Source organism: Pimephales promelas, chromosome 24 (genome assembly GCF_988280905.1).
Source record: "Pimephales promelas chromosome 24, fPimPro1.hap1.1, whole genome shotgun sequence".
NCBI lineage: Eukaryota > Metazoa > Chordata > Actinopteri > Cypriniformes > Leuciscidae > Pimephales > Pimephales promelas.
Genome location: NC_142792.1, coordinates 7,623,821 through 7,766,807, shown reverse-complemented (window position 1 = coordinate 7,766,807; position 142,987 = coordinate 7,623,821). Strand labels below are relative to the sequence as shown.

The 142,987-nt window shown below is 39.3% G+C and overlaps 4 protein-coding genes and 4 long non-coding RNA genes across 13 annotated transcripts in view; 6 read left to right on the top strand and 2 right to left on the bottom strand.

Moving 5' to 3' along the window:
* abtb3a (ankyrin repeat and BTB domain containing 3a) overlaps positions 1-14,760 on the top strand; it is a 112,326-nt gene extending 97,566 nt beyond the window's left edge. Inside the window, exons 7-17 of one of the 2 annotated variants that reach the window (XM_089126732.1) lie at positions 319-420; positions 1,361-1,454; positions 3,743-3,878; positions 5,393-5,616; positions 6,586-6,764; positions 7,779-7,884; positions 9,059-9,161; positions 9,839-9,920; positions 10,113-10,181; positions 10,566-10,679; positions 12,042-14,760. In XM_089126732.1, the coding sequence (XP_088982858.1) occupies positions 319-420; positions 1,361-1,454; positions 3,743-3,878; positions 5,393-5,616; positions 6,586-6,764; positions 7,779-7,884; positions 9,059-9,161; positions 9,839-9,920; positions 10,113-10,181; positions 10,566-10,679; positions 12,042-12,263 (1,431 nt within the window). In that variant the 3' untranslated portion in view covers positions 12,264-14,760. The remainder of the gene's footprint in view (positions 1-318; positions 421-1,360; positions 1,455-3,742; positions 3,879-5,392; positions 5,617-6,585; positions 6,765-7,778; positions 7,885-9,058; positions 9,162-9,838; positions 9,921-10,112; positions 10,182-10,565; positions 10,680-12,041) is intronic. The other variant, XM_089126733.1, reaches the window with a different exon arrangement.
* Positions 14,761-16,505: 1,745 nt separating this feature from the next.
* On the top strand, positions 16,506-19,093 carry cyb5r3 (cytochrome b5 reductase 3). Its single transcript, XM_039694284.2, has 9 exons — positions 16,506-16,922; positions 17,201-17,323; positions 17,401-17,473; positions 17,560-17,666; positions 17,758-17,887; positions 17,986-18,069; positions 18,154-18,239; positions 18,493-18,592; positions 18,698-19,093. Exons 1-9 carry the CDS (start codon positions 16,905-16,907, stop codon positions 18,868-18,870), a joined length of 894 nt encoding a protein of 297 aa, XP_039550218.2. The 5' UTR covers positions 16,506-16,904; the 3' UTR covers positions 18,871-19,093.
* A 72,773-nt stretch (positions 19,094-91,866) lies between these two features.
* Positions 91,867-95,540, top strand: LOC120476831 (uncharacterized). 2 transcript variants are annotated; one of them, XR_016149772.1, is made up of 6 exons: positions 91,867-92,438; positions 92,737-92,892; positions 92,986-93,091; positions 94,115-94,169; positions 94,611-94,737; positions 94,843-95,540. It is a non-coding gene; the product is annotated as an uncharacterized LOC120476831 (long non-coding RNA). The 2 variants fall into 2 exon arrangements; XR_016149771.1 differs by lacking the exon at positions 94,115-94,169 and having other exon boundaries at positions 91,885-92,438.
* Positions 95,541-96,155: 615 nt separating this feature from the next.
* Positions 96,156-113,353, bottom strand: LOC148965168 (uncharacterized). The gene is made up of 4 exons (XR_016149773.1): positions 113,256-113,353; positions 99,090-99,227; positions 98,032-98,109; positions 96,156-97,924 (listed from the first exon to the last, which is right to left on the bottom strand). It is a non-coding gene; the product is annotated as an uncharacterized LOC148965168 (long non-coding RNA).
* On the top strand, positions 105,498-118,378 carry podxl (podocalyxin-like). Of its 2 annotated transcripts, none has more exons than XM_039668035.2 (8): positions 105,498-105,870; positions 112,549-113,160; positions 113,793-113,917; positions 114,012-114,050; positions 114,302-114,413; positions 114,564-114,604; positions 114,683-114,817; positions 115,626-118,378. In XM_039668035.2, exons 1-8 carry the CDS (start codon positions 105,840-105,842, stop codon positions 115,818-115,820), a joined length of 1,290 nt encoding a protein of 429 aa, XP_039523969.2. In that variant the 5' UTR covers positions 105,498-105,839; the 3' UTR covers positions 115,821-118,378. The 2 variants fall into 2 exon arrangements, with proteins under 2 accessions (XP_039523969.2, XP_039523968.2); XM_039668034.2 differs by having other exon boundaries at positions 114,009-114,050.
* A 625-nt stretch (positions 118,379-119,003) lies between these two features.
* Positions 119,004-138,276, bottom strand: mkln1 (muskelin 1, intracellular mediator containing kelch motifs). 2 transcript variants are annotated; one of them, XM_039668032.2, is made up of 19 exons: positions 138,147-138,276; positions 136,331-136,400; positions 133,679-133,821; positions 133,342-133,430; positions 132,936-133,045; positions 132,429-132,621; positions 130,412-130,489; positions 130,140-130,205; positions 129,561-129,673; positions 127,954-128,166; positions 127,605-127,826; positions 127,286-127,415; positions 124,269-124,416; positions 123,467-123,581; positions 122,652-122,791; positions 121,943-122,045; positions 121,309-121,363; positions 121,096-121,188; positions 119,004-120,754 (listed from the first exon to the last, which is right to left on the bottom strand). In XM_039668032.2, exons 1-19 carry the CDS (start codon positions 138,224-138,226, stop codon positions 120,714-120,716), a joined length of 2,202 nt encoding a protein of 733 aa, XP_039523966.1. In that variant the 5' UTR covers positions 138,227-138,276; the 3' UTR covers positions 119,004-120,713. The 2 variants fall into 2 exon arrangements, with proteins under 2 accessions (XP_039523966.1, XP_039523967.1); XM_039668033.2 differs by having other exon boundaries at positions 119,004-121,188.
* Positions 125,343-127,777, top strand: LOC120476829 (uncharacterized). Its single transcript, XR_005622272.2, has 3 exons — positions 125,343-125,914; positions 126,041-126,070; positions 126,596-127,777. It is a non-coding gene; the product is annotated as an uncharacterized LOC120476829 (long non-coding RNA).
* Positions 138,277-138,279: 3 nt separating the features above from the next.
* Positions 138,280-141,985, top strand: LOC148965167 (uncharacterized). 2 transcript variants are annotated; one of them, XR_016149700.1, is made up of 7 exons: positions 138,280-138,924; positions 139,420-139,468; positions 139,653-139,722; positions 139,850-139,912; positions 140,283-140,377; positions 140,492-140,601; positions 141,481-141,985. It is a non-coding gene; the product is annotated as an uncharacterized LOC148965167 (long non-coding RNA). The 2 variants fall into 2 exon arrangements; XR_016149699.1 differs by having other exon boundaries at positions 139,617-139,722.
* Positions 141,986-142,987: the final 1,002 nt, after the last annotated feature.

Here is a 142,987-nt window from a genome sequence, read left to right as displayed (position 1 = left end):
CTTCAAACCGTGGTCAGGATTTCGAGTAAATCGATGATGGCGTATAGGGAGCAAACGCAAGTAAACCCTAGATTGTGGGATGGATGGAAGAAGGGGTTTGGAGAACAAAACAAGCACTTGCTCTTTCTTTCTCTGTTCGCTTGAATTAAAAAAAACAACCAGACGGCGGAAGAACTTTCCAACTTTCCGCTTACTCATTCACTCTTTCCTTGCCCTTTTTTCTTTCTCGTACTCCTGCGATTCCGCAATTGGAGCTCAGTGTTCTGGTATATAATGGCTAATTTTTCTCTCCCTGAACTTCACCTATATGATTCCCAGGTGCCCAGCTCACTACACAAGCACCCCTCAGTTTATCCTGACACCAGGCAGGGGACTCCACTCACTTTCGCCGTGTTACACGGACACGTCCCTGTCGTGCAGGTAGTGGCGCTGTGAATGATTTGATGCCTTCCACCTTTGTACTTTCCTTGATTATTATTATGATGCCGCCATCATAATAATAATGGCACAAAGAAAACTGAGCTCAAACTTTTCATGCAGTTCAGCATCAGTTTCTTTGTTTCTGTGGGTGGTGATGGCGCAGTGGATAAGACGCATGCCTTTGGTGTGAGAGACCCGGGTTCCAATCCACTGTGAGACACCAATGTGTCCCTGAGCAAGACACTTAACCCCTAGTTGCTCCAGAGGCGTGCGACCTCTGACATATACAGCAATTGTAAGTCACTTTGGATAAAAACGTCAGATAAATGTAAATGAAAATGATTGATGTTGCTGCTGGATGTTGCTGGGCTGGATGGTGCTGCCCCAGTTCTAAGGAACTTGGGTGAGGATGTAGACTTGTATCAGGAATAGGCTATACGTGCCAAAAAAGAAAATGGAGGCCAGTTTATTGACTGTGCACGCTACTTTTCCCCCCAAAAGTGTAAAAAAGTCTTAGTTTCACTGTAAATACTCTATAAGTATTGAATCCAATGTCAGAAGGCCCACTTATTTAGCTCTTCCAGGAAAATGGAAAGGCAAGGTGATATTTCCTGGGATATTTATCAGTTTCCCAGAAGCACACATCCACAGTAGGAGATCTTATCAGTAAAATCCTTTTTATTTCATTCAGTATAAATTATTTCCCATTTTCTTTGACAAACAGACCAAAAATCGTCTACCTAAAGCATCAAGAGGGAATGAAATTATGACCAGATTACCATTAAAGATGTTTACTAATTACAGATGGCCTATGTGATGAAAAGAGCAGGCTAATTTAATGCAATTACAGGTCTTTTATTTACCGGTATCTTGGTGAAATTAAAGTTAAATCCTCTCAAATCTGTTTTATAATGACGGTTCTTCTCACCTTATTGAGCAGCTTCTACTGGATGCCAGAGCTAACGCGGAGGGAGCGGTTCAAGAAGCCACAGAGAATTACACTGAGACGCCACTTCAACTTGCATCTGCAGCAGGTACATACAGAAGCCATACAGAAACTTTCACAGTATGAATTTATGTATTATTAAATTGCAAAATATAAAACCAAGTTGCATCTGCAAACATGAAGCAATTACTGGCCAAAGACAATTACTGATGTCAAGGTTATATTTATTGCATGTATGAAATAGTCTCCCTCAAGTTCACACAGTCCAACAATATATCTGCATTTTATTCTTTTACATTTTTTTTTTATTTTGCTAAATTTTAGTTTATTATTTTTCTATCTCTAAAATAAATGCCACCTGGTTTGATATTTATGGTTTGACATTTATCTACCTCTAAAGGAAGAATATTAGTACCTTAAGAGATAATTTACTCTCATTTTGTCATCATTTACTTACTCTTATGTCATTCCAAAGCTGTATGACTGACTTTCTTCTGTGGCACAGGTAGATATTTTAAAGAATGTTTCAACTTTGTCCAAACAATGAAAGTCAATGGGGTCCAAAACAACATTGGATTTAGCTGATCCATTGACTTTTTGACGGAGTATTATAAGTTATTTAAGTTATTATAAGTATTTATGGTAGTAATGTGCACCATTTAGGGGTAGATGAGGTATTTTTGAGAGTACTGATTAGTGGCATTTACATTATGGACCCTCCATGTGAGTGAAATCTTTGACGGCATAAATACATTTTTTGCTCTACATCCAGAACCCATTTTTAAATGGTTACATTTTGTTCCTTTTTGTGCCTCTAATTTCAACCAAATGGTCTCTGCTGACTGTTAACTGACAAACTGAAGACATTATACTTTTGTGGCCCAGACCGGTTCCAGAACCATAACAGTATTATTCAGAGACTGATGGGGCTGTGTCGCTCTCAGGAGCTCTTTGCAAACTTGCTAATGAGCCTTAGGAACAGCAGCTTTTTTTTTTCTTAACATCCACAGTGTGAATGTGACAAGTCCACACGGTGGAATGATGCATGGAAACCAGTGCCAAATGAGATTTCATAATCCCGGCTGTGGCAGTCCTATGAATATGAATTGACCTGAGTGATATTCATTTACATTAGCCAAGTGTTTTCCAGCATAATGCTGAAAATTACCTGTCTGCCCCACTTAGCGAACACACTCTTGAAGACTTGGGTAATTCAGGTCTGAGTCAGCTGGTAATGGGCACCTTCTCTGTGGGATAAAAAAGGATGGGGGTGCACAAAAATTGTATCATCTCATGCAGAAGAGGGGAATGAAGGAACACAAGCCAAACCGATTGTCTAGAAACAGGTTTAACCGTATGCCTGTGTTCCCTTGTGACGCCTCAGAAATGGCTGCGGATGGGATTGTTTGAGCCTCATCGGATCCTTATCAGGCCTCACTGATTACGGCCCATTTGCTGTATGCTGGGTCAATTACCCCCAGTGTTAGTGTTCAGGGTTTCCTTCTAATTTAGAAAAGCTTCCTCCTCATTAGTCCATGTGGATGTGAACAGGACAGTCTGCTAATTTACATTAGTAAATCAATCTGGGGCTGGGGACGACCTGCCAGACAATCTGATTCATAAATACTTTTGCTTTAGCTCAACTGGTAAAGCAAGTCCTCGCAATTCTGGTAAAATGTGTACCGTTTTTATGACCTGTTCAAGGTCAAACCATGCCAGATAAGAGACAAAGGACTTTCTATTTTAAATTTATGCTGTCGCTTAATATGAATAAGGGAAATTGTAGATGGAGGAGCCAATCAGGATAAATAAACAAAATCCGCAACTTAACCTATCCCCTTATTAAACTAAACAAAGAAAATAAGTAACGCAAAACTGGTCTAACTCAATGTTGTATGATAAAAAGAGGGGACTAAAATACAGTAATTGATTTTTTTTCACACTCTCACAATTTATTTAATTAATGAATTATTGAATTCATTATTAATGAGATTTTTTCACACTTTTTTTTTACTTTATCAACATATGATTGACCAAAATAACAGAATTCTTTTTACTTTTATTTTTTAACACATTTTTTACTCTATCAATATATGATTAACTAAAATAACTGAGATTTTTTCACTCTTTATTTATTTATTTCATATTTTTGCACTTAATCAACAAGTAGCATATTTGCATAGTGTTTAATGAATGTTTTCATAAGAGACCGTCCACCTTGTAATACGGCCACAAGAAACACATTTGAGAGATATGCCACTAGTTGTAAACAGCAATGTGTCTCTGCTGACCTTAATAGTAGGTAAACTCTAAATGTGTTGCTTTGGATAAAAGCATCAGCCAAATTAATGTAATAAAATGGTCTTCTTTTAACAGGCAACTTTGAGCTGGTCAGTCTGCTTTTGGAAAGGGGAGCAGACCCTTTGATTGGCACCACTTACCGTAATGGCATTTCCTCTGGTCCGCTGGGTGAAATGAACTCATACAGCCTGGCAGCAGCACATGGACACAGGTAATTCACTATGACTCAACGGAATGTGAAGTGTGTAAAGTGACAGCACATTCACCACCAGCACAACGGGGAATTGAGCTTTCATTATGGTTCATTGACACATCTGTTACACATATCATTATTTCTGTGTCCTTATACATCATTCGGACTGCAGAAACTTAATCTATCAGAACTGAACCCCTGATGCGTTATTATTGGCACTTATAAAAGCTGAGCTGGTGTATTTGACTGCAAAATTGTGTGTAATTTACTACCATAACTCCAACCCCATCATTCACACAGTGAACGGTATGGATGACTGCATGCTCATTCATTCATTCAGTCTCACCTATGGCCAGCGCTGCATAATAGAAGCTTATTGAAATTCATATAGCATACGTCTGAATGAGAATCCAGCATGTTCAACAGCCAACTCACCCACCTCTGCGGTATTTAGGCAATCCGTTATAAAGTCCTTCAAACGGGACACATCTGTATCTGAGCCAGAACTGGATGTCTTTGGCTTCAAGTCCTAGGGATGTTTGCAGTTGTGCATGTCGCAGTGATTGGTTGTTTATGCATATTAGATCAGTTGTAGAGCGCTGGTACTTTCATGAAAGTAAATGAGTTTACAAAGACAAGAAAATGCGGCAAAGCAGAGAAGAAAAACACATTGGAGTGCATTGATAAATGGAAGTCATAAAGAAGCACTCACAGTATTTCATAGATGGTTTTTTTTTTATTCAAACACTTTGTACTCATCAATCCACTGATTGCACGCAAGTAATCCTCAATGGCTAATGGCTTTGTATACAACAGTCAATTGTGACAGTGTTTTTGTTTTTGAAAAAAGTCAATCTTTACTTTACACAAAAAGTATACTGTTATTATTTAAGTCATGATGTTCCAAACTTGTGCTAATGAGTCAGTAAGACGTTTAATTGATTTTGAAAATAATATTATTGTATTCATAACTGTTTTCTATTGTAATTAATATCTTTTAAAATATAAGTTATTCGTGTGATGGCAAAGCTGAATTTTCAGAATCCATTACTCAACTCTTTTGAAATCATTGATTTAATCAATGATTTGGTGCTGAACATTCTTATTATCAATGTTGAAAACACTCACTTTCAGGATTATTTGATGAATAGAAATTCAAAATAACTGAATAAAAGTAAAACTTTTAAAGGTTAGTGTATAAGTTGTGTGTGTGACACAAAAGAGCATTTTAAGGATTCTTCATGGTGCTCTTTTTATGTATTACAATATTTTTTGAGTTCATACAATATACATAAAGTTCATAATCACTGTCAAGCTCCAAAAAGACAAAGTAAAAAAATATTATAGGCTAAAAGTAGTCCAATTATCATAGTCTAAGAGTAGTCCACAGTCTTCTGAAGTCATACAATAGCCTTTGTAAAAAAAAAAAAAAAAAAATTGAAAACATGAGGGTGAGTAATTGTTTTGTGAGTGAGCTATTCCTTTGAGTACACATACCTGAGCGTGTTTGTTACATGCACTTGCTCCTGCAGGAACGTGTTCCGGAAGCTTCTGTCCCAGGTGGAAAAGGACAAGGGGGACGTGCTGTCTCTGGAGGAGATCCTAGCTGAGGGTTCAGAGGTCGTAGAGAGGAGAGCACCACAGAACGAAGGCACCCTCCGGACAGGCAAGGCCAAACTAAGAGCCCTCCGCGAGGCCATGTACCACAGTGCCGAGCACGGCCACGTGGACATTACCATAGACATCCGCAGCCTGGGTTAGTAAAAACACTGCACGATTACCACAGACATCTGCCGCCTGGCTCACTTCTGTCACGCAGCGATAAGTCTCAGCCTCAGATGGCATCTGGTGCGCATTGCACACAAAAACAGCCATTTCCAATCTTACTTGTGAAGGTAAAAAGTCAATTTACTTTTTATCAATCCAGCTACTATAATGCTAATTTTGAGGCTGAACTAATCGCTTCCCAAAGTTTACCAGGTTAGTGGCATCAAATCTTTGAAAGACACTCTTTGAAAGATGTTTGAGGCCCTTTAGTTGCTAGTTAACTAGATATGCATGAATATCTTTTGTGTGTATTGTCATTATCACTATGCACCATATTTATCTACTAAAAGATGCTATTTACACTATCGTTCAAAAGTTTGGGGTCAGTAAGGTTTTTGTTATGAAATAGTTGTATACTTTTATTCAAGAAGGATGCATTAAAGTGACAGTAAAGACATTTATAATGTTACAACAGATTTGTATTTCAAATAAATGCTGATCTTTTGAACTTTCTATTCATCGAAGAGCCTATAAAACATGTATGACAGTTCCCACAAAAATATTAGGCAGCACAGCTGTTTTCAACATTTATAATAATAATAATAATAAGAAATATGTCTTGAGCACCAAATCAGCATATTGGATTGATTTCTGAAGGATTATAAGACACTGAATACTGCAGTACTGATGCTGAACATTCAGCCTTGCCACCACATGAATAAATTACATTTTATAATAGAATTAAAAAACTGATATTTGAAATTGCTAAATTTTACTGTTTATCCATTCCTTATACTGTGTTCTTTCAAAAACATGAAAAAGTCTTACCTTCCCCCAATTTTTATAATATGCATTGCATTAGTTCTCCTTACTGAGGATTGACAGATCGATGGACGCGACAGATCCATTCTGAAGGGAATATTATTCTGAATATAATTGATATGGATTCCATATGCAGGCGTGCCATGGACCCTGCACACGTGGCTGGAGTCCCTGCGGACGTGCTTTGTGCAGCAGCGGCGACCGCTGATCCAAGGCCTGCTGAAGGACTTCAGCTGCATTAAAGAAGACGAGTACACAGAGGAACTTATCACGCACGGACTGCCACTCATGTTCCAGATCCTTCGAGCCAGCAAGGTCTCAATGCTTTATTACAGCCTGAGCCAGTATCAGCCCTTTATTTACAGATACTTCCTGATCATAACAGGAGACATTAGTGTAGAGTTGTGAAGTGCATTAATTCAGAGCTACTACACTCCTCCTGTTGTAATTAGTGTTATTTTAAAATTATTTATATAGTATTGTAGTATTTATTGATAGCTTTTATTTTATTTTTTTTCATTTTTAGGCATTTTGTATGTGCTTTTGAAATTGTATTAGTTTTTCTTTGAGTATATTTTATTGGGCTTTTTCTGTTAATTCTGAAGGCAACATTTCTATATTTTGTTCAGGTTTTTCCATCTAATTGAATTTTATTTTATTTCGATTAAAGGAATAGTACACCCCAAAAAAGAAAATTCTGTCATCATTTACTCACCCTCAAGTTTTTATAAGTTTTCTTTGTTCTGTTGAACACAAAATAAGATATTTTGAAGAATGTTGGTAACCGAACTGTTTTTGGTCCCCATTGACTTCCATAGTAATTTCTTTTTCATATTATGAAAGTCAGTGGGGACCAGTTTGGTTACTCACATTTTTCAAAATGTGTTCAACAGAACAAAGAAACTTAATGTTTAGAACAACTTAAGGGTGAGTAAACTATAACAGAATTTTCTTTTTTTGGGCAAACTATCCCTTTAATAAAAACTGTTTTAATAGTTTAGCTGCTTGTTTTAGACTCTATAATATTACAGCGCAGTTTTGTTGTCATTTAACACTTTAAATTATTTGCAACACTATTTAGAATTTAATGTCCCTCGTAAGTCTCTGCATTATTCTTATCACTGCGTGTCAGTCCCTGTCTCTTAGCAAACAGGCAATCAATGTCAGCCACGCCAGTTCAGCTTTCTCTGTAATTAACAAGATAAATCCTCTCATTACAGAGCTCATCACAAGTGCCGTGTTGCTGTTACCGTAGGCTTGGATGTGTTTTACTTTTAGAAAACAGAATTTAGGGTCGAACTACAACATGTGTGTTTGTGTGATCTACAGAATGAGGTAATCAGCCAGCAGCTGTCAGTAATCTTTACCCAATGCTACGGGCCTTTCCCAATCCCCAAACTCACAGAGATCAAAAAGAAGCAAACGTCACGTTTGGGTGAGTATGTCAGTGGCACCATCTTGTTAAAGGGATAGATCACTTTGAAATTAATTTTTGGTGTGTTTTAGCTTACTTCAAGGGCATCCAAGATGTAGGTGTCTTTGTTTCCACAGTAGTTTCAATTTTGATATTTTTAGGTCAAACCGTTCGTGTCCATCAGTCATATAAAGCAGGTCTATGGTCACCACCTCAAAGAGCATGCACAGAGAAGTCCAAATTAAACATGATTTATATAAACAGTATTTATATCGTTTTTACCTCTTGTAACCACAGCAACATCCAATTGATCTGAGGGCGCGGGTGCTTTGTGGCTGTGGTAACAAGAGGTAAAAACGATATAAATACTGTTCGTTTTATCACACAAACCGCTCGTTTCGTGTCTTAGGCCATCAATGTGTACTTACATTTACGAGTCATTAAATCATGTTTAATTTGGACTTCTCTGTGCATGCTCTTTGAGGTGGTGACCATAGACCTGCTTTATATGACTGACAAACAAGAACGGTTTGCATGGTTTGTGTCTTTCAAAGGGACTTCATTTCTGTTCTGCCTCTACATTACCAACAATATCAATAATTTCACTGAATCAAACAAGCTAGAGTGTTTGGCCTGTGCTGCTTTTCAGCACATCAGCAAAATTGCTGAGAAACAACAGTTCTATAAACAGGAATTTGAAGTAGAGGCACAATAATTTTGTCTGTTTTTGCTCCGCTAATAAAAAAAATATTAGACAACCAAAACTAACTGTTGTATTATGCACATTATGTGTCAATTCAGATCATTAGAAAAGGCCAAATCAACATGTGCTGCACAAGGATTCAAGTTAATTGGTGAAGCTTGTTAAATCCATGTGTTAAGCTGCATTAGTCAAACATCAGTTTCAGTCAGGAGACAAAAAAGTAGCCTATGTACACTTTTAGTTCAATTTCATTTGACTCTCAAAGTTTTAGAGGAACACTAGTGCCATCTAGGCTTTGGTTAAGCTATTGCCAGGTATATAATTATAAAACTGACATCTGTCATGCTCTTTCATTTAATGTGTTGATGACAGCCTGTCAAACTCAAGACAAGCCACTACTTCTAAATAATGAAAACGCTTGTGTAAACAGTGTTGTGTAATATTGCGTCTCCAACTTAGGGACTTCATCATTTGATTTGTTGCATCCCACAGATCCACACTTTCTCAACAATAAAGAGATGTCTGACGTGACATTTCTGGTGGAAGGAAAGCCATTTTATGCCCATAAAGTGCTGCTTTTTACTGCCTCAGCAAGGTATGTCTTGATGTTGTAGAATTTATTATACAGCAACAGGAGCGGCAGAACTTTTTTACCTTTAGCAAACGTGCTTAAAAGCGCTTTCCTAATATGGTCTATAATTCACTGTAGTTTTAGCACCGGATGTTATTTCAAACGGTCATTTGTGCTCATGATAAGAATAAAAATGTCAGAAGAGTAAACTTAAACACATTTTGTCTATGCATGTTTATACTGTATAAACTCCAAATAACTTTTGTTCAGCTTCGAAACACAAAAAGATATTTTAAATGAAGTCTAAGAGATCTCTGTCCCTCCTATAACATCCATGAATTAAAAAAACTAAAAATTAAATGTACAAAATGCGCATGTGAATTTTAATTCAAAAACGGTATGGTTTCTAATTGTTGACATTTCAATTTCATCTCAAGATAACATTTTAATAATAAAACCTTTCCAAATCTGTGAGGTTTGCAAGAATATTAATTCATGCAAAGTGACTGGATTTTCTAGGATTCATGAACCAATTCATATTCATGACATTACATCATATCCTGCTTTGCAATTCCGAATATCTTACAGCCACACAATATAAAATGTAAATGTTTTTACTGAGCTTTATAAAAAAATGATTTTGTAATAATACAGCACTTAAAGGACGTTAATGTTTCTCTTTACCTCTTTCTGACTTGCAGGTTTAAGTCTCTGCTCTCTAACAGACCAGCAGCTGAGAACACGTGCATCGAGATCAGTCATGTCAAGTACAACATTTTTCAGGTTGGAATCTTCTGGTTCATAAATCCCACTCAAACTCATGTGGTATTACAGTCAAACTGCGCTACCCTAATTCCCTTCTCTGTCAACACAGTTCGGCTTAGTGACAAAATACGTCTGTACATTTGTGACTAGTGCTAAGCGTCTGTCTTAAAATGTTTCTTAGAAGTTTGAGAACTTTTTCGTGTGTTTCAGCTGGTAATGCAGTACCTCTACTGTGGCGGTACTGAGTCACTGCACATCAGGAACACTGAAATTATGGAGGTATTAAATATTCTCTTCCCTTTCCTCCTTTATGCTCCTAATTCGTGCTAACCCGTAACCCTTTTTTCATCACCATGGCGCCCACACACTAATGATGACTTAATGATTAATGACTTGAGATGATGTTGAATGTGATGAATGAGTGAATTGCGGTCTGATGGCGTATGGGAGATTTCTTATCGGAAAACACTTTGAGAAAAAAAAAAATCTATATGTAATCTCTCATTTATCTTTACCAGATGGAGGCTCTCTTGCACGTAGAACTGCAGCAGAAATTTTGATGAATGTTTATGTATTTTAAACTTAATTAAGCGATTGCTCTTGATCGTTATAAACCTGAAAGCTTGATGAGTTTGGCTCATTAACAATCCCTCTGCTTCAAAGCTCCTGTCTTCAGCCAAATTCTTCCAACTTGAGGCTCTCCAAAGACACTGTGAAATCATCTGCTCCAAGAACATCACGACCGACACCTGCGTGGACATATACAAACATGCTAAGGTGCTCTGAAACATTCATTTAGATGTCAATCTAATGCACTTTTATTCATACATTGATTAGGTATTTAATGTGTTGTTAGGATCGGAGATTGTACATTGTATGTTTGTAAAACCTTGGATTAACATTTCATTTGCATATTTATGAGGTTAATAACATTGATTAGACAAATGCAGCATGCCAACGAGAATGCGACCTGTTTTAGTAATTGCTTGTCTGTCTGTATAAATGTCAGCAGCTTAATTTGCTCTGCTTGTTTTGAGTCTTTAGAAATATACAGATCAGGGGCGTAGCCAGAATTTTATTTTTGGGGGGTCCTGTCTTTAAATGAGGGGGCAACATTATTTATATACACTGTATATCAAGTTGATCTTTCCGTGCTTTTTTAAAAAAGTGTAATATTGTACTTTGAGTTTGAGTGCCTGCCATTGTCACGGCATATTAACTCTCACGCAAAGATGAAGATGACAGCGTACGTTACGCGCAACACGTTATATAAACAAATCAAGTTTGAAAATAAGCTGCATTTTCCCGTGCAGCATTTTGATTGGTCAATCTATCAATCCTAATAAAACAACTTTTTTTTTTTTTTTAAGCAATCAGAAAATCTGAGGGGACCGGACATGTAAATGAGGGGGCCTAGGCCCACCCAGGCCCCCTCGTGGCTACGCCACTGATACAGATTAAGTATCTGTGTGAATATTTAGACAAGAATTGGTGTACATTATGTTACGCTTGACCACTTTGTGTTAATTCGTGCGTCAAGAGCGAAACTGATGCGCGTAAAAAAAGAAAGTTTATAAAGTAAAAAAAAAGTTTGAAGCGAAATTTACGCGCGTCAGAATCGAAATCCGTTGGCGGCCATTTTTTGTGTCGACCCAGCATTCATCGAGAGAGTCATCTGTATGCTCTGTATTTGCTCTAGAGAGCAGAACAGTAACGTGTTAGTCATATTACAAAATAATTTATTGAAGCATTCACCACGTGAGCAAGCAGCAGGCTCCTGATTGGTTAACACGACGCGAACTTGACGCCAAAGTTCCGATTTTTCTCGGGCGGCAGGCGCGAATTCGCGATTTCTCGTCAAACGTGTGAATGCACAAATAGCACTAACTAAATCATTCGGGCTTAACGCGGCAGACGCTCAATTCGCGCCATTTGCGAATGAGGCGAATTTGCGTCTACCAGCCACAGGAATTTTTTATGCGCGTAACGTGTCTTTGAATTGACTTAACATTGAAATCATCCGTGCCTGACGTGCTATTCACGTACGGTGTGAACGCAGCATTAGGGAAAAATTACTAAACATTAACTCCGAATTATGAATAGTGTCTCACAATGTCATTACGTCCCACTCATCCTCAGTTCCTGGGGGCCTCGGAGCTGGCAGCCTTCATCGAGGGCTACTTCCTGAAGAACATGGTGCTCCTGATCGAGCTGGAGAACTTTAAGCAGCTACTGTATGAGGTTCCTGCCGAGAGCCCCGGTCCAGGCCCGTCCTACGACGTCCTCCATGACCTCGAGAGAACCCTGGCCCTGCGCATCCGCTCCATCCATCTCTCAACCTCCAAGGGCTCCATCGTGTGACACGTTCTCCATGCTCATGCCAACTGTTCCTTACAGCGGTTTCATCAAGAGCTCCATTATTGTGTGCCAACCACTTGGAGACATTTCAAACATCACCGCCGACATGACAAGCACCTGCCCGACGGGATGAGCTGTAGGGAAGGCCAAGAGATGGGTTTTAGTCCACAGGCTAACATCTCCACAACGTTGCAGAAACGTCAGCCTGCGGAGCTCATACCATTCCAAGGGCTACGTTACGTCGTGGAAACATTCTAGCAACGTTGTGACAAGCTAATCACGCCCCAACCAATGTTAGTGCCCAGGGAAACCATGGCTTCTGATGTCATCACTGCCTCGGCGATGCATGTGGATTGGGCCAGTTTCATTTTTAGGTGGAACTGTCACCAGGCTACCCGCTGTGGACAGTTTTAGTAACACACACAGTTATATTACTGTACTCTCCGATTGATGTAATAGTGTTAGCCTGCCCTCTGAACCCTGAATTTGTGTAACATTCTCTCCAAGTGTCACTAAACGCTAAGCCAACAATGCATGTTAGGTTCGGTAGGTGATATCGCCATCAAGTTCCTAAGCATTTGTTTTCAAGTTAGGACAAAAACATCTGCTAGGTGTAGAGTTTGTAAAACGGAGGTGTTTTATATACTTACTAATACTCACATCCAACTACAACTTTTGGTATTTGTGACACAGAACAATATGCCGGCTGTTTAAATCCTAGCACTTGTGTTTAAAGCTTCGCGGTTTTAAGGAATAGGGATTTGCTACCTTCAGTCTTTTGATCCAACATAAATTATCCAAGTAGACTAAACTTATTTGAGTTGTTTCTTTTAGTTTATCCTTCTCACCATCGTGTCCAGATCTGAGCTTTTCATTTCAGCCCACACGTTTTAATGACCCTCCAATCTACCACTGTGCTTGGCACACTTAAAACTGAGCAGTTCATCTTTGCCTTGAGGTCGTGTAACCAACGATCTGTGTTGAATAATCTGCATGGGTCTGGAACTTTTGTAAAAATACACACACATGGAGCTCATTTTCCTTTAGTGGATGCAGAATTCTTTACTAAATTACGGAATTATTTACTATGGTCCTTTGAGGTCTTCGTTGCTTGCGAGTCTGTCTAAATCGTGTTATGAAAGATGCCATTGCACTGGTCGCTAACTTCGTGGCCCAATGTACAAATCCCCAGTCCTCACCTGCTGCACTGCTTTTGTTCAATGTGAAAAATGTGAAGCCAGCTCAAAACAAGCTGTTTTTAGTGTGCATGTTCTGGTTTTACCCGTGTTAGTCTGTAACCCTTCAGGATGTTGGTAAGTTAGGAACTGTACCTGATGTATAGTGTTACCAGCAGAAGATTTTTTTGACCTGGCTGAACCCAAAGTAACAGATTTCTATTTACGACATTTCATCCAAAGACTATCTAGAAGTTACATCAAAATTTCACCATTTATCAGCACACATGAGAAGTGACTATATGAATAAGTACGCATGACGTGCTGGTAGTGCTGTCAAAGAGTCCTGTTTCGTTGTATGATTTATATTTCGTGTTTGTAATTGAATAACTTGGTTATGAACATCCTCATGTAAAATGAAAGGTTGGATTATGACTAAATTTAAAATGAACAATTGAAATACATACTGATATGTAGCGGACAATATCACGATGCAAATAATTTAAAACTGTGAAGATTTTATTTTAAAGAAACTTAGTATAGTTACTTTATTTTCTTACAAAGTACATTTATAATTGTGCAATCCCTGTCTGCTATTTTGTGATAATAAGTCATAATGTAACTGTATCTTTGCAAAACGTCAATGCTTTGACAAAAGCTAACACAAAAACAGACAAGGATAAATCATGTTCATGTCATTTTGATGATCGGACCTGCTTAATTGCAATGTCCTCGGCAAACCCCACCATTTGTGTTCACGGTTTAAAGAAAAATGATTTGTAAAAGCAATACTTGACACAAATATGTCCATGCAAGGTCAGTGCTCTCCTACTACTTGTGCTTAGCATGGATGCTTCTCCATGTAGCCAAATGTAAAGCAGAGGCCAATGTCATGAAGTGTTCGTAAAAGCTGTAAACCTCCCCACATAAAAAGATACTTGCTCTGTGCTTCTTGGCTTCAGCTTTTTTTTTTTTTTTTTTCCTGCTTCAAGGCTGTTAAACATGCTTTAACTCTTCGGTCTCCACTAAGGCACACTTTAGACAAAAACCTGCATGCTTTGGCTGGATCAGAGTCTAACAGAATTTGTTTGCTCTTATTATTTCACCTGATTGAAACATTGTACATTGTACAAAAGATATATAGAGAAATATCTATAGAACTTGGTGTAAATATAAGGGACGTGGTTGAGTTTAACAATCGAAAAAACAAGAATGTTACACTTGTGCTACAGTACAGTTGTTCAATGACATGCATTTGTGTACAGTCAATAGAAATTACCACGATTGACCACTGTGTTGGGTCATCAATAAATTTCTGTGATAAACTGTCGAGTCTTGATTGATTGCCACCTTACATGAGTTCAACAGAGCTTGTTTGTCACTTCATTGAGAGTGTGGATGCAATTTTGCCACATGTAAAGAGGTTTGGTCAAGTTGCAAATCCTTTTTGGAAGACTAAAATGGTGATCTTGCCTGTTAAATGCCCAAATTGAAACTTTTTTTTCAATTTTCTGAACCTTGATGTCATTTTTCACAACTCTAGACACAAAACTCACAACCAATGATGCAAATGCACATTTTTCAAAACTTTAACCATTTATTAATTTAGATCATTTGTTCATTTAACATACAGTAAATGACCTGCTCAATATGACACAACTTAACATCACAGTACTACTATTTCAAAAGGCAATTCACACATTACATTTCAAATGAGTGTCTATTCATTTCCTTTCAATGATAGAACTATCAATTGATACAACTGCTCAAAATGATAAGTTACTGTTGCAGTATAGACACACAATCATCCATATTTACGGGAAATCATGAAAGTTTCAAGATAACGAGATTCAATGTCACCAATTAGCGTGGAGCATGAACCAATTTGACTATTATATCAATGGATTTAGCATAATATTAAACTGTTAAATTAATTTATTACACTGTTACTATTAAATTATTACTGTGATAATATAAACTGTTGTGATTGTACTAGTGTTTTGCATCAAGATCACACACTTTGTTCAATATGTGTGCATTCTCTCCACTACTGCAGTACTTTTACGGAGATATTTACTGTACCATAATGAAACCTGTATCACCTATTTTGTCCTACAATAGAATGATTGTATGAACAGTGACATTGAAACTACCGATTGCTTGTGTGTGGTTGATCTATAGTTATGTTTCAATGGTATTTCACAGTAAATTTGTTTTTTGAACCAATGATTGTGCAAGTGCAAGATTTCATTAAAGATGTGAAAGCAGTGCACAACGAAATGTTTTGAACATTAGACAGCCTGTGTTACAAGTAATAACCGTTTTGAGTTTTGTGTCTAGAGTTTTGAAAAATTACATCAAGGTTCTGAAAATAGTAGCAACGTGATTGTAAAAAAAAAAACTGTATTTGTACTGTAACAGTAAACCCATTCCCACACCTAAAAATACATATTTTAATCACTGTTAAAACCTCTATATCACAAAACTTAACATCTAGCATAGTTGTATCATTGGTAGAATATAAAATATTTCAATACCAACAAGTAAAATATAATGCAGGCTAATGAAAATATGGGGGCAATGTGCAATAACTTAAACTTTCTAAATTAGCCTACACGCCACCACCTACTTAAGAATTTGATACAAGTGCTAACAATAATAGCCTAACATTTCCGTGTTTCTTTGGGTTAAATTACTCATTTTATTAAACAAATGCTGTATTCTAATTTACGTTCTATATTACACAGTGTATATTTTACATTAAATTTATTTTTGCACTAAAATTACTTGTGAGCAAATGGCGGAATTAGTAACAATTTGGATTTTAACAGCAGAATCCAACCTCAAAATTAAGCAACTTTAAGCAAACATCTGATTGCACTATTCAATACTATTCATCTGATATATATTTAACTGATCGAAAATTTTATTTTACCTGTAGCATAAATTTTATCGGGAACAATTTAGCCATTGCATTTATCACTAGACAAATGGCCTAAATTTTTCTGCATTATAATAATTTCTTTATTCGGTTTAAGATCAAAGATTATTTGGACATTTTCGCCGCCTGGTGGTCAAAGGATGCATAGCATATACGCGTAAACTGCGTTGACACCATAGTCGTATATTCTATATCTACTATCGTTATTTTTTTGCAGTCTATGGGTTAGACACGGGTTCATGTGTGAGCTGAACCATTGATATGTAAAAAAAAAAAAAAAAACCCATTTCGAGTCAGTTATGGCGTAACAGTAAACAAACGAAACAAACGATTCGCAAAGGTTTCGAAGCTTACGTAACGACGTCACTAGCAGTTATCTCCTCCCATTCCAGGAAGAGATTGTCGTTTTTGACAGAAGCAGCAGCAAGCAGCTAACTAACTTTCTAGTAAAGTTATTCTTTCCCTGTTAGTGTTATAATTATCCGTCGTCGTTACTTGATAGAATCTCTGTAAACACTGCAGGAGAAAATGTCCTTCATCATCAACGTGAGTAACAGTTATCTATATTTTAAATAAATGCGTATTTATTCCATCGCCTACGGGTTTTTTTTATTGCACCACGCATACTCTCATACTCTCAATGTTACCGATGTTTCAAGAATTTAAATAATGCTAACGTTAATTGTATCCAGTTTGTTGGCATTCTCTGTGCATCACACACCCAGTTTGTTTTTAGCCTTTGTGCAGGACACGCACACATTGTAATTTTGTAAATGAACCTATTTGGTATGTTAAAAATTGCCGTTTTATTTTCCTTTCTCTAGCTGATCTCTGGCAGCCTTCGGTTCGTGTTTGATTTGCTCCGGAGACTCTTTGGCAAGAGCAGACCTGCCATTACCCTTGAAGACCCCAATTTGAAGTATCCATTGCGCCTTGTGGACAAAGAAGTGAGGATATTTTAAAATGTGATGGTTTAACTTGTGCATAACTCTTCTTTAACTCTTTCTTTCTGCCTTGTATTAAGATTGTTAGCCATGACACAAGAAAATTTCGCTTTGCTTTAAAATCACCAGATCATATTCTTGGACTTCCTATTGGTGAGTGCAGTAGATTGCTGTCTTTTTGCATTTGACCATTGTTCATTCATTGGCTAACTTGAATATGTTGAATCATTGTATTTTAGGGCAACACATCTACCTGTCTGCCAGGATTGATGGCAACATTACGGTGAGGCCTTACACCCCGGTGTCTAGTGATGATGACAAGGGCTTTGTGGATCTGGTGGTGAAGGTATGCGTATAACAATAACACAAATGTAGATTGTTAAACTGGTTACAAATGCTAAAATAGTTTTTTTTTCTCAATTTATTCTTTATTTTAGATATACTTCAAAAATGTCCATCCAAAATTTCCAGAGGGTGGGAAGATGTCCCAATATTTGGAGAGCCTTCGTATTGGTGACACGATTGATTTCAGAGGACCAAGTGGACTTCTGGTTTACAAGGGCAAAGGTTTGTACTCTTGAAATCCACTGTGAGTCAGAGAAAAGCTATGAAAGCAACTGAAATAAAAATTTTGTAATGAAGTTACACTATCAATATTTTTGCAGGGTCATTTGCAATCAGGCCTGATAAGAAATCCGACCCTGTGGTGAAAACCGCAAAACATGTTGGCATGATCGCTGGTGGTACAGGTAATCACATTATCATCTATTTCATTATTATATCAGTTTTTGGAGCGCAATAAAACTATTACCTCTTTGTTTTATTTTCTTTAGGCATTACACCTATGCTCCAGATAATCCAAGCAATCATGAAAGATCCAAAGGATGAGACTGTGTGCTATTTACTTTTTGCAAACCAGGTGAGCCAAGTTTTTTTTTTTTCATTCTGTCTTGTCTATATATAGTTTTGGTTTATATTACATTTATATATGTTAAAAAGATGTAGTAATTCTAAACCCAAACTATATTCTATTCTAAACCCAAACTATATTCATGTTAAAAGTGAGTGTAATTCCTGTGGACAAAAATACAACTCGGTTCAATTTGTTTGTCATGGAAAGTATTTAAAACTAAGAATTATTCCCACTCACTTCTCTTCATGTCTTCAAACAGACAGAAAAAGACATTCTCCTACGCACTGAGTTAGAAGAGGTCATGGCCAATCACCCGACACGCTTCAAGCTGTGGTACACCGTCGACAGGGCACCAGACGGTAAGAACATCTTGTTTTTACAGATAGAAAGAACAATTTTAGTTTAGGTGACATTAATATTTGACTAGAGGGTGACGCGTTGAAATATTCAATTTCATGTGGTAGGCTGGGAATACAGCCAAGGCTTCATCAGTGAGGATATGGTGAAGAACCACCTTCCTCCACCCGGTGATGACACACTCATCCTCATGTGTGGACCTCCTCCCATGATTCAGTTCGCCTCCAACCCCAGCCTGGAGAAGGTGGGCCATTCCATTGACAGGCGCTTCACCTTCTAGATGGGCCTTCTTCACCTGTGACACTTGAAAGCAAGCGGTTTTGCATTAAGCAAGTGCAGCTTCAGTTAAAATGATAGCCATGGCTTTCACACATTTTACCTGCGTAACTGATCTGTATATGATGCAAAGAAAATGCCTGTACGTTTTCAGTTATATCAAAATGTACTCACTGTTTTGTTTTTTTTTGTGAGAAAATTCTGCATGCATAAATATTTATCTGCCATTAAGTCATGGAGAAGTTGTGTGTGTTTTATGCCTGGATTACAGCAAACTTTTTTTTTACATTTTGCAATATAATCAGATGAAGGATGAGATTGGAATGGAATGCAACGTTACACTTGCATTTTTGCTTAATTATGCACCTTTTAATCAACAAATATTGATGATTTGTAATAGTGTCTGTGTTATACATTTTTACATAAGCAGCAACAACAAGCTGTTCATCAAAGTTCATGCTCAGTCATTAGTTTTACACTAATCTTATTAATGCAATCACTCTAAGATGGATCACTCTGTAGGTGGGACCTGGTGTTGATCAGTGAGTTTACACTGCTCATTTGCCTTGTTATATCAAAACTTGTTTTTTAATTTGTCAAAACAAAAATTTAAGAACAAATCGGGGGTTTGTCCTTTATTAAGTGCCTTTCGGATAACATTATTATATTGCATAAATTAGATTCAGTTCTAAATGCATGATTCCATACAGTACATGCTGAATTCAATGATTAAAAACAAAAGTATATATATTTTTTTGTATTATTTCACCAGTTTTATACCTTTTTGTACAAGACTTGTTTGCTGTTCACCACGCTTGTCTACATGGCCGAAGCATATTCCTCCAATAATTTATCATTGACCAATAAAATTATATTCTTGATTGTTTGTGTAGTTTGTAGTCAATATTTCAAGTTGTTTCATGTGTTAAAATGCTCTCTGTAAGAATCTAATTTCTTTAAAATTGCAAACTATTGGCCTCCAAGCAAAAAACTTGCAATAAAAACAATATGACTGTTACGTACTCGTACGTATTTAAGTGTTGCAATATGGATGTGGGTGTGTTGTTGTTATTGTAGTGTGTGTTTCAGGTGTCCGTTGGATCAATCTGCTGTCAATCTTCATCATTACGGTGACGTTCGCCTCCTCCAATTACATCTCACCACTGCAGTTAAAGACCGGGCTCACCCAAATGTTGAACAGCTGTTTGCTCACTTTTGTTTGTTCCCTTGTTTGATTTGCTTTCAATGAGTTTCTGTGTGTGTCTAACATTTCAGTTGCTGTTTATTGTTGCTTAGTGTTTTGAGATTATAATGTCAACCTGATCATTTTACACGGAGTGTGTAAAGCTGGGAAGAGAGCAGGTTAGTAGGTCGCGCGACATACACTTTGCACTTAGGATATTGTTGATTATGTTATAGACACAATAGTTTAGGACAGTGCCCACTTTGTAAGTTTTTGTTATGTAGTTAGTATAGTTTTAGTTAGAGTGTCTTGACGCCGAAGATTATTATTTTCTACATTTTGTGTTTGGTAGTTATTTTAGTTAAACTTAACCTTTAGATAATTCGTTTTGTTTTATTGATTTCTTTGATTTGGGTATCTCTCGTGCTCATTTTCCCACTTTAAGTATTTGTAATGTCTGTTATTGTTCTTATTTATTGTTTGTACCTGTGGCAAACACATTTTTTCAAACGAAAATGGCAATGAGGATCCTTTTTGAGCTGAGTTCTGATCGAGTACGTTTTTTTTCTTGTTCTGTCCTGCACTTTGAGAGACACACACTGTTTTTATAAATGTTGCTCCCTTAATCCCTAGAAAAATAAAAGAGGGACGTAACAATGACAAAAAATTATAAGCAATAGGTTGCTTGACAACAGCATCCATAATTCTATAGCATACATCCTTAATTCTAAAAGAGGGAGCATTTGGTAATTTGCCTTATACACATTTAACACAATAGATGGAAACTTGCTTGAGTATGAAAATGTTAAAGTACCAGTATATGACTTTTATTTTTAATATAGTCATTGCCAAATTTACCCTGACCCATTGTGAATTTAACTTCCTGTCCAGTGGCCAAGACTGCAAGTGTGGGCAGGCCAATAATCAACTTCATGGGGTAGGGAGTTGTGAGTGCAAGCATTGAGGATTTTTATTTTTATTTTTCTAACTCTCGATTTGCAACGCTAATTCACAAAAATCACCACAGGAGGGCGCACTTTTTATGTTTATTAGACTCGATTTGCAACGGTGTGTAATTCACACAAATCACCACAGGAGGGCGAAACACTTTTATGTTTATTAGACTCGATTTGCAACGGTGTAATTCACACAAATCACCACAGGAGGACCACTTTTATGTTTATTTATTTCTCAGAATGACAGAAACCGAAGCGCAGTTTTCATCCGCTCCACTAGGCGGCGTGAGAGGGCTTCACTGTCAGAGCGACTCCTTTGGTAATTGACGCTTGTTGATTACAGATAGACGCTACATGTGCAGATGACCATAAAAAAAAAAAAAAAAAAAAAAAAAAACGTGCAGATGAAAGGCACACAACTGGACATATTTCAGCAAATAAATCGACATACAGTCCGAAAAAATGCGGGAATTGAGTGTAATTTGACTCCTCGGTAGGTAACTTTTATGGGGTTCCATTTGTGCCAAAAATGAGTCGACTGCTTTGTGCTTTGTACTACACATTTGTCCTTGTCAACAGTCATTGTCTAGTTGATTGTAAAACTGGTATATGTTGATGTGTGTTTTCTCTGTTTAATGTCGATTTGATCTGTCGTTCTTACTGTATTGATCCTCCTTTTTCAGGAAAAATAGTATATGTTGATGTGTTTGTTCTGTATTTCGTACTTGAACTGTAGTCCAATAGCCTACTGTCGTCCCGTTCTGTCATCTGAACTGTCATCCTGTTCAGTATGGGGTTTCCATTTGTGCCGAAATTATGTCGACATGCTGTCTATGCTATGTGTCGTCTTCCTTGTCTATGTGTCTGTTCACTGTCTATGTTCATGTTGTCTGTCTATGCTATGTGTCGTCTTCCATGTCTATGTGTCTGTTCACTGTCTATGTTCATGTTGTCTGTCTATGCTATGTGTTGTCTTCCATGTCTATGTGTCTGTTCACTGTCTATGTTCATGTTGTCTGTCTATGCTATGTGTCGTCTTCCGTGTCTATGTGTCTGTTCACTGTCTATGCTATGTGTTGTCTTCCTTGTCTATGTGTCTGTTCACTGTCTATGTTCATGTTGTCTGTCTATGCTATGTGTTGTCTTCCATGTCTATGTGTCTGTTCACTGTCTATGTTCATGCTGTCTGTCTATGTTATGTGTCGTCTTCCGTGTCTATGTGTCTGTTCACTGTCTATGTTCATGTTGTCTGTCTATGCTATGTGTCGTCTTCCATGTCTATGTGTCTGTTCACTGTCTATGTTCATGTTGTCTGTCTATGCTATGTGTTGTCTTCCATGTCTATGTGTCTAAGATTGGAGAAACTTAATTTTTCGCCTGAAAAAAAAAAACGTAAGGGGTACCACTGTCGTTTTTTTTTTTCAGGTCAAATTTTTGAGTTTCGATATCTCAGCTCTGGAAGGGTCTAGAGCCTCCATTTTTGCACTCAGGTCTAAGTCTCATGGCCCTCTATCAGAATCCAGAGTTTTGGGAAGATTGGAGAAACTTAATTTTTCACCCGAAAAAAAAAAAACGTAAGGGGTACCCAGTGGTGGAATGTAACGAAGTACAAATTAGTGTTGGGCGATATGCTCCATTTTCATATCGTCCTATCGTCAGCCTGTGAGATCGGCGACACACGATATTATCGTGAGGGGGCGGGGCTAACTTATTTGATTATTAACTTGATTAATTCAGCCTACTCATTAATTTGCTTGTTTTATTAGCCTACTTCGTTTTATATACGAGAATCTTTTTCTATTTTGCTAGCAAAGGTGGAGTGTTTATTAATAGGATCAGGTTATTTCCTGGTATAGTGAGGTAAAAAAAGAGATCCTAATCCTTTTGTCAACGGGAAATTTACGGACACATTAGCCTATCCTCATGCCGTTACATGCAGCATTTTGACTAGGGCCTATTTCTGCACGAGATGAAAACACGTTTTAATAATTTCTTGGGTCAGAAAAAGTCGGAGTTTGCGATATGTGTCCCCCTACCAGTGCGCTCTCTGTCTGGATGCACTTCACATGCGCACTTCAGTAAGCACGAAGTACGCGGGTTAATGTGTTTTAAATGAGGAGAAATGAAGAAACAAGAGCAAGGGCCAAACGTCTAGCTGAGTCGATTGGTTTATACTTATACTTATGACTTGACTCTGATAAAGGAAACGTTTACATGACCACATGCATTGTCAAGTTTATTCAACATAATCAGGTTAAGAACGTCGTCGCGGTCGCATGTAAGCGCGCTCAATCTCTGAAAGTGAAAGTAAAAACGGACTGCTTTCGGCATCTGCATTAACGCCGCGTTCCCTCAGAGACGACGATGATAACGGTAACTATAATACTATTTTAGTGATATTATTATTAATACTATTTAGTAATTGTATTGTTTTTAGTGTTAGTGTCATTAAACGTTTTGTTAATGTGTTACGGAAACAAATACTGACGAACAACGATGCCGTTTTCATCTTGGATCTGTAGGAAATTGAATTTTGCGTCTGTTAAAACGAGCACACTTGATAATTTGTGAATGGATCACCTTGCAATTAAATTTTGATGTTTTATGTGAAATTGGGATGTTTTTTAGTCTGTTTTAAAAACATTCTCTTAGAGGAGTCCTCATTAGTGCGTGTGTTGTTGCAATTGTTATGAGGTGATGTCGTTGTAAATTTAGGCAAGGCAAATTAATTGTAGTTCCTAATATTAATTTAATAACAATACTAGCTTTATAATAATAATAATAATAATAATAGGCCTAATAATAATAATTTAATACATTATGGTAAAACGAGACAATTATCGTATTGATATCGTCAAAGGCATCTGCCATCGGCGATATGTCAGACTATCGTCGATACACGATACTATCGTCTATCGGCACAACCCTAGTACAAATACTTCGTTACTTTACTTAAGTACATTTTTCACGTATCTTTACTTTACTTAAGTAGAATAAATAGTGCTTACTTTTTACTTTTACTTCGTTATATTTTGCAGCAATTATTATACTTTCTACTCCACTACATTTCTACAACTTCTGTTACATTTTCGTTACATTTTCTGATCAGTTTTTCCCCTGCCAAAACGTAATCTGACCGTCCGTTCGTTGCACGTTTGTCTCACCGGTGACGTTTGGTTGCCATAGATACAGTATATCAAACCGGTCACACTAAATGCGTCTCACACGCAGTGTGTTTATCATGCAACTCATACGCGAAAATGTGTTTTTACGTGCATAGGAAACACACCGTGTGTAATATATGTTTGGTTTGGTTAGGATTATGGCAAGCCAAGAGGTTCAGAATTACACCATAAATGAATCGCGTTTACTGCCAAACATAGTTATTAACATATAGTACTAAGGATAAGCATGATATTGCCTAATTGCAAGCTTGTTTCAGAAATGGTGACATTTTTTTCCCATCATTATTGAACATCATTATAGGAGTAGGCTATTAGGTTGAATGAGTTAGAATTAAATGTTTTATTAATCATTAGAAAATAGACATTAAGATAATAAATTGTTATGCAAGTACTTTTACTTTTAATACTTAAAGTACATTTAAAATAAAGTACTTTTTACTTTTTACTTAAGTATGGTTGTCATTGTGTTACTTCTACTTTTAGTAAAGTAAATATTTATCTGGGTATTTGTACTTTTACTTAAGTACTGAGATTCAGTACTTCCTCCACCACTGGGGGTACCACTGTCGTTTTTTTTTTTTCGGGTCAAATTTTTGAGTTTCGATATCTCAGCTCTGGAAGGGGCTAGAGCCTCCATTTTTGCACTCAGGTCTAAGTCTCATGGCCCTCTATAAGAATCCAGAGTTTTGGGAAGATTGGAGAAACTAAATTTTTCGCCTGAAAAAAAAAAACGTAAGGGGTACCACTGTCGTTTTTTTTTTTCGGGTCAAATTTTTGAGTTTCGATATCTCAGCTCTGGAAGGGGCTAGAGCCTCCATTTTTGCACTCAGGTCTAAGTCTCATGGCCCTCTATCAGAATCCAGAGTTTTGGGAAGATTGGAGAAACTTAATTTTTCGCCCGAAAAAAAAAAACGTAAGGGGTACCACTGTCTTTTTTTTTTTCGGGCCGAAATTTTGAGTTTTGATATCTCAGCTCTGGAAGGGGCTAGAGCCTCCATTTTTGCACTCAGGTCTAAGTCTCATGGCCCTCTATCGGAATCCAAAGTTTTGGGAAGATTGGAGAAACTTAATTTTTCACCCAAAAAAAAAAAAACGTAAGGGGTACCACTTTCGTTTTGTTTTTTTTGGGCCGAATTTTTGATTTTCAATATCTCAGCTCTGGAAGGGGCTAGAGCCTCCATTTTTACACTCAGGTCTAAATCTCGTGGTCCTCTATCAGAATCCAGAGTTTTGGGAAGATTGGAGAAACGTAATTTTTCGCCCGAAAAAAAAACCTGTAAGGGGTACCACTGTCGTTTTTTTTTTTTCGGGCCAAATTTTTGAGTTTCGATATCTCAGCTCTGGAAGGGGCTAGAGCCTCCATTTTTGCACTCAGGTCTCTATCAGAATCCAGAGTTTTGGGAAGATTGGAGAAACTTAATTTTTCGCCTGAAAAAAAAAACGTAAGGGGTACCACTGTCGTTTTTTTTTTTTCGGGCCGAATTTTTGAGTTTCGATATCTCAGCTCGGGAAGGGGCTAGAGCCTCCATTTTTGCACCCAGGTCTAAGTCTCGTGGTCCTCTATCAGAATCCAGAGTTTTGGGAAGATTGGAGAAACTTAATTTTTTGCCCGAAAAAAAAAACGTAAGGGGTACCACTGTCGTTTTTTTTTTCGGGCCGAATTTTTGAGTTTCGATATCTCAGCTCTGGAAGGGGCTAGAGCCTCCATTTTTGCACTCAGGTCTAAGTCTCATTGCCCTCTATCAGAGTCCAGAGTTTTGGGAAGATTGGAGAAACTTAATTTTTCGCCCGAAAAAAAAAAACGTAAGGGGTACCACTGTCGTGTTTTTTTTCAGGCCGAATTTTTGAGTTTCGAGATCTCAGCTCTGGAAGGGGCTAGAGCCTCCATTTTTGCACTCAGGTCTAAGTCTCATGACCCTCTATCAGAATTTAGGAAGATTGGAGGAACTTAATTTTTCGCCCAAAAAAAAAACGTAAGGGCTACCACTGTCGTTTTTTTTCGGGCCGAATTTTTGAGTTTCGATATCTCAGCTCTGGAAGGGGCTAGAGCCTCCATTTTTACACTCAGGTCTAAGTCTCATTGCCCTCTATCAGACTTTGGGAAGATTGGAGAAACTTAATTTTTCGCCCCAAAAAAAAAAAACGTAAGGGGTACCACTGTCGTTTTTTTTTCGGGCCGAATTTTTGAGTTTCGATATCTCAGCTCTGGAAGGGGCTAGAGCCTCCATTTTTGCACTCAGGTCTAAGTCTCATGGCCCTCTATCAGAATTTGGGAAGATTGGAGAAACTTAATTTTTCGCCCAAAAAAAAAACGTAAGGGGTACCACTGTCGTTTTTTTTTCGGGCCGAATTTTTGAGTTTCGATATCTCAGCTCTGGAAGGGGCTAGAGCCTCCATTTTTGCACTCAGGTCTAAGTCTCATGGCCCTCTATCAGAATTTGGGAAGATTGGAGAAACTTAATTTTTCGCCCAAAAAAAAAAAAAACGTAAGGGGTACCACTGTCGTTTTTTTTTCGGGCCGAATTTTTGAGTTTCGATATCTCAGCTCTGGAAGGGGCTAGAGCCTCCATTTTTGCACTCAGGTCTAAGTCTCATGGCCCTCTATCAGAATTTGGGAAGATTGGAGAAACTTAATTTTTCGCCCAAAAAAAAAAAAACGTAAGGGGTACCACTGTCGTTTTTTTTTCGGGCCGAATTTTTGAGTTTCGATATCTCAGCTCCTGAAGGGGCTAGAGCCTCCATTTTTGCACTCAGGTCTAAGTCTCATGGCCCTCTATCAGAATTTGGGAAGATTGGAGAAACTTAATTTTTCGCCCAAAAAAAAAAAAACGTAAGGGGTACCACTGTCGTTTTTTTTTTCGGGCCGAATTTTTGAGTTTCGATATCTCAGCTCTGGAAGGGGCTAGAGCCTCCATTTTTGCACTCAGGTCTAAGTCTCATGGCCCTCTATCAGAATTTGGGAAGATTGGAGAAACTTAATTTTTCGCCCAAAAAAAAAACGTAAGGGGTACCACTGTCGTTTTTTTTTCGGGCCGAATTTTTGCGTTTCGATATCTCAGCTCTGGAAAGGACTAGAGCCTCCATTTTTGCACTCAGGTCTAAGTCTCATGGCCCTCTATCAGAATTTGGGAAGATTGGAGAAACTTAATTTTTCGCCCAAAAAAAAAACGTAAGGGGTACCACTGTCGTTTTTTTTTCGGGCCGAATTTTTGAGTTTCGATATCTCAGCTCTGGAAGGGGCTAGAGCCTCCATTTTTGCACTCAGGTCTAAGTCTCATGGCCCTCTATCAGAATTTGGGAAGATTGGAGAAACTTAATTTTTCGCCCAAAAAAAAAAAACGTAAGGGGTACCACTGTCGTTTTTTTTTCGGGCCGAATTTTTGAGTTTCGATATCTCAGCTCTGGAAGGGGCTAGATCCTCCATTTTTGCACTCAGATCCAAGTCTCATGGCCCTCTATCAGAATTTGGGAAGATTGGAGAAACTTAATTTTTCGCCCAAAAAAAAAAAACGTAAGGGGTACCACTGTCGTTTTTTTTTCGGGCCGAATTTTTGAGTTTCGATATCTCAGCTCTGGAAGGGGCTAGAGCCTCCATTTTTGCACTCAGGTCTAAGTCTCATGGCCCTCTATTAGAATTTGGGAAGATTGGAGAAACTTAATTTTTCGCCCCAAAAAAAAACGTAAGGGGTACCACTGTCGTTTTTTTTTCGGGCCGAATTTTTGAGTTTCGATATCTCAGCTCCTGAAGGGGCTAGAGCCTCCATTTTTGCACTCAGGTCTAAGTCTCATGGCCCTCTATCAGAATTTGGGAAGATTGGAGAAACTTAATTTTTCGCCCAAAAAAAAAACACGTAAGGGGTACCACTGTCGTTTTTTTTTTTCGGGCCGAATTTTTGAGTTTTGATATCTCAGCTCTGGAAGGGGCTAGAACCTCCATTTTTGCACTCAGGTCTAAGTCTCATGGCCCTCTATCAGAATTTGGGAAGATTGGAGAAACTTAATTTTTCGCCCAAAAAAAAAACGTAAGGGGTACCACTGTCGTTTTTTTTTCGGGCCGAATTTTTGAGTTTCGATTTCTCAGCTCTGGAAGGGGCTAGAGCCTCCATTTTTGCACTCAGGTCTAAGTCTCATGGCCCTCTATCAGAATTTGGGAAGATTGGAGAAACTTAATTTTTCGCCCAAAAAAAAAAAAACCGTAAGGGGTACCACTGTCGTTTTTTTTTCGGGCCGAATTTTTGAGTTTCGATATCTCAGCTCTGGAAGGGGCTAGAGCCTCCATTTTTGCACTCAGGTCTAAGTCTCATGGCCCTCTATCAGAATTTGGGAAGATTGGAGAAACTTAATTTTTCGCCCAAAAAAAAAACGTAAGGGGTACCACTGTCGTTTTTTTTTCGGGCCGAATTTTTGAGTTTCCATATCTCAGCTCTGGAAGGGGCTAGAGCCTCCATTTTTGCACTCAGGTCTAAGTCTCATGGCCCTCTATCAGAATTTGGGAAGATTGGAGAAACTTAATTTTTCGCCCAAAAAAAAAACCGTAAGGGGTACCACTGTCGTTTTTTTTTTTCGGGCCGAATTTTTGAGTTTCGATATCTCAGCTCTGGAAGGGGCTAGAGCCTCCATTTTTGCACTCAGATCTAAGTCTCATGGCCCTCTATCAGAATTTGGGAAGATTGGAGAAACTTAATTTTTCGCCCAAAAAAAAAACCGTAAGGGGTACCACTGTCGTTTTTTTTTCGGGCCGAATTTTTGAGTTTCGATATCTCAGCTCTGGAAGGGGCTAGAGCCTCCATTTTTGCACTCAAGTCTAAGTCTCATGGCCCTCTATCAGAATTTGGGAAGATTGGAGAAACTTAATTTTTCGCCCAAAAAAAAAAACGTAAGGGGTACCACTGTCGTTTTTTTTTCGGGCCGAATTTTTGAGTTTCGATATCTCAGCTCTAGAAGGGGCTAGAGCCTCCATTTTTGCACTCAGGTCTAAGTCTCATGGCCCTCTATCAGAATTTGGGAAGATTGGAGAAACTTAATTTTTCGCCCAAAAAAAAAAACGTAAGGGGTACCACTGTCGTTTTTTTTCGGGCCGAATTTTTGAGTTTCGATATCTCAGCTCTGGAAGGGGCTAGAGCCTCCATTTTTGCAACCAGGTCTAAGTCTCATGGCCCTCTATCAGAATCCAGAGTTTTGGGAAGATTGAAGAAACTAAATTTTTCGCCCAAAAAAAAAAACGTAAGGGGTACCACTGTCGTTTTTTTTTTCGGGCCGAATTTTTGAGTTTCGATATCTCAGCTCTGGAAGGGGCTAGAGCCTCCATTTTTGCACTCAGGTCTAAGTCTCATGACCCTCTATCAGAATTTGGGAAGATTGGAGAAACTTAATTTTTCGCCCAAAAAAAAACGTAAGGGGTACCACTGTCGTTTTTTTTTCGGGCCGAATTTTTGAGTTTCGATATCTCAGCTCTGGAAGGGGCTAGAGCCTCCATTTTTGCACTCAGGTCTAAGTCTCATGGCCCTCTATCAGAATTTGGGAAGATTGGAGAAACTTAATTTTTCGCCCAAAAAAAAAACGTAAGGGGTACCACTGTCGTTTTTTTTTCGGGCCGAATTTTTGAGTTTCGATTTCTCAGCTCTGGAAGGGGCTAGAGCCTCCATTTTTGCACTCAGGTCTAAGTCTCATGGCCCTCTATCAGAATTTGGGAAGATTGGAGAAACTTAATTTTTCGCCCAAAAAAAAAACGTAAGGGGTACCACTGTCGTTTTTTTTTCAGGCCGAATTTTTGAGTTTCCATATCTCAGCTCTGGAAGGGGCTAGAGCCTCCATTTTTGCACTCAGGTCTAAGTCTCATGGCCCTCTATCAGAATTTGGGAAGATTGGAGAAACTTAATTTTTCGCCCAAAAAAAAAACCGTAAGGGGTACCACTGTCGTTTTTTTTTTTCGGGCCGAATTTTTGAGTTTCGATATCTCAGCTCTGGAAGGGGCTAGAGCCTCCATTTTTGCACTCAGATCTAAGTCTCATGGCCCTCTATCAGAATTTGGGAAGATTGGAGAAACTTAATTTTTTGCCCAAAAAAAAAAACGTAAGGGGTACCACTGTCGTTTTTTTTTCGGGCCGAATTTTTGAGTTTCGATATCTCAGCTCTGGAAGGGGCTAGAGCCTCCATTTTTGCACTCAAGTCTAAGTCTCATGGCCCTCTATCAGAATTTGGGAAGATTGGAGAAACTTAATTTTTCGCCCAAAAAAAAAAACGTAAGGGGTACCACTGTCGTTTTTTTTTTCGGGCCGAATTTTTGAGTTTCGATATCTCAGCTCTGGAAGGGGCTAGAACCTCCATTTTTGCACTCAGGTCTAAGTCTCATGGCCCTCTATCAGAATTTGGGAAGATTGGAGAAACTTAATTTTTCGCCCAAAAAAAAAAACGTAAGGGGTACCACTGTCGTTTTTTTTCGGGCCGAATTTTTGAGTTTCGATATCTCAGCTCTGGAAGGGGCTAGAGCCTCCATTTTTGCACTCAGGTCTAAGTCTCATGGCCCTCTATCAGACTTTGGGAAGATTGGAGAAACTTAATTTTTCGCCCCAAAAAAAAAAACGTAAGGGGTACCACTGTCGTTTTTTTTTCGGGCCGAATTTTTGAGTTTCGATATCTCAGCTCTGGAAGGGGCTAGAGCCTCCATTTTTGCACTCAGGTCTAAGTCTCATGGCCCTCTATCAGAATTTGGGAAGATTGGAGAAACTTAATTTTTCGCCCAAAAAAAAACGTAAGGGGTACCACTGTCGTTTTTTTTTCGGGCCGAATTTTTGAGTTTCGATATCTCAGCTCTGGAAGGGGCTAGAGCCTCCATTTTTGCACTCAAGTCTAAGTCTCATGGCCCTCTATCAGAATTTGGGAAGATTGGAGAAACTTAATTTTTCGCCCAAAAAAAAAAACGTAAGGGGTACCACTGTCGTTTTTTTTTTCGGGCCGAATTTTTGAGTTTCGATATCTCAGCTCTGGAAGGGGCTAGAACCTCCATTTTTGCACTCAGGTCTAAGTCTCATGGCCCTCTATCAGAATTTGGGAAGATTGGAGAAACTTAATTTTTCGCCCAAAAAAAAAAACGTAAGGGGTACCACTGTCGTTTTTTTTCGGGCCGAATTTTTGAGTTTCGATATCTCAGCTCTGGAAGGGGCTAGAGCCTCCATTTTTGCACTCAGGTCTAAGTCTCATGGCCCTCTATCAGAATTTGGGAAGATTGGAGAAACTTAATTTTTCGCCCAAAAAAAAAACGTAAGGGGTACCACTGTCGTTTTTTTTTCGGGCCGAATTTTTGAGTTTCGATATCTCAGCTCCTGAAGGGGCTAGAGCCTCCATTTTTGCACTCAGGTCTAAGTCTCATGGCCCTCTATCAGAATTTGGGAAGATTGGAGAAACTTAATTTTACGCCCAAAAAAAAAAACGTAAGGGGTACCACTGTCGTTTTTTTTTCGGGCTGAATTTTTGAGTTTCGATAACTCAGCTCTGGAAGGGGCTAGAGCCTCCATTTTTGCACTCAGGTCTAAGTCTCATGGCCCTCTATCAGAATTTGGGAAGATTGGAGAAACTTAATTTTTCGCCAAAAAAAAAAAAACGTAAGGGGTACCACTGTCGTTTTTTTTCGGGCCGAATTTTTGAGTTTCGATATCTCAGCTCTGGAAGGGGCTAGAGCCTCCATTTTTGCACTCAGGTCTAAGTCTCATGGCCCTCTATCAGAATTTGGGAAGATTGGAGAAACTTAATTTTTCGCCCAAAAAAAAAAAAACGTAAGGGGTACCACTGTCGTTTTTTTTTCGGGCCGAATTTTTGAGTTTCGATATCTCAGCTCTGGAAGGGGCTAGAGCCTCCATTTTTGCACTCAGGTCTAAGTCTCATGGCCCTCTATCAGAATTTGGGAAGATTGGAGAAACTTAATTTTTCGCCCAAAAAAAAAAAACGTAAGGGGTACCACTGTCGTTTTTTTTTCGGGCCGAATTTTTGAGTTTCGATATCTCAGCTCCTGAAGGGGCTAGAGCCTCCATTTTTGCACTCAGGTCTAAGTCTCATGGCCCTCTATCAGAATTTGGGAAGATTGGAGAAACTTAATTTTTCGCCCAAAAAAAAAAAACGTAAGGGGTACCACTGTCGTTTTTTTTTTCGGGCCGAATTTTTGAGTTTCGATATCTCAGCTCTGGAAGGGGCTAGAGCCTCCATTTTTGCACTCAGGTCTAAGTCTCATGGCCCTCTATCAGAATTTGGGAAGATTGGAGAAACTTAATTTTTCGCCCAAAAAAAAAACGTAAGGGGTACCACTGTCGTTTTTTTTTCGGGCCGAATTTTTGCGTTTCGATATCTCAGCTCTGGAAAGGACTAGAGCCTCCATTTTTGCACTCAGGTCTAAGTCTCATGGCCCTCTATCAGAATTTGGGAAGATTGGAGAAACTTAATTTTTCGCCCAAAAAAAAAACGTAAGGGGTACCACTGTCGTTTTTTTTTCGGGCCGAATTTTTGAGTTTCGATATCTCAGCTCTGGAAGGGGCTAGAGCCTCCATTTTTGCACTCAGGTCTAAGTCTCATGGCCCTCTATCAGAATTTGGGAAGATTGGAGAAACTTAATTTTTCGCCCAAAAAAAAAAAACGTAAGGGGTACCACTGTCGTTTTTTTTTCGGGCCGAATTTTTGAGTTTCGATATCTCAGCTCTGGAAGGGGCTAGATCCTCCATTTTTGCACTCAGATCCAAGTCTCATGGCCCTCTATCAGAATTTGGGAAGATTGGAGAAACTTAATTTTTCGCCCAAAAAAAAAAAACGTAAGGGGTACCACTGTCGTTTTTTTTTCGGGCCGAATTTTTGAGTTTCGATATCTCAGCTCTGGAAGGGGCTAGAGCCTCCATTTTTGCACTCAGGTCTAAGTCTCATGGCCCTCTATTAGAATTTGGGAAGATTGGAGAAACTTAATTTTTCGCCCCAAAAAAAAACGTAAGGGGTACCACTGTCGTTTTTTTTTCGGGCCGAATTTTTGAGTTTCGATATCTCAGCTCCTGAAGGGGCTAGAGCCTCCATTTTTGCACTCAGGTCTAAGTCTCATGGCCCTCTATCAGAATTTGGGAAGATTGGAGAAACTTAATTTTTCGCCCAAAAAAAAAACACGTAAGGGGTACCACTGTCGTTTTTTTTTTTCGGGCCGAATTTTTGAGTTTTGATATCTCAGCTCTGGAAGGGGCTAGAACCTCCATTTTTGCACTCAGGTCTAAGTCTCATGGCCCTCTATCAGAATTTGGGAAGATTGGAGAAACTTAATTTTTCGCCCAAAAAAAAAACGTAAGGGGTACCACTGTCGTTTTTTTTTCGGGCCGAATTTTTGAGTTTCGATTTCTCAGCTCTGGAAGGGGCTAGAGCCTCCATTTTTGCACTCAGGTCTAAGTCTCATGGCCCTCTATCAGAATTTGGGAAGATTGGAGAAACTTAATTTTTCGCCCAAAAAAAAAAAAACCGTAAGGGGTACCACTGTCGTTTTTTTTTCGGGCCGAATTTTTGAGTTTCGATATCTCAGCTCTGGAAGGGGCTAGAGCCTCCATTTTTGCACTCAGGTCTAAGTCTCATGGCCCTCTATCAGAATTTGGGAAGATTGGAGAAACTTAATTTTTCGCCCAAAAAAAAAACGTAAGGGGTACCACTGTCGTTTTTTTTTCGGGCCGAATTTTTGAGTTTCCATATCTCAGCTCTGGAAGGGGCTAGAGCCTCCATTTTTGCACTCAGGTCTAAGTCTCATGGCCCTCTATCAGAATTTGGGAAGATTGGAGAAACTTAATTTTTCGCCCAAAAAAAAAACCGTAAGGGGTACCACTGTCGTTTTTTTTTTTCGGGCCGAATTTTTGAGTTTCGATATCTCAGCTCTGGAAGGGGCTAGAGCCTCCATTTTTGCACTCAGATCTAAGTCTCATGGCCCTCTATCAGAATTTGGGAAGATTGGAGAAACTTAATTTTTCGCCCAAAAAAAAAACCGTAAGGGGTACCACTGTCGTTTTTTTTTCGGGCCGAATTTTTGAGTTTCGATATCTCAGCTCTGGAAGGGGCTAGAGCCTCCATTTTTGCACTCAAGTCTAAGTCTCATGGCCCTCTATCAGAATTTGGGAAGATTGGAGAAACTTAATTTTTCGCCCAAAAAAAAAAACGTAAGGGGTACCACTGTCGTTTTTTTTTCGGGCCGAATTTTTGAGTTTCGATATCTCAGCTCTAGAAGGGGCTAGAGCCTCCATTTTTGCACTCAGGTCTAAGTCTCATGGCCCTCTATCAGAATTTGGGAAGATTGGAGAAACTTAATTTTTCGCCCAAAAAAAAAAACGTAAGGGGTACCACTGTCGTTTTTTTTCGGGCCGAATTTTTGAGTTTCGATATCTCAGCTCTGGAAGGGGCTAGAGCCTCCATTTTTGCAACCAGGTCTAAGTCTCATGGCCCTCTATCAGAATCCAGAGTTTTGGGAAGATTGAAGAAACTAAATTTTTCGCCCAAAAAAAAAAACGTAAGGGGTACCACTGTCGTTTTTTTTTTCGGGCCGAATTTTTGAGTTTCGATATCTCAGCTCTGGAAGGGGCTAGAGCCTCCATTTTTGCACTCAGGTCTAAGTCTCATGACCCTCTATCAGAATTTGGGAAGATTGGAGAAACTTAATTTTTCGCCCAAAAAAAAACGTAAGGGGTACCACTGTCGTTTTTTTTTCGGGCCGAATTTTTGAGTTTCGATATCTCAGCTCTGGAAGGGGCTAGAGCCTCCATTTTTGCACTCAGGTCTAAGTCTCATGGCCCTCTATCAGAATTTGGGAAGATTGGAGAAACTTAATTTTTCGCCCAAAAAAAAAACGTAAGGGGTACCACTGTCGTTTTTTTTTCGGGCCGAATTTTTGAGTTTCGATTTCTCAGCTCTGGAAGGGGCTAGAGCCTCCATTTTTGCACTCAGGTCTAAGTCTCATGGCCCTCTATCAGAATTTGGGAAGATTGGAGAAACTTAATTTTTCGCCCAAAAAAAAAACGTAAGGGGTACCACTGTCGTTTTTTTTTCAGGCCGAATTTTTGAGTTTCCATATCTCAGCTCTGGAAGGGGCTAGAGCCTCCATTTTTGCACTCAGGTCTAAGTCTCATGGCCCTCTATCAGAATTTGGGAAGATTGGAGAAACTTAATTTTTCGCCCAAAAAAAAAACCGTAAGGGGTACCACTGTCGTTTTTTTTTTTCGGGCCGAATTTTTGAGTTTCGATATCTCAGCTCTGGAAGGGGCTAGAGCCTCCATTTTTGCACTCAGATCTAAGTCTCATGGCCCTCTATCAGAATTTGGGAAGATTGGAGAAACTTAATTTTTTGCCCAAAAAAAAAAACGTAAGGGGTACCACTGTCGTTTTTTTTTCGGGCCGAATTTTTGAGTTTCGATATCTCAGCTCTGGAAGGGGCTAGAGCCTCCATTTTTGCACTCAAGTCTAAGTCTCATGGCCCTCTATCAGAATTTGGGAAGATTGGAGAAACTTAATTTTTCGCCCAAAAAAAAAAACGTAAGGGGTACCACTGTCGTTTTTTTTTTCGGGCCGAATTTTTGAGTTTCGATATCTCAGCTCTGGAAGGGGCTAGAACCTCCATTTTTGCACTCAGGTCTAAGTCTCATGGCCCTCTATCAGAATTTGGGAAGATTGGAGAAACTTAATTTTTCGCCCAAAAAAAAAAACGTAAGGGGTACCACTGTCGTTTTTTTTCGGGCCGAATTTTTGAGTTTCGATATCTCAGCTCTGGAAGGGGCTAGAGCCTCCATTTTTGCACTCAGGTCTAAGTCTCATGGCCCTCTATCAGACTTTGGGAAGATTGGAGAAACTTAATTTTTCGCCCCAAAAAAAAAAACGTAAGGGGTACCACTGTCGTTTTTTTTTCGGGCCGAATTTTTGAGTTTCGATATCTCAGCTCTGGAAGGGGCTAGAGCCTCCATTTTTGCACTCAGGTCTAAGTCTCATGGCCCTCTATCAGAATTTGGGAAGATTGGAGAAACTTAATTTTTCGCCCAAAAAAAAACGTAAGGGGTACCACTGTCGTTTTTTTTTCGGGCCGAATTTTTGAGTTTCGATATCTCAGCTCTGGAAGGGGCTAGAGCCTCCATTTTTGCACTCAAGTCTAAGTCTCATGGCCCTCTATCAGAATTTGGGAAGATTGGAGAAACTTAATTTTTCGCCCAAAAAAAAAAACGTAAGGGGTACCACTGTCGTTTTTTTTTTCGGGCCGAATTTTTGAGTTTCGATATCTCAGCTCTGGAAGGGGCTAGAACCTCCATTTTTGCACTCAGGTCTAAGTCTCATGGCCCTCTATCAGAATTTGGGAAGATTGGAGAAACTTAATTTTTCGCCCAAAAAAAAAAACGTAAGGGGTACCACTGTCGTTTTTTTTCGGGCCGAATTTTTGAGTTTCGATATCTCAGCTCTGGAAGGGGCTAGAGCCTCCATTTTTGCACTCAGGTCTAAGTCTCATGGCCCTCTATCAGAATTTGGGAAGATTGGAGAAACTTAATTTTTCGCCCAAAAAAAAAACGTAAGGGGTACCACTGTCGTTTTTTTTTCGGGCCGAATTTTTGAGTTTCGATATCTCAGCTCCTGAAGGGGCTAGAGCCTCCATTTTTGCACTCAGGTCTAAGTCTCATGGCCCTCTATCAGAATTTGGGAAGATTGGAGAAACTTAATTTTACGCCCAAAAAAAAAAACGTAAGGGGTACCACTGTCGTTTTTTTTTCGGGCTGAATTTTTGAGTTTCGATAACTCAGCTCTGGAAGGGGCTAGAGCCTCCATTTTTGCACTCAGGTCTAAGTCTCATGGCCCTCTATCAGAATTTGGGAAGATTGGAGAAACTTAATTTTTCGCCAAAAAAAAAAAAACGTAAGGGGTACCACTGTCGTTTTTTTTCGGGCCGAATTTTTGAGTTTCGATATCTCAGCTCTGGAAGGGGCTAGAACCTCCATTTTTGCACTCAGGTCTAAGTCTCATGGCCCTCTATCAGAATTTGGAAAGATTGGAGAAACTTAATTTTTCGCCCCCAAAAAAAAACGTAAGGCGTACCACTGTCGTTTTTTTTTCGGGCCGAATTTTTGAGTTTCGATATCTCAGCTCTGGAAGGGGCTAGAGCCTCCATTTTTGCACTCAGGTCTAAGTCTCATGGCCCTCTATCAGAATTTGGGAAGATTGGAGAAACTTAATTTTTCGCCCAAAAAAAAAAAAACGTAAGGGGTACCACTGTCGTTTTTTTTTCGGGCCGAATTTTTGAGTTTCGATATCTCAGCTCTGGAAGGGGCTAGAGCCTCCATTTTTGCACTCAGGTCTAAGTCTCATGGCCCTCTATCAGAATTTGGGAAGATTGGAGAAACTTAATTTTTCGCCCAAAAAAAAAAAAACGTAAGGGGTACCACTGTCGTTTTTTTTTCGGGCCGAATTTTTGAGTTTCGATATCTCAGCTCCTGAAGGGGCTAGAGCCTCCATTTTTGCACTCAGGTCTAAGTCTCATGGCCCTCTATCAGAATTTGGGAAGATTGGAGAAACTTAATTTTTCGCCCAAAAAAAAAAAACGTAAGGGGTACCACTGTCGTTTTTTTTTTCGGGCCGAATTTTTGAGTTTCGATATCTCAGCTCTGGAAGGGGCTAGAGCCTCCATTTTTGCACTCAGGTCTAAGTCTCATGGCCCTCTATCAGAATTTGGGAAGATTGGAGAAACTTAATTTTTCGCCCAAAAAAAAAACGTAAGGGGTACCACTGTCGTTTTTTTTTTCGGGCCGAATTTTTGAGTTTCGATATCTCAGCTCTGGAAAGGACTAGAGCCTCCATTTTTGCACTCAGGTCTAAGTCTCATGGCCCTCTATCAGAATTTGGGAAGATTGGAGAAACTTAATTTTTCGCCCAAAAAAAAAACGTAAGGGGTACCACTGTCGTTTTTTTTTCGGGCCGAATTTTTGAGTTTCGATATCTCAGCTCTGGAAGGGGCTAGAGCCTCCATTTTTGCACTCAGGTCTAAGTCTCATGGCCCTCTATCAGAATTTGGGAAGATTGGAGAAACTTAATTTTTCGCCCAAAAAAAAAAAACGTAAGGGGTACCACTGTCGTTTTTTTTTCGGGCCGAATTTTTGAGTTTCGATATCTCAGCTCTGGAAGGGGCTAGATCCTCCATTTTTGCACTCAGATCCAAGTCTCATGGCCCTCTATCAGAATTTGGGAAGATTGGAGAAACTTAATTTTTCGCCCAAAAAAAAAAAACGTAAGGGGTACCACTGTCGTTTTTTTTTCGGGCCGAATTTTTGAGTTTCGATATCTCAGCTCTGGAAGGGGCTAGAGCCTCCATTTTTGCACTCAGGTCTAAGTCTCATGGCCCTCTATCAGAATTTGGGAAGATTGGAGAAACTTAATTTTTCGCCCCAAAAAAAAACGTAAGGGGTACCACTGTCGTTTTTTTTTCGGGCCGAATTTTTGAGTTTCGATATCTCAGCTCCTGAAGGGGCTAGAGCCTCCATTTTTGCACTCAGGTCTAAGTCTCATGGCCCTCTATCAGAATTTGGGAAGATTGGAGAAACTTAATTTTTCGCCCAAAAAAAAAACACGTAAGGGGTACCACTGTCGTTTTTTTTTTTCGGGCCGAATTTTTGAGTTTTGATATCTCAGCTCTGGAAGGGGCTAGAACCTCCATTTTTGCACTCAGGTCTAAGTCTCATGGCCCTCTATCAGAATTTGGGAAGATTGGAGAAACTTAATTTTTCGCCCAAAAAAAAAACGTAAGGGGTACCACTGTCGTTTTTTTTTCGGGCCGAATTTTTGAGTTTCGATTTCTCAGCTCTGGAAGGGGCTAGAGCCTCCATTTTTGCACTCAGGTCTAAGTCTCATGGCCCTCTATCAGAATTTGGGAAGATTGGAGAAACTTAATTTTTCGCCCAAAAAAAAAAAAACCGTAAGGGGTACCACTGTCGTTTTTTTTTCGGGCCGAATTTTTGAGTTTCGATATCTCAGCTCTGGAAGGGGCTAGAGCCTCCATTTTTGCACTCAGGTCTAAGTCTCATGGCCCTCTATCAGAATTTGGGAAGATTGGAGAAACTTAATTTTTCGCCCAAAAAAAAAACGTAAGGGGTACCACTGTCGTTTTTTTTTCGGGCGGAATTTTTGAGTTTCCATATCTCAGCTCTGGAAGGGGCTAGAGCCTCCATTTTTGCACTCAGGTCTAAGTCTCATGGCCCTCTATCAGAATTTGGGAAGATTGGAGAAACTTAATTTTTCGCCCAAAAAAAAAACCGTAAGGGGTACCACTGTCGTTTTTTTTTTCGGGCCGAATTTTTGAGTTTCGACATCTCAGCTCTGGAAGGGGCTAGAGCCTCCATTTTTGCACTCAGATCTAAGTCTCATGGCCCTCTATCAGAATTTGGGAAGATTGGAGAAACTTAATTTTTCGCCCAAAAAAAAACCCGTAAGGGGTACCACTGTCGTTTTTTTTTCGGGCCGAATTTTTGAGTTTCGATATCTCAGCTCTGGAAGGGGCTAGAGCCTCCATTTTTGCACTCAAGTCTAAGTCTCATGGCCCTCTATCAGAATTTGGGAAGATTGGAGAAACTTAATTTTTCGCCCAAAAAAAAAAACGTAAGGGGTACCACTGTCGTTTTTTTTTCGGGCCGAATTTTTGAGTTTCGATATCTCAGCTCTAGAAGGGGCTAGAGCCTCCATTTTTGCACTCAGGTCTAAGTCTCATGGCCCTCTATCAGAATTTGGGAAGATTGGAGAAACTTAATTTTTCGCCCAAAAAAAAAAACGTAAGGGGTACCACTGTCGTTTTTTTTCGGGCCGAATTTTTGAGTTTCGATATCTCAGCTCTGGAAGGGGCTAGAGCCTCCATTTTTGCACTCAGGTCTAAGTCTCATGGCCCTCTATCAGAATCCAGAGTTTTGGGAAGATTGAAGAAACTAAATTTTTCGCCCAAAAAAAAAAAACGTAAGGGGTACCACTGTCGTTTTTTTTTTCGGGCCGAATTTTTGAGTTTCGATATCTCAGCTCTGGAAGGGGCTAGAGCCTCCATTTTTGCACTCAGGTCTAAGTCTCATGACCCTCTATCAGAATTTGGGAAGATTGGAGAAACTTAATTTTTCGCCCAAAAAAAAACGTAAGGGGTACCACTGTCGTTTTTTTTTCGGGCCGAATTTTTGAGTTTCGATATCTCAGCTCTGGAAGGGGCTAGAGCCTCCATTTTTGCACTCAGGTCTAAGTCTCATGGCCCTCTATCAGAATTTGGGAAGATTGGAGAAACTTAATTTTTCGCCCAAAAAAAAAACGTAAGGGGTACCACTGTCGTTTTTTTTTCGGGCCGAATTTTTGAGTTTCGATTTCTCAGCTCTGGAAGGGGCTAGAGCCTCCATTTTTGCACTCAGGTCTAAGTCTCATGGCCCTCTATCAGAATTTGGGAAGATTGGAGAAACTTAATTTTTCGCCCAAAAAAAAACGTAAGGGGTACCACTGTCGTTTTTTTTTCAGGCCGAATTTTTGAGTTTCCATATCTCAGCTCTGGAAGGGGCTAGAGCCTCCATTTTTGCACTCAGGTCTAAGTCTCATGGCCCTCTATCAGAATTTGGGAAGATTGGAGAAACTTAATTTTTCGCCCAAAAAAAAACCCGTAAGGGGTACCACTGTCGGTTTTTTTTTTCGGGCCGAATTTTTGAGTTTCGATATCTCAGCTCTGGAAGGGGCTAGAGCCTCCATTTTTGCACTCAGATCTAAGTCTCATGGCCCTCTATCAGAATTTGGGAAGATTGGAGAAACTTAATTTTTTGCCCAAAAAAAAAAACGTAAGGGGTACCACTGTCGTTTTTTTTTCGGGCCGAATTTTTGAGTTTCGATATCTCAGCTCTGGAAGGGGCTAGAGCCTCCATTTTTGCACTCAAGTCTAAGTCTCATGGCCCTCTATCAGAATTTGGGAAGATTGGAGAAACTTAATTTTTCGCCCAAAAAAAAAAACGTAAGGGGTACCACTGTCGTTTTTTTTTTCGGGCCGAATTTTTGAGTTTCGATATCTCAGCTCTGGAAGGGGCTAGAACCTCCATTTTTGCACTCAGGTCTAAGTCTCATGGCCCTCTATCAGAATTTGGGAAGATTGGAGAAACTTAATTTTTCGCCCAAAAAAAAAAACGTAAGGGGTACCACTGTCGTTTTTTTTCGGGCCGAATTTTTGAGTTTCGATATCTCAGCTCTGGAAGGGGCTAGAGCCTCCATTTTTGCACTCAGGTCTAAGTCTCATGGCCCTCTATCAGACTTTGGGAAGATTGGAGAAACTTAATTTTTCGCCCCAAAAAAAAAAACGTAAGGGGTACCACTGTCGTTTTTTTTTCGGGCCGAATTTTTGAGTTTCGATATCTCAGCTCTGGAAGGGGCTAGAGCCTCCATTTTTGCACTCAGGTCTAAGTCTCATGGCCCTCTATCAGAATTTGGGAAGATTGGAGAAACTTAATTTTTCGCCCAAAAAAAAACGTAAGGGGTACCACTGTCGTTTTTTTTTCGGGCCGAATTTTTGAGTTTCGATATCTCAGCTCTGGAAGGGGCTAGAGCCTCCATTTTTGCACTCAGGTCTAAGTCTCATGGCCCTCTATCAGAATTTGGGAAGATTGGAGAAACTTAATTTTTCGCCCAAAAAAAAAACGTAAGGGGTACCACTGTCGTTTTTTTTTCGGGCCGAATTTTTGAGTTTCGATATCTCAGCTCCTGAAGGGGCTAGAGCCTCCATTTTTGCACTCAGGTCTAAGTCTCATGGCCCTCTATCAGAATTTGGGAAGATTGGAGAAACTTAATTTTACGCCCCAAAAAAAAAAACGTAAGGGGTACCACTGTCGTTTTTTTTTCGGGCTGAATTTTTGAGTTTCGATAACTCAGCTCTGGAAGGGGCTAGAGCCTCCATTTTTGCACTCAGGTCTAAGTCTCATGGCCCTCTATCAGAATTTGGGAAGATTGGAGAAACTTAATTTTTCGCCAAAAAAAAAAAAAACGTAAGGGGTACCACTGTCGTTTTTTTTCGGGCCGAATTTTTGAGTTTCGATATCTCAGCTCTGGAAGGGGCTAGAACCTCCATTTTTGCACTCAGGTCTAAGTCTCATGGCCCTCTATCAGAATTTGGAAAGATTGGAGAAACTTAATTTTTCGCCCCCAAAAAAAAACGTAAGGCGTACCACTGTCGTTTTTTTTTCGGGCCGAATTTTTGAGTTTCGATTTCTCAGCTCTGGAAGGGGCTAGAGCCTCCATTTTTGCACTCAGGTCTAAGTCTCATGGCCCTCTATCAGAATTTGGGAAGATTGGAGAAACTTAATTTTTCGCCCAAAAAAAAAACGTAAGGGGTACCACTGTCGTTTTTTTTTCGGGCCGAATTTTTGAGTTTCGATATCTCAGCTCTGGAAGGGGCTAGAGCCTCCATTTTTGCACTCAGGTCTAAGTCTCATGGCCCTCTATCAGAATTTGGGAAGATTGGAGAAACTTAATTTTTCGCCCAAAAAAAAAACCGTAAGGGGTACCACTGTCGTTTTTTTTTTGGGCCGAATTTTTGAGTTTCGATATCTCAGCTCTGGAAGGGGCTAGAGCCTCCATTTTTGCACTCAGATCTAAGTCTCATGGCCCTCTATCAGAATTTGGGAAGATTGGAGAAACTTAATTTTTCGCCCAAAAAAAAAAACGTAAGGGGTACCACTGTCGGTTTTTTTTTTCGGGCCGAATTTTTGAGTTTCGATATCTCAGCTCTGGAAGGGGCTAGAGCCTCCATTTTTGCACTCAGGTCTAAGTCTCATGGCCCTCTATCAGAATTTGGGAAGATTGGAGAAACTTAATTTTTCGCCAAAAAAAAAAACGTAAGGGGTACCACTGTCGTTTTTTTTTCGGGCCGAATTTTTGAGTTTCGATATCTCAGCTCTGGAAGGGGCTAGAACCTCCATTTTTGCACTCAGGTCTAAGTCTCATGGCCCTCTATCAGAATTTGGGAAGATTGGAGAAACTTAATTTTTCGCCCAAAAAAAAAAACGTAAGGGGTACCACTGTCGTTTTTTTTTCGGGCCGAATTTTTGAGTTTCGATATCTCAGCTCTGGAAGGGGCTAGAGCCTCCATTTTTGCACTCAGGTCTAAGTCTCATGGCCCTCTATCAGAATTTGGGAAGATTGGAGAAACTTAATTTTTCGCCCAAAAAAAAAACCGTAAGGGGTACCACTGTCGTTTTTTTTTTCGGGCCGAATTTTTGAGTTTCGATATCTCAGCTCTGGAAGGGGCTAGAGCCTCCATTTTTGCACTCAGGTCTAAGTCTCATTGCCCTCTATCAGAATTTGGGAAGATTGGAGAAACTTAATTTTTCGCCCAAAAAAAAAACCGTAATGGGTACCACTGTCGTTTTTTTTTTCGGGCCGAATTTTTGAGTTTCGATATCTCAGCTCTGGAAGGGGCTAGAGCCTCCATTTTTGCACTCAGGTCTAAGTCTCATGGCCGTCTATCAGAATTTGGGAAGATTGGAGAAACTTAATTTTTCGCCCAAAAAAAAAACGTAAGGGGTACCACTGTCGTTTTTTTTTCGGGCCGAATTTTTGAGTTTCGATATCTCAGCTCTGGAAGGGGCTAGAACCTCCATTTTTGCACTCAGGTCTAAGTCTCATGGCCCTCTATCAGAATTTGGGAAGATTGGAGAAACTTAATTTTTCGCCCAAAAAAAAAACGTAAGGGGTACCACTGTCGTTTTTTTTTTCGGGCCAAATTTTTGAGTTTCGATATCTCAGCTCTGGAAGGGGCTAGAGCCTCCATTTTTGCACTCAGGTCTAAGTCTTATGGTCCTCTATCAGAATTTGGGAAGATTGGAGAAACTTAATTTTTCGCCCAAAAAAAAAAACGTAAGGGGTACCACTGTCGTTTTTTTTTCGGGCCGAATTTTTTAGTTTCGATATCTCAGCTCTGGAAGGGGCTAGAGCCTCCATTTTTGCACTCAGGTCTAAGTCTCATGGCCCTCTATCAGAATTTGGGAAGATTGGAGAAACTTAATTTTTCGCCCAAAAAAAAACGTAAGGGGTACCACTGTCGTTTTTTTTTTCGGGCCGAATTTTTGAGTTTCGATATCTCAGCTCTGGAAGGGGCTAGAGCCTCCATTTTTGCACTCAGGTCTAAGTCTCATGGCCCTCTATCAGAATTTGGGAAGATTGGAGAAACTTAATTTTTCGCCCAAAAAAAAAAACGTAAGGGGTACCACTGTCGTTTTTTTTTTCGGGCCGAATTTTTGAGTTTCGATATCTCAGCTCTGGAAGGGGCTAGAGCCTCCATTTTTGCACTCAGGTCTAAGTCTCATGGCCCTCTATCAGAATTTGGGAAGATTGGAGAAACTTAATTTTTCGCCCAAAAAAAAAAAACGTAAGGGGTACCACTGTCGTTTTTTTTTTCGGGCCGAATTTTTGAGTTTCGATATCTCAGCTCTGGAAGGGGCTAGAGCCTCCATTTTTGCACTCAGGTCTAAGTCTCATGGCCCTCTATCAGAATTCGGGAAGATTGGAGAAACTTAATTTTTCGCCAAAAAAAAAAACGTAAGGGGTACCACTGTCGTTTTTTTTTCGGGCCGAATTTTTGAGTTTCGATATCTCAGCTCTGGAAGGGGCTAGAGCCTCCATTTTTGCACTCAGGTCTAAATCTCATGGCCCTCTATCAGAATTTGGGAAGATTGGAGAAACTTAACTTTTCGTCCAAAAAAAAAAACGTAAGGGGTACCACTGTCGTTTTTTTTTTTCGGGGCGAATTTTTGAGTTTCGATATCTCAGCTCTGGAAGGGGCTAGAGCCTCCATTTTTACACTCAGGTCTAAGTCTCATGACCCTCTATCAGAATTTGGGAAGATTGGAGAAACTTAATTTTTCGCCCAAAAAAAAAAACGTAAGGGGTACCACTGTCGTTTTTTTTTTTCGGGCCGAATTTTTGAGTTTCGATATCTCAGCTCTGGAAGGGGCTAGAGCCTCAATTTTTGCACTCAGGTCTAAGTCTCATGGCCCTCTATCAGAATTTGGGAAGATTGGAGAAACTTAATTTTTCGCCCCAAAAAAAAAACGTAAGGGGTACCACTGTCGTTTTTTTTTCGGGCCGAATTTTTGAGTTTCGATATCTCAGCTCTGGAAGGGGCTAGAGCCTCCATTTTTGCACTCAGGTCTAAGTCTCATGGCCCTCTATCAGAATTTGGGAAGATTGGAGAAACTTAATTTTTCGCCCAAAAAAAAAACGTAAGGTGTACCACTGTCGTTTTTTTTTTCGGGGCGAATTTTTGAGTTTCGATATCTCAGCTCTGGAAGGGGCTAGAGCCTCCATTTTTGCACTCAGGTCTAAGTCTCATGACCCTCTATCAGAATTTGGGAAGATTGGAGAAACTTAATTTTTCGCCCAAAAAAAAAAAACGTAAGGGGTACCACTGTCGTTTTTTTTTTTCGGGCCGAATTTTTGAGTTTCGATATCTCAGCTCTGGAAGGGGCTAGAGCCTCAATTTTTGCACTCAGGTCTAAGTCTCATGGCCCTCTATCAGAATTTGGGAAGATTGGAGAAACTTAATTTTTCGCCCCAAAAAAAAAACGTAAGGGGTACCACTGTCGTTTTTTTTTCGGGCCGAATTTTTGAGTTTCGATATCTCAGCTCTGGAAGGGGCTAGAGCCTCCATTTTTGCACTCAGGTCTAAGTCTCATGGCCCTCTATCAGAATTTGGGAAGATTGGAGAAACTTAATTTTTCGCCCAAAAAAAAAACGTAAGGGGTACCACTGTCGTTTTTTTTTCGGGCCGAATTTTTGAGTTTCGATATCTCAGCTCTGGAAGGGGCTAGAGCCTCCATTTTTGCACTCAGGTCTAAGTCTCATGGCCCTCTATAAGAATTTGGGAAGATTGGAGAAACTTAATTTTTCGCCCAAAAAAAAAACGAAAGGGGTACCACTGTCTTTTTTTTTTCGGGCCGAATTTTTGAGTTTCGATATCTCAGCTCTGGAAGGGGTTAGAGCCTCCATTTTTGCACTCAGGTCTAAGTCTCATGGCCCTCTATCAGAATTTGGGAAGATTGGAGAAACTTAATTTTTCGCCCAAAAAAAAAAACGTAAGGGGTACCACTGTCGTTTTTTTTTTTTCGGGCCGAATTTTTGAGTTTCGATATCTCAGCTCTGGAAGGGGCTAGAACCTCCATTTTTGCACTCAGGTCTAAGTCTCATGGCCCTCTATCAGAATTTGGGAAGATTGGAGAAACTTAATTTTTCGCCCAAAAAAAAAACGTAAGGGGTACCACTGTCGTTTTTTTTTTTCGGGCCGAATTTTTGAGTTTCGATATCTCAGCTCTGGAAGGGGCTAGAACCTCCATTTTTGCACTCAGGTCTAAGTCTCATGGCCCTCTATCAGAATTTGGGAAGATTGGAGAAACTTAATTTTTCGCCCAAAAAAAAAACGTAAGGGGTACCACTGTCGTTTTTTTTTTTCGGGCCGAATTTTTGAGTTTCGATATCTCAGCTCTGGAAGGGGCTAGAGCCTCCATTTTTGCACTCAGGTCTAAGTCTCATGGCCCTCTATAAGAATTTGGGAAGATTGGAGAAACTTAATTTTTCGCCCCAAAAAAAAAAACGTAAGGGGTACCACTGTCGTTTTTTTTTCGGGCCGAATTTTTTAGTTTCGATATCTCAGCTCTGGAAGGGGCTAGAGCCTCCATTTTTGCACTCAGGTCTAAGTCTCATGGCCCTCTATCAGAATTTGGGAAGATTGGAGAAACTTAATTTTTCGCCAAAAAAAAAACGTAAGGGGTACCACTGTCGTTTTTTTTTCGGGCCGAATTTTTGAGTTTCGATATCTCAGCTCTGGAAGGGGCTAGAGCCTCCATTTTTGCACTCAGGTCTAAGTCTCATGGCCCTCTATCAGAATTTGGGAAGATTGGAGAAACTTAATTTTTCGCCCAAAAAAAAAAACGTAAGGGGTACCACTGTCGTTTTTTTTTTTCAGGCCGAATTTTTGAGTTTCGATATCTCAGCTCTGGAAGGGGCTAGAGCCTCCATTTTTTCACTCAGGTCTAAGTCTCATGGCCCTCTATCAGAATTTGGGAAGATTGGAGAAACTTAATTTTTCGCCCAAAAAAAAAAAACGTAAGGGGTACCACTGTCGTTTTTTTTTTCGGGCCGAATTTTTGAGTTTCGATATCTCAGCTCTGGAAGGGGCTAGAGCCTCCATTTTTGCACTCAGGTCTAAGTCTCATGGCCCTCTATCAGAATTCGGGAAGATTGGAGAAACGTAATTTTTCGCCAAAAAAAAAAACGTAAGGGGTACCACTGTCGTTTTTTTTTCGGGCCGAATTTTTGAGTTTCGATATCTCAGCTCTGGAAGGGGCTAGAGCCTCCATTTTTGCACTCAGGTCTAAGTCTCATGGCCCTCTATCAGAATTTGGGAAGATTGGAGAAACTTAACTTTTCGTCCAAAAAAAAAAAACGTAAGGGGTACCACTGTCGTTTTTTTTTTCGGGGCGAATTTTTGAGTTTCGATATCTCAGCTCTGGAAGGGGTTAGAGCCTCCATTTTTGCACTCAGGTCTAAGTCTCATGACCCTCTATCAGAATTTGGGAAGATTGGAGAAACTTAATTTTTCGCCCAAAAAAAAAAAAAACGTAAGGGGTACCACTGTCGTTTTTTTTTTTCGGGCCGAATTTTTGAGTTTCGATATCTCAGCTCTGGAAGGGGCTAGAGCCTCCATTTTTGCACTCAGGTCTAAGTCTCATGGCCCTCTATCAGAATTTGGGAAGATTGGAGAAACTTAATTTTTCGCCCAAAAAAAAAACCGTAAGAGGTACCACTGTCGTTTTTTTTTTTCGGGCCGAATTTTTGAGTTTCGATATCTCAGCTCTGGAAGGGGCTAGAGCCTCCATTTTTGCACTCAGGTCTAAGTCTCATGGCCCTCTATCAGAATTTGGGAAGATTGGAGAAACTTAATTTTTCGCCCAAAAAAAAAAAACGTAAGGGGTACCACTGTCGTTTTTTTTTTTCGGGCCGAATTTTTGCGTTTCGATATCTCAGCTCTGGAAGGGGCTAGAGCCTCAATTTTTGCACTCAGGTCTAAGTCTCATGGCCCTCTATCAGAATTTGGGAAGATTGGAGAAACTTAATTTTTCGCCCCAAAAAAAAAACGTAAGGGGTACCACTGTCGTTTTTTTTTCCGGGCCGAATTTTTGAGTTTCGATATCTCAGCTCTGGAAGGGGCTAGAGCCTCCATTTTTGCACTCAGGTCTAAGTCTCATGGCCCTCTATCAGAATTTGGGAAGATTGGAGAAACTTAATTTTTCGCCCAAAAAAAAAACGTAAGGGGTACCACTGTCGTTTTTTTTTCGGGCCGAATTTTTGAGTTTCGATATCTCAGCTCTGGAAGGGGCTAGAGCCTCCATTTTTGCACTCAGGTCTAAGTCTCATGGCCCTCTATAAGAATTTGGGAAGATTGGAGAAACTTAATTTTTCGCCCAAAAAAAAAACGTAAGGGGTACCACTGTCTTTTTTTTTTCGGGCCGAATTTTTGAGTTTCGATATCTCAGCTCTGGAAGGGGTTAGAGCCTCCATTTTTGCACTCAGGTCTAAGTCTCATGGCCCTCTATCAGAATTTGGGAAGATTGGAGAAACTTAATTTTTCGCCCAAAAAAAAAACCGTAAGGGGTACCACTGTCGTTTTTTTTTTCGGGCCGAATTTTTGAGTTTCGATATCTCAGCTCTGGAAGGGGCTAGAGCCTCCATTTTTGCACTCAGGTCTAAGTCTCATGGCCCTCTATCAGAATTTGGGAAGATTGGAGAAACTTAATTTTTCGCCCAAAAAAAAAACGTAAGGGGTACCACTGTCGTTTTTTTTTTTCGGGCCGAATTTTTGAGTTTCGATATCTCAGCTCTGGAAGGGGCTAGAACCTCCATTTTTGCACTCAGGTCTAAGTCTCATGGCCCTCTATCAGAATTTGGGAAGATTGGAGAAACTTAATTTTTCGCCCAAAAAAAAAACGTAAGGGGTACCACTGTCGTTTTTTTTTTTCGGGCCGAATTTTTGAGTTTCGATATCTCAGCTCTGGAAGGGGCTAGAGCCTCCATTTTTGCACTCAGGTCTAAGTCTCATGGCCCTCTATAAGAATTTGGGAAGATTGGAGAAACTTAATTTTTCGCCCCAAAAAAAAAAACGTAAGGGGTACCACTGTCGTTTTTTTTTTTTCGGGCCGAATTTTTGAGTTTCGATATCTCAGCTCTGGAAGGGGCTAGATCCTCCTTTTTTGCACTCAGGTCTAAGTCTCATGGCCCTCTATCAGAATTTGGGAAGATTGGAGAAACTTAATTTTTCGCCCAAAAAAAAAAGCGTAAGGGGTACCACTGTCGTTTTTTTTTCGGGCCGAATTTTTGAGTTTCGATATCTCAGCTCTGGAAGAGGCTAGAACCTCCATTTTTGCACTCAGGTCTAAGTCTCATGGCCCTCTATCAGAATTTGGGAAGATTGGAGAAACTTAATTTTTCGCCCAAACAAAAAAAAACGTAAGGGGTACCACTGTCGTTTTTTTTTCGGGCCGAATTTTTGAGTTTCGATATCTCAGCTCTGGAAGGGGCTAGAGCCTCCATTTTTGCACTCAGGTCTAAGTCTCATGGCCCTCTATCAGAATTTGGGAAGATTGGAGAAACTTAATTTTTCGCCCAAAAAAAAAACGTAAGGGGTACCACTGTCGTTTTTTTTCGGGCCGAATTTTTGAGTTTCGATATCTCAGCTCTGGAAGGGGCTAGAGCCTCCATTTTTGCACTCAGGTCTAAGTCTCATGGCCCTCTATCAGAATTTGGGAAGATTGGAGAAACTTAATTTTTCGCCCGAAAAAAAAAACGTAAGGGGTACCACTGTCGTTTTTTTTTTCGGGCCGAATGTTTGAGTTTCGATATCTCAGCTCTGGAAGGGGCTAGAGCCTCCATTTTTGCACTCAGGTCTAAGTCTCATGGCCCTCTATCAGAATTTGGGAAGATTGGAGAAACTTAATTTTTCGCCCAAAAAAAAAAACGTAAGGGGTACCACTGTCGTTTTTTTTTTTCGGGCCGAATTTTTGAGTTTCGATATCTCAGCTCTGGAAGGGGCTAGAGCCTCCATTTTTGCACTCAGGTCTAAGTCTCATGGCCCTCTATCAGAATTTGGGAAGATTGGAGAAACTTAATTTTTCGCCCCAAAAAAAAAACGTAAGGGGTACCACTGTCGTTTTTTTTTTTCGGGCCGAATTTTTGAGTTTCGATATCTCAGCTCTGGAAGGGGCTAGAGCCTCCATTTTTGCACTCAGGTCTAAGTCTCATGGCCCTCTATCAGAATTTGGGAAGATTGGAGAAACTTAATTTTTCGCCCAAAAAAAAAACGTAAGGGGTACCACTGTCGTTTTTTTTTTCGGGGCGAATTTTTGAGTTTCGATATCTCAGCTCTGGAAGGGGCTAGAGCCTCCATTTTTGCACTCAGGTCTAAGTCTCATGACCCTCTATCAGAATTTGGGAAGATTGGAGAAACTTAATTTTTCGCCCAAAAAAAAAAAACGTAAGGGGTACCACTGTCGTTTTTTTTTTCGGGCCGAATTTTTGAGTTTCGATATCTCAGCTCTGGAAGGGGCTAGAGCCTCAATTTTTGCACTCAGGTCTAAGTCTCATGGCCCTCTATCAGAATTTGGGAAGATTGGAGAAACTTAATTTTTCGCCCCAAAAAAAAAACGTAAGGGGTACCACTGTCGTTTTTTTTTCGGGCCGAATTTTTGAGTTTCGATATCTCAGCTCTGGAAGGGGCTAGAGCCTCCATTTTTGCACTCAGGTCTAAGTCTCATGGCCCTCTATCAGAATTTGGGAAGATTGGAGAAACTTAATTTTTCGCCCAAAAAAAAAACGTAAGGGGTACCACTGTCTTTTTTTTTTCGGGCCGAATTTTTGAGTTTCGATATCTCAGCTCTGGAAGGGGTTAGAGCCTCCATTTTTGCACTCAGGTCTAAGTCTCATGGCCCTCTATCAGAATTTGGGAAGATTGGAGAAACTTAATTTTTCGTCCAAAAAAAAAACCGTAAGGGGTACCACTGTCGTTTTTTTTTTCGGGCCGAATTTTTGAGTTTCGATATCTCAGCTCTGGAAGGGGCTAGAGCCTCCATTTTTGCACTCAGGTCTAAGTCTCATGGCCCTCTATCAGAATTTGGGAAGATTGGAGAAACTTAATTTTTCGCCCAAAAAAAAAAACGTAAGGGGTACCACTGTCGTTTTTTTTTTTCGGGCCGAATTTTTGAGTTTCGATATCTCAGCTCTGGAAGGGGCTAGAACCTCCATTTTTGCACTCAGGTCTAAGTCTCATGGCCCTCTATCAGAATTTGGGAAGATTTGAGAAACTTAATTTTTCGCCCAAAAAAAAAACGTAAGGGGTACCACTGTCGTTTTTTTTTTTCGGGCCGAATTTTTGAGTTTCGATATCTCAGCTCTGGAAGGGGCTAGAACCTCCATTTTTGCACTCAGGTCTAAGTCTCATGGCCCTCTATCAGAATTTGGGAAGATTGGAGAAACTTAATTTTTCGCCCAAAAAAAAAACGTAAGGGGTACCACTGTCGTTTTTTTTTTCGGGCCGAATTTTTGAGTTTCGATATCTCAGCTCTGGAAGGGGCTAGATCCTCCTTTTTTGCACTCAGGTCTAAGTCTCATGGCCCTCTATCAGAATTTGGGAAGATTGGAGAAACTTAATTTTTCGCCCAAAAAAAAAAGCGTAAGGGGTACCACTGTCGTTTTTTTTTCGGGCCGAATTTTTGAGTTTCGATATCTCAGCTCTGGGAGAGGCTAGAGCCTCCATTTTTGCACTCAGGTCTAAGTCTCATGGCCCTCTATCAGAATTTGGGAAGATTGGAGAAACTTAATTTTTCGCCCAAAAAAAAAAAACGTAAGGGGTACCACTGTCGTTTTTTTTTTCGGGCCGAATTTTTGAGTTTCGATATCTCAGCTCTGGAAGGGGCTAGAGCCTCCATTTTTGCACTCAGGTCTAAGTCTCATGGCCCTCTATCAGAATTTGGGAAGATTGGAGAAACTTAATTTTTCGCCCAAAAAAAAAAACGTAAGGGGTACCACTGTCGTTTTTTTTTCGGGCCGAATTTTTGAGTTTCGATATCTCAGCTCTGGAAGGGGCTAGAACCTCCATTTTTGCACTCAGGTCTAAGTCTCATGGCCCTCTATCAGAATTTGGGAAGATTGGAGAAACTTAATTTTTCGCCCAAAAAAAAAACGTAAGGGGTACCACTGTCGTTTTTTTTTTCGGGCCGAATTTTTGAGTTTCGATATCTCAGCTCTGGAAGGGGCTAGATCCTCCTTTTTTGCACTCAGGTCTAAGTCTCATGGCCCTCTATCAGAATTTGGGAAGATTGGAGAAACTTAATTTTTCGCCCAAAAAAAAAAGCGTAAGGGGTACCACTGTCGTTTTTTTTTCGGGCCGAATTTTTGAGTTTCGATATCTCAGCTCTGGGAGAGGCTAGAGCCTCCATTTTTGCACTCAGGTCTAAGTCTCATGGCCCTCTATCAGAATTTGGGAAGATTGGAGAAACTTAATTTTTCGCCCAAAAAAAAAAAACGTAAGGGGTACCACTGTCGTTTTTTTTTTTCGGGCCGAATTTTTGAGTTTCGATATCTCAGCTCTGGAAGGGGCTAGAGCCTCCATTTTTGCACTCAGGTCTAAGTCTCATGGCCCTCTATCAGAATTTGGGAAGATTGGAGAAACTTAATTTTTCGCCCAAAAAAAAAAACGTAAGGGGTACCACTGTCGTTTTTTTTTCGGGCCGAATTTTTGAGTTTCGATATCTCAGCTCTGGAAGGGGCTAGAACCTCCATTTTTGCACTCAGGTCTAAGTCTCATGGCCCTCTATCAGAATTTGGGAAGATTGGAGAAACTTAATTTTTCGCCCAAAAAAAAAAACGTAAGGGGTACCACTGTCGTTTTTTTTTCGGGCCGAATTTTTGAGTTTCGATATCTCAGCTCTGGAAGGGGCTAGAGCCTCCATTTTTGCACTCAGGTCTAAGTCTCATGGCCATCTATCAGAATTTGGGAAGATTGGAGAAACTTAATTTTTCGCCCAAAAAAAAAACGTAAGGGGTACCACTGTCGTTTTTTTTTTCGGGCCGAATTTTTGAGTTTCGATATCTCAGCTCTGGAAGGGGCTAGAGCCTCCATTTTTGCACTCAGGTCTAAGTCTCATGGCCCTCTATCAGAATTTGGGAAGATTGGAGAAACTTAATTTTTCGCCCAAAAAAAAAACGTAAGGGGTACCACTGTCGTTTTTTTTTCGGGCCGAATTTTTGAGTTTCGATATCTCAGCTCTGGAAGGGGCTAGAGCCTCCATTTTTGCACTCAGGTCTAAGTCTCATGGCCCTCTATCAGAATTTGGGAAGATTGGAGAAACTTAATTTTTCGCCCAAAAAAAAAAACGTAAGGGGTACCACTGTCGTTTTTTTTTCGGGCCGAATTTTTGAGTTTCGATATCTCAGCTCTGGAAGGGGCTACAGCCTCCATTTTTGCACTCAGGTCTAAGTCTCATGGCCCTCTATCAGAATTTGGGAAGATTGGAGAAACTTAATTTTTCGCCCAAAAAAAAAAACGTAAGGGGTACCACTGTCGTTTTTTTTTCGGGCCGAATTTTTGAGTTTCGATATCTCAGCTCTGGAAGGGGCTAGAGCCTCCATTTTTGCACTCAGGTCTAAGTCTCATGGCCCTCTATCAGAATTTGGGAAGATTGGAGAAACTTAATTTTTCGCCCAAAAAAAAAAAACGTAAGGGGTACCACTGTCGTTTTTTTTTTCGGGCCAAATTTTTGAGTTTCCATATCTCAGCTCTGGAAGGGGCTAGAGCCTCCATTTTTGCACTCAGGTCTAAGTCTCATGGCCCTCTATCAGAATTTGGGAAGATTGGAGAAACTTAATTTTTCGCCCAAAAAAAAAACGTAAGGGGTACCACTGTCGTTTTTTTTTCGGGCCGAATTTTTGAGTTTCGATATCTCAGCTCTGGAAGGGGCTAGAGCCTCCATTTTTGCACTCAGGTCTAAGTCTCATGGCCCTCTATCAGAATTTGGGAAGATTGGAGAAACTTAATTTTTCGCCCAAAAAAAAAAACGTAAGGGGTACCACTGTCGTTTTTTTTCGGGCCGAATTTTTGAGTTTCGATATCTCAGCTCTGGAAGGGGCTAGAACCTCCATTTTTGCACTCAGGTCTAAGTCTCATGGCCCTCTATCAGAATTTGGGAAGATTGGAGAAACTTAATTTTTCGCCCAAAAAAAAACGTAAGGGGTACCACTGTCGTTTTTTTTTCGGGCCGAATTTTTGAGTTTCGATATCTCAGCTCTGGAAGGGGCTAGAACCTCCATTTTTGCACTCAGGTCTAAGTCTCATGGCCCTCTATCAGAATTTGGGAAGATTGGAGAAACTTAATTTTTCGCCCAAAAAAAAACGTAAGGGGTACCACTGTCGTTTTTTTTTCGGGCCGAATTTTTGAGTTTCGATATCTCAGCTCTGGAAGGGGCTAGAACCTCCATTTTTGCACTCAGGTCTAAGTCTCATGGCCCTCTATCAGAATTTGGGAAGATTGGAGAAACTTAATTTTTCGCCCAAAAAAAAACGTAAGGGGTACCACTGTCGTTTTTTTTCGGGCCGAATTTTTGAGTTTCGATATCTCAGCTCTGGAAGGGGCTAGAACCTCCATTTTTGCACTCAGGTCTAAGTCTCATGGCCCTCTATAAGAATTTGGGAAGATTGGAGAAACTTAATTTTTCGCCCAAAAAAAAAACGTAAGGGGTACCACTGTCGTTTTTTTTTCGGGCCGAATTTTTGAGTTTCGATATCTCAGCTCTGGAAGGGGCTAGAGCCTCCATTTTTGCACTCAGGTCTAAGTCTCATGGCCCTCTATCAGAATTTGGGAAGATTGGAGAAACTTAATTTTTCGCCCAAAAAAAAACCGTAAGGGGTACCACTGTCGTTTTTTTTTTCGGGCCGAATTTTTGAGTTTCGATATCTCAGCTCTGGAAGGGGCTAGAACCTCCATTTTTGCACTCAGGTCTAAGTCTCATGGCCCTCTATCAGAATTTGGGAAGATTGGAGAAACTTAATTTTTCGCCCAAAAAAAAAAACGTAAGGGGTACCACTGTCGTTTTTTTTTCGGGCCGAATTTTTGAGTTTCGATATCTCAGCTCTGGAAGGGGCTAGAACCTCCATTTTTGCACTCAGGTCTAAGTCTCATGGCCCTCTATCAGAATTTGGGAAGATTGGAGAAACTTAATTTTTCGCCCAAAAAAAAAACGTAAGGGGTACCACTGTCGTTTTTTTTTTCGGGCCGAATTTTTGAGTTTCGATATCTCAGCTCTGGAAGGGGCTAGATCCTCCTTTTTTGCACTCAGGTCTAAGTCTCATGGCCCTCTATCAGAATTTGGGAAGATTGGAGAAACTTAATTTTTCGCCCAAAAAAAAAAGCGTAAGGGGTACCACTGTCGTTTTTTTTTCGGGCCGAATTTTTGAGTTTCGATATCTCAGCTCTGGGAGAGGCTAGAGCCTCCATTTTTGCACTCAGGTCTAAGTCTCATGGCCCTCTATCAGAATTTGGGAAGATTGGAGAAACTTAATTTTTCGCCCAAAAAAAAAAAACGTAAGGGGTACCACTGTCGTTTTTTTTTTCGGGCCGAATTTTTGAGTTTCGATATCTCAGCTCTGGAAGGGGCTAGAGCCTCCATTTTTGCACTCAGGTCTAAGTCTCATGGCCCTCTATCAGAATTTGGGAAGATTGGAGAAACTTAATTTTTCGCCCAAAAAAAAAAACGTAAGGGGTACCACTGTCGTTTTTTTTTCGGGCCGAATTTTTGAGTTTCGATATCTCAGCTCTGGAAGGGGCTAGAACCTCCATTTTTGCACTCAGGTCTAAGTCTCATGGCCCTCTATCAGAATTTGGGAAGATTGGAGAAACTTAATTTTTCGCCCAAAAAAAAAAATGTAAGGGGTACCACTGTCGTTTTTTTTTCGGGCTGAATTTTTGAGTTTCGATATCTCAGCTCTGGAAGGGGCTAGAGCCTCCATTTTTGCACTCAGGTCTAAGTCTCATGGCCCTCTATCAGAATTTGGGAAGATTGGAGAAACTTAATTTTTCGCCCAAAAAAAAAAACGTAAGGGGTACCACTGTCGTTTTTTTTTCGGGCCGAATTTTTGAGTTTCGATATCTCAGCTCTGGAAGGGGCTAGAGCCTCCATTTTTGCACTCAGGTCTAAGTCTCATGGCCCTCTATCAGAATTTGGGAAGATTGGAGAAACTTAATTTTTCGCCCCAAAAAAAAAACGTAAGGGGTACCACTGTCGTTTTTTTTTCGGGCCGAATTTTTGAGTTTCGATATCTCAGCTCTGGAAGGGGCTAGATCCTCCTTTTTTGCACTCAGGTCTAAGTCTCATGGCCCTCTATCAGAATTTGGGAAGATTGGAGAAACTTAATTTTTCGCCCAAAAAAAAAACGTAAGGGGTACCACTGTCGTTTTTTTTTCGGGCCAAATTTTTGAGTTTCCATATCTCAGCTCTGGAAGGGGCTAGAGCCTCCATTTTTGCACTCAGGTCTAAGTCTCATGGCCCTCTATCAGAATTTGGGAAGATTGGAGAAACTTAATTTTTCGCCCAAAAAAAAAACGTAAGGGGTACCACTGTCGTTTTTTTTTCGGGCCGAATTTTTGAGTTTCGATATCTCAGCTCTGGAAGGGGCTAGAGCCTCCATTTTTGCACTCAGGTCTAAGTCTCATGGCCCTCTATCAGAATTTGGGAAGATTGGAGAAACTTAATTTTTCGCCCAAAAAAAAAAACGTAAGGGGTACCACTGTCGTTTTTTTTCGGGCCGAATTTTTGAGTTTCGATATCTCAGCTCTGGAAGGGGCTAGAACCTCCATTTTTGCACTCAGGTCTAAGTCTCATGGCCCTCTATCAGAATTTGGGAAGATTGGAGAAACTTAATTTTTCGCCCAAAAAAAAACGTAAGGGGTACCACTGTCGTTTTTTTTTCGGGCCGAATTTTTGAGTTTCGATATCTCAGCTCTGGAAGGGGCTAGAACCTCCATTTTTGCACTCAGGTCTAAGTCTCATGGCCCTCTATCAGAATTTGGGAAGATTGGAGAAACTTAATTTTTCGCCCAAAAAAAAACGTAAGGGGTACCACTGTCGTTTTTTTTTCGGGCCGAATTTTTGAGTTTCGATATCTCAGCTCTGGAAGGGGCTAGAACCTCCATTTTTGCACTCAGGTCTAAGTCTCATGGCCCTCTATCAGAATTTGGGAAGATTGGAGAAACTTAATTTTTCGCCCAAAAAAAAACGTAAGGGGTACCACTGTCGTTTTTTTTCGGGCCGAATTTTTGAGTTTCGATATCTCAGCTCTGGAAGGGGCTAGAACCTCCATTTTTGCACTCAGGTCTAAGTCTCATGGCCCTCTATAAGAATTTGGGAAGATTGGAGAAACTTAATTTTTCGCCCAAAAAAAAAACGTAAGGGGTACCACTGTCGTTTTTTTTTCGGGCCGAATTTTTGAGTTTCGATATCTCAGCTCTGGAAGGGGCTAGAGCCTCCATTTTTGCACTCAGGTCTAAGTCTCATGGCCCTCTATCAGAATTTGGGAAGATTGGAGAAACTTAATTTTTCGCCCAAAAAAAAACCGTAAGGGGTACCACTGTCGTTTTTTTTTTCGGGCCGAATTTTTGAGTTTCGATATCTCAGCTCTGGAAGGGGCTAGAACCTCCATTTTTGCACTCAGGTCTAAGTCTCATGGCCCTCTATCAGAATTTGGGAAGATTGGAGAAACTTAATTTTTCGCCCAAAAAAAAAAACGTAAGGGGTACCACTGTCGTTTTTTTTTCGGGCCGAATTTTTGAGTTTCGATATCTCAGCTCTGGAAGGGGCTAGAACCTCCATTTTTGCACTCAGGTCTAAGTCTCATGGCCCTCTATCAGAATTTGGGAAGATTGGAGAAACTTAATTTTTCGCCCAAAAAAAAAACGTAAGGGGTACCACTGTCGTTTTTTTTTTCGGGCCGAATTTTTGAGTTTCGATATCTCAGCTCTGGAAGGGGCTAGATCCTCCTTTTTTGCACTCAGGTCTAAGTCTCATGGCCCTCTATCAGAATTTGGGAAGATTGGAGAAACTTAATTTTTCGCCCAAAAAAAAAAGCGTAAGGGGTACCACTGTCGTTTTTTTTTCGGGCCGAATTTTTGAGTTTCGATATCTCAGCTCTGGGAGAGGCTAGAGCCTCCATTTTTGCACTCAGGTCTAAGTCTCATGGCCCTCTATCAGAATTTGGGAAGATTGGAGAAACTTAATTTTTCGCCCAAAAAAAAAAAACGTAAGGGGTACCACTGTCGTTTTTTTTTTCGGGCCGAATTTTTGAGTTTCGATATCTCAGCTCTGGAAGGGGCTAGAGCCTCCATTTTTGCACTCAGGTCTAAGTCTCATGGCCCTCTATCAGAATTTGGGAAGATTGGAGAAACTTAATTTTTCGCCCAAAAAAAAAAACGTAAGGGGTACCACTGTCGTTTTTTTTTCGGGCCGAATTTTTGAGTTTCGATATCTCAGCTCTGGAAGGGGCTAGAACCTCCATTTTTGCACTCAGGTCTAAGTCTCATGGCCCTCTATCAGAATTTGGGAAGATTGGAGAAACTTAATTTTTCGCCCAAAAAAAAAAATGTAAGGGGTACCACTGTCGTTTTTTTTTCGGGCTGAATTTTTGAGTTTCGATATCTCAGCTCTGGAAGGGGCTAGAGCCTCCATTTTTGCACTCAGGTCTAAGTCTCATGGCCCTCTATCAGAATTTGGGAAGATTGGAGAAACTTAATTTTTCGCCCAAAAAAAAAAACGTAAGGGGTACCACTGTCGTTTTTTTCGGGCCGAATTTTTGAGTTTCGATATCTCAGCTCTGGAAGGGGCTAGAGCCTCCATTTTTGCACTCAGGTCTAAGTCTCATGGCCCTCTATCAGAATTTGGGAAGATTGGAGAAACTTAATTTTTCGCCCCAAAAAAAAAACGTAAGGGGTACCACTGTCGTTTTTTTTTCGGGCCGAATTTTTGAGTTTCGATATCTCAGCTCTGGAAGGGGCTAGATCCTCCTTTTTTGCACTCAGGTCTAAGTCTCATGGCCCTCTATCAGAATTTGGGAAGATTGGAGAAACTTAATTTTTCGCCCAAAAAAAAAACGTAAGGGGTACCACTGTCGTTTTTTTTTTCGGGCCGAATTTTTGAGTTTCGATATCTCAGCTCTGGAAGGGGCTAGAGCCTCCATTTTTGCACTCAGGTCTAAGTCTCATGGCCCTCTATCAGAATTTGGGAAGATTGGAGAAACTTAATTTTTCGCCCAAAAAAAAAACGTAAGGGGTACCACTGTCGTTTTTTTTTTCGGGCCGAATTTTTGAGTTTCGATATCTCAGCTCTGGAAGGGGCTAGAGCCTCCATTTTTGCACTCAGGTCTAAGTCTCATGGCCCTCTATCAGAATTTGGGAAGATTGGAGAAACTTAATTTTTCGCCCAAAAAAAAAACGTAAGGGGTATCACTGTCGTTTTTTTTTTCGGGCCGAATTTTTGAGTTTCGATATCTCAGCTCTGGAAGGGGCTAGAGCCTCCATTTTTGCACTCAGGTCTAAGTCTCATGGCCCTCTATCAGAATTTGGGAAGATTGGAGAAACTTAATTTTTCGCCCAAAAAAAAACCGTAAGGGGTACCACTGTCGTTTTTTTTTCGGGCCGAATTTTTGAGTTTCGATATCTCAGCTCTGGAAGGGGCTAGAACCTCCATTTTTGCACTCAGGTCTAAGTCTCATGGCCCTCTATCAGAATTTGGGAAGATTGGAGAAACTTAATTTTTCGCCCAAAAAAAAAAACGTAAGGGGTACCACTGTCGTTTTTTTTTCGGGCCGAATTTTTGAGTTTCGATATCTCAGCTCTGGAAGGGGCTACAGCCTCCATTTTTGCACTCAGGTCTAAGTCTCATGGCCCTCTATCAGAATTTGGGAAGATTGGAGAAACTTAATTTTTCGCCCAAAAAAAAAAAACGTAAGGGGTACCACTGTCGTTTTTTTTTCGGGCCAAATTTTTGAGTTTCGATATCTCAGCTCTGGAAGGGGCTAGAGCCTCCATTTTTGCACTCAGGTCTAAGTCTCATGGCCCTCTATCAGAATTTGGGAAGATTGGAGAAACTTAATTTTTCACCCAAAAAAAAAAAACGTAAGGGGTACCACTGTCGTTTTTTTTTCGGGCCAAATTTTTGAGTTTCCATATCTCAGCTCTGGAAGGGGCTAGAGCCTCCATTTTTGCACTCAGGTCTAAGTCTCATGGCCCTCTATCAGAATTTGGGAAGATTGGAGAAACTTAATTTTTCGCCCAAAAAAAAAACGTAAGGGGTACCACTGTCGTTTTTTTTTCGGGCCGAATTTTTGAGTTTCGATATCTCAGCTCTGGAAGGGGCTAGAGCCTCCATTTTTGCACTCAGGTCTAAGTCTCATGGCCCTCTATCAGAATTTGGGAAGATTGGAGAAACTTAATTTTTCGCCCAAAAAAAAAAACGTAAGGGGTACCACTGTCGTTTTTTTTCGGGCCGAATTTTTGAGTTTCGATATCTCAGCTCTGGAAGGGGCTAGAACCTCCATTTTTGCACTCAGGTCTAAGTCTCATGGCCCTCTATCAGAATTTGGGAAGATTGGAGAAACTTAATTTTTCGCCCAAAAAAAAACGTAAGGGGTACCACTGTCGTTTTTTTTTCGGGCCGAATTTTTGAGTTTCGATATCTCAGCTCTGGAAGGGGCTAGAACCTCCATTTTTGCACTCAGGTCTAAGTCTCATGGCCCTCTATCAGAATTTGGGAAGATTGGAGAAACTTAATTTTTCGCCCAAAAAAAAACGTAAGGGGTACCACTGTCGTTTTTTTTCGGGCCGAATTTTTGAGTTTCGATATCTCAGCTCTGGAAGGGGCTAGAACCTCCATTTTTGCACTCAGGTCTAAGTCTCATGGCCCTCTATAAGAATTTGGGAAGATTGGAGAAACTTAATTTTTCGCCCAAAAAAAAAACGTAAGGGGTACCACTGTCGTTTTTTTTTCGGGCCGAATTTTTGAGTTTCGATATCTCAGCTCTGGAAGGGGCTAGAGCCTCCATTTTTGCACTCAGGTCTAAGTCTCATGGCCCTCTATCAGAATTTGGGAAGATTGGAGAAACTTAATTTTTCGCCCAAAAAAAAACCGTAAGGGGTACCACTGTCGTTTTTTTTTTCGGGCCGAATTTTTGAGTTTCGATATCTCAGCTCTGGAAGGGGCTAGAACCTCCATTTTTGCACTCAGGTCTAAGTCTCATGGCCCTCTATCAGAATTTGGGAAGATTGGAGAAACTTAATTTTTCGCCCAAAAAAAAAACGTAAGGGGTACCACTGTCGTTTTTTTTTCGGGCCGAATTTTTGAGTTTCGATATCTCAGCTCTGGAAGGGGCTAGAGCCTCCATTTTTGCACTCAGGTCTAAGTCTCATGGCCCTCTATCAGAATTTGGGAAGATTGGAGAAACTTAATTTTTCGCCCAAAAAAAAAAACGTAAGGGGTACCACTGTCGTTTTTTTTTCGGGCCGAATTTTTGAGTTTCGATATCTCAGCTCTGGAAGGGGCTAGAGCCTCCATTTTTGCACTCAGGTCTAAGTCTCATGGCCCTCTATCAGAATTTGGGAAGATTGGAGAAACTTAATTTTTCGCCCAAAAAAAAAAACGTAAGGGGTACCACTGTCGTTTTTCTTTCGGGCCGAATTTTTGAGTTTCGATATCTCAGCTCTGGAAGGGGCTAGAGCCTCCATTTTTGCACTCAGGTCTAAGTCTCATGGCCCTCTATCAGAATTTGGGAAGATTGGAGAAACTTAATTTTTCGCCAAAAAAAAAAAACGTAAGGGGTACCACTGTCGTTTTTTTTTCGGGCCAAATTTTTGAGTTTCGATATCTCAGCTCTGGAAGGGGCTAGAGCCTCCATTTTTGCACTCAGGTCTAAGTCTCATGGCCCTCTATCAGAATTTGGGAAGATTGGAGAAACTTAATTTTTCGCCCAAAAAAAAAAACGTAAGGGGTACCACTGTCGTTTTTTTTTCGGGCCAAATTTTTGAGTTTCGATATCTCAGCTCTGGAAGGGGCTAGAGCCTCCATTTTTGCACTCAGGTCTAAGTCTCATGGCCCTCTATCAGAATTTGGGAAGATTGGAGAAACTTAATTTTTCGCCCAAAAAAAAAACGTAAGGGGTACCACTGTCGTTTTTTTTTCGGGCCGAATTTTTGAGTTTCGATATCTCAGCTCTGGAAGGGGCTAGAGCCTCCATTTTTGCACTCAGGTCTAAGTCTCATGGCCCTCTATCAGAATTTGGGAAGATTGGAGAAACTTAATTTTTCGCCCAAAAAAAAAAAACGTAAGGGGTACCACTGTCGTTTTTTTTTCGGGCCGAATTTTTGAGTTGCGATATCTCAGCTCTGGAAGGGGCTAGAGCCTCCATTTTTGCACTCAGGTCTAAGTCTCATGGCCCTCTATCAGAATTTGGGAAGATTGGAGAAACTTAATTTTTCGCCCAAAAAAAAAAACGTAAGGGGTACCACTGTCGTTTTTTTTTCGGGCCGAATTTTTGAGTTTCGATATCTCAGCTCTGGAAGGGGCTAGAGCCTCCATTTTTGCACTCAGGTCTAAGTCTCATGGCCCTCTATCAGAATTTGGGAAGATTGGAGAAACTTAATTTTTCGCCCAAAAAAAAAAACGTAAGGGGTACCACTGTCGTTTTTTTTTCGGGCCAAATTTTTGAGTTTCGATATCTCAGCTCTGGAAGGGGCTAGAGCCTCCATTTTTGCACTCAGGTCTAAGTCTCATGGCCCTCTATCAGAATTTGGGAAGATTGGAGAAACTTAATTTTTCGCCCAAAAAAAAAAACGTAAGGGGTACCACTGTCGTTTTTTTTTCGGGCCGAATTTTTGAGTTTCGATATCTCAGCTCTGGAAGGGGCTAGAGCCTCCATTTTTGCACTCAGGTCTAAGTCTCATGGCCCTCAATCAGAATTTGGGAAGATTGGAGAAACTTAATTTTTCGCCCAAAAAAAAAACGTAAGGGGTACCACTGTCGTTTTTTTTTCGGGCCGAATTTTTGAGTTTCGATATCTCAGCTCTGGAAGGGGCTAGAACCTCCATTTTTGCACTCAGGTCTAAGTCTCATGGCCCTCTATCAGAATTTGGGAAGATTGGAGAAACTTAATTTTTCGCCCAAAAAAAAAACGTAAGGGGTACCACTGTCGTTTTTTTTTCGGGCCGAATTTTTGAGTTTCGATATCTCAGCTCTGGAAGGGGCTAGAGCCTCCATTTTTGCACTCAGGTCTAAGTCTCATGGCCCTCTATCAGAATTTGGGAAGATTGGAGAAACTTAATTTTTCGCCCAAAAAAAAAAACGTAAGGGGTACCACTGTCGTTTTTTTTTTCGGGCCGAATTTTTGAGTTTCGATATCTCAGCTCTGGAAGGGGCTAGAGCCTCCATTTTTGCACTCAGGTCTAAGTCTCATGGCCCTCTATCAGAATTTGGGAAGATTGGAGAAACTTAATTTTTCGCCCAAAAAAAAAAAACGTAAGGGGTACCACTGTCGTTTTTTTTTCGGGCCGAATTTTTGAGTTTCGATATCTCAGCTCTGGAAGGGGCTAGAGCCTCCATTTTTGCACTCAGGTCTAAGTCTCATGGCCCTCTATCAGAATTTCGGAAGATTGGAGAAACTTAATTTTTCGCCCAAAAAAAAAAACGTAAGGGGTACCACTGTCGTTTTTTTTTTCGGGCAGAATTTTTGAGTTTCGATATCTCAGCTCTGGAAGGGGCTAGAACCTCCATTTTTGCACTCAGGTCTAAGTCTCATGGCCCTCTATCAGAATTTGGGAAGATTGGAGAAACTTAATTTTTCGCCCAAAAAAAAAAACGTAAGGGGTACCACTGTCGTTTTTTTTCGGGCCGAATTTTTGAGTTTCGATATCTCAGCTCTGGAAGGGGCTAGAGCCTCCATTTTTGCACTCAGGTCTAAGTCTCATGGCCCTCTATCAGAATTTGGGAAGATTGGAGAAACTTAATTTTTCGCCCAAAAAAAAAAACGTAAGGGGTACCACTGTCGTTTTTTTTTTCGGGCCGAATTTTTGAGTTTCGATATCTCAGTTCTGGAAGGGGCTAGAGCCTCCATTTTTGCACTCAGGTCTAAGTCTCATGGCCCTCTATCAGAATTTGGGAAGATTGGAGAAACTTAATTTTTCGCCCAAAAAAAAAAAACGTAAGGGGTACCACTGTCGTTTTTTTTTCGGGCCGAATTTTTGAGTTTCGATATCTCAGCTCTGGAAGGGGCTAGAGTCTCCATTTTTGCACTCAGGTCCAAGTCTCATGGCCCTCTATCAGAATTTGGGAAGATTGGAGAAACTTAATTTTTCGCCCAAAAAAAAAAACGTAAGGGGTACCACTGTCGTTTTTTTTTCGGGCCGAATTTTTGAGTTTCGATATCTCAGCTCTGGAAGGGGCTAGAGCCTCCATTTTTGCACTCAGGTCCAAGTCTCATGGCCCTCTATCAGAATTTGGGAAGATTGGAGAAACTTAATTTTTCGCCCAAAAAAAAAAACGTAAGGGGTACCACTGTCGTTTTTTTTTCGGGCCGAATTTTTGAGTTTCGATATCTCAGCTCTGGAAGGGGCTAGAGCCTCCATTTTTGCACTCAGGTCTAAGTCTCATGGCCCTCTATCAGAATTTGGGAAGATTGGAGAAACTTAATTTTTCGCCCAAAAAAAAAAACGTAAGGGGTACCACTGTCGTTTTTTTTTCGGGCCGAATTTTTGAGTTTCGATATCTCAGCTCTGGAAGGGGCTAGAGCCTCCATTTTTGCACTCAGGTCTAAGTCTCATGGCCCTCTATCAGAATTTGGGAAGATTGGAGAAACTTAATTTTTCGCCCAAAAAAAAAAAACGTAAGGGGTACCCCTTACCAAATTAAAAATTTGGCCCGAAAAAAAAACGACAGTGGTACCCCTTACGTTTTTTTTTTTGGGCGAAAAATTAAGTTTCTCCAATCTTCCCAAATTCTGATAGAGGGCCATGAGACTTAGACCTGACTGCAAAAATGGAGGCTCTAGCCCCTTCCAGAGCTGAGATATCGAAACTCAAAAATTCGGCCCGAAAAAAAAACGACAGTGGTACCCCTTACGTTTTTTTTTTTTGGGCGAAAAATTAAGTTTCTCCAATCTTCCCAAATTCTGATAGAGGGCCATGAGACTTAGACCTGAGTGCAAAAATGGAGGCTCTAGCCCCTTCCAGAGCTGAGATATCGAAACTCAAAAATTCGGCCCGAAAAAAAAACGACAGTGGTACCCCTTACGGTTTTTTTTTTGGGCGAAAAATTAAGTTTCTCCAATCTTCCCAAATTCTTATAGAGGGCCATGAGACTTAGACCTGAGTGCAAAAATGGAGGCTCTAGCCCCTTCCAGAGCTGAGATATCGAAACTCAAAAATTCGGCCCGAAAAAAAAACGACAGTGGTACCCCTTACGTTTTTTTTTTGGGCGAAAAATTAAGTTTCTCCAATCTTCCCAAATTCTGATAGAGGGCCATGAGACTTAGACCTGAGTGCAAAAATGGAGGTTCTAGCCCCTTCCAGAGCTGAGATATCGAAACTCAAAAATTCGGCCCGAAAAAAAAAAACGACAGTGGTACCCCTTACGTTTTTTTTTTTGGGCGAAAAATTAAGTTTCTCCAATCTTCCCAAATTCTGATAGAGGGCCATGAGACTTAGACCTGAGTGCAAAAATGGAGGCTCTAGCCCCTTCCAGAGCTGAGATATCGAAACTCAAAAATTCGGCCCGAAAAAAAAACGACAGTGGTACCCCTTACGTTTTTTTTTTTGGGCGAAAAATTAAGTTTCTCCAATCTTCCCAAATTCTGATAGAGGGCCATGAGACTTAGACCTGAGTGCAAAAATGGAGGCTCTAGCCCCTTCCAGAGCTGAGATATCGAAACTCAAAAATTCGGCCCGAAAAAAAAACGACAGTGGTACCCCTTACGTTTTTTTTTTTTGGGCGAAAAATTAAGTTTCTCCAATCTTCCCAAATTCTGATAGAGGGCCATGAGACTTAGACCTGAGTGCAAAAATGGAGGCTCTAGCCCCTTCCAGAGCTGAGATATCGAAACTCAAAAATTCGGCCCGAAAAAAAAACGACAGTGGTACCCCTTACGTTTTTTTTTTGGGCGAAAAATTAAGTTTCTCCAATCTTCCCAAATTCTGATAGAGGGCCATGAGACTTAGACCTGAGTGCAAAAATGGAGGCTCTAGCCCCTTCCAGAGCTGAGATATCGAAACTCAAAAATTCGGCCCGAAAAAAAAACGACAGTGGTACCCCTTACGTTTTTTTTTTTGGGCGAAAAATTAAGTTTCTCCAATCTTCCCAAATTCTGATAGAGGGCCATGAGACTTAGACCTGAGTGCAAAAATGGAGGCTCTAGCCCCTTCCAGAGCTGAGATATCGAAACTCAAAAATTTGGCCCGAAAAAAAAACGACAGTGGTACCCCTTACGTTTTTTTTTTTGGGCGAAAAATTAAGTTTCTCCAATCTTCCCAAATTCTGATAGAGGGCCATGAGACTTAGACCTGAGTGCAAAAATGGAGGCTCTAGCCCCTTCCAGAGCTGAGATATCGAAACTCAAAAATTCGGCCCGAAAAAAAAACGACAGTGGTACCCCTTACGTTTTTTTTTTTGGGCGAAAAATTAAGTTTCTCCAATCTTCCCAAATTCTGATAGAGGGCCATGAGACTTAGATCTGAGTGCAAAAATGGAGGTTCTAGCCCCTTCCAGAGCTGAGATATCGAAACTCAAAAATTCGGCCCAAAAAAAAAAAAACGACAGTGGTACCCCTTACGTTTTTTTTTTTGGGCGAAAAATTAAGTTTCTCCAATCTTCCCAAATTCTGATAGAGGGCCATGAGACTTAGACCTGAGTGCAAAAATGGAGGCTCTAGCCCCTTCCAGAGCTGAGATATCGAAACTCAAAAATTCGGCCCGAAAAAAAAACGACAGTGGTACCCCTTACGTTTTTTTTTTTGGGCGAAAAATTAAGTTTCTCCAATCTTCCCAAATTCTGATAGAGGGCCATGAGACTTAGACCTGAGTGCAAAAATGGAGGCTCTAGCCCCTTCCAGAGCTGAGATATCGAAACTCAAAAATTCGGCCCGAAAAAAAAACGACAGTGGTACCCCTTACGTTTTTTTTTTTGGGCGAAAAATTAAGTTTCTCCAATCTTCCCAAATTCTGATAGAGGGCCATGAGACTTAGACCTGAGTGCAAAAATGGAGGTTCTAGCCCCTTCCAGAGCTGAGATATCGAAACTCAAAAATTCGGCCCGAAAAAAAAACGACAGTGGTACCCCTTACGTTTTTTTTTTTGGGCGAAAAATTAAGTTTCTCCAATCTTCCCAAATTCTGATAGAGGGCCATGAGACTTAGACCTGAGTGCAAAAATGGAGGCTCTAGCCCCTTCCAGAGCTGAGATATCGAAACTCAAAAATTCGGCCCGAAAAAAAAACGACAGTGGTACCCCTTACGTTTTTTTTTTTTGGGCGAAAAATTAAGTTTCTCCAATCTTCCCAAATTCTGATAGAGGGCCATGAGACTTAGACCTGAGTGCAAAAATGGAGGCTCTAGCCCCTTCCAGAGCTGAGATATCGAAACTCAAAAATTCGGCCCGAAAAAAAAACGACAGTGGTACCCCTTACGTTTTTTTTTTGGGCGAAAAATTAAGTTTCTCCAATCTTCCCAAATTCTGATAGAGGGCCATGAGACTTAGACCTGAGTGCAAAAATGGAGGCTCTAGCCCCTTCCAGAGCTGAGATATCGAAACTCAAAAATTCGGCCCGAAAAAAAAACGACAGTGGTACCCCTTACGTTTTTTTTTTTTGGGCGAAAAATTAAGTTTCTCCAATCTTCCCAAATTCTGATAGAGGGCCATGAGACTTAGACCTGAGTGCAAAAATGGAGGCTCTAGCCCCTTCCAGAGCTGAGATATCGAAACTCAAAAATTCGGCCCGAAAAAAAAACGACAGTGGTACCCCTTACGTTTTTTTTTTTTGGGCGAAAAATTAAGTTTCTCCAATCTTCCCAAATTCTGATAGAGGGCCATGAGACTTAGACCTGAGTGCAAAAATGGAGGCTCTAGCCCCTTCCAGAGCTGAGATATCGAAACTCAAAAATTCGGCCCGAAAAAAAAACGACAGTGGTACCCCTTACGTTTTTTTTTTGGGCGAAAAATTAAGTTTCTCCAATCTTCCCAAATTCTGATAGAGGGCCATGAGACTTAGACCTGAGTGCAAAAATGGAGGCTCTAGCCCCTTCCAGAGCTGAGATATCGAAACTCAAAAATTCGGCCCGAAAAAAAAACGACAGTGGTACCCCTTACGTTTTTTTTTTTGGGCGAAAAATTAAGTTTCTCCAATCTTCCCAAATTCTGATAGAGGGCCATGAGACTTAGACCTGAGTGCAAAAATGGAGGCTCTAGCCCCTTCCAGAGCTGAGATATCGAAACTCAAAAATTTGGCCCGAAAAAAAAACGACAGTGGTACCCCTTACGTTTTTTTTTTTGGGCGAAAAATTAAGTTTCTCCAATCTTCCCAAATTCTGATAGAGGGCCATGAGACTTAGACCTGAGTGCAAAAATGGAGGCTCTAGCCCCTTCCAGAGCTGAGATATCGAAACTCAAAAATTCGGCCCGAAAAAAAAACGACAGTGGTACCCCTTACGTTTTTTTTTTTGGGCGAAAAATTAAGTTTCTCCAATCTTCCCAAATTCTGATAGAGGGCCATGAGACTTAGACCTGAGTGCAAAAATGGAGGTTCTAGCCCCTTCCAGAGCTGAGATATCGAAACTCAAAAATTCGGCCCGAAAAAAAAACGACAGTGGTACCCCTTACGTTTTTTTTTTTGGGCGAAAAATTAAGTTTCTCCAATCTTCCCAAATTCTGATAGAGGGCCATGAGACTTAGACCTGAGTGCAAAAATGGAGGCTCTAGCCCCTTCCAGAGCTGAGATATCGAAACTCAAAAATTCGGCCCGAAAAAAAAAACGACAGTGGTACCCCTTACGTTTTTTTTTTGGGCGAAAAATTAAGTTTCTCCAATCTTCCCAAATTCTGATAGAGGGCCATGAGACTTAGACCTGAGTGCAAAAATGGAGGCTCTAGCCCCTTCCAGAGCTGAGATATCGAAACTCAAAAATTTGGCCCGAAAAAAAAACGACAGTGGTACCCCTTATGTTTTTTTTTTGGGCGAAAAATTAAGTTTCTCCAATCTTCCCAAATTCTGATAGAGGGCCATGAGACTTAGACCTGAGTGCAAAAATGGAGGCTCTAGCCCCTTCCAGAGCTGAGATATCGAAACTCAAAAATTCGGCCTGAAAAAAAAAACGACAGTGGTACCCCTTACGTTTTTTTTTTGGGCGAAAAATTAAGTTTCTCCAATCTTCCCAAATTCTGATAGAGGGCCATGAGACTTAGACCTGAGTGCAAAAATGGAGGTTCTAGCCCCTTCCAGAGCTGAGATATCGAAACTCAAAAATTCGGCCCGAAAAAAAAACGACAGTGGTACCCCTTACGTTTTTTTTTTTTTGGGCGAAAAATTAAGTTTCTCCAATCTTCCCAAATTCTGATAGAGGGCCATGAGACTTAGACCTGAGTGCAAAAATGGAGGCTCTAGCCCCTTCCAGAGCTGAGATATCGAAACTCAAAAATTCGGCCCGAAAAAAAAACGACAGTGGTACCCCTTACGTTTTTTTTTTTGGGCGAAAAATTAAGTTTCTCCAATCTTCCCAAATTCTGATAGAGGGCCATGAGACTTAGACCTGAGTGCAAAAATGGAGGCTCTAGCCCCTTCCAGAGCTGAGATATCGAAACTCAAAAATTCGGCCCGAAAAAAAAACGACAGTGGTACCCCTTACGTTTTTTTTTTGGGGCGAAAAATTAAGTTTCTCCAATCTTCCCAAATTCTGATAGAGGGCCATGAGACTTAGACCTGAGTGCAAAAATGGAGGTTCTAGCCCCTTCCAGAGCTGAGATATCGAAACTCAAAAATTCGGCCCGAAAAAAAAACGACAGTGGTACCCCTTACGTTTTTTTTTTTGGGCGAAAAATTAAGTTTCTCCAATCTTCCCAAATTCTGATAGAGGGCCATGAGACTTAGACCTGAGTGCAAAAATGGAGGCTCTAGCCCCTTCCAGAGCTGAGATATCGAAACTCAAAAATTCGGCCCGAAAAAAAAACGACAGTGGTACCCCTTACGTTTTTTTTTTGGGCGAAAAATTAAGTTTCTCCAATCTTCCCAAATTCTGATAGAGGGCCATGAGACTTAGACCTGAGTGCAAAAATGGAGGCTCTAGCCCCTTCCAGAGCTGAGATATCGAAACTCAAAAATTTGGCCCGAAAAAAAAAACGACAGTGGTACCCCTTACGTTTTTTTTTTGGGCGAAAAATTAAGTTTCTCCAATCTTCCCAAATTCTGATAGAGGGCCATGAGACTTAGACCTGAGTGCAAAAATGGAGGCTCTAGCCCCTTCCAGAGCTGAGATATCGAAACTCAAAAATTCGGCCCGAAAAAAAAAACGACAGTGGTACCCCTTACGTTTTTTTTTTGGGCGAAAAATTAAGTTTCTCCAATCTTCCCAAATTCTGATAGAGGGCCATGAGACTTAGACCTGAGTGCAAAAATGGAGGTTCTAGCCCCTTCCAGAGCTGAGATATCGAAACTCAAAAATTCGGCCCGAAAAAAAAACGACAGTGGTACCCCTTACGTTTTTTTTTTTGGGCGAAAAATTAAGTTTCTCCAATCTTCCCAAATTCTGATAGAGGGCCATGAGACTTAGACCTGAGTGCAAAAATGGAGGCTCTAGCCCCTTCCAGAGCTGAGATATCGAAACTCAAAAATTCGGCCCGAAAAAAAAACGACAGTGGTACCCCTTACGTTTTTTTTTTTGGGCGAAAAATTAAGTTTCTCCAATCTTCCCAAATTCTGATAGAGGGCCATGAGACTTAGACCTGAGTGCAAAAATGGAGGCTCTAGCCCCTTCCAGAGCTGAGATATCGAAACTCAAAAATTCGGCCCGAAAAAAAAATGACAGTGGTACCCCTTACGTTTTTTTTTGGGGCGAAAAATTAAGTTTCTCCAATCTTCCCAAATTCTGATAGAGGGCCATGAGACTTAGACCTGAGTGCAAAAATGGAGGCTCTAGCCCCTTCCAGAGCTGAGATATCGAAACTCAAAAATTCGGCCCGAAAAAAAAACGACAGTGGTACCCCTTACGTTTTTTTTTTTGGGCGAAAAATTAAGTTTCTCCAATCTTCCCAAATTCTGATAGAGGGCCATGAGACTTAGACCTGAGTGCAAAAATGGAGGCTCTAGCCCCTTCCAGAGCTGAGATATCGAAACTCAAAAATTCGGCCCGAAAAAAAAACGACAGTGGTACCCCTTACGTTTTTTTTTTTTGGGCGAAAAATTAAGTTTCTCCAATCTTCCCAAATTCTGATAGAGGGCCATGAGACTTAGACCTGAGTGCAAAAATGGAGGCTCTAGCCCCTTCCAGAGCTGAGATATCGAAACTCAAAAATTCGGCCCGAAAAAAAAACGACAGTGGTACCCCTTACGTTTTTTTTTTTGGGCGAAAAATTAAGTTTCTCCAATCTTCCCAAATTCTGATAGAGGGCCATGAGACTTAGACCTGAGTGCAAAAATGGAGGCTCTAGCCCCTTCCAGAGCTGAGATATCGAAACTCAAAAATTCGGCCCGAAAAAAAAATGACAGTGGTACCCCTTACGTTTTTTTTTGGGGCGAAAAATTAAGTTTCTCCAATCTTCCCAAATTCTGATAGAGGGCCATGAGACTTAGACCTGAGTGCAAAAATGGAGGCTCTAGCCCCTTCCAGAGCTGAGATATCGAAACTCAAAAATTCGGCCCGAAAAAAAAACGACAGTGGTACCCCTTACGTTTTTTTTTTTGGGCGAAAAATTAAGTTTCTCCAATCTTCCCAAATTCTGATAGAGGGCCATGAGACTTAGACCTGAGTGCAAAAATGGAGGCTCTAGCCCCTTCCAGAGCTGAGATATCGAAACTCAAAAATTCGGCCCGAAAAAAAAAACGACAGTGGTACCCCTTACGTTTTTTTTTTTGGGCGAAAAATTAAGTTTCTCCAATCTTCCCAAATTCTGATAGAGGGCCATGAGACTTAGACCTGAGTGCAAAAATGGAGGCTCTAGCCCCTTCCAGAGCTGAGATATCGAAACTCAAAAATTCGGCCCGAAAAAAAAACGACAGTGGTACCCCTTACGTTTTTTTTTTTGGGCGAAAAATTAAGTTTCTCCAATCTTCCCAAATTCTGATAGAGGGCCATGAGACTTAGACCTGAGTGCAAAAATGGAGGTTCTAGCCCCTTCCAGAGCTGAGATATCGAAACTCAAAAATTCGGCCCGAAAAAAAAACGACAGTGGTACCCCTTACGTTTTTTTTTTGGGCGAAAAATTAAGTTTCTCCAATCTTCCCAAATTCTGATAGAGGGCCATGAGACTTAGACCTGAGTGCAAAAATGGAGGCTCTAGCCCCTTCCAGAGCTGAGATATCGAAACTCAAAAATTCGGCCCGAAAAAAAAACGACAGTGGTACCCCTTACGTTTTTTTTTTTGGGCGAAAAATTAAGTTTCTCCAATCTTCCCAAATTCTGATAGAGGGCCATGAGACTTAGACCTGAGTGCAAAAATGGAGGCTCTAGCCCCTTCCAGAGCTGAGATATCGAAACTCAAAAATTCGGCCCGAAAAAAAAACGACAGTGGTACCCCTTACGTTTTTTTTTTTGGGCGAAAAATTAAGTTTCTCCAATCTTCCCAAATTCTGATAGAGGGCCATGAGACTTAGACCTGAGTGCAAAAATGGAGGCTCTAGCCCCTTCCAGAGCTGAGATATCGAAACTCAAAAATTTGGCCCGAAAAAAAAACGACAGTGGTACCCCTTACGTTTTTTTTTTTGGGCGAAAAATTAAGTTTCTCCAATCTTCCCAAATTCTGATAGAGGGCCATGAGACTTAGACCTGAGTGCAAAAATGGAGGCTCTAGCCCCTTCCAGAGCTGAGATATCGAAACTCAAAAATTCGGCCCGAAAAAAAAACGACAGTGGTACCCCTTACGTTTTTTTTTTTGGGCGAAAAATTAAGTTTCTCCAATCTTCCCAAATTCTGATAGAGGGCCATGAGACTTAGATCTGAGTGCAAAAATGGAGGTTCTAGCCCCTTCCAGAGCTGAGATATCGAAACTCAAAAATTCGGCCCAAAAAAAAAAAACGACAGTGGTACCCCTTACGTTTTTTTTTTTGGGCGAAAAATTAAGTTTCTCCAATCTTCCCAAATTCTGATAGAGGGCCATGAGACTTAGACCTGAGTGCAAAAATGGAGGCTCTAGCCCCTTCCAGAGCTGAGATATCGAAACTCAAAAATTCGGCCCGAAAAAAAAACGACAGTGGTACCCCTTACGTTTTTTTTTTTGGGCGAAAAATTAAGTTTCTCCAATCTTCCCAAATTCTGATAGAGGGCCATGAGACTTAGACCTGAGTGCAAAAATGGAGGCTCTAGCCCCTTCCAGAGCTGAGATATCGAAACTCAAAAATTCGGCCCGAAAAAAAAACGACAGTGGTACCCCTTACGTTTTTTTTTTTGGGCGAAAAATTAAGTTTCTCCAATCTTCCCAAATTCTGATAGAGGGCCATGAGACTTAGACCTGAGTGCAAAAATGGAGGTTCTAGCCCCTTCCAGAGCTGAGATATCGAAACTCAAAAATTCGGCCCGAAAAAAAAACGACAGTGGTACCCCTTACGTTTTTTTTTTTGGGCGAAAAATTAAGTTTCTCCAATCTTCCCAAATTCTGATAGAGGGCCATGAGACTTAGACCTGAGTGCAAAAATGGAGGCTCTAGCCCCTTCCAGAGCTGAGATATCGAAACTCAAAAATTCGGCCCGAAAAAAAAACGACAGTGGTACCCCTTACGTTTTTTTTTTTTGGGCGAAAAATTAAGTTTCTCCAATCTTCCCAAATTCTGATAGAGGGCCATGAGACTTAGACCTGAGTGCAAAAATGGAGGCTCTAGCCCCTTCCAGAGCTGAGATATCGAAACTCAAAAATTCGGCCCGAAAAAAAAAACGACAGTGGTACCCCTTACGTTTTTTTTTTGGGCGAAAAATTAAGTTTCTCCAATCTTCCCAAATTCTGATAGAGGGCCATGAGACTTAGACCTGAGTGCAAAAATGGAGGCTCTAGCCCCTTCCAGAGCTGAGATATCGAAACTCAAAAATTCGGCCCGAAAAAAAAACGACAGTGGTACCCCTTACGTTTTTTTTGGGGGGCGAAAAATTAAGTTTCTCCAATCTTCCCAAATTCTGATAGAGGGCCATGAGACTTAGACCTGAGTGCAAAAATGGAGGCTCTAGCCCCTTCCAGAGCTGAGATATCGAAACTCAAAAATTTGGCCCGAAAAAAAAACGACAGTGGTACCCCTTACGTTTTTTTTTTTGGGCGAAAAATTAAGTTTCTCCAATCTTCCCAAATTCTGATAGAGGGCCATGAGACTTAGACCTGAGTGCAAAAATGGAGGCTCTAGCCCCTTCCAGAGCTGAGATATCGAAACTCAAAAATTCGGCCCGAAAAAAAAACGACAGTGGTACCCCTTACGTTTTTTTTTTTGGGCGAAAAATTAAGTTTCTCCAATCTTCCCAAATTCTGATAGAGGGCCATGAGACTTAGATCTGAGTGCAAAAATGGAGGTTCTAGCCCCTTCCAGAGCTGAGATATCGAAACTCAAAAATTCGGCCCAAAAAAAAAAAAACGACAGTGGTACCCCTTACGTTTTTTTTTTTGGGCGAAAAATTAAGTTTCTCCAATCTTCCCAAATTCTGATAGAGGGCCATGAGACTTAGACCTGAGTGCAAAAATGGAGGCTCTAGCCCCTTCCAGAGCTGAGATATCGAAACTCAAAAATTCGGCCCGAAAAAAAAACGACAGTGGTACCCCTTACGTTTTTTTTTTTGGGCGAAAAATTAAGTTTCTCCAATCTTCCCAAATTCTGATAGAGGGCCATGAGACTTAGACCTGAGTGCAAAAATGGAGGCTCTAGCCCCTTCCAGAGCTGAGATATCGAAACTCAAAAATTCGGCCCGAAAAAAAAACGACAGTGGTACCCCTTACGTTTTTTTTTTTGGGCGAAAAATTAAGTTTCTCCAATCTTCCCAAATTCTGATAGAGGGCCATGAGACTTAGACCTGAGTGCAAAAATGGAGGTTCTAGCCCCTTCCAGAGCTGAGATATCGAAACTCAAAAATTCGGCCCGAAAAAAAAACGACAGTGGTACCCCTTACGTTTTTTTTTTTGGGCGAAAAATTAAGTTTCTCCAATCTTCCCAAATTCTGATAGAGGGCCATGAGACTTAGACCTGAGTGCAAAAATGGAGGCTCTAGCCCCTTCCAGAGCTGAGATATCGAAACTCAAAAATTCGGCCCGAAAAAAAAACGACAGTGGTACCCCTTACGTTTTTTTTTTTTGGGCGAAAAATTAAGTTTCTCCAATCTTCCCAAATTCTGATAGAGGGCCATGAGACTTAGACCTGAGTGCAAAAATGGAGGCTCTAGCCCCTTCCAGAGCTGAGATATCGAAACTCAAAAATTCGGCCCGAAAAAAAAACGACAGTGGTACCCCTTACGTTTTTTTTTTGGGCGAAAAATTAAGTTTCTCCAATCTTCCCAAATTCTGATAGAGGGCCATGAGACTTAGACCTGAGTGCAAAAATGGAGGCTCTAGCCCCTTCCAGAGCTGAGATATCGAAACTCAAAAATTCGGCCCGAAAAAAAAACGACAGTGGTACCCCTTACGTTTTTTTTTTTTGGGCGAAAAATTAAGTTTCTCCAATCTTCCCAAATTCTGATAGAGGGCCATGAGACTTAGACCTGAGTGCAAAAATGGAGGCTCTAGCCCCTTCCAGAGCTGAGATATCGAAACTCAAAAATTCGGCCCGAAAAAAAAACGACAGTGGTACCCCTTACGTTTTTTTTTTTTGGGCGAAAAATTAAGTTTCTCCAATCTTCCCAAATTCTGATAGAGGGCCATGAGACTTAGACCTGAGTGCAAAAATGGAGGCTCTAGCCCCTTCCAGAGCTGAGATATCGAAACTCAAAAATTCGGCCCGAAAAAAAAACGACAGTGGTACCCCTTACGTTTTTTTTTTGGGCGAAAAATTAAGTTTCTCCAATCTTCCCAAATTCTGATAGAGGGCCATGAGACTTAGACCTGAGTGCAAAAATGGAGGCTCTAGCCCCTTCCAGAGCTGAGATATCGAAACTCAAAAATTCGGCCCGAAAAAAAAACGACAGTGGTACCCCTTACGTTTTTTTTTTTGGGCGAAAAATTAAGTTTCTCCAATCTTCCCAAATTCTGATAGAGGGCCATGAGACTTAGACCTGAGTGCAAAAATGGAGGCTCTAGCCCCTTCCAGAGCTGAGATATCGAAACTCAAAAATTTGGCCCGAAAAAAAAACGACAGTGGTACCCCTTACGTTTTTTTTTTTGGGCGAAAAATTAAGTTTCTCCAATCTTCCCAAATTCTGATAGAGGGCCATGAGACTTAGACCTGAGTGCAAAAATGGAGGCTCTAGCCCCTTCCAGAGCTGAGATATCGAAACTCAAAAATTCGGCCCGAAAAAAAAACGACAGTGGTACCCCTTACGTTTTTTTTTTTGGGCGAAAAATTAAGTTTCTCCAATCTTCCCAAATTCTGATAGAGGGCCATGAGACTTAGACCTGAGTGCAAAAATGGAGGTTCTAGCCCCTTCCAGAGCTGAGATATCGAAACTCAAAAATTCGGCCCGAAAAAAAAACGACAGTGGTACCCCTTACGTTTTTTTTTTGGGCGAAAAATTAAGTTTCTCCAATCTTCCCAAATTCTGATAGAGGGCCATGAGACTTAGACCTGAGTGCAAAAATGGAGGCTCTAGCCCCTTCCAGAGCTGAGATATCGAAACTCAAAAATTCGGCCCGAAAAAAAAAACGACAGTGGTACCCCTTACGTTTTTTTTTTGGGCGAAAAATTAAGTTTCTCCAATCTTCCCAAATTCTGATAGAGGGCCATGAGACTTAGACCTGAGTGCAAAAATGGAGGCTCTAGCCCCTTCCAGAGCTGAGATATCGAAACTCAAAAATTTGGCCCGAAAAAAAAACGACAGTGGTACCCCTTACGTTTTTTTTTTTGGGCGAAAAATTAAGTTTCTCCAATCTTCCCAAATTCTGATAGAGGGCCATGAGACTTAGACCTGAGTGCAAAAATGGAGGCTCTAGCCCCTTCCAGAGCTGAGATATCGAAACTCAAAAATTCGGCCTGAAAAAAAAAACGACAGTGGTACCCCTTACGTTTTTTTTTTGGGCGAAAAATTAAGTTTCTCCAATCTTCCCAAATTCTGATAGAGGGCCATGAGACTTAGACCTGAGTGCAAAAATGGAGGTTCTAGCCCCTTCCAGAGCTGAGATATCGAAACTCAAAAATTCGGCCCGAAAAAAAAACGACAGTGGTACCCCTTACGTTTTTTTTTTTTGGGCGAAAAATTAAGTTTCTCCAATCTTCCCAAATTCTGATAGAGGGCCATGAGACTTAGACCTGAGTGCAAAAATGGAGGCTCTAGCCCCTTCCAGAGCTGAGATATCGAAACTCAAAAATTCGGCCCGAAAAAAAAACGACAGTGGTACCCCTTACGTTTTTTTTTTTGGGCGAAAAATTAAGTTTCTCCAATCTTCCCAAATTCTGATAGAGGGCCATGAGACTTAGACCTGAGTGCAAAAATGGAGGCTCTAGCCCCTTCCAGAGCTGAGATATCGAAACTCAAAAATTCGGCCCGAAAAAAAAACGACAGTGGTACCCCTTACGTTTTTTTTTTTGGGCGAAAAATTAAGTTTCTCCAATCTTCCCAAATTCTGATAGAGGGCCATGAGACTTAGACCTGAGTGCAAAAATGGAGGTTCTAGCCCCTTCCAGAGCTGAGATATCGAAACTCAAAAATTCGGCCCGAAAAAAAAACGACAGTGGTACCCCTTACGTTTTTTTTTTTGGGCGAAAAATTAAGTTTCTCCAATCTTCCCAAATTCTGATAGAGGGCCATGAGACTTAGACCTGAGTGCAAAAATGGAGGCTCTAGCCCCTTCCAGAGCTGAGATATCGAAACTCAAAAATTCGGCCCGAAAAAAAAACGACAGTGGTACCCCTTACGTTTTTTTTTTTGGGCGAAAAATTAAGTTTCTCCAATCTTCCCAAATTCTGATAGAGGGCCATGAGACTTAGACCTGAGTGCAAAAATGGAGGCTCTAGCCCCTTCCAGAGCTGAGATATCGAAACTCAAAAATTTGGCCCGAAAAAAAAACGACAGTGGTACCCCTTACGTTTTTTTTTTGGGCGAAAAATTAAGTTTCTCCAATCTTCCCAAATTCTGATAGAGGGCCATGAGACTTAGACCTGAGTGCAAAAATGGAGGCTCTAGCCCCTTCCAGAGCTGAGATATCGAAACTCAAAAATTCGGCCCGAAAAAAAAAACGACAGTGGTACCCCTTACGTTTTTTTTTTGGGCGAAAAATTAAGTTTCTCCAATCTTCCCAAATTCTGATAGAGGGCCATGAGACTTAGACCTGAGTGCAAAAATGGAGGTTCTAGCCCCTTCCAGAGCTGAGATATCGAAACTCAAAAATTCGGCCCGAAAAAAAAAACGACAGTGGTACCCCTTACGTTTTTTTTTTTTGGGCGAAAAATTAAGTTTCTCCAATCTTCCCAAATTCTGATAGAGGGCCATGAGACTTAGACCTGAGTGCAAAAATGGAGGCTCTAGCCCCTTCCAGAGCTGAGATATCGAAACTCAAAAATTCGGCCCGAAAAAAAAACGACAGTGGTACCCCTTACGTTTTTTTTTTTTGGGCGAAAAATTAAGTTTCTCCAATCTTCCCAAATTCTGATAGAGGGCCATGAGACTTAGACCTGAGTGCAAAAATGGAGGCTCTAGCCCCTTCCAGAGCTGAGATATCGAAACTCAAAAATTCGGCCCGAAAAAAAAATGACAGTGGTACCCCTTACGTTTTTTTTTGGGGCGAAAAATTAAGTTTCTCCAATCTTCCCAAATTCTGATAGAGGGCCATGAGACTTAGACCTGAGTGCAAAAATGGAGGCTCTAGCCCCTTCCAGAGCTGAGATATCGAAACTCAAAAATTCGGCCCGAAAAAAAAACGACAGTGGTACCCCTTACGTTTTTTTTTTGGGCGAAAAATTAAGTTTCTCCAATCTTCCCAAATTCTGATAGAGGGCCATGAGACTTAGACCTGAGTGCAAAAATGGAGGCTCTAGCCCCTTCCAGAGCTGAGATATCGAAACTCAAAAATTCGGCCCGAAAAAAAAATGACAGTGGTACCCCTTACGTTTTTTTTTGGGGCGAAAAATTAAGTTTCTCCAATCTTCCCAAATTCTGATAGAGGGCCATGAGACTTAGACCTGAGTGCAAAAATGGAGGCTCTAGCCCCTTCCAGAGCTGAGATATCGAAACTCAAAAATTCGGCCGAAAAAAAAACGACAGTGGTACCCCTTACGTTTTTTTTTTTGGGCGAAAAATTAAGTTTCTCCAATCTTCCCAAATTCTGATAGAGGGCCATGAGACTTAGACCTGAGTGCAAAAATGGAGGCTCTAGCCCCTTCCAGAGCTGAGATATCGAAACTCAAAAATTCGGCCCGAAAAAAAAACGACAGTGGTACCCCTTACGTTTTTTTTTTTTGGGCGAAAAATTAAGTTTCTCCAATCTTCCCAAATTCTGATAGAGGGCCATGAGACTTAGACCTGAGTGCAAAAATGGAGGCTCTAGCCCCTTCCAGAGCTGAGATATCGAAACTCAAAAATTCGGCCCGAAAAAAAAACGACAGTGGTACCCCTTACGTTTTTTTTTTTTGGGCGAAAAATTAAGTTTCTCCAATCTTCCCAAATTCTGATAGAGGGCCATGAGACTTAGACCTGAGTGCAAAAATGGAGGCTCTAGCCCCTTCCAGAGCTGAGATATCGAAACTCAAAAATTCGGCCCGAAAAAAAAATGACAGTGGTACCCCTTACGTTTTTTTTTGGGGCGAAAAATTAAGTTTCTCCAATCTTCCCAAATTCTGATAGAGGGCCATGAGACTTAGACCTGAGTGCAAAAATGGAGGCTCTAGCCCCTTCCAGAGCTGAGATATCGAAACTCAAAAATTCGGCCCGAAAAAAAAACGACAGTGGTACCCCTTACGTTTTTTTTTTTGGGCGAAAAATTAAGTTTCTCCAATCTTCCCAAATTCTGATAGAGGGCCATGAGACTTAGACCTGAGTGCAAAAATGGAGGCTCTAGCCCCTTCCAGAGCTGAGATATCGAAACTCAAAAATTCGGCCCGAAAAAAAAACGACAGTGGTACCCCTTACGTTTTTTTTTTTTGGGCGAAAAATTAAGTTTCTCCAATCTTCCCAAATTCTGATAGAGGGCCATGAGACTTAGACCTGAGTGCAAAAATGGAGGCTCTAGCCCCTTCCAGAGCTGAGATATCGAAACTCAAAAATTCGGCCCGAAAAAAAAAACGACAGTGGTACCCCTTACGTTTTTTTTTTTGGGCGAAAAATTAAGTTTCTCCAATCTTCCCAAATTCTGATAGAGGGCCATGAGACTTAGACCTGAGTGCAAAAATGGAGGCTCTAGCCCCTTCCAGAGCTGAGATATCGAAACTCAAAAATTCGGCCCGAAAAAAAAACGACAGTGGTACCCCTTACGTTTTTTTTTTTGGGCGAAAAATTAAGTTTCTCCAATCTTCCCAAATTCTGATAGAGGGCCATGAGACTTAGACCTGAGTGCAAAAATGGAGGTTCTAGCCCCTTCCAGAGCTGAGATATCGAAACTCAAAAATTCGGCCCGAAAAAAAAACGACAGTGGTACCCCTTACGTTTTTTTTTTGGGCGAAAAATTAAGTTTCTCCAATCTTCCCAAATTCTGATAGAGGGCCATGAGACTTAGACCTGAGTGCAAAAATGGAGGCTCTAGCCCCTTCCAGAGCTGAGATATCGAAACTCAAAAATTCGGCCCGAAAAAAAACGACAGTGGTACCCCTTACGTTTTTTTTTTTGGGCGAAAAATTAAGTTTCTCCAATCTTCCCAAATTCTGATAGAGGGCCATGAGACTTAGACCTGAGTGCAAAAATGGAGGCTCTAGCCCCTTCCAGAGCTGAGATATCGAAACTCAAAAATTCGGCCCGAAAAAAAAACGACAGTGGTACCCCTTACGTTTTTTTTTTTGGGCGAAAAATTAAGTTTCTCCAATCTTCCCAAATTCTGATAGAGGGCCATGAGACTTAGACCTGAGTGCAAAAATGGAGGCTCTAGCCCCTTCCAGAGCTGAGATATCGAAACTCAAAAATTTGGCCCGAAAAAAAAACGACAGTGGTACCCCTTACGTTTTTTTTTTTGGGCGAAAAATTAAGTTTCTCCAATCTTCCCAAATTCTGATAGAGGGCCATGAGACTTAGACCTGAGTGCAAAAATGGAGGCTCTAGCCCCTTCCAGAGCTGAGATATCGAAACTCAAAAATTCGGCCCGAAAAAAAAACGACAGTGGTACCCCTTACGTTTTTTTTTTGGGCGAAAAATTAAGTTTCTCCAATCTTCCCAAATTCTGATAGAGGGCCATGAGACTTAGACCTGAGTGCAAAAATGGAGGTTCTAGCCCCTTCCAGAGCTGAGATATCGAAACTCAAAAATTTGGCCCGAAAAAAAAAACGACAGTGGTACCCCTTACGTTTTTTTTTTTGGGCGAAAAATTAAGTTTCTCCAATCTTCCCAAATTCTGATAGAGGGCCATGAGACTTAGACCTGAGTGCAAAAATGGAGGCTCTAGCCCCTTCCAGAGCTGAGATATCGAAACTCAAAAATTCGGCCCGAAAAAAAAACGACAGTGGTACCCCTTACGTTTTTTTTTTTGGGCGAAAAATTAAGTTTCTCCAATCTTCCCAAATTCTGATAGAGGGCCATGAGACTTAGACCTGAGTGCAAAAATGGAGGCTCTAGCCCCTTCCAGAGCTGAGATATCGAAACTCAAAAATTTGGCCCGAAAAAAAAACGACAGTGGTACCCCTTACGTTTTTTTTTTTGGGCGAAAAATTAAGTTTCTCCAATCTTCCCAAATTCTGATAGAGGGCCATGAGACTTAGACCTGAGTGCAAAAATGGAGGCTCTAGCCCCTTCCAGAGCTGAGATATCGAAACTCAAAAATTCGGCCCGAAAAAAAAACGACAGTGGTACCCCTTACGTTTTTTTTTTTGGGCGAAAAATTAAGTTTCTCCAATCTTCCCAAATTCTGATAGAGGGCCATGAGACTTAGACCTGAGTGCAAAAATGGAGGTTCTAGCCCCTTCCAGAGCTGAGATATCGAAACTCAAAAATTCGGCCCGAAAAAAAAACGACAGTGGTACCCCTTACGTTTTTTTTTTGGGCGAAAAATTAAGTTTCTCCAATCTTCCCAAATTCTGATAGAGGGCCATGAGACTTAGACCTGAGTGCAAAAATGGAGGCTCTAGCCCCTTCCAGAGCTGAGATATCGAAACTCAAAAATTTGGCCCGAAAAAAAAACGACAGTGGTACCCCTTACGTTTTTTTTTTGGGCGAAAAATTAAGTTTCTCCAATCTTCCCAAATTCTGATAGAGGGCCATGAGACTTAGACCTGAGTGCAAAAATGGAGGCTCTAGCCCCTTCCAGAGCTGAGATATCGAAACTCAAAAATTCGGCCCGAAAAAAAAACGACAGTGGTACCCCTTACGTTTTTTTTTTTGGGCGAAAAATTAAGTTTCTCCAATCTTCCCAAATTCTGATAGAGGGCCATGAGACTTAGACCTGAGTGCAAAAATGGAGGTTCTAGCCCCTTCCAGAGCTGAGATATCGAAACTCAAAAATTCGGCCCGAAAAAAAAACGACAGTGGTACCCCTTACGTTTTTTTTTTTGGGCGAAAAATTAAGTTTCTCCAATCTTCCCAAATTCTGATAGAGGGCCATGAGACTTAGACCTGAGTGCAAAAATGGAGGCTCTAGCCCCTTCCAGAGCTGAGATATCGAAACTCAAAAATTCGGCCCGAAAAAAAAACGACAGTGGTACCCCTTACGTTTTTTTTTTGGGCGAAAAATTAAGTTTCTCCAATCTTCCCAAATTCTGATAGAGGGCCATGAGACTTAGACCTGAGTGCAAAAATGGAGGCTCTAGCCCCTTCCAGAGCTGAGATATCGAAACTAAAAAATTCGGCCCGAAAAAAAAAACGACAGTGGTACCCCTTACGTTTTTTTTTTTGGGCGAAAAATTAAGTTTCTCCAATCTTCTCAAATTCTGATAGAGGGCCATGAGACTTAGACCTGAGTGCAAAAATTGAGGCTCTAGCCCCTTCCAGAGCTGAGATATTGAAACTCAAAAATTCGGCCCGAAAAAAAAACGACGGTGGTACCCCTTACGTTTTTTTTTTGGACGAAAAATTAAGTTTCTCCAATCTTCCCAAATTCTGATAGAGGGCCATGAGACTTAGACCTGAGTGCAAAAATGGAGGCTCTAGCCCCTTCCAGAGCTGAGATGTCGAAACTCAAAAATTCGGCCCGAAAAAAAAACGACAGTGGTACCCCTTACGTTTTTTTTTTTGGCGAAAAATTAAGTTTCTCCAATCTTCCCAAATTCTGATAGAGGGCCATGAGACTTAGACCCGAGTGCAAAAATGGAGGCTCTAGCCCCTTCCAGAGCTGAGATATTGAAACTAAAAAATTCGGCCCGAAAAAAAAACGACAGTGGTACCCCTTACGTTTTTTTTTGGGGGCGAAAAATTAAGTTTCTCCAATCTTCCCAAATTCTGAGAGAGGGCCATGAGACTTAGACCTGAGTGCAAAAATGGAGGCTCTAGCCCCTTCCAGAGCTGAGATATCGAAACTCAAAAATTCGTCCCGAAAAAAAAAACGACAGTGGTACCCCTTACGTTTTTTTTTTGGGGCGAAAAATTAAGTTTCTCCAATCTTCCCAAATTCTGATAGAGGGCCATGAGACTTAGACCTGAGTGCAAAAATGGAGGCTCTAGCCCCTTCCAGAGCTGAGATATCGAAACTCAAAAATTCGGCCCGAAAAAAAAACGACAGTGGTACCCCTTACGGTTTTTTTTTTGGGCGAAAAATTAAGTTTCTCCAATCTTCCCAAATTCTGATAGAGGGCCATGAGACTTAGACCTGAGTGCAAAAATGGAGGCTCTAGCCCCTTCCAGAGCTGAGATATGGAAACTCAAAAATTCGGCCCGAAAAAAAAAAACGACAGTGGTACCCCTTACGTTTTTTTTTTTTTGGGCGAAAAATTAAGTTTCTCCAATCTTCCCAAATTCTGATAGAGGGCCATGAGACTTAGACCTGAGTGCAAAAATGGAGGCTCTAGCCCCTTCCAGAGCTGAGATATCGAAACTCAAAAATTCGGCCCGAAAAAAAAAACGACAGTGGTACCCCTTACGTTTTTTTTTTTTGGGCGAAAAATTAAGTTTCTCCAATCTTCCCAAATTCTGATAGAGGGCCATGAGACTTAGACCTGAGTGCAAAAATGGAGGCTCTAGCCCCTTCCAGAGCTGAGATATCGAAACTCAAAAATTCGGCCCGAAAAAAAAACGACAGTGGTACCCCTTACGTTTTTTTTGGGGGGCGAAAAATTAAGTTTCTCCAATCTTCCCAAATTCTGATAGAGGGCCATGAGACTTAGACCTGAGTGCAAAAATGGAGGCTCTAGCCCCTTCCAGAGCTGAGATATCGAAACTCAAAAATTTGGCCCGAAAAAAAAACGACAGTGGTACCCCTTACGTTTTTTTTTTTGGGCGAAAAATTAAGTTTCTCCAATCTTCCCAAATTCTGATAGAGGGCCATGAGACTTAGACCTGAGTGCAAAAATGGAGGCTCTAGCCCCTTCCAGAGCTGAGATATGGAAACTCAAAAATTCGGCCCGAAAAAAAAACGACAGTGGTACCCCTTACGTTTTTTTTTTGGGGCGAAAAATTAAGTTTCTCCAATCTTCCCAAATTCTGATAGAGGGCCATGAGACTTAGACCTGAGTGCAAAAATGGAGGCTCTAGCCCCTTCCAGAGCTGAGAAATCGAAACTCAAAAATTCGGCCCTAAAAAAAAACGACAGTGGTACCCCTTACGTTTTTTTTTTGGGCGAAAAATTAAGTTTCTCCAATCTTCCCAAATTCTGATAGAGGGTCATGAGACTTAGACCTGAGTGCAAAAATGGAGGCTCTAGCCCCTTCCAGAGCTGAGATATCGAAACTCAAAAATTCGGCCCGAAAAAAAAAACGACAGTGGTACCCCTTACGTTTTTGTTTTTTTTGGGCGAAAAATTAAGTTTCTCCAATCTTCCCAAATTCTGATAGAGGGCCATGAGACTTAGACCTGAGTGCAAAAATGGAGGCTCTAGCCCCTTCCAGAGCTGAGATATCGAAACTCAAAAATTCGGCCCGAAAAAAAAACGACAGTGGTACCCCTTACGTTTTTTTTTTTGGGCGAAAAATTAAGTTTCTCCAATCTTCCCAAATTCTGATAGAGGGCCATGAGACTTAGACCTGAGTGCAAAAATGGAGGCTCTAGCCCCTTCCAGAGCTGAGATATCGAAACTCAAAAATTCGGCCCGAAAAAAAACCGACAGTGGTACCCCTTACGTTTTTTTTTTTTTGGGCGAAAAATTAAGTTTCTCCAATCTTCCCAAATTCTGATAGAGGGCCATGAGACTTAGACCTGAGTGCAAAAATGGAGGCTCTAGCCCCTTCCAGAGCTGAGAAATCGAAACTCAAAAATTCGGCCCGAAAAAAAAACGACAGTGGTACCCCTTACGTTTTTTTTTTTTGGGCGAAAAATTAAGTTTCTCCAATCTTCCCAAATTCTGATAGAGGGCCATGAGACTTAGACCTGAGTGCAAAAATGGAGGCTCTAGCCCCTTCCAGAGCTGAGATATCGAAACTCAAAAATTCGGCCCGAAAAAAAAACGACAGTGGTACCCCTTACGTTTTTTTTTTTGGGCGAAAAATTAAGTTTCTCCAATCTTCCCAAATTCTGATAGAGGGCCATGAGACTTAGACCTGAGTGCAAAAATGGAGGCTCTAGCCCCTTCCAGAGCTGAGATATCGAAACTAAAAAATTCGGCCCGAAAAAAAAAACGACAGTGGTACCCCTTACGTTTTTTTTTTTGGGGCGAAAAATTAAGTTTCTCCAATCTTCCCAAATTCTGAGAGAGGGCCATGAGACTTAGACCTGAGTGCAAAAATGGAGGCTCTAGCCCCTTCCAGAGCTGAGATATCGAAACTCAAAAATTCGGCCCGAAAAAAAAAAACGACAGTGGTACCCCTTACGTTTTTTTTTGGGGGCGAAAAATTAAGTTTCTCCAATCTTCCCAAATTCTGATAGAGGGCCATGAGACTTAGACCTGAGTGCAAAAATGGAGGCTCTAGCCCCTTCCAGAGCTGAGATATCGAAACTCAAAAATTTGGCCCGAAAAAAAAACGACAGTGGTACCCCTTACGTTTTTTTTTTTGGGCGAAAAATTAAGTTTCTCCAATCTTCCCAAATTCTGATAGAGGGCCATGAGACTTAGACCTGAGTGCAAAAATGGAGGCTCTAGCCCCTTCCAGAGCTGAGATATGGAAACTCAAAAATTCGGCCCGAAAAAAAAACGACAGTGGTACCCCTTACGTTTTTTTTTTGGGGCGAAAAATTAAGTTTCTCCAATCTTCCCAAATTCTGATAGAGGGCCATGAGACTTAGACCTGAGTGCAAAAATGGAGGCTCTAGCCCCTTCCAGAGCTGAGAAATCGAAACTCAAAAATTCAGCCCTAAAAAAAAACGACAGTGGTACCCCTTACGTTTTTTTTTTGGGCGAAAAATTAAGTTTCTCCAATCTTCCCAAATTCTGATAGAGGGTCATGAGACTTAGACCTGAGTGCAAAAATGGAGGCTCTAGCCCCTTCCAGAGCTGAGATATCGAAACTCAAAAATTCGGCCCGAAAAAAAAAACGACAGTGGTACCCCTTACGTTTTTGTTTTTTTTGGGCGAAAAATTAAGTTTCTCCAATCTTCCCAAATTCTGATAGAGGGCCATGAGACTTAGACCTGAGTGCAAAAATGGAGGCTCTAGCCCCTTCCAGAGCTGAGATATCGAAACTCAAAAATTCGGCCCGAAAAAAAAACGACAGTGGTACCCCTTACGTTTTTTTTTTTGGGCGAAAAATTAAGTTTCTCCAATCTTCCCAAATTCTGATAGAGGGCCATGAGACTTAGACCTGAGTGCAAAAATGGAGGCTCTAGCCCCTTCCAGAGCTGAGATATCGAAACTCAAAAATTCGGCCCGAAAAAAAAACGACAGTGGTACCCCTTACGTTTTTTTTTTGGGCGAAAAATTAAGTTTCTCCAATCTTCCCAAATTCTGATAGAGGGCTATGAGACTTAGACCTGAGTGCAAAAATGGAGGCTCTAGCCCCTTCCAGAGCTGAGATATCGAAACTCAAAAATTCGGCCCGAAAAAAAAACGACAGTGGTACCCCTTACGTTTTTTTTTTTGGGCGAAAAATTAAGTTTCTCCAATCTTCCCAAATTCTGATAGAGGGCCATGAGACTTAGACCTGAGTGCAAAAATGGAGGCTCTAGCCCCTTCCAGAGCTGAGATATCGAAACTCAAAAATTCGGCCCGAAAAAAAAACGACAGTGGTACCCCTTACGTTTTTTTTTTGGGCGAAAAATTAAGTTTCTCCAATCTTCCCAAATTCTGATAGAGGGCCATGAGACTTAGACCTGAGTGCAAAAATGGAGGATCTAGCCCCTTCCAGAGCTGAGATATCGAAACTCAAAAATTCGGCCCGAAAAAAAAACGACAGTGGTACCCCTTACGTTTTTTTTTTTGGGCGAAAAATTAAGTTTCTCCAATCTTCCCAAATTCTGATAGAGGGCCATGAGACTTAGACCTGAGTGCAAAAATGGAGGCTCTAGCCCCTTCCAGAGCTGAGATATCGAAACTCAAAAATTCGGCCCGAAAAAAAAAACGACAGTGGTACCCCTTACGTTTTTTTTTTTGGGCGAAAAATTAAGTTTCTCCAATCTTCCCAAATTCTGATAGAGGGCCATGAGACTTAGACCTGAGTGCAAAAATGGAGGCTCTAGCCCCTTCCAGAGCTGAGATATCGAAACTCAAAAATTCGGCCCGAAAAAAAAACGACAGTGGTACCCCTTACGTTTTTTTTTTTGGGCGAAAAATTAAGTTTCTCCAATCTTCCCAAATTCTGATAGAGGACCATGAGACTTAGACCTGAGTGCAAAAATGGAGGCTCTAGCCCCTTCCAGAGCTGAGATATCGAAACTCAAAAATTCGGCCCGAAAAAAAACCGACAGTGGTACCCCTTACGTTTTTTTTTTTTGGGCGAAAAATTAAGTTTCTCCAATCTTCCCAAATTCTGATAGAGGGCCATGAGACTTAGACCTGAGTGCAAAAATGGAGGCTCTAGCCCCTTCCAGAGCTGAGATATCGAAACTCAAAAATTCGGCCCGAAAAAAAAACGACAGTGGTACCCCTTACGTTTTTTTTTTTTGGGCGAAAAATTAAGTTTCTCCAATCTTCCCAAATTCTGATAGAGGGCCATGAGACTTAGACCTGAGTGCAAAAATGGAGGCTCTAATCCCTTCCAGAGCTGAGATATCGAAACTCAAAAATTCGGCCCGAAAAAAAAACGACAGTGGTACCCCTTACGTTTTTTTTTTTTGGGGGCGAAAAATTAAGTTTCTCCAATCTTCCCAAAGTCTGATAGAGGGCCATGAGACTTAGACCTGCGTGCAAAAATGGAGGCTCTAGCCCCTTCCAGAGCACAGATATCGAAACTCAAAAATTCGGCCCGAAAAAGAACGACAGTGGTACCCCTTACGTTTTTTTTTTTGGGCGAAAAATTAAGTTTCTCCAATCTTCCCAAATTCTGATAGAGGGCCATGAGACTTAGACCTGAGTGCAAAAATGGAGGCTCTAGCCCCTTCCAGAGCTGAGATATCGAAACTCAAAAATTCGGCCCGAAAAAAAAACGACAGTGGTACCCCTTACGTTTTTTTTGGGGGGGGCGAAAAATTAAGTTTCTCCAATCTTCCCAAAGTCTGATAGAGGGCCATGAGACTTAGACCTGAGTGCAAAAATGGAGGTTCTAGCCCCTTCCAGAGCTGAGATTTCGAAACTCAAAAATTCGGCCCGAAAAAAAAACGACAGTGGTACCCCTTACGTTTTTTTTGGGGGGGGCGAAAAATTAAGTTTCTCCAATCTTCCCAAAGTCTGATAGAGGGCCATGAGACTTAGACCTGAGTGCAAAAATGGAGGCTCTAGCCCCTTCCAGAGCTGAGATATCGAAACTCAAAAATTCGGCCCGAAAAAAAAAACGACAGTGGTACCCCTTACGTTTTTTTTTTTTGGGCGAAAAATTAAGTTTCTCCAATCTTCCCAAAACTCTGGATTCTGATAGAGGGCCATGAGACTTAGACTTGAGTGCAAAAATGGAGGTTCTAGCCCATTCCAGAGCTGAGATATCGAAACTCAAAAATTCGGCCCGAAAAAAAAACGACAGTGGTACCCCTTACGTTTTTTTTTTTTTTCGGGTGAAAAAGTAAGTTTCTCCAATCTTCTCAAAACTCTGGATTCTGATAGAGGGCCATGAGACTTAAACCTGAGTGCAAAAATGGAGGCTCTAGACCCTTCCAGAGCTGAGATATCGAAACTCAAAAATTCGGCCTGAAAAAAAAAAACGACAGTGGTACCCCTTACGTTTTTTTTTTTTGGGCGAAAAATTAAGTTTCTCCAATCTTCCCAAATTCTGATAGAGGGCCATGAGACTTAGACCTGAGTGCAAAAATGGAGGCTCTAGCCCCTTCCAGAGCTGAGATATCGAAACTCAAAAATTCGGCCCGAAAAAAAAACGACAGTGGTACCCCTTACGTTTTTTTTTTTTTGGGCGAAAAATTAAGTTTCTCCAATCTTCCCAAATTCTGATAGAGGGCCATGAGACTTAGACCTGAGTGCAAAAATGGAGGCTCTAGCCCCTTCCAGAGCTGAGATATCGAAACTCAAAAATTCGGCCCGAAAAAAAAACGACAGTGGTACCCCTTACGTTTTTTTTTGGGGGGGCGGAAAATTAAGTTTCTCCAATCTTCCCAAATTCTGATAGAGGGCCATGAGACTTAGACCTGAGTGCAAAAATGGAGGCTCTAATCCCTTCCAGAGCTGAGATATCGAAACTCAAAAATTCGGCCCGAAAAAAAAACGACAGTGGTACCCCTTACGTTTTTTTTTTTTGGGGGCGAAAAATTAAGTTTCTCCAATCTTCCCAAAGTCTGATAGAGGGCCATGAGACTTAGACCTGCGTGCAAAAATGGAGGCTCTAGCCCCTTCCAGAGCACAGATATCGAAACTCAAAAATTCGGCCCGAAAAAGAACGACAGTGGTACCCCTTACGTTTTTTTTTTTGGGCGAAAAATTAAGTTTCTCCAATCTTCCCAAATTCTGATAGAGGGCCATGAGACTTAGACCTGAGTGCAAAAATGGAGGCTCTAGCCCCTTCCAGAGCTGAGATATCGAAACTCAAAAATTCGGCCCGAAAAAAAAACGACAGTGGTACCCCTTACGTTTTTTTTGGGGGGGGGCGAAAAATTAAGTTTCTCCAATCTTCCCAAAGTCTGATAGAGGGCCATGAGACTTAGACCTGAGTGCAAAAATGGAGGCTCTAGCCCCTTCCAGAGCTGAGATATCGAAACTCAAAAATTCGGCCCGAAAAAAAAAACGACAGTGGTACCCCTTACGTTTTTTTTTTTTGGGCGAAAAATTAAGTTTCTCCAATCTTCCCAAAACTCTGGATTCTGATAGAGGGCCATGAGACTTAGACTTGAGTGCAAAAATGGAGGTTCTAGCCCCTTCCAGAGCTGAGATATCGAAACTCAAAAATTCGGCCCGAAAAAAAAACGACAGTGGTACCCCTTACGTTTTTTTTTTTTTCGGGTGAAAAAGTAAGTTTCTCCAATCTTCTCAAAACTCTGGATTCTGATAGAGGGCCATGAGACTTAAACCTGAGTGCAAAAATGGAGGCTCTAGACCCTTCCAGAGCTGAGATATCGAAACTCAAAAATTCGGCCTGAAAAAAAAAAACGACAGTGGTACCCCTTACGTTTTTTTTTTTCGGGTGAAAAATTAAGTTTCTCCAATCTTCTCAAAACTCTGGATTCTGATAGAGGGCCAGGAGACTTAAACCTGAGTGCAAAAATGGAGGCTCTAGACCCTTCCAGAGCTGAGATAATATGAAGAGTTCGGATGCAAAAGCCTCTAAGTGCCATTTGAAATTTTCTCCTAGAATGATCATTTTTATCAAGCTTGTATATTTAAGTTCAGTAATTTCACTTAAATGACAATTAATGGGTAATATTCATTGAAATTTAAGTGAAATTACTGAACTTAAATATACAGGCTTGATAAAAATGATCATTCAAGAAGAAAATTTCAAATGGCACTTAGAGGCTTTTGCATCTGAACTCTTCATGCATCCTAAAAAGGTCCCTTGGCCTTTGGAATTAAAATATCCCCACATCATCACACACCATTCACCATGCCTGGAGATTGGCATGGTTTTGTAAATCCAGGAGACAATCTGTAATTATGACAAGAAATCTGTTCTAGATCTGTTCTATCTTTATATTGGGACACTGTGGACTTGCATGGGATCTAGCGAAGATTGGCAAACATGAAGATGGACTTTGTAGAATCTGCAATCAGCAACAGACTGTTAATCATATGTTTATGGAATGTCAGCAGTATAAAAGGCAAAGAGAACAACTTTATTCTGTGATATCAGGAGATGTATTACAAGCAGTGACACTGAGAGATATTTTGAATCCTCATGAGAACCAATTAAGGATAGTGGAAGCCGTCATGAATTTTATATCGGCAACAGGATTAGCCCTATATATGAGAATGATGGAAATATAAAGCGATACCGAGACTGAACTGTGGGAGGCAGCAATATGCCGTAAGGCATCTAGTCTGCCGGAAAGCCAGAAGAAGAAGAAGAAGAACGAACGACACTCCACGTTGATTGCGATTCCAAATGGTGAGTAAAAATGGTTGTGTAGTTTTATATAAACATATTTAAGAATGTACCATGATGTTCGTGAATCAAATCTGGAAAAGTTTCATTCTGAAAGAATGTCATGAATAAAGACACAGGTAATTGAATCTTGAAGAACTTGCTCTGTTATACAATAACAATATGTTTCGTTTTTTTAAAGCTATGTTTATTTATGTTAATTATGTTTATTTTAGATCGAGAGCAATAAATTACTGAATTGTTAAAGTTTGAATGGATTAATAATTTCTAATTTTTTTATGAATAATTGTTGATTGTGTAGTGGGTCTGAGCGTACAGCACGAGGAAGCACCTGCAGCTCGGTAGCACAGAGGTTTGGAGCTGAATCCTGCATTAGAGAGAGCCCTGCATTGAAAGTGGAGATGTTTTGTGATACAGCAAGATCCCACATCGACAACTTCCGCTTCTTCAAACAGAGGTTAGACTTCTTGACAAAAAGAGTATCACATATTTTTTTGGCATAATCCTTTCCATGTAGAGTAATCGGGTAATATCTTTATTGCTTTATAAGGATCTCTTCCAAACATGGAGACCAAAAACCAAATGGATAATAGGAAACAAGCCAGCAGTTACACCTGAATCTGAACTTAAGTGTGGAAATGTCAAGAGTTCTACAGGTAACCGACTTGTGAACTTGTACTTCTTAGGGTTGCAGTGGTATGAGATTTGCACAGTACAAAAGCAGTTTCAGAAATGATCATGGTTTAATGGTATATGGTCCTGCTCAATCAAATGTGAGAGTCATTTTTAAATATATTATATTTTTAAAAATAGTTTGCCATTGGATCATTTTTTACTCCTACTCCAATAACAATAAATATTATTTCTATAAGTCCTTTTACTTTAGTACAGCTTTTGGATATTCTGCCCACCTCTGCTGTCACACCACATAGCCTTGATTTTCAAAACTACATTTACTGTTTGAATTGTGTGATAAAAGTGACATAATTTGAGACTTTTTGCTTTATTTTTGACTAGATACAAAGCTCATCACAGTTTACATCCGTAAACTGTGGATGGAAGGGATAGTGTTTAGTTGGGCAACTACTGAAAATAGCATAGGCTAAAACATTGATCTCGGGATTTAAGATTTGATATAGGGCAATAGTACATTACAGTACTGTAAATAATCAAATGTGTGAGATATAACTCTTTTAAGCATGAAACTGGCATACTGCTGCAACCCTAATATAATATACTGTATAAAAGTTAGTATGCATAGTGGTCTTAAAACATTAGTCACATTTAAAGTGCTGTAGTAAAGACTGAACTTTAAACATGTTGTTACATACTGATGGTAGGTTAAATTTTAATTGTTATTGTAATTAATACCCTGCTCATTTTCTTGCACTTTGTGAATTGTAACAGTACACTCTATACATGGCTTTGGGGCTCCGATTTGATTTTACATGTCATTACCTCATTACATATTTCACGTTAAACAGACATGCGTAATTGTTTGCTATTATTATTTTAAAAAATTCAGGATGACATGCCCCTGATCAGGAGGTAGTGGTGTGCTCTCATACTGGACAACTTCACTCTGCATGTAGCTGTTTGCATGTTCCTACATTAAACATTAGTTTATGTACTACATCTACCAATGTACTTGCCTACCTCTTGTCATTTGTTTTTCTTAGCACTCAACCTTACAAAAGGCAATGTCTTCGGGGAGATTCAGACAGAGAGATTCAGGTCATTTATTGTGCACATACATTCATTAAGCAATTTCTTTGAATAGTTTTCTGGTAAAACTTCCATTTGTTGGTAAAACAATGGAGTTATTTGTCATTGTTCAAGACAGGCATGTTAAGGGAGGGCTTTAGTGAAGCGCTGCAGAGCTTCTCTCCTAACGGTTTGTGCTTGGTGATACAGGTCCAAGGCTATTAACACCGCCTGACCCTTGAAAGCCCTGGCTCACACTGGCCCAACAGTGGGGAAAGCGGCTAATGTGTGTTGGAGCGATATTTATTTTAATATTATCGTTATAAGAGAATATTTATCTCTTTATTTATTGTTTTATTCAGAGCATGCAGTTATGACAACAATATATCAGGTTTGTCTGAACCAAGGTTTATATTTTTTTCAACAACATTTATATACAAGTATAAATAAAAATGTTTTTTGTTTCAACAGCTTCCCCATGAAATAATAGCAACTGGTGATTCTGCATATTTGACGCTTTCACTGGTATGCAGATGGTTTAGGGATGTGGTCACAAATGAAATTTTCCAGAAAGCAGCACACTTTGCCTGGCTAGACAGTAAGATGTTTTTTTCTGTTCAATGCACATTTCTTGGATTGAAATTTGTGGTATGTGACATTTAAACTTGAATCTCCACACTGTATTTTGTCTTTACATTTTAAGGTGTGGTCAACTGGAAAAAAATTTCTCCGGACTACTGTGATGAGTTTCGCCGGATCTACAGCTTCAGGGAATGCTTGGAGCTTTTCAAGTCCTATCCGCCGGGGTACAGGGGAAGAGGAAGACGAGGGGAACTGCTGGGCTTTTACTCCGAGGATCTTTGTACAGGATTTTGCTCGCAGGACTGTTTTTTTTTTTTTTTTTTTTTTTTGCTGCAGGAAATGAATTTCTGTAAAACTCAAAACTTGTAGATGGGAATTGAGAGATGAACTGGTTTTGATGTAGTAATTGATGCAACTAAAAGTTAAACTTAAAGGTCAAACTTGAAAAATTAGAATATTGTGCAAAAGTTCATGTTCAGTAATTCAAATTAAAAGGTGAAACTAATATATTTAGTATAAATAACTATATATGCATATGGCATAATTATATATACTTTTCAGAGGGCTTACATTTTTGTAATATTCTGATTTTGTGAGATTTTGAATTTGATGTTCATCAAAATTATAACTTTTGCACGATATTACAATTTTTCGAGTTTCACCTGTATAGTGTTCTATTGAAAAGCTATGGCAAAAACATTGGTTTCACTAATTGTGCATATGGTAAAGTACCTTGGTTCTTTAAGGTTTGCATAAATTCCATTCTGCTGATGCATAAGTGCAGTTTGGAGTCTATAATAAAGAAAAAGTGACAAAGTCTTTGTTTTGTTGTGTTCTTAAAGAGCATAGAAACTCCCTAATAAGTTTATTATAGTACAACCATAGTTATTGATTACATTTATGTAAACGCACAAATACTATAATTACCATAGTTAATTTGTGATTACCATGGCTTTTTGGAGCTACTGTATGATCAGTGAAGTTTAACAGCCGTAAATGTAGTTTAAAACAAAAAATGTTCGTAGGATCTTACGGAAACTCGTGGTTACTGGTGTCATGTCCGCTATAGTTTTCTCTCTATCTCTCTATAGAGAGAGAGAGCGAGATGTCATTAACTTACAAAAAAAGCAGTGAGTAATGCAGAGGCAGAGGTAACGGACTATCTAACTTACTACAGCTGTTGAGGGAGTGATTGTGAATTAGACCATTATTTCTATTCTCTTTGTATTTCTACTTCAATGGAATATTGTGGAATCGCATTAATGGCCGCCGGCCCAAAGCGTCACACTTCTCTGCACCAATAATCTGTAATAGCGTCACACTTCTCTGCACCAATAAGATCATCTTTATTATAAACCAATAAACGTTAAGGTGGGCGGGGCGACACGTGTGACATTATCAACGCGTATTTCACGCGTATTTTACGTGTAAAATACGCGTGACGTATTTAGAAATTTATATTCCACGCGTAAAATACGCGTGAAATACGTGTAAAATACGCGTGAAATAATGTATTTAGAAATTCAAAAATCAGTATGAATGGGTCGGTGTCATTGGCTGCTGAAGACTTAGGTCTAACCATTTCTGTGAGCTTAGAGGGGTGTAGCTACCTTTCATAGACTAGGCTACCACCAGTTTACATTCTATAGATCAGCTTATTCCGTTTTGTGTGTGTGTGTGTGTGTGTGTGTGTGTGTGTGTGTGTGTGTGTGTGTGTATAACCTATATGAATAATATATTTAAATAGCGGTTTTATGACAATTTAGATAAAAATAAAATTAACTTGTTTTTCTCCACTCATGCCTTTTTGTACATAAGCAGATTAGTTCATAGAATTTATAATCTGTTACACAGTTATTTTTTGCAATTAATTTAATTTGTACATTTCAATTTAAGTTGTTATAATACTTTGTTTTTATTGATGTCTTCACTATACTATGTGTTACAAGCTTTGGCAATATTGTAATATGTACAGTCATGCCAATAAAGCAATTTGAATTGAATTGAATTAGTGGACATTCTAGCTATAACATCAAAGCATTAACGTGTGTGGGGAAGTCAGTTACAGTGGAGGTAACCAATGCAGGTTTATGATCACAGCAGGTTTAAGATAGCCTACCACTGTAATCAATAACTGTCTTTGGAAAACAACGTGAGCTTTTGTTGTGCTTACATTTACAGCTAAAGCAAGCAGGGGGCGCTTATTCAAACCTTTTTGTTCTGAAACAAGGCACTCAGACAAACTGTAATTAGGTATACACGTGATATTATCAATTTAAAGAAATGTAATGGCTTAACATATTTAAATAGGGTATTTAAGGCTTTCATGATTAGAATGGGAGCTTGTGCTCAGGTGGCTCAACCAGACTTCTCAAATTGAGACGCCTTCTTTCCAAAGCCTGTCAAGAAAGCACAGTAAAATATATCAGTCTATAGCCCTACTAGTTTAACATGGAGGTGGGGTAATGTAATTTTACCCCAGGATGTCTGTAATAATAATAATGGACAATTTGCAAGGGATAAGAAATCTCAGTAAAACTAGCAGAAGTGCAGGAGTAACTCGATTTACACACCACTGTCACTCCCTTTCATCATGTGTGTATTACATTGCTTTCTAAAATCATGTTGTGCGCAAACAAAAATATAACCTATTTGTAGCCTACAAATAAAACAGTTGGGTACAGTCGGATATATTAAGTAAACTCAGATTGTATTATGTTGGTAATAATCTTTTGTTTAACGCTAAAATAAGTTTTGTGCCTCTAAAAAGTGCTTTTGAGCTTCTTTTTGATCTGAATGGTGTGAGTAAAACACTTGAGTTTTGCCATAGACTTGTCCCACCGCCTAGAAGCAACAATGCTTTTTCAAGCACCTCCATACTTGAGAAACCGTGGAAAACTACTTTTAAACAGGAAATAATTAAATATGTACGTACATATTTACAGTTGGTCTATTTGCTCAGGATTAGTATTACCTGAGGTTATTTTTTCTGACAATTTTACTGAAGGTCTGACATCGTCTAATGATTACTGCGATGCGCATTCGAACCTAAAATCATAGAGAGGCTCTGCTAATTATTACTTTACCCCACCTCTCCATTTTAAGTCGAATAGGGCTTATAATTGGTTAAATTAAACAACAAATGAGTCGCATGCCTCTTTGCGTCTGTTCTCCATATCTGCTTCTCTGCATTGTGCCTGGTCCTGTGGGTGAGTTTAAAAAAAATGGCCAAATTCACATGCAATCACATGAATTCATGTATAACAAGTAACATGTATAGAAAAACGTTATAAATACTGTAATTGCTTACTCTTTCTTGGTCAGCTCGCAGACTTGAAAGGTATTCCTCGTCTTGACTTGCATGAAGTGCACGCCACTCAAGCAAATCCTACAAGCAACATTAAGAATATAGGAGCATTCAGTTAACTTGATTTACATTAATCTTCAATATTTTATACATTTTTATAGCATTTTAATTAGCATAGCCCCTAGTATTAAACTAAAGCCCTATTCGCACGGGATTATTATCTGGTTAGAGCATCCTGATACCCTGGGAGAGAGACTGACTGGGAAGAGATAGAGATTTCCCAGAGATGGGATCTGTAAAACTTTCACACAAAGAGATAAAGGGAATGGAAGGGGGAAGTATTTCCATGGCAGGGTCTATGTGGCTTAAATCCAGAGCATAAAATGTGCCAGCTGTGTGTGTGTAAAATGGAAATGAAATGGCTATGGAAAAGCTAATGGTACTATATAAATAGCTGCTTGCCTCAATCACTCCAACAATTCCTCTGTCATCCCTCCATCACCATCCCTTCCTCTCTATAACTTGGTCCCAAGGGGAACCAGGAAGTCACTCCTGTCTACCTTTTCCATATTTCTGGAATACGTTTGACAAATTATTCTAATTATTAATTAATTACCATTTATGGATGCATTTTTTAAAAATCATGGTTATTCTTATTATCAATGATGAAAACAGCTGGGATCATTTTCTTCAGGATTATTTGATGTTCAAATGAGTATCATTAATGTGAAATATAAATCTTTTGCAACATTATACGTGTTTTTACTGTTACTTTTAATCAATGACAATCAAATGACAATTTAGACAACTTTACAGCTCAAAATACTGTAGATATTTTTCAAAATGTAAGGAGTCTAAGGAGGACTTTAAAAATCCTGCTGCCATTGTGTGATGTTCGTTGACTTAAAGTAATTGAAAACAATTTTCTGTGGTGTCATCGATGTTGTGCCACAAATGGTGCTGCTTTGTATCGTTTAAGAACAATCTTTGACGTCTGTGGAATGTGAATGATCGATCGTTCTTCTGTCTTATACGAGTTCCTCTTTGACTGTGTGCATTACCTCAAAGCAGCAGACTGGAAGTGGCCTCGGGCAGGCCGACGCCCACACTTCCCATTTCCTCCTATAGAAACTCAGGGATCACCCAACAACTGTTTCTGGGGAAGCTCCTGTTTGGCAGCTTCCAGTGCCACTCCCAATCTGTGAATAAACAGAACTTTTCTGAGTCTGACTAATGGGCGTCTGAAGACCCCCAACCCTACAACGAATCCTTTTCCGCTTCATCCTGCTCTTTCCTTCCTCCTGCGACCTTCCTTAGACATTATACACTTGAAGTCTTGAATGTATGCTAAACACTCCTTTTAGGTCACAATGATCTCTTAAATTCAGGGACTGGCTAATAATAACACAGACCAACTGCATCCTTCTTTTCAGACATACCCAGACCAGGACAGGGACCCATCAAAAGTGACCCAACCCAACGAGGGAGCCACATTGTCAGGAAGAGGGCTGGTGTAAATCTCCTGTCCTGGCTCCATCACCTCAGCATGAGGCTCTACAGTAGCATTCTGAAATAATCTTTAGGCTTTGGGGTATCAGTCCAGAGGCAGATAGATGATCCTTCTACAGGTCAAAGGTCATATCTAAACACCTACACACTGATTGTTTACTTGGAAAAGTTAAGAGTCTGTTCCACCACTGTTCTTGGTAAATGTCTTGAAATAGTCACCTCATCTCATAATGCATCACAATAATGGCACTTTCTGCCAACACCATTAGTGAAATGGTAAAATCCCTTCAATAATCTTTTGTTAGTCACATAATGCAAGATACATTTACATAAAAATGTACTCAAGGACATTTGTGTTAAATTGTCAGGGTTTTTTAGTGTAGACTCAAAGTTGTGGAGGACTCAGAGTGCTGCTTAAAAAAATGTATTCATGTTAGTCAAATGTACATTTTGCACTCAAACAGATAAAAAGTAATCTGTGAATGCTTTATAAAAATCTGATATAAAAGTTATTGTTTTTTGATAGCACTCCTAGTCATCCATACAAAGGGCCTCATTCAAGGCATGTATCATTAATAATGCTCATATTAAGGATTTCAACTAATCAAATTAGGACTTTTGCTGGGCAGATGATAAAGGTGAAAAACCCTATAGACCTGCATTGAAGGAGGCATATCTATGGACTAGAATATCACAGAGACTTGCAGGTGGTCTCTTTTTAATTGGACCAATTGGAAAACACCCAGCAAAAAAGCCCTAGCAGCGTCTTTTAAAGAGCAAACATCTTTTTTCAGAATATCTAAAAAATATAGTTTCACTAGATAAGCTGTCTAATGCTCCTCTAAACTATGTATAAACAAGATATGTTTCCACAATAATCAAAAGGTTGCATACATGCTGTGCAGGATCTAGTAGACCTGGTGTATAGACTACTGATCTGACTGCCTGTCTGTTTTAAACATGTCGAACAAATGCTTTGGCGTGGAAAAAGAGTTATAAATAAACAAAGGATTTGTGAAGAGTGGTACTGTCAGCGGGAGATGAGAAAAATAAACTAAATCACACCACTAGAGGAGTTACTCGTTCAAAAGCATTCTCACACATACAAGCTGGGTTTTTTTTTTTCTCTCCGGGGGATAGACTCCGGTTGGTACCAGGCTTCTGATGGGGAGGTGCAGAGTGTTCTGTGTCATGTCAACTCCTAAATCACACTCTTTCAAGGATATTCTCTCACACACACACACACACACACACACACACACACACACACACACACACACACACACACACACACACACACACACACACACACACACACACACACACACACACACACACACACACACACATATGCATTTATCTCACAGTAAAAGAGAGTTCAAGCAACAGGCAAGATTATACAAATATCATCCAGAGACACCACGCAGAATGTCAACTCTGTTTTGAATTTGCTGCATTCTTGTGTCATGCTGCCTGTACTCCTCTGGCTTTTTAAACTTTGATTTTTAATGCACACACAGATACACGTTGACCACCTGTGCCTCTGAAAGTGTGTTCAGTCTGTCTATTTATCATTGTACCATACACTGTAAAAATGAATATGCTTTATCTAATAAAAAAAAATTGTGGCAACAGATTGCAAGCAATATTATTAATAAAATGTAACAAATTAGTATTGAGTAATAATTAATCAAATTAATTGCTTAAAAAATGAGTAAAACGTACAACAACCAAAAAAACATAAATTTAAGTGATCAGTGATTCTGCTTGTTAACATCAGGTGTCTTCAATGTCGGCAATATAAAATAAAGAGTTCTTAATTAATCTTTGATGTCTGTCTGTTAGTGAGATTTTTTGTTAAATCCTTTGGTGTAAACTTTACTCATTTTAAATGGTTAACTTTTAAGGAATAATTTAATTATTTATTACTCTATTATAATTTTTTTAATTTAATTAATAATATTTCTTGTAATCTGTTGCCACAAATCTATTGATTAGATAAAGCATATTCATTTTTATAGTGTATCTATACTTATTGACAAACCACAAATCAAAAACTCAATGTGGGAATGAAGTCTTGAAGATAAAAATGTTAAATGTTTGGTGATTTAATTTAGTAAGCAATAAATAATTGAAATACTAATTTCTCCCTGATCTTGGTCCTGGCAGTTTTTATTTTACAAAAGTAAAAACCTGTTAAACTCAAAAACAACTCTTGTTTTTTTCTTCTAATTTGTCTAACATCTACAGTGCACAGTACACACTTTCCACATATCTGAGGAACACGTAACATAAATCTTAAGATAAATTCAATAAAAAAAAAGCTTTAGAAATCGTATTCATCATGGGGGAGGCTTTCCCCTGCCTTGTCAGTGCTTGGCACGCAGTCTCATCGCATCTAAAGAGGGAGAGTGAATGAGCGCCCGCATTCTTGGAATGCTCTTACCATTGTGGCTCTTTAATGAGGCAGGGTGAGCGCGCGCTCTCCCTGTGACAAACCTCTCGCTAACGATGGATGGGAGGCGTGAAGCCAGACGTGAGCGCATCAACCTCCAGCCTTGTGACCCCCGAGCTGTTTAGCATGCGACCAGTGTGTCAGAAGGGCTCCCTCGAAAATCTGGCTCAACAAAATTCTCTAGTTCTACAAAATGCTTTACATTACAAGAAAGAGCTGGATGTGTGTGAGTGGAGTTTTAATATTCTATTGTCCTGTGAGGTTAACTTTTCCAACCAAAATGATCTGAAATTGAACTGATCCATTAAAGGAGATGTTCACTTTTAAAAAAAAACTTTTGCTGAAAATTTACTCATCCCCATGTCATTCAAGATGTCCACGTCTTTCTTTCTTCAGTCGAAAAAAGAAATGAAGATTTTTGATGAAAGCGTTCCAGGATTTTCTCCATTTAATGGACTTTACTGGGAACCAAACGGTTCAAGGTCCAAATGAGAGTTTCAGTGCCGCTTTAAAGGGCTGTAAACGACACCAGACAATGAATAAGGGTCTTATTTAGGACCCTTCGAGTCATGACTCGAAAAAAGATCTGTTCATTTTGATGAACGAGTTTGAACAGGAGAGTCACGAACGCTCATCACAGAACAGAGCAAGGTGAGCATTTGTGCTTATAAAACCTTTAAGACGCTTTTTCATCGTCTGGTGTCGTTTAAAGCCCTTTGAAGCTGCACTGAAACTCTCATTTGGACCTTGAACCGTTTGCTTCCCATTGAAGTGCATTATATGGAGAAAAATCCTGGAATGTTTTCATCAAAAACCTTAATTTCTTTTCGACTGAAGAAAGAAAGACGTGGACATCTAGGATGACAAGGGGGTGAGTAAATTATCAGCAAAAGTTTTTTTTGTTTTTTTTTTAAAGTGAACTACTCCTTTAACATTGAATGGTAAAATCACTGGAAAATTCGGAGCAATTACCCGTCAAATTTTGTTGCAATGCAAAGTCCATGCAAAGATAAAATAAAAAAAACAAAAAACGTCTAGACTTCCAAAGCAATACCAATGTAAACACCTCATTCCTTTGCTCAGCTGCCGGCATTAAGACACGGTTGTGACAATCATGGAGCATTTACACTCGATAACACACCCACGGCTTACATCTCAACTAAACCGTAAGATAAAGAACACAAGTGTCTTATCAATTTAAAACAATTTGCTTCTCCACATAACAATGGATTCAGTCTCTAAAAGTTTTGTGCTAAAAGTGTTAAGAGCAAACAGTCTATCTTGGCATCTATTTCAGGACAGAAAGAGACGCCCAGGAAGTATGACCAACACCCATATGTTTATCTCCCTTTGTACAGCACCCAAAACATTTCCCCTCTACCATTCATAACAATCACATATGGCATGACGGGCGCTTTGTCACCGCTCTGATCTAACGTTTCCTATTGACTGCTTGTAACAGAGGGGCTTCTCTGGGCCCACACTGAGTTAATGCTATATTTAATGGAGCATAAGTAGATGCCCATGAGTGGGGGTCACAAAAGGTCACAGTTCATGAAACTAAAATTGAATGGAGGTATTGTCTTTTATGGCACTTAAAAGTAAACATGAATTTCCCGGACTAAAACAGGCGCTTTTGAAGTCTGGTTGTCATGGTTTTTGGCTTGGTGACTGTGGTGTGTGCTGGCAGTGTCAGATCTGGCCTTCACAGCAAATGCCACAGCAGCTGCGCTTACACATAGCTTTCTCAGACAAATTAACCCATTCGTTGTAACCCATGATTACAATAACCCATGATTCGTTGACGTTGATGAACTTCACCAAATACAAGGCAATTCTTAAATTAATATCCTGGAAAAATATACAAATGTCTTTAAGTGAAAAGCAACACATTTAAATGATGCAAAATGGGACTCCCTGGTTATTGTCTTAAATTATTCAAATAAATTGAATTAAATTTAAATATTACATTAAAAAATATTTAAACAACACAAATTATTTTATATCAAATAGTGTAATAGTAATTATTAGACATATTAATAATAAATTAATTGGTAATATAATATGCAATATACAATTGATTGAAATATATATTATTATATTGTCATTTTATAATCTAATTATAATAATCTATTATTGTTCTTGTGTCTATAGCCCATGCACAAAATATTTTATTAATAAAATAAAAATAGAAAAATATTGTATTTAAAGTACAATTAATATACACTATATAGAGAGAGGATATATTTTACTTCAATGAGCTCACTATTTCTGCCTTAAAGGAGTAGTTCACTTTTTAAAAAAAAACTTTTGCTGATAGTTTCAAAATCTCAAAATTCTGAAAATCTCACCCCCATGTCATCCATGTCTTTCTTTCTTCAGTCGAAACGAAATTAAGGTTTTTGATGAAAACATTCCAGGATTTTTCTCCATATAATGCACTTTACTGGTAACCAAACGGTTCAAGGTCCAAAAGACAGTTTCAGTGTAAACTGTTCAAAGGGCTTTAAACGATTCCAGACGATGAATAAGGGTCTTATCAAGCGAAACGAACGCTCATTAAAAAAAAAAAAAAGTTTAAGTGTTATAAGCTCAAATGGTCACCTTGCTCTGTTCAGTTACAGTATGCGCGTTCTTGACTTTCCTGTTCGAACTCGTTCATCAAAATGAACTAATCTTTTTTCATGTCATTTGGTTCATTCAATTAACGAAATGAACGAACTGACTTGGGAAAAGATTAGTTAATTTTGATGAACGAGTTCAAACAGGAGAGTCACGAACGCGCATCACAGAACAGAGCAAAGGCGACCATTTGAGCTTATAAAACTTAAACTTTGTTATTTATTTATTAAATGAGCCATCGTTTCACTTGATAAGACCCTTATTGATCATCTGGAATCGTTTAAAGCCCTTTGAACAGTTTGCAGTTTGCACTGAAACTGTCTTTTGGACCTTGAACCATTTGGTTACCAGTAAAGTGCATTATATGGAGAAAAATCCTGGAATGTTTTCATCAAAAACCTTCATTTCTTTTCGACTGAAGAAAGAAAGACAAGGACATCTTGGATGACATGGGGGTGAGTAAATTATCAGCAAAAGTTAAAAAAAAAAAGTGAACTAGCCTACTGCTTTAATTTAATACATTGTTTGCTAACTGCGTGATTTGTATGTGTATTTCTGAAAAAACATAACTTGACACAGTCACCTCTGATAAAAGATCACTCAAATTGTAATGTAAGCTAGACATGCATTTTCTGTAAAGCTGCATGCTTTGAACTGCATGCTTTGAAACGATATGAATTGTGAAGAGTTGTACAAATTGTTCCACATCCTTAAATGTTTAAAAATAATATTTTTAAAAACCAAGAAAAGATAAAGCACTTAAAAGAGTGGCATGTCTGATCTCAGACATTACTGTGGAAAGTGTTATTCATGGGCTAGTCTTGTGCCTGAGTCCAACCCAGCCCTCTCTATTGAGTCCCCCCGCATGAGCTGATACATCTCATACAGATCCTCTGTGCACGCGTGACAGCAACCGCAGCAGCAGCGCGAGCACAGCACGTCACTCCAGACGACTTCAATACATCACAATCCGCGCAGCCAAGGAAACCCACCAAAACTTTACCCCCCAAATCCCAGGACCCTCAGGGTGGGGTAGAGCCGCAGAGAAGCAGCAGCGCAAACAAAAGCACTCCTCTTGGCTTTAAGATACCAGCAGCAAAAAAAAAAGTTCAGAAACAAACTCAAGACGACAAGCGGAACCGATCGGGGTCTCCACATTTCCATGCAAAACTTTTTCTGAAATCAGTGAACGCGGAGCGACGAGCATCAGACTGACGGACTGAAAATGGCAATCATTTGGACAATCATTGTATTTGGTGAGTTTACGTTCATTAAAGTTAAGGGTGGTGTATGAGTATTAATAAACTTAAACATATAAATAATAATTAGCCAAATTAATAGAACGCGATATGTAGGCCCATTAACGGTTGATATTCAAACACCTCTTTTGAATATAAACTGTTCGTTCTTTTAGAACGTATTTACAATTGTTTTAAATTCATTCAATGTTCTAATTCCCAATAACGTAATAGTGTCTGAAACGTATCGTCAGTTTCCATTAGCAGCAAGAGAAGACTTCGAGTCCGACTTACAGTTCACACTAACTTTCATTAATAAGCCAAAAAAAAAAAAAAAAAAAAACAACAACAACAGATTACTGTTTTTCAAATCGTAAAAAAACAAAACAAAATCAATTTATTGTACGCTTTCTTACTTAGGCCTATAGGCTACTCATCTAAATTACCATTGGAGAAAATAAATACTGTTATAATGGAATTCTCATAAACATTTATATTTGAATGTGGATCGGCTGCTAATCTGATAAACTGTTTATGACCTAAAGATGATGATGTTGATGATGATGATGATGATCAAAAAACAACATTTTGCTGACAGGATGGCTGCTAATCTAAAAGGACCTGACCACATGTGTAGGGGGAGATTTGTTATAGTGGCAGAAAATTCTGCAAAGAGCTCTGGGAAGTGCAGCATCTGTGCCACTCAACATTTCTGTCAGCTGCTTTGCTGAAACGACTAACAGTGACACAATTACAGATGAACGTGTCTCTGACTCAAGAGGGATGTAAAGGAGGAGACTGTTATTCTTTAATTATCAGTGTGGTGCACCTGCCCGTCCACATCAGGCTGACGGTCTATAAAAGAAGGTCATGTTTTCTTTAGCTGACCTAAAAGCATCATAAGCATTTCTGACAATACTCTGTCAGCCTTTTCTAAGAGGTTTAATTAATTGTTTGAAATTGTATTCTTGCGAGTTGTGCAAGAAGTGAGGATGTTGTAATCTCCGCTATTGTTGTTTTTTTCCCCATGCAGAATATTTATATAAGGTTTCCTATTATTAATCTGAGTTTTGAGGCTTCCTTGTGTTTGCACAAGCTTTCCTCCATCCTCTACTGTAAAAAAAAAAAAAAAAAAAAAAAAAAAACCTTAACATTTAAATCAACCAAACTAAACTGATTGTCCTTTGGCAATGCTTTGGTGTGGATGGGTCCCTGACCGGAAGTCTTACACAAGGCTTGGGAAAGTGCAGAACAATGGGTAGGAAAATGTTCTGTCAACATACCCATTCCCAGGGAAGGTGTGGCATTTATTTCCTCTCTCCTCTGTTCACTTCTTTCATGATCTCTCCCTCTCTCTCACTGCATCTCTAAGCCGAACTTTTTCTGATAAACAACATGTCTGAGAAGATTATTCAAAGACTGATTTCTATAAAGCAAGAATAGATTAGGAGGGTGAAATTTTATTATGCTTTTTAGAGACCCCATGAAAAGCCTTGCATGGTTTTCATGTGTTGATGCCATAGTTGATGCATTTCCTTCTGAAACAGGAAGTTTGGGTGGGGCATAGGGAAGGGTGTGTCCCTTTTTAAATAGCCAATAACCATTCGTTTGCATTACAACCATAAACTAAAAAAAAACACAGTTGAATAAAACTGAAATGTTTTTTTTTATTAATATAATACACTATCGTTCAAAGGTTTGGGGTCAGTAAGGTTTCTTTATGTTTTTGTCTCTTATGCTAACTGTGTAACAAATATTATTATCACAGAAGTGCTGGAATAAAAGTTGATTAGTATTGAGCAAATCACCTTTAGAAAGAAACATGGCGCTTCAAATTACGACTGTATCGATTACATTTATGAAATACATAACTTAGACAGTTACCTTTGATAACAGATCATTGTAATGTGGACTCATGCATTTTCTGTAAAGCTGCTTTGGAACGACGTGTATTGTGAAAAGTGCTGAACAAATGAATAAATGTGAATTGAATTGAAAAGAAATGAGTTAAAAAAAAAAAAAAAAAAAACGTTGATTCAACCAGTAAAGAAACAAGTGAAGTCTGTATGAGCGAGTTATTGAATCATTCGTTCAAACTGATTTAAAAAAAAAATAATAATAATAATTCAGATTATTTAAACATTTTAAATAGACTGCAGCAATTAACATTTTTTCAGAACCTTGAGTAAATTAAATGTTATTTTTAGGGCTGTCAAACGATTAATCGCATCCAAAATAAAAGTTTGTGTTTACATAATATATGTGGGTGCACTATAATTGTTATATATATATAAATACACACGCATGCTTGTATATATTTAAGAAATATTTTCATATATACTGTATATAGATTTATATATAATTTATATTATATATAAATATAAATATTTTATATATAAATAAAACAAATTCCTAAATATATGCATGTGTGTGTATTTATATATATACAAAATAATTATACACAGTGCACCCAAATATATTATGTAAACACAAACTTTTATTTTGGATACGATTAATTGTGATTAATCGTTTGACAGCCTAATTATTTTGTTAAGTTGTCCGTTCAGAATCTTGATCTCTGTTTTAAACAAAACAAATCGGGATTCTACATTTATCAGAATCATGCAGCTCTACCATAAGTGCAAGATGAGTCACAAGTTTACCCAAAATACATAGTATAGTCATAGTGTATATGTATCAGCTAAATCTTTATTTTGACAGACTAGCATTGATGGGCCCGAAGTTCCCCGAACTATTAGCATCTATTCATTGACTAAAAGCCACAAAACTCCAATTTTGATTTCATGGGTTCTTAGTGTGGCACCACCAAGAAGTAGTGTAATTCCCTGCTTAACGTGGGAGTGTCGGAATGCTTAATAAGAGAACTGAGAGAGAGTGAGAGATACGCTTGTGTATCTTGAGATTGCAAAGATGGCCCCCCTCTGTCATTCTCCCCCTCCTTTTCTGATCTCCTTATTATGTATAACGTCTGCAACTGGCACCGCCACGGTCTTCAACTCCCTTCTCTAATCCAACCTCTCACCCGGCCTCCCCTCTCTACCCACAAATCCTTCATTTTATCACACGGATACTTTGCGCCTTATAGCAGCTAGTATTTCTTAGCAACGACAAAAAAGACACTCTCCAACAGATGAGCTCATATTTCACCTCATCATTATTGAGTGTTAGTAATTATTCAAAACCCCTTTATCCTTATATGGGGGGGCACTTCAGCTTTGATACCTCACACTTTGAGTATGCAGTCCTCAAAAACCTTGATACAGTTCTCATCATGACATCTGATAGTGTGCGTCACGAGGAATGCGTTTGAGTCAGGCACACAAATGTCCGCTAAACTTGTTCGGCCTCTGTCCAGCCCTCAGACTTCTTCTCTTTTTCTTCTGTCTGTCTTTCATTCATTGTGCACATTTTTATATTCACAGTCCCTCTCCTCACCTCAATAGAGGGGGTTAGTTGCCCACCAACCCCATCTTACCCCTCCCCCTCCTACTGGGCCTGTTAATTACCCCTGAATAGGACACCATCATTGGGAGAGGGGGCTTGGGGCCCAAGAAGGTCTTGCACAGCTTTTTTTGTCCCGGGGGGCGTAGTATTCAGATCAATTAGTACAATTATACAATATAATACAACTGTATTAATCCCCAAGAGGCAATTTAGGAACAGTTTACAACTTTATTAATCCCAACTTGTTTTCACTAACTATCTAAGAAGCTGACTGTTAAACTAGTTACACAAATGTTATGTTTTTTGAAAGACATGCATGTTGCATTTAATTGATCAAAAATTCAGTCAAAGTAGTTTTATTGTGAAATATTATTACAATTTAACATATCTGTCTATATAATGTTTTTTAATTTTTTTCCTGTAATGGCAAAGTTGAATTTTAAGCAGTGACATGACCCTTCAGAAATCATTCTTAATTTGCTTATCAATGTGGAAACAGTTTATGCTGCTTAATATTTTTGTGGAAAAGTGATGCATTACCATTTAAAAGTTTGGGGTAAGTATTTTTTTTTTTAAAGAAATGTGTACTTTTGTTCAGCAAGGATGCTTTAAAATGCTGTTCTTTTGAGTTTTCTATTAAAAATATTAAAACAAAAATATTAAGTATAAGAAACGGTCATGATAATAATAAGAACTACCATTATAGTAATTGAGCACTAATAACAATTCATAATAGATAAGCACCAAATCAGCATATTAGAATGATTTCAGAAGGATCGTGTGACTTTAAAGACTGTAATATCCTCGCAGGAATAAATTAAAGTATATTAAAAAGAGAAAACAGTTATTTAAAAATATAATAATATTTCACAATATTTTTTGTTTTACTGTATTTTCAATCAATTTGATCAGCCACGATAAGCAAGAGATCCCAGTCTTTAAGATGAGTGTGTGTGCTCCTGTTATCTGCTACCTCCAGAATCCCAGTGAGAGTGTGGGAGTCTGTAGGACTGATATGCCTCAGTTAGGGTTCAGCCATGAAATGTCTGCATCTTCTCTAAACAGTCTCTACATTGATAGTGTTAGGACCAGCAGCCCTGTCAGTGGGTAATATACAGACTGCAACTGACAGCAGGGTCAACGAGGGTCAACCCTAATGATGGAAACCTCGGGGTGATGAAGGATGATAAGAGGAAAAACACCAACCTCAAACTTTCCATTACTCAAATAAAGGCATTCGAGGAGTTTCATGGTAATTAATTGGGTTCTTAAAAACAAGAACCAATGGAATGCAGAGAAAGGGCTTAGTTCAACAGTTAGGTGGATCTGGAGCTGTGTTTAGCAGTGGCCATATTTTTGGATATGCAAGGCTGCATGATAAGATGGTGATTAGACAGAGGGCTAAATGAAAGACAACACTGGTTCACCAACCAAAATAAACAGCCTCTCATCCCTACCCCCATCCTATCAGCAACCGTTTCTAGACTACAACAACCACTACTTATATGTTCCGACATTCCATTAGGTCAAGATGTACAAAATCTTCAACTTTTGTAAAGGGGGGCCACTGAGTTCTGGTAAAAATCATTAGGAACTACACCAACACGGGAAATTAATAGTGTTAAATGTAGGAGTTTAAGTCACTTATTACAATAGTAAATAGCCGCCATGATGTCTGGAATCAGCCAATGATGTTTTGACAGAGATCTCTGCGAGTCATAGCTTTGAGTATGTGCATGAAGGGGACACGTGCGCGAGGGGGACGGGGGAGGTGTATATGGAACGACCTTTTGATTGACGCATTTTCTATCCAATGATTCTAGGTGGTCTTGGAAATGATTGGCTGGAGTTTTTCGAGTCCTGCCCGTTCCACAGATGATTAAATTGCTTAATTGTCATTTCAGTGCTTCTAACTCAGTGGCTGTAAGTGGGTTAGGAATAGGATTGCAAGTGATTTTGAAAAAATAGTCAAAAACAGAAAATCACATACCCCATCTTTAAATAATAAGCTTAATTACTACGTATAATAATGTGTTATGTGTGTGTGGTAATAAACACTGGATCAAGTAAGGTAGAAGTCTGTTGAATAGCAAATATGAACCTGAGAGCTGCAAGTTAAGGAAAAACTATTGTATTAAGTCTCAAGAGACTATGAAACAAATTTGGACACCATTGTTTTGGCATCTGTGGTTCCGCCCATAAGAGTAGGTGTGTTACTTCCTAAGTTATTGTATGGAGTGTCCTGTCAAGCTTGGTACAACAGAGATAAGTCCCATAACAATGTGACATCAAGACGTATTAACAATATGAGGTGCATAGACACTTAAAAAAACCAGAAGTTAAAACCAGAGCTTGACAGATTTCATTCAAACTTAGTAATGAAACATACTGTTTTTCGATGGCTGTCTGATACCCAAGGAAGAAAATTGCACAAATTAAATTATATTCAATGCCATTTTAAGAACACCGGAAAATCACTGCCAATAAAATTTCACTGATGATGATGTGAATTACGAAATTTCTATGGAAGTAAAATAATGTCAAATGTTTTTGAAACAAGCATGTTGAATTGCACCAATTGAAAAAAAAATGCATTGCGTTAATCATGCTTGCATTTTAATCCATTGTATTTTTAAGGCTTGCATTTTTATGGGCTGAAATTCAACATGGTTGAATATTTAAGCTGTGAATATTTCAATTAAAAACATTTCAAACACATTTTCATTATTAAAATTTCAAGAATCCATATGCAATTTAACATGCTTTTTGTTTCAAAAACATTTGACATTATTTTACGTTCATACATTTCACTCTGAAGAACAAAATTTTAAAGGTAAAACTACATCCACAAACAAAAATTATCCAGACTGTTTAAATAACTAATCTCAGCTCTTGATTCCTGGTTTAGAGTGTTTATTTACAAACAGCAAAAATACTTCATAAATAGTAACAAAATTCAGTAGTTACTTTTGAGTCAATTGATAGAACACTAATAGTTTATTTAAATCATAGTTCCAGTGTGCCTTTACTCATCAGTATTGAAGCTAGTTGTTGGCATGCAAAGAAAGCAGCTTTCACTCTGTTCTATTTCAACATCCAAAAACGTTTAGAGTTTAGAGCACTGATGCTGTGTATAATTCCCCATTATAGCAATTGCACAGAACCAATAAGCAATGCTGAGTTTGCAGAGCAGTATATATTCCTACACTTCTAATTTTTTTTTCCTGATAGGTCTCCTCCTGCATGACGTGCAATACGCCTCAACGGATTCCACTCTGACCCCCACTAATTCCATTCCATCCACCACTTCAAACCCCAGTTTAACCAGTTCACAGAATCCTCCTCCAACCTCATCATCAATCTCTACTGAATCCAACTCTACATCTGCCACGTCGAACCTTGCTACATTCAACACATCGATGCACACTCTAAACCCAACAAACCCTACTACACCAGTGTCCAACAGTCAGATCACCTCATCAAACCCTAGTGAAACCCCCTCACTAAGCACCACCTCACCGAACCCTACTATAACCATTTTACAGAATTCCACCTCACCCATTCCAACAAGTCACACTGACACATCTGTAACATCTTTGACTATTACAGACACGACCCAGCAACCAAAAACGCCTGATTCACCCCAACAAGACACAACCCAAATCACAACAATTCAACCCACCACAACACATTTAAAAGTTACTTCTAAAGAATCCAGTACTCAAAACACACCATCACCTAGCAAAGATACCACCAGTTCACACAAACCTGCACCCACCATCCATAAAGAAAGTGGAACTACCCCTGCCAACCAGAGAGACTCATCAGCTGTCGCCACAAACCGTGAGTCACATTAATCACAATAGTACAGCCTTTATGACTGCACAACTTGAACAGCGCTTAAATATTTATAAATATTAATTCTGTCGTTTACTTACCCTCTTGTCCTTTCATAGTCGTTGGCTTTCTTTCTTCCATGGAACACAAAAGCATCACTTTTGAAGAATGTTCTTGCTGTTCTTTGTCTCTTTATGCTCCTGTTGGATTGGAAAGAGCATTAAGTCATCTGTAATTAAGTCATTAAATGTCAAATATGTGCTAGAAATAGCAGAAAAGCATGAAGATTTGTGATTCACAGTCTATGGGAAAGGGAAAAAGCACAAACTGTCAATTTTGCCAATAAAACTGATTTGCAGTGGGGTGAATAATTTCGATTACAACTGTAGTTATTCTGAATCATTTTCAGAAGCAGTGTGTTACAAAGTTACAAAACATACAAGATTTTCAATCATGATGTGGTAATTTATGGCACTTCTTGGTCATCATATGCTTCTGTTGTATGGGAAAAAGCATTGAAACTTCAAAATATATTCTGCTGTGTTCCACACAAGTTGACATGAGGGCGAGTAAATGATGAGAATGTAGTTTTAGTTTGGACTAATAAAACTCATTTACTTTTCATGTCCACACCACAGCAGCACCAAGCTTTACAACGGCTGTTTCTGAAAGTGTTCAGACGACGAAAACACAAGCAACTTCTGCTCCGACCACATCAGTTGCTCCTGCGATAAGCACCTCAACTCCCGAAAATATCTCTCATGTAAAATACTAACATTTATGGTTTTGTTTTCTTTTTGTTTACATTCTTGACCCCTGATTGCTCATGATCGTGTTTCTATTTTTTTCCTCAGCAACGTGCCTTTGATCATAGCAGCATCAGCAGCGAAAGTGTGGTGAGAGCACATTTCCATACTAAAATTCACTAACAATTCAATATTAAGACCCTTTATGAAAAAAATACCACAAGGGAGTTGTTTGACCTGTAAACTCTGAAGACATTGTTAAATTATGGTAAAATGAATTACAGAACAATAAATGAAATGGAGCCAGATAACATTTCTTGGTCAAGAGCAAATTAACTACCCTTCAACTTAGATTCTCCTTAAAAATGATCAAAACATGCATATTTGTTTTGTTTGCACAGGGGGACTTCATTCTTGAAACCTGTAAGATGAAGGGTGAGAAGGTGACAGGAGATTGCTCGGTCACCTTTAAAGTGGAAGGCAATCAATTAATTGCAACAGTAAAAATAAACGGTGAGGGAAATGTTATGGTTTCCAAACATATTAGACCCTCATCTGGAGGAATCACTGGATACAGTGCTTGCCATATTATGATCAGTTATCTTTAATAACATAAGTACAGACAATTTCATTATAGCAATTCCCTTCCTTCTCCATTTACAGCCGACCAAATGATGCCGACAGAAAGCAACAAACCAGAAAAGGTGAGGCGATTAACAGACAACAATACTGTGACTCTCCCAAGATATTTGTTTATTCTCAAACACACCTTTTCTTGGCAGAAAGCAGAGGCTAGCAAGGAGACGGTACCAGACACGTTGATTGCCATCTTGGCTTCGAGTGGTGCTTTGGTGCTCATTTTGTGCTGCTTTGCTGCGTACTGCACTTATCATCGCAGATCCTACAGAAAGAACCAGGTAGTACTCAATTCCAAACACAAAAATGAGTCAGACGTACTTGTATTGTTTGGGTCAGCCTCTAGTTTCAATAAATACAGCTAATGGCCTTTTTGCACTACTTTAGCTCTGAACTCTGAAACAATGTTCTGAATGACTCGAGTCCTTTAAATGTCAAATTTTAAAGGGATAGTTCACTTTGAAATTAATTTTTGGTATGTTTCAGCTTACCTCAAGGGCATCCAAGATGTAGGTGTCTTTGTTTCCGCAGTAGTTTCAATTTTGATATTTTTCATATAATGCAGGTCTATGGTCACCACCTCAAAGAGCATGCACAGAGAAGTCCAAATTAAACATGATTTAATGACTCGAAGACACGAAACGAGCGGTTTGTGTGAGAAAACGAACAGTATTTATATAGTTTTTACCTCTTGTAACCAACGATGTAAAAACTATATTTTTGTAAAACGATATAAATACTGTTTGTTTTCTCACACAAACCGCTCATTTCGCGTCTTAGGCCATCAATGTGTACTTACATTTACGAGTCATTAAATCATGTTTAATTTGGACTTCTCTGTGCATGCTCTTTGAAGTGGTGACCATAGACCTGCATTATATGACTTACAGACAAGAACGGTTTGACCTAAAAATATCAAAATTGAAAATACTGTGGAAACAGACACCTACTATACATCTTGGATGCCTTTAAGGCAAGCTAAAACATACCAAAAATTAATTTCAAAGTGAACTATCCCTTTAAAGTTACGCCCTGAATCCCAAAGTGTAACACTGTTTAACATCCCAACATATAATTTTACCTGGATAGCAACACCTGACGGAAGAGATGCAAACAGTGGAGAATGGTTATCATGACAATCCAACACTGGAGGTGATGGAGGTACAGCCGGAGATGCAAGAGAAGAAACTGGCATTGAACGGGGAGTTCAACGACAGCTGGATCGTCCCCATAGACAACCTGCTGAAAGAGGACATACCTGATGAAGAAGACACACACTTGTAAAGGCACCGGACGAAACCTGCTGCTCTCATAATGGTAGATTGTGAACAGACAGAATGTAGAAAAAGCAGAGATTGATGTAAAGACTTTCAAACAATGGTTTCATTTGGTTCCAGGATGGACATGCTGTAATGAAATAGTTAGATGTCAAGTACATGCTAGAAATAGCAGAAAACCTTTTTTGTGACTGTGTATGGGAAAGGGAAATGTCCTGTCATGTGCCTTAACTTTTCTTTATCACTCTCATTTTAGCATGTTGCTTAGCTAAGTATCCAGTCCGTTTCAAATTTAAAACGGAGTTGGTTCATCTTTTAATTTTTTTCCCACTGCAGTGCATTCTGGGACTGCCTTAGAATTTGTTCAAAATCTGGCAATTTTACTGCCTTCGCATCAGAGGCGTGCCACGTGATGCCTTAAAATGCCACCAAGCACTGTCTAGTTTAATTTTCATGTGCAAATTGCTGTTTTTTTTTTTTTTTTTTTTGTCCAGTGAATTATTCAGGATTCACAGAGTTTCTGATCAGTGGATGTCCATGATTTTTCCATGAATTTTCCAATAATGTGATTTGAAAAAAAATCAGCACTCTTAAATTATCTTTACATTACTTTTACATTAATTCAGTACCGTGGAAACCCTGTATTCATTCTTGAGTGGAATGTAATTGTTACGCTTGTATATAATGCTTATTTTTTTATGCTTCTTCCTTAGTTTTCTGTTTAGGGAAGATGGCACCAAATTACACTGTGACCAATGGATAACTCATCCTGGTAAATTAGACTATGGTTCAAGATAACTTTGGCATTATCTTCCCTCGGTTATTATCTTTCTGTGGTAATTGTGATAGTATGAAGGTTTGTGGTCTTGTTAACCTGAAACATTTGACTCTAAAGGCCCTTTCACACTGAACGCGATTTTGACGCGCGAATAATTCGCGCGATGGTTTTATTTTTTGATCAGCTGTTTGTGTAATGAGTGCTTCCACACCGAACGCGAATCTGCTGCGGCGAAAAAACGACTTTTATTTTTTTCGCTTCGATGTCGATTTTTGAGGCGAAAGAAAAGGCTTCAGCCAATCATATACAGGGAAACAAAGGTGACGTGACCGCAGCAATGACGGACGGACCTTCTGATTGCTTGTGTGTCGAGTCTGTGACTGTGAATGAATATCTGAAACAAGGACTGGTGGGACGTTGTGCTCGTTCGTTCGTATCGAGCCCAACCGGGTGTTTACAAGGCTTTTCAGTCCATTTGAGCCTTCAATACGTTTACTAAAAGTGTTTATTTGATTGCATGTAAACGTAGCCCCTGATGAATGGGACAGCTCACCTTCTGCCATATGTTTCTAGCTCCGGTAATGGGTGCCCCAAACCTTCTTTTCTGCTTTTAAATAAAATAAAAAGCTTGTCTTCACTGGATGATAATGATAGTGATGAAGAAGCTATGTGCCACGTCCCGCAAGTCATAGCACTGTACCGCATTTTTTTGTCTGCATCCTTTTATTTAATCGTCCTTTAAATAACAATTCTACAATTTAAAAAAATGTAATAAGAAAACATAGAAAATGCACAGCACAGACGTTAATGGAGCCATCACAAACAAACAAACTCTTCGTGGAGAGAGTGTTTGCTCTGATGAATGCTGCGTGGGCAAGGAACCAGGCAACTGTGGACCTAAAGTGAACTGGTGAAAGTGAGCTCCACCTGCCAGTAGTTACTGCGAGTTACTGACATGCACATAATTAAAAAGAAGGTCCAATCGAAGCTGCCAGATCATCAGACAAACAATATAAATTCAAAATGCACTGATCGAATCCGGTAAGAACGCATTCATCTTTATCTTTCCTAATGGACTTATGTGCTTATTTGAAAATGTGCTATTTAGAGATTGGGATTTTTTTTTTATTAAGCCTATTAAAGCATCATGTTAACATCACTTCAAAAAGACATCTAATATAAAATCTATATTTATTCACCTATAGGCTATAATAATAAGTATAGAGTAGCCTATGTTTTCTGATGAAAATCAGGTCTGCTTTCATCGGCGCGAATGTTTTGGAATGTTGAAGTTCTGAACGTCGCAAATTCGCGTCGCGGCTGATGTGAATGGTTTTGACGCGAAATATTCTCACGCGAACTATTCGCTTTTTCGTTTCGCTTTTCCGTTACGCATCCGGTGTGAAAGGGCCTTAAATCCAACTCAAATATTAAATATTCATATGCCACTGTCTTTAGTTTGAATTTTCAGTTTAGTACATTGATCACCTTTTTGTTTGGGGATGTTTTATTTAATTGTTTTGATGTTGATTTCACCAAAATATATATATTTTTTTTATTGTATTTGCATGCACAACGCCAATTTTCATTATAAAGGATTCACTGCTTCCTCGGTTTAGCTGATCTACTTCCACCAAAGTATTAAGTTTGAATTTATAGCTGTATTCTTTATTTGAAGTCAGTTTGCTACTATGTACAAACGACAGGGGTCTGATACACTGGAAGCCGCCTCTGTCAGAACGGACAGGGACGGCCATGATTTTTTTTAATAAATTAAAAAAATGTGATTTTGTGTTTTTTGTAAAGTGCAATATGGCAGATGATACACAATGCACAATGTTGATGCACTTCATCTCGAACAATAATAAAATGATATACACTACTGTTCAAAAGTTTGGGGTCAGAAAGATTTTTAAATTTTTGAAAAAGTCTATGTTCACCAAAGGTTCATTTAATTTATTTGAACGAAAATACATCAAAAACATTATTATTGTTATGAAATATTACTTAAAAAAAAACGTATCTACTGTAATTTATTCCTGTGCATCTCCAGTCTTCAGTGTCACATGATCCTTGATGAGAAATCATTCAAGTACTTTGATTTGCAGCACAAGAAATATTTCTTACCGTTATAGTCAACGTTTTGAGCCGCTTGGTATTTTTTTTGTTGTTGTTGTTTTTAGATAGAAAATAACAGCATTTATTTGAGGTTTAATTTGATGTTTGTCTAATTTTACTGCTTTTTAATACAACCTTGCTGAATAAAGGTATTACTTTCTTTCTGAAAAAATACTTACTGACCCCACATTTTTGAACAGTATTGTAAATATATATTTAACAATGAAAAACAAATTAAAATTTTGGGGTTAAAAAAAAAAACCTAAACGCTATGTTAAAGGAAGACCAAGATGATTTTTAGGAAAAATTGAACAAAATACAATCTTTATTTTTTATGTACATTACATACAATGCAGTTCTTTAATATGTTCTACACATTCATGAGAGCCACAGTGTAGTGCTGACATCTCAATGCGCCCTAGCTCAAGAGCAGAGTGACGCTCGCCGAGATGACGATTTCCTGGAGAGACGAAAAGAAGAGCCATTTCATCTCTGACACTGCAGAAATGTACACCGAAAGCAAGAAAATGTATTTGGCATCGAGTGCAACAAAAAGGTCTCCGGTTGTAAGTGTCGATCCTCTCGTGTATCTATGATTTCATTTTTTTCCCCCTCTTTAAAAAAAAAATTAAAAAATCATAATTCTTCCCGGCACAAAAACAATACTAGCTACAAATTGCTTTCACACCAGAAAAGAAACCAAAAGTGCTGAAAAACTAATTCACAAACGGGCCAATCACAGAGAAGTCAAACTTCCACACTCTGGTACGCCGTATGTACATCTACACAGACGCCCGCCTCGCTTCACAGGGGTCAAACTACAGCTAATACTGAGTTCAGGGAATTGAGATATCCCACTTGGGAGGACACAATCAGCAGGGTGAAACAATGTGCTGTCCCATGGTTCTTTGAGCCTTTGGTTTCTGCGTGGGTGAAGCCAAAAGTACAGCAAATTTAAGAGCGATCCAATTACAGGATTCTTTTTTTTTGCTGGGCAAACACTTGCTCCTCGTGCACAGGGACACAAACAATTCTAAAACAACTGCTGTTAAACTAACACTGCACAAATGGAGACCAAGTTATCCAGACGCACGGATGGAGACACATGGAACTATATGGAAGACTACTGTCCAACATACTTCAATCGGTCCAAGATTTCAAACAACCCGGAAGCTCATACGGAATGAAGGGCACATACAAAAATCTCTATGACATCATAGAGGAAGACGGAACATAAGACATGACATTCAGGGCTCACGTTCACCAAGAAATTATATTAATAATAAATAGTGAGGGGTCTCTTCTGTCTTCGGTGGTCCCAATAAGGCTCCTTTGTGTTGGTACCAGTCCGCTGAACAGTCTATGTAACACAGCAGTGTGAACTGGACTACATTGAGTTTGGACAAAAGCAGCCACAACCTTAAGTAAACAGCAATCTACACTTCAAAAATTCAATTCATCCATGTCTTCGGTTTGTCTAATTGCAGCAGTGTTTCGCAAATCCATTTGCAAACGGATACGAGTGTATAATAATCTGTAATAAAGTACAAGGTGTTGCCATACATGAATGTGCTACTAATATTTGCGTTCCTACACACATACAGAATGGAAAACACTTCTTGTGTACGTTACATCTCGGACATATCACTATATTCCTTGTATGAATTGTGGATGACAATTAATAGCTATGGAATATATTAAAGAGTCAAAGAAAGCACTAATGTCATGGCAAACTATAGCAGCAGCAGGTTTAGATGGAAGCCGGTATTCATATCCAGTACTGAATGGACAGTTCCTTCAGAATTCATCTGAATGTGTAATCAAATCAGAACTGACTCTAGAGGGCGCTCTGATCTTTGCCTAAGGCCGTCACTGGCTCAGCGCACGTTTGTCCATTAAAATGTGATTTAAAATAACAAGGCAGAAAGGAACCCATGATGATCACACAGTTCATAAATCAAATTCACCTCATTATAATGTAAACTGCTTAGATTTATAACTCACCTATGTTGCAAACTGTTTGAGAGAATATTTAAAAGATAAAACTGAAATAGAGCAAAAAAAAAAAAAATCAAATCAGTTCGCAATTTGGCAGATATGCAAATTTAAACCTAATTCTGACACCTTTAAAAAAAAAAAAAGAAAAAAGAACAACCCTGCCACTCCAGAGTAGAAAATTATATTTCTGTATATTAAATAAGTCTCAGTGACGTTTAGGTGGTATTACATCTGTAAGAGAAAACACAGTAGGTGGGCATGGCACACCTCGGGTGGAAAATGTAGAAAAATAACTTCTGTTTTTGGTGGGAGGAGTCTGAGAGGTCTATTGGGGGTGTGGTCTAATGTATGGGGCGTGGCTACAGGGTGATGAGGTCAACGAGGTTACCCTTGGGTGGGGTCATATTGTCAGGGAAGAAATTGACGAGTGTGTCAAACAACTGAGTGCGCTGGGCGTATGTCTGATCCACATCTGAAAAGCCTGTGATGAAGAAAAGAAAAAAGAAATATTAAGAATCAAAGCACTAATAAATATATTTGAGCAACTTGTAGTACATGACTGGGGGACAATCATGTTCATGAATTGAAACAAAGCGCTCACCTAGAGGAATGAAGTCTGAGCTAGATTTGAACAGAGCAGAGGGCAAGAGCTGGAACTACAGGAAAGAAACACAAAAAGCACATTTATATAGGAAACACTCTCATTATGACAGTACAATTTTACTAAAGACTAAAGCACTTACATGACAGCTTAATTTTAACTAAAAACACCTATTAAAATGCATGCAAGAGCACATACTTAATTAATCAATAGCAGAAGTTTATTGTTTGTTAATAACACGCTAAAGGTCAGTTCACACTAAAGACGATAACTATGAAGATAAAGATTTAGTTCAAAACATTTTCTAAATATAAAACATAGCAGTATTCACACCACAACTATAACGGCACAGAGAAACAACCCCTTTCAGAAAAAAAATAATAATAATTTCCCAGCTGATGAACGATAAAATTCCAGGACACTCCTGTAAAAGAGATTTTAATCTGGTTAAATAAAGGTTATAATAAAAAACATTGTGAGCCAATCAGAATCCATCTTGCGGAGAGGCAAGTCACACCTGCAGAACACGCTTACAATACACAGAAAGATATCTTCCACTTGGACGCCAATATATTTATCGGTGTGAACTGACATTTAAGCATTAAATGTAATCATTTTTTACAGCGGTCCTGACCTCTTTTGTCTCATCGGGGTCAGTGTGGTCCACGGTAAGAGACAAATCATTCTGTAGATATTTAAGTGCATTCAAGGGCTCGGTCTGAGCCTTCTCCTCAAACCTGCAAAAACACAAAAGGCAACAAGCCTATGTAAACATGACAACATGTTTAACAATGCCTTAGGAATTCTGAAACCTCAAACATGAAATAAATGAGAACAAAATTTCCCTAAGTAAGTACATTATTATTCTATTAACTAAGCAAATATGGCCACAAGAGGGCACTAAGAGAGCAGGAATCACATACACCGATGGAAAAATACCACTGTAACTTAATCACTAACTGCAGTGCTGCATGACACTGCAATTACATAACAATACAGCTTGGTCCTGATGGTTTACATTTAGATCACACAGAATAGAGCAGGATCAGAGCAAGTGCATATACTGTCTTAAAACAATTGACACAAACTGTTTAACATGGAACAGTTATCTAAACACTTTACTAGTGCTTATTTGGAGGTTTTCCTATTTGGAAACTTAGCATATCTGACAGTTTTCTTTGGCTTCAAACACAGAGAGAAACTAGAGAACAGACTACCAAAATATTATTCTACAGCACAATTTCTAACCAAGAACTGTGAGTTCGGAATAATGAATATCTCTTCAGAGCCAGGGTGAGGCATTTTGAAACACTCTTGAACTCAGATAAAAAGTATGTTTGTACCTGTATTTGCGGATGAGGTATTTGCAGTGTCGAAGCAGATATTCTTTGGAAGGGCGGCACAGCTTTAAGGACCAGAAATCATCCAATCGCATTTTAGGAGAGCTGGACTTCCCTGGGTTTCCACCGAAAAGATAATGCACCTGTGTACCATATCATCGTATCAAACCACTGCTCACTGCTTTGATTAATTAGCTATTAGTTTTTATCAGCAGTAGTAAATGTATATATTTGGTCTATAGTTTATATTATATAATTCACAACCTAATCATTTGAAAGCTGCTAATAATTTACAATCAGGCAGTGATTCACAATTATTACGAGTCTCTTTTGAAAAGCAAAACAGTTTGTTGTTAACAGTCTAAATTAAAGAGCTCGTAATTAATAAGCTTTCGAAAGCCTACAGAATACTAAATTACTATTGTAATATCCATATCATGTTTTATTTTATGTGTATTTTTAAGATTATATTACAAAAATAATATAATTCATATAATATAATAATAGAGAAAACATTTTTACAGCAGAAACCTTTGAAAGAACATAAAACAGTGTTTGGAAAAACACAAAATTCAACAACAAAAAAAAACAACCTAAAAACGATAGACCAACAGGACAAGGAATATTATTATTATTATTAAGTATTAAGAAAGTTGATAGGGTTATGTTGACTTCCTCCAGGCTAGCTGGGGTTGAAACCTACATTGTGTTATCAGGTCAGATCTTTAACCAGCTAATCCTAAACCACACCACCACAGTAACCATTAATGTAGATCATCTGGCTACCACACCCATGGTAAATATGAAATGAACATTACCTTGTGCAACTCGTCATAGACTAGCTGATGAGCAAAACGAGGACAAGGTTCTTCTTCCTGTAGGGCCTTAGTGGGGTTTTCTTTCACCGCCTGGTCATTCTTATAAACACACGACCTGCACACAAACACACAGATAGTCTTTCATACTAAACTGTGCATACTGTCCTAGCAAAGTGTACACAATTGCACCCACCCAAATCAAGTCAAATAAACAAAATGACATCACCGACAGACACATTTTTCAGATGCCGTAAGCAAACCTTTTTTTTTTCCAATTATTGTACAGAACAAAGGTTTTGTCTCCCCCGTTTAAGTGCAAAGTACATTTAACACACATACACACGCACACGAGTTCAGCCCCACACACAAGCAGAGAACATTCTGTTCCTGTTTGATAGTCACCAACTCCCTTGCTTTAAGGTCAGTCTGGCCTTTGAAATTATATTTTCACTCTGGCTTTATTCAATACATGCGAGTGTGCATACAAGCTGAGAACAATTTTTATAAGCGGTCTTTGTATGATACTTTGACGGGCATTATTTATACGCTCATCATTCAGTGCTGCCTTTTTAATGCACTGCAAAGAGAAAATACAGATCAGGAAAGGAGAGAACATGTTCTCTCATCATTACTGAAGATTTTCTTCCTTTGCAGAAGTGTATGGCATCTGAAGCGCCTGAAGTCACGTTGTGGATTACCAATGCAGGCAGTCCTCAGGGACACAGCGTACAAGCACATGTCTTGTCTACTCATTAGCATGCAATGTTGCGCAGATGAAGAGCGTGTCCGAGAACTCACGCACCAGTTGTTGCGTGCAATGTCGTAGATCCAGAAGGAGTTGCGTACATTCTCCTCGCGTTTGTCTTTGTCTTTGCTGAGTCCTGACAAAACGTGGATCTCATTGAGCTCGGGGTCGATGGTGGCACGCTGAGTGAACCCGGTCATAGGTACTGCAACACAAACACACTTAAACTTAAAACATTAAGAGATGGTATAAAGAGGCTACAGTGTCACGAATCACGATGACATAGCAGCTTGGTGTAATGGTTTGTAGATAACATGTAAATCACTGCTATTTTCTCTATGGTTTCAGCCAAACTCATCAAGTGGTACCATGTTATGCTTGTAAATTTCCACCAATGTTGAGCAAATAAAATATATATATATATATTATTTTATTCTTAAATCAGTGATGAAATTGCATTAATGAAATATTTAATGACAAGTATTAATGTTTAATAACATTTATTATGTCAATATGAAAGTATTAAGGAAAATATAATTTATCATTTTAATAATATAAACTATAAATAATACTGCATTTGTGTTTTGTGAGTGAATGAACCATTTTTTTTAATTTAATATGAATAAATAGAAAATATTTTTAATATATTTAGCATTTTTTCTCCATTAAAGTTAATATTCTATTTATGAAATATTAAGCATTAATAAAATGCAATATTATATTAACAAACAAGGAAATAACACATTTATGTTTACAAATAATATTAAATTGCACAGCTCCCTATAATACTTGATTCGGATTGACTAATACTAATCGTCCCATTTTGTGACAAATATGTGTGTATAATGTTTGCTGAAATGTGTATAACTCACAGATGCCCAACAGATTTTTTTAACAGTTAGTTTCACATCTCTTGTATCCACACAGCCTCTAATCTCAAGTTTCAAACCAAATCGATGTCATGCCCCATTATTTATTCACGAGTAATGATAATGTCACAGACCATTTTAATCTATGAATTGGCCTGTGATTCTAATTTATTCATTCTTTTTTTATATACCCAAAAGAAAACTTCACTCCTGTTTGGAACTACATGACACATTTTTTTTTTGGGGGGGGGGGGGGGTGAACTACTCTTTTAAGCTGTGGTTGTGAGCGTTCTGTTCGGGCTCACTGTTTCCTTCCTGGTAAATTGTATTCTGTTCAGTCTTATTTTGGTCCCTCTCTGCAGCCTTTCTAGCTCGTTCTCTTTCTGTCACCCCCTGTCCTCGTCGCACACACATCTCTCTCTAACGCGATAACAGAGAGAACACAGAGATCTTTTTATACTCTCTCACTGCGTCAAGTTGCCCATTGAGATTTTACACAATCTGTTTATGGGAACAGGAAGTGTGTCACAGGCCTGTGTCTGCACAATCTCTCTCAGGCTTCACAGAGCTCTCACAGTCATCCACCTTCGGAGTCTCTCTTCTCTGTGAACTGGCTGTTCGGTTCGGCATTTCCCTCTGAGCTTGACACAATATCATGCAATAATTACTGATTATAGATAAAGTGAAAACATTTGAGGGACTTTATGTGGGTGTGCAGAATTTACGACCAGTCAACTCATCGAATTCTTCTGTGAAGAGACGTTTTACAATGTCTGCTTTGTTAGAAGAATTGATTGTGTGTGCAAGTGCGTAGCTGACGTCAATGCGTGTTAGGTAAGTTAATCACCGCAAGTGCAGAGGCGCATAAGTATTTTCTAAGAACTTACTCAGTTCTCCAGAAGTCAAAGTTCTTAGAACTTAATCAAATCGGTATTGTTAAATGTTGTTTTGTGCCAACAGAGGGCGGACGCTGAGAAGACATGCTTTCACGTATGTTTCTTATATATGAGCTTTTTTATTATTTATATACAATACAGTGTGTAATATTTTTAAAGAGCTTCAATGTTTATATTTTCGGTTAACATTTATCATTTCCGTTTAAGTTTTTCACGTAATATTTATTTTAATTTGTAATTTTTTTTTCTAGTTTTAGTTTCAACAATAACACTGCTGTGTTTCTGCACAAAAAGCTTCCTCAAATTCACCTTGAAGAGAGGGGTGCTGTTATATTAAGCCATTACTTAACAATACAGAAAAGCCCTTATAATCAAGCAGGGAGCGTTCTGTGACCTTTTGCAGGGACCAGAATATCATAGAGACGTGGTTCAGTAAGCAACCACCTAACAACTATCCAAATTACTTACCACTTAGAAACACACTAGTAACTACCTTGAAAACCCTAGGTTTGTGCCTGCAACCACTGATTTTTTTTTAAGTAACTAGTGTGCATCTAGGGCTGCAAATATCTGGTCTACTACAGAAGGCTTTAAATATTAAAATGTGTATTTTACGCAGACTCTTCAGAGGCGAAAATCTTGATGAGTGGCAGAACGTGTGTTCTTTGTAGAGCAGCATGTTCTCACTGCTCAGGAATTTGCTGCAACATTCACCAATCATCATGACAGTCCTCACAAGAAACGTTCATCACCATCATCCAGACCAGCAGATCTGTGTGTATCAGTATCAGGAAGACAAGATGATGTCAAGTTGATTTAGCTGTTTAACAGTAGGGCTGCAATAGATCACATGTTCGCTACCGATGCGTGTAGCAGGCCGCCGCAGTGACATAATCCCCACCTGATTCAACTCTATTTCTGAAAATGATGTCACCTTCATGCTCAAGATTCCTATACTCTCCTTATAAGGAGTTTCTTTACAGGGCACAGCTTTGTAAGAGTCATTCTTACAGTACGATAAAAAAAAAATCTTAGAAATCCCAGACAGTATTTTTTTTATATATACAAATTTACAGTTTTCTAATGATGGCGCATTAGCTAACTGTATTGAGTGGGGTGGTGATGGCGCAGTGGATAAGACACTAGCCTTTGGTGTGAGAGACCCAGGTTCGAATCCACTGAGAAATACCAATGTGTCCCTGAGCAAGACACTTAACCCATAGTTGCTCCAGCGTGCGACCTCTGATATATACAGCATTTGAAAGTCGCTTTGGATAAATGAACAAATGTAAATGTAATGACATCATACCCATGCCTGAGTCCTTCTTGGTGCCATCTGAGATGATCTCCACATGATCACCGTCAACGTCGTAACTGAAGAAATCATTCAAGTATGTTTTGGACCTCTGACCTCCAAAAACGTACAGGCAGCGATTTCTCTGTGGGAGAGAGAAACGAAACTGTCACATCAAAATTGACAAAAGCACCCATAAATTCTAAACATTTCTTTTAGGGAATTAAACTAATATATATTAAAAATGAAATCAATCCAAAAATTTGAGGTCAACGTGTAAAATATCTGTATTGCAGCTCAGAGCACTTTATGAGTCGTTACTAAGGAGACGAACCGTGTGGAAAAGCATGCAGTGTCCGATGCGGGACTGGATGTCCTCTGGCCCTGCGTTACATGAGTCTTCTCTGAGCAGACTCCAGCTAGCAGCTTGACAGTGAAACGCGTAAAGCCCGCTGAACTGAGGTTCTGACGTCCTGCCATCATCCACGCTCCCGTTACACGTCAGAATCCGACCACCAAAAGTGTAGATCATGTGCTTCTCAGAGTCCATGCACATCTGAGAGAGAGAGAGAGAAAGACAGAAGCTTTGTTCAACTTTCTGAGAGATACTGAACTATTCATCATAGATCTGTAAAAGGGAGACTCCTGGTGGTCTGCGAGCATAAATCATTTAAAATGTGTACCTGGTGGTCAAACACAAGTTTGGGTCCTCCATCAGCGGACGTGTCCTCGCTCAGGAGGGTCCACGTGTTGGCATCAATGTCATAGCAGTAGAAGTCACTTTTCAGGGACTTGCTGTTTCTGACAGAGGAGTCCAAATAACGGCCCAGAGTATAGATCTGCCTCCGCTGAGAGTCGATGCACATCTTGTGGCACGAGCGCGCACTGGGTCCATTCTAAAAGAAATGCATCATAACTTTATAGTTTTCACCCCTTACACCCAAACTCAGACAACCTAGTCTATACCGTGATGCCTATTGCACACAAAAAGGGAGTTCTTTCAAAATCGTACAATTGAATTGAAACCCTATTTCAAGCTTTTTATCTGTCCATAGGGGCTTTTGCACCAGAGGAACCTTTTCCTGGTTCCTAAAAACTATGGTGGAAGAACCTGCTTTTTGTGTACACACTGTATGAACTGAGAAAGATTTTAGTTCTAGGACTGCCTTCTGGACGTAAGTTCCAACTGGTGGTGTGAATGCTACCAGGAAAATGGTTCTAGGGAAACCTTTAGTTCTCAGGGGACTGCCCTGGTGGCTAGTTCCTATAACTACCAGGTGCGAAAGCCGCTCATCAGAGAATGAAGTTTTCACAAGGTACTAGGATACGATTATGGGCATTTCTGAGAAAGAACTAGTCACTGGATTATCCAAAATTAGTAGGGATGCACGATGATATCAGGAAAACATCGGTATCCGCTGATAAAAGCTTAATGATCATCATCGGTAGATATGAAAATTACTGCCGATGAGCCTTGGCGATAGCGTGGCGTGTTTGCTATGTGCACGTGACGACCGTGAATGAACGAAGCATGAGCGACAGCAACTTAAACTTCGACCAGGGATGTGCGATAATCACGGTTTTTGATCGTGGACGATTAAAATGTCTCCACGATCTGCTTTTGAAGAAAAATCATAGTGCTTAAATATAACATGGAAGTCACTGGAGTACAGCAACTGTTTGGTTAACCACATTCTTCCAAATAACATTTATTTTCAAAAGAAGATAGAAATTTATTTGGGTTTAAAACAACATGAGAGAGTAAATTCTGAGAAAAAAAACAGAGGGCATTACTCACTGCTCCTTACTGAGCACTTTAAAAAAAGCTTTAATACAAATTTTCTGCACTTAAAAAATACAAATACATCGGTCTCGGGCCAAATTAGTTTGAAATTATCGCAATCGAAAATTGGCCAAAACCCAATAACATGCAGTCGTGCATCCCCAGAAATAAGTCCATGTTATCAAATCTTTGGGTCCTTGGCGGTTCTTGGTCACATAAGCCTCCATCACCATTGAGGCCATCAATCTACATATTTTTCATTAAATGATGATCCAGTGAAATACAGTCACATCATTCTTTTGCTCATCCACAAGCTATTCCAACTATGAGTCAAAAATACCAATCAAAGTAACCTACCGATGAACAAGCACGCAGCCATCAACACACTTTGCACAGATAACACAGTATGTGAAACTTAAATGACATGAAACGTCAAGGGTATTTCTGTGCCATTCAGCAGCTGAGTCATAATTGAAAAAAAAAATCCTCTTTCACTTTCTCTCTTACCTCTTTCTCTGTATCCCTGGATATGCAGGCCCATTGATTCTCCTTTACACTGTATGCCCAAAAATCAGCCAAGTCCTGCGTTCCATCCCAGCCACCGAACAGATAAACTGTTTCTGTCAGACAAAGAGGCAAAGACAAATTAAAAACAAATACAAAGTGTCGGTGAGTTTCAATATGAAACTAAAGGATTAAAACTATTATGGTATTTTTTTTTAAGCTGCTATAAATCCTAATATTCTTGAGAAGCAGCTGTGAGCTAAGGTTGAAAGGCTGATGTCGCCATGGTGATAAGCAGAGACAGTTGTTTGAGCTATTGAGCATCAGCTCAGCGGTAGAGCGGGTTACTTGAGGTCAGGCTGAACGCACAGGGCCATATGAGGGCTGTGGGATCGATTGTTCCTCTAACAACAAGCTCAAAGACTCACACGCACATTCAAAACAGCTCTTAACTCATTATTATGGGGTGAAATGCAGTCTTACCTGGCATTCCATTACAAGCAAGACAGGACAAGCTAAATAGCACTGCAATAACCAGCCAATCAGAAACTTTGCAAATAAAACACCTGACGTAAGATATACCTGTCTGAACATCAATGACCATCTGATGACCTCCTCTCATGCCTGGCCTGTTATCATCACCATCACCTAATCCGAGAGAACGAGAAAGAATGAAAGTGAAACAAGTGTGTGTCGGGAACAAGACACAGGAAAAAAGCAAGAACATGGAAGATATTGAATATCAATACACCCCTTAAGCCATTTAATACAGCAGACATGGATTCCCTGGAGTCTAGCGTTCAGATTCGGAGCAAGAGGCCGTCACTTGTGTGTTCAGTAGCCTGCTGTCATACCTTTGTTACATTTGGGGATGATCTGACTCCAGCGGGGCTTATAATCCTGCTGGCTGATGTACTGATTAAACAAACCATCTGGAAAAGAACAAATAAAAAGCACTTTAATTTGCTAATGTAAGCTACCTGAAAGAGAAACAAGCGTTCATTAGGTTCTAATTACCGTAATTTAGACTTTGACCACTAAAAGAACGTGTAAAATGAAAAAGGCTACTGTGAATAAAAGATCTAAATTAAAGTGTGTCAAATATTTTCTTCTATCCCATCCTAATATGTTGATTCTTCCCAAAAATCTGTAAACACTTCTTTGTTCATTCTTGACTAGCCTGACAACAGCAACATTGGATCAACCAATGACTTTAGGAGAGACTATTTGTTTTGTCTGTAGAGTGAATTTAATTCAATCATTTTCAGCAAAGCATCTTGAAGTTTACTCAGCGGCTATATTTGCTACTCCACTGGACTGCGATTTCAGACATACAAGACCAACAACTAAACCTAAACTGTATCATGGACATACATAGGCATAAAAGACTGATAATTGGCCTTTTTGGAAGGCAGGACTTCCTTTGCAAGAGACACCATTTGGTGCGTTGCACTTTCTCCCATTCAAAATAAAAACTGTGAACTGTTTCTGTGTAATATAATCTCTGCTTCAAGTCATTTACTGTCAATGAAAGTTGGCGATTTCTATCAAAATGAGTGACAGAGAGAATATAAAAGCAAGGTAACAAAAGACTCACAACCTCCAGTTAATTTAGATCCCTGCCAATGAGTACCAGACTTTCTTATTGGTAGCACAAACCATTTTCAAAGCAAAATACTCAGCATTTATTCAGTTACTTAAAAGGTGCTCTGCGGACACACATTCTTCCGAATCATAGCCAGGTAAACTTTTATGTTGCACATTACTGACATATGACCACCACTGTTATGAGAAGTAAAGATCTAAACTGTGCTTGTGTGACACCACCCACAGGTTTCTGACAAAAAGCAGCAAGTTGGTCATTATGACTCATTGTGTTAATTACACTTGCATGTCATGTACGCATTTGGTAGACTTTATCCAAAGATTTCATACATTTGCTGGAAATCAAAACCCATCGATTGCCACTGCAAATATTAGTTAATAGGGGTGGGGAATTTTCGATCGTTAGATGCAGCATCGTGATGCGGACGTGGACGATTCTGTATCAATTCACAAATGTCAAAAATCGATTTTCGAAAAAATTAAAAAAAAAAATGTTTTTTCTAATAACGTAATATTGACAAAACGTAAAAAAGGCGTAACTTTGAAGTGTAGTGCCCGGCCAGTCTGTGGTGTGTGCAATCTGCGCATAACAGAGATGCATGATGGCTGAGCGCAAAATCCGAACGACACCCTCTTCGTTCAAAGGGAAAATATGGAAAATTTGCATACTTTCATTGTGACCTTTTTTCTATTTTAGTATGAGAGCTCCTTTCAGTATTTTTTTAAATATGCTGTAAACAGATCTGTTACACATAGGTTTTATGTACTGCCCTCCACAATCACAGTGTGTATTATAAAAACTTTGCTTTAAAAGTACAAAGGAGTCACACACAAAAAAAGATGCATCAATAATCGTTTTAGCATTGAATCGTGGGATGCCAAGAGATTCCCATCTCTATTAGTTAAGGTGGGAGTATGTGTAAAACAATACACTACAGTAAATAAATCACTATTCAAATAGTGAGAGTACGAGGAACTAAAGCTTTGGGTTAGCTAAATTGAATTTCTTAAATTGAAAGTCACATTTCTTTGACATCAGAACTTCTGTAACAGTGAAAGTATGGCATATTAGAAATATAACTTAGTTAAAACCCTTATAACAGAACCTTTGAGAGCAGATTTTTTTTTGACTCTTTGATTTGGCTGGCCATATAACACGATCATAATCCAGAACAATTCTGTTCCCCTACAGTGAACCAACATGCCCACATTCCCTATTTAATGAATATGGCACGTATCCATATGATGAAACACTGGGTGGGGTACCTCTCACAGCTTTGTCTATGAGCTCCTCGCAGGCGTCAAAGTCTCCTCTGAGGACCAGCCGCTCGTGAAGGTGCGTGAGCATGGGGTGCTCCAGAGCGATCCGGGTTTTCTTCTGCAGAGACTCGAAGGCTTCTGTGTAATTGTGTTGCCGGAAGTGTTTCAGGCACAGGCGGATGGCCTCCTGTTCACGGTACTGTCCAGAAAAAAAGAAGAAGAAAAAACACTGTAACATGCCTTCAATCCATGTTTAATATTGTGTAAAACTTCCTGTGCAAATGGTGTGTTTTAAAACAAGAATGTTTCCCCTACTGGAACAACGCTGCGGTTTAAAAAATAAACAGCCATAATGAATCAGGGGTAAGACAAAAACACACTTTGGAAGGATTGATGATGCATTGACTATTCAAATTTTGTTCATTTTGATTAAAAAAATGGGGTAAAATATGATCCTAACATTTCTTTGTGAGATTGACCCTGAAAGAGCAGGTGAATATCTCGACACCTCACCTTACTATACCAGTTAAGGCAGGGCTGGACAACGTCTGGTTCTTCAATGCCATGTAACTCAATATACCAGATGCTGAAGTTAAAACTGGGACCCCATGACATCAGAGGCACTGTATCAAGAGAAGACATTCAGGCATGTGATGACAAACTGCAGTTTACAGCAGGTACCTTGCTTCAAAAAAAATTTGATTTCAAATTTCCCACCCTCAATTTCTGTTTCAGACATTGAAATCTTTGTCAAAAGAGTACACACAAACACTTGTTTGTTCCATCTAAGATTTGCAGAGTCATTCAATCACTCATTGCCTTCCTCTAAAATTGTGCAATGACTAATCTTTCCCCTAAATGTGTCATCACAAGACTAGAGGTCACCATACTTAAGCTTGCTTTGGCGGTAAACGCTCACCTATTTTAATGAACCTGCAGGGAAACATCTGCTCATCAATCTTGTGCTTTAGCGTGAATGTCTCCTTGTTGAAGTCATTCTTAAGGCCACTAGGATTAGATGAGAAAGACAGTGAATGATCACATGAGATCACAAGAAGCCATTTCCCCACACGTTACTCACGTCTCAAGAGACACTATAGGCCATTTTATAAAATGTTTGCGATCTGATGCCCCATTATTACTAAATGAACTATATATCTGGTCACCCACTAAAGATGTTCGAAAGGCTACGAGTCTGTAAAGCTTATCTGACATAAAGATTAGCCTGACAATTAACATTTTCCATCCGGACTCACCTAGACAAGAGTTCTGTCATGTTTTCTTCACTCATGCCTCCAAACACCTTGAATTTCTTCAGGTTGCACACATGAGTTTTTTCATATTTGCCATAGGTGATGCTAAGAACGATAGCTGGTCTCTCCAGTTTTAAGATCAAGTACTGAGTAGCAGAAAAATAAATTATTATATCAAAGCAATTCCAAACCAAAATGTTCTAGCTATAACAATCAATACTACCTGTAAACATAATAATTAAAAAATGTTACCTTTAACACAACAGCAAATCTAGACCTATTTCTAGCATCATACACACATCCGTGTGTTTTGAAATGAAAGACAAACTATCATACATAACCGTTTGGGGTCAGTACGATTTTTTTAAAGAAATTAATACGTTTTATTCAACGAAGACACATTAGCGTGAGTATTAAGACATTTCTACTGTTACAAAATATTTCTATTTCAAATAAACACTGTTCTTTTGAACGTTCTATTCACTTAAAATTGTATCACATTTTCCACAATAATTAAGCAGCGCAATTGTTTTTATCATTGACAATAATAATAAGCATTTCTTGAGCAGCAAATCAGCATTTAAGAATGATTTCTGAACGATCATGTGACACTGTAGACTGGAGTAACAAGGCTGATGAAAATTCAGCCTTTTCACCACAGGAATAAATTACAATTAACAATTTGTAATATTACAATATTACAATTACACTTTCCATTTTGGGTGGAAAATTCTAGAAACAAATTGTTACACAGAAGAAATAACTGACTAACTACCAATACATTGCAGATGCTTACCTAATTTTCTTATAAATGTTGACATGACATGTCAAAAATCCTTATTTTTTTTAATGAAATATTACAGTACTTATAAATTATTTATATGTGAACATTACTACATTCATATCATAATCATTAAATCAAAATACCATCCTCTCCCTGTTGCAGTGTCTTATTTCTCAGCCCGAGGGCGGGACAACCTGTCACTCACATGACATCACAGCAATAGTAAACCACTACAATCCAACCATCCAATCAATTCTCAATGGCCAAAATTAGGGATGCATGATATATCGGTCTCAATATCGGTATCGGTACCGATATATGTTCATTTTTAACATTACTGTTATCGGCCCGATAAGAAAATTTGCCTGTTATATTAAAGCTGATAAATAATGAACTATTTTCTTCAGCTTCAGACACGCACTGTTCGCCAAGATAGTTTTGAATTTCTCTAAATATTATTTGGAATCACTTCAAGAAAGGAAAATACAGTTAAGTGAAACAATTTGTCAGAAAAAGTCTGTCATATTGGCTACATAAAATTAATGGTTTTGTAATCAGGCTCTCAAAAATTATATGAAAATTTGGATTTATAAATATCGGCCAACATATTGGTTTTCAGCTAATTATCGGTTATTGATATTGGGCAAAATTTTGATATCAGTGCATCCCTAGACAAAATAAAGTCCAACTCTACATATTTTCTTGTTTGAAAAGCCCTTTGGCTCAGTTTTTGATGAATATGGCTCGCTTCTGTTGAAATTACAGAACAGAAGTTTTGTTCTTGTGTTTTTGTTTCTTGATGGCCAGGGACCACAAGTGCCAACACCCTCTTTAGATGCAGGTGAACAGGAGGGGCTCTATTACTCATGGTGCCCTCATGAAAACAATTCAATCAACTGTAGACAATAGACAAACATGACAAAACACCCCACAATCACAGCTTGCAAAGTATTGCTCAGAACAAACAGACCTTGCATAGACCCTAAAACTGAGTGGGCTACTGTCATTGTAGATGGGAATAATATTTCACACATATTGACGGAGTTATTCTATCCACCAACACTGATGGTCAACTGCACTAAGAGCTCAGTAAAAACATTCAGAACATTTCACAGATCAGATGAAACATTGATTGAACTTTCTGCAGTGATTTACAACATGTAGAGTGGTCAAATGCAGCAGTATTTAAAAAAAAAAGGATAATGACAGGAACTGTAAGTTCTGACAGGGTGACTGTACTTTTTAAGCGAAAGGATGAGAGTGGAAGGACATAAAGAAAACACAAGCCTTTGCGGTTTAAAGTTGAGGGCACGTGCTACTGTACCGCCAACATGCACTTTCGATTTCCTTATTGCTTAACCACAAGTCTGTCTGCGCTGCATGGTCTGAGTAACAAGGCCAGCAAAGAGAGGAGGCCTCCTCTTTCCAAAAAAAAAGATGAAAGCAAGTCACAGTGTCAACGAATGAAAATTTCAACATAACCAGGCATTAAAAAAAATGAACAACTTTGAACACAGTGAGCAACATGTCTCTAAAGCTAAAGCCAATTCTCATTAAGGCAGAGACCTTTTAAAAATATATATTTTTTATTATTACTATTAATATTATTATCATACATTTAATATATTTTTATTATTTGTACTTTTGAATCTTAAAATTACTTTTAACTGTAGCTTTGAGTGTGGGAATGTCACTTTATAAATAAAAAATATTATTATTATTATTAAGAATTTCCATCATGTAATTGTCTCAAAACATCATGTAAATGTCTGCAGACTGCAGAGTATTCTCAAAACCTAAAACTTCGAAGAGAACAACTATTATCTAGCAAAGGTTAACACTGAAAAGGAGAAAGGAGGAGCAGAATTTACCTGTGGAGGGTAGTTGCTCTCAGATGACCACCTGGAAGACTGATCGTTAGGTTTATCCACTAATATATTTCTGCAAGCAAACATTCGAAAGCCGATGAATTAAACACCACATTAATTTTTGGAGTATGAATGCAAAATAATAGACCTGCCACTTTTTCCATGTAATGTGTTACTTTGTTGTTCACACAAGTGGGTCTTAACTGCGTGAATTATTTCAAATTTGTACACACAGGAGAACTTCTCACACACGTTCGAACATGAATTTGTTCTTAAAATCGTTCTGCTAGTGGATTTAGAGTATTATAAATGAGTGGCCGTGTGCACAAGGTTACTCATTTGCATAAAAAGGCCAAACAATCTTCATACAAGGGCTTTCCTTACAGCCTTTATTAAAATTATTAAATTCCTCGTCAAACTTGCAGCTGTTTGCAGGGCACTCTCGCCGATCCTCGAGTAATGCCAAGTGTGCCATTCTCATCGTTTCTCACAATGAATACCTTTATACAGATCCAGATTACAGATAGGCCTATCTCATTGGCCAGCTGTATATGCATATATCTGCATTATTCAGAGAAACCTTGCAGCTGGAGCAATACTTTGTACTGTGTGTGGATGACCGTGTTCGTCCACCACCACTGAAGACCCTTTTTGACCCAGGAAAAACACTGCAAGTCCAACACAGTTCTGCTTGCTGGATAAAGTTCATAAAGCATACAAGCTTGAGATGAACAAAAACAAAATTGGTAAGGGTACACAGGTGTCACAACAAGATGCTCCACCACTGACTAAAGCAATAAACGCATGTTTATGTCAGCCTACAGCACATTTGCCTCCAGCTGTCACATTTAACACATAGATTATATAGAAGTGAGGTAAAACAAATGCTCTATTTCCCAATACAAAAAATTGCATGCATATATTATATGTTAGACCGCAAAAAACAACAAACTCATTGACTGTTTCAAAACCGCTATTCATAGACTGCTCGAAACTCTGCCTCAGCAAGAAATAGCAGCATATTCGGAATCGGTAGCAAAACAGTTTGCCAGAAAAGTTTTTTTTTTTCATAATGTAGATTAACAGTAACAGAAGAAGATTAAAAGAGGGGATAAAAATAGTCTGTGACTATCAGTGTCATATTCCCACAATTTGGCATTAGCCACCAAATAATTTTATGCAGTCTAACGTTAATTAAGATGCATTTCGACCTGATATTTTTAGGTAACATTAAAGAAAAATGAAACAATTAAAACTGCTTCCAGCGATTTGCGGTTTGTTTACTTCTGAAAACAGTTCACTAGTAACATTGAACAAAGTTAGCCATGTAGCTAACCGGCTACTACTGCAGTTCTGATTAATATTTTAAGGATAAATAACAAATAACGTAACTACGCAGAAAGATATCTGCCAGGTTCTTAAAAGAGCATCACAATCGGTATAAAGACATGTATAATAAAACACATTATCTGTCTTGAAGGCGTGTTTTTGCATCATATGAGCTGCTTCACACTAGCCTAGCATGCTAAAATGACTGTCACTTCTGCACATTTACATACATTTAGAGCCCTTTCTGCACTTTTGCGCATCTAAATGCAAATTAATCTTTAAGTTTAGAAAATCCGTTTGTTGTATTGTTTGCAGCTAATACATTTGCGGCTGTTATATTTAACTTATGTAGCACCCGTCTACTGTAGGCCAGCCCGTTTGTTAGATGGATTAAACAATGGATTTGATTACAATTACAGAGTTATGATCTGTGTTTGTATATTTAAGAGCATAATAGTCTTAACGGGAGTATTTAATTTGCGTTACTCACTCGGGTAAATATGTAGAGGAGTATGAGCTCCATTTATAAACACTGTAGGAGAGCACTCTGCTGTCAGGAGCCACCGCCATCTTGATGCACGAACGATACACACACACACAATCACACTCACATACATAGCTACCCAGCGGGCACCTTGACGTCAATTTGACATCAACAAATAGTCAAGATTTTGACCACCATGTATAACATGCATGAATATGAATATTTTCATTATATTTTGTAATTATTACCTTGTGGTTGTAAAGAGGCCAAACAAAGGTATCAATCCGACATGTTTTTTCTTGTCCCTACATCTCAGGTCAATATCATTGACATTAAATCGATGTTGATTTGATGTCAGGAATTAAAACGTCAATTTGATGTGAAATGTATATCAAAACGATGTCTGAAAAAGTATATTTATTACTCACTGTAAATCAATGCGACTAATTTTCAACATCTAAAAGACCGATCTTGAAAGTTGTAGGTCTATGTATTTTGCATTTTTATTTTATTTAAATCCTAGCTAGTTTAATTCAGTTCTTGATTAAAATGACAGCAGACACTATAATTGCATATACTATAAAAGGTCAATTTAATCTGACATTGAAGCTGATTTTTAAAATGATCATCATCGACTACAAATTGACTACAAAAAGACGTCACATCCTGGTCATATCGCGCGGAAAAGTAGAAGATTTGCATAACCGCCCTCACTCACACGTCTGCTCACTGCCAGAGAGATCGTCGATTTCAATTTTAAAAAATACTCCTCTTTCAACTCTTGGTAAGTAACCAGCTAGCATATGCTATTGTTGTTATTATGTTAATACACCATCTTATACATAGGCTACTTAATCTGATTGGGTGTAATTGTCAGAAATATGTCGAATAATTCCACAGCCTTGCCCTTTACCTGAGCGAGTTAGCTTGCTAATTTAACCGGAGATTAGCTTAACTGTAACGTTGACATTCTGGTATGGAAGAAGTGTCTTCCTGTCTGCCATCGTATGATTTTAAAAGTGTGTGTGTGTGTGTGTGTGTGTGTGTGTGTGTGTGTGTGTGTGTGTGTGTGTGTGTGTGTGGAAAAATGTCGATTTTACTGGTTTTCTGGGGCCAAACCGACCGGCGACGATATTTACTGTCGATTCGAATTTGTTGGTTTAAAAGTGGACATTTCAAGCTTTAGCCCGTTACAAGGCTAACGTTAGAGATGACAAATTAACAATGATAGTAAAATGATATCCTAAGCATGTGAAATGTTTTAATTTTTTTTTTCCAGCGTAACTTAACGTTACCAGCCCCAGATCTGTCACTGATTTGAATAAGAGGTAAGTTGCAATGGTAGTATCCATATAACGTTACTGTCCTAAAAATATTCCTTTCCCAATGTAAGAGAAAAGTAAGTGTGTTCTTCTAAACAAAAAATAGCTGCTGCATTGAATTTTTTTTTTTAATGCAAATTTTTTGTTTGTATAGAATATGATGTCTTGCTCTCTTTGGTCTGACATTCAGAGTTCCAAAAACGACTCCGCTTCAACAGCTTAACAGACAGCTAACCAGCGAGGAAAAACGAAAACTCATGGTAGGTTACTATGAAAAAGTAAAACAAACATTTGCTAACAGATGCAATTATTAGACATACAATATCTTATTCACATATTCTTGTTCCTCATATACATTTCTGCATATTTGCTAAATTATTCCTTCAGACAGCTCCGATGTCAAATTGGTGCAGCTACCCTGTGGGAAAATATCAACATTGTGATGAAAAGGTCAGTCTCTGAAGTTGTGCGGTTAATATCTTAAAATGTATTTAATACTCTTAAATGAATACGCCCAGATCTGCGGATTGAAGATGAAGAACACGCTGAATCTGATTATAACAAGACCGAAGCGAACACGAATTTGTGTGGTTTACACTTAATCACATATATTTAGGGGAACGAGGCAGAAGTTTAGGGGAATTTGATCATACTATTTCAGATAGCCTGTTGGGCAGGACAGTTATGTATTTTGGTAGCCCTACTGAAAACACAATATAGCCCGGGACGTCTGGCTAGCGATTTTGTGAGCCCTGACATTATTTCACATTTCTTCCTGTACAGCATGTATAACTTTGTTTATTCACATTTTTATTTACAGAGTGCTCACAAATAGCCTCATGTCTATACTGAACATGGATGGGACTGGTGACAAGCTGCCTTTCAGAAGAATTGAACTTTATAAGGTCGCAATAGGTAATTATATTTTCTATTTGTGCACCTACACCACCTATAGCTCTATTCTCTACATGATTTTTATTTTGATCAGTATGTGCAAGATAAATGGCAATTGCTGTTACATTTTTTCAGGTGCCATCTAGAAGTAACAACCCGGCATCACAGAAGCTTCCATTGGTAGCCTTACGGCCAACCATTTGCTCGCTGCACCGGACAGAAGAGGGGGCACTGGGCGCCGGAAGGTAGGAGCTGCTGCAAACAATGTAGATTAGGCCCAATTCAATTTCTCTTTTTTTACCCTTCCCCTTCATTTTACCCCTACACCTGGTCCTTCGAAACATGTTGGAAAGATATAGGGGGAAAAATATTCTCCATGGAAAAAAAAAGATATCAATCGCATACATAGGGAAGAGCCTGGACGAATGTGATGTTTTGAAATCACTGCTGTCTGGCTTTGAATGAATGTTCACATTCTACAATTCCGCACAAAATGTGAACTGATGACTAGCAGTGAAATGAGATCCTGACATATGACACTGTTAACACAAATTAACCAAAAATTGACTCGATCCATTATCATATATTAGTACTAGGGCTGTCAAATGATTAATCACGATTAATCACATCCAAAATAAAAGTTTGTTTACATAATACATGTGGATGCACTGTGTATAATTATTTTGTGTATATATATATATACACACACATGCATGTATATTTAATAAAAAAATGTTATTTATAAATAATTTAAATTATATATAAATCTATATACAGCATAAACATGAAAATATTTCTTAAATATATACAAGCATGTGTGTGTGTGTGTGTGTGTATATATATATATATATATATATATATATACAGTGCAATCACATATTATGTAAACAAAAAACAAAAGCTTTTATTTTGGATGCGATTGATTAATCATTTGAAAGCCCTAATTAGTAGTGCACATCTGACAACTGCATGTGATTAGGCTATAATGTGGATTATCTTTTAGTTTTCTATATACTGTAGAGTAGCCTACTACTGATGGGTACTAAGCATTTGTTATGTTAATGGACAGGCCCCATTTTAATGTTTGCTTTCTTGTTTTCTTGTTCTCTTGTTCCCTTTTACAGGCATTTGAGAGCCCTTGAGTGACCCACAGCCCCCCCCCCCCCACTGCATTACACTGCTCAAAAAAATAAAATAAACATATCAGATCTCAAAGTATGTGTATGTTGTCAGTCATTGTACATTTAGGTTGGAATTGAGTGATGCTTAGCATTGAAATGATATCAAAATATGTCAATAATTTTATGTAATTTTGACATCAATGTTTGATGTCACATTTATGTTGAATTGATATCAAAGCTTGATATTGTATGATATCAAAATAGCATTAAAATGACGTCAACATGATGACATCTTGACGTCAAATAAATGTTGAATTGGCATCAAATGCATACAAAGCATGATCAAAATAACATCAAAATGACATCGGCAGAGGTCAAAATCTTGACATCAAATTGACGTTGTCACTTTGACGTCAAATTGACTTTCATTTTTGACCTATTTTGTGACGTAATTTTGACATCAATGTTTGATGTCATTTTGATGTTAAATTGACATCAAATGCCCACTGGGTACCCATTCCCACTAACACACAACCAGAGGAGAAACACGGTATCAAGTCTAACAGTAGTAAAACATTGTGTGGTCCTAGGAAAGAGGGTAAAGGAATTTATTCATTTTAATCTGATAACATGGATAGTCTATTATTTATGCAATTTATTTGGTAAAGTTGTGCAATATAAAATAAATTTAATTAATAAAAAAAAGTCTCTTTTATTTGTAAATAAGAATAATGCATATTTTGTAAAACTTCAAAGGAATCCCATTCCCAGTGGGCTTAAAATCTGCATGAAACAGAAGTTGCAACAGTAATTTCTTCCCTATTGTGATGTATGGCTTCTTGACAAGAATAAATTTGTAGGGTAGCCTATATACAGACTTGGGCTGTGTCCGAAATCGCATATTCTCTTGAGTAGTAACTTTTTTAAGGTATAGGCTAGTCCTACTTCACAACCACTTGCCTATGCAGTGTGTAATCAGGACATGCATGTTGTCATTATCATGACCAGTGTCCGTTGCTTTGCGTTGCTTCACTCAGAGCCGTTCACAAATCCTCTCCAGTGGCCTCATGGGATGTTCATCAGATGCAAACTTCAGATTCTCACCAGAAGTATAGGTCATCTGGGTATTTTTTGCCCACTCTTTTATGAGCAGTCTATTGTGAATTCGGACATGATTCTTTTGTCACATATAGGCCTACAGATTTTCACCTAGGCTATAGGAAGTAGGCTATGGGATTTCGGATTCAGCCTTGATTTTATCCAATGGGAATTTATTGGATGGTTGGATCATTGTCATTCGCTACACTGATTGGTTGATTGATCTTTATTATTCCCATGGGAAATTCAAGGCATCCAGTTAGCTTATACACAAGACAACACATCACACACTTAACTATAGCAAATTAAAAACTTAACAATAATAATAACAGTCCTATATAACATTAAGAAATACCAAAAAAATACATAGCCTATACATATACAAGTATGTTACAACTCTCATCGTTATAGA

Coding starts and splice junctions, on each gene's coding strand:
- cyb5r3 (XM_039694284.2), top strand. Junction 17,324..17,400: donor TGCGCCTTGTGGACAAAGAA/GTGAGGATATTT, acceptor CCTTGTATTAAG/ATTGTTAGCCATGACACAAG. Junction 17,474..17,559: donor TATTCTTGGACTTCCTATTG/GTGAGTGCAGTA, acceptor ATTGTATTTTAG/GGCAACACATCTACCTGTCT.
- podxl (XM_039668034.2), top strand. CDS start 105,840: ATGGCAATCATTTGGACAATCATTGTATTTG. Junction 114,414..114,563: donor TGCAACAGTAAAAATAAACG/GTGAGGGAAATG, acceptor CTCCATTTACAG/CCGACCAAATGATGCCGACA. Junction 114,818..115,625: donor GATCCTACAGAAAGAACCAG/GTAGTACTCAAT, acceptor TTACCTGGATAG/CAACACCTGACGGAAGAGAT.
- mkln1 (XM_039668032.2), bottom strand. CDS start 138,226: ATGGCGGTGGCTCCTGACAGCAGAGTGCTCTCCTACAGTGTTTATAAA. Junction 133,822..136,330: donor AGAGCAACTACCCTCCACAG/GTAAATTCTGCT, acceptor TCTGCTACTCAG/TACTTGATCTTAAAACTGGA. Junction 122,046..122,651: donor TACCTCATCCGCAAATACAG/GTACAAACATAC, acceptor GTGTTTTTGCAG/GTTTGAGGAGAAGGCTCAGA.